Genomic DNA, 121,896 nt, shown 5'->3' on the forward strand with positions numbered 1-121,896 from the left:
ATAGGAATTATATGGTTATAGTGAATCACAATGAATATGCATGAGATAAATTTGCATGCAATGCCTTCATTGTATGCAGATCTCATGCATATTTATTATGGATATCCTGAAAAACCTGTCTGGTTAGGTGTGTCCCAAGGACTGGGAGCCTCTGCTTTAGTGTACAAAATATGCTCCTGTATCTAAAAGGTGTATTAGTCCTGTATGGTTCCCTTTGACTTCAAAAATCTAATAAGATATTACTAATCAATCTTCTGCTGTGTCCAGTATTGCCCCTCTGTGTCCCTATGCTTCGTCCAGAGCCAGCATTCTCTTCTGTGACCCTGCTTCTCTCCTCTCTTTTCCTTTCCTCCTGCACTCACCACCCTCCATGGTGTGGCATCTCTCTGTACCTTCATCTGTTGGTCCAGCGCTCTACCCCCTCTCCCCTGGACTAGTCTTTCTCCTCCCTCCTCCTAGTCCAACATCTGCCCCTCTCTTCTCCCTCCCCTTTGGCCCAGATCCCTCCCTCCCTCTCTCTTCCATCTATTCTCCAAACCCCCTCCCCAATCCAGGATCCTCCCCCTCTCTTCACCATCCCCTTTGGTCCAGTTCTCTTTTTTACTCTTCTATCTGTCCCCCACTCCCAAGGTCCAGCATTAATCTTCCTGTCTTCCCATTCCTTTATGCTCGCTCTCTCTACCATCTGTTCTCCACCCCCTCTCTTCTCTGTCCCCTTTGTTGCAGGTCTCTGTCTTACTCTTCCATCTGTTCCTATCTCTTCTCATTCCCCTGTGTGCTCTCTGTCTTCTGCCCTCCATTCCCCCCTCCCCCCCCCCATCGCTGTGGCATGTGGTCAGAGCAGAGGCAGCCCTGAACACTGACTTTCTCGAGGAGGTTTTATGACAGGAGATAGCATGACATCAAAAAGTTGGTCTTCTCCACTGTGCAACCGCCATATGATGTGACCCCAAACATTCATAGATGCTATTAAAAACAATAGCCAACTTGCGAGGTTATGACTGCCTATGTGTGTTTCTTTTTTATTTGACAGCTTTTTATTTATTTATTTATTTATTTATTTATTTATTTTTGTTATATTTGTACCCCGCGCTTTCCCACTCATGGCAGGCTCAATGCGGCTTACATGGGGCAATGGAGTGTTAAGTGACTTGCCCAGAGTCACAAGGAGCTGCCTGTGCCGGGAATCGAACTCATTTGAAAGCTTCCCATATGTAACCTGAGATTTTTTTTAACCTGAGGGGGGGGGGGGGGGTTCCTCAGGGGTGAGCGGTCCCTCCATGGCTGCAGGCACTTTGGAGCAGCAGACTTGTTTGGAAATTGGGTCTTCCATGAAGCATATCTTTCCAATCTTGAATTCTCCTTCCCCAAGTGCACGCTGCAGTCATTTCACTCCTTCTCCCTAATTCCATAAACTTGCACACTCAGAGTTCCGGTTAGTGTGCAAGTTTTAGAATAAGCTCAGTTGCACGCGTAACTTAATTCAATAACTGAATGTAAATTGGAGTTAGCCCAGTTATTGGTGCTAATTGGCACCGATTAACAATTACACACATAACTGCCCCTTTTTTGCTATTCTATAAGTTGCATGCTCAAATTCCAGAGCATGTCAGGTAGTTACAAACACATGTTCTAGAATGTTATCATTTACACACCTCATTGCCCAGTTAGGCACGAGCATTTACACCAGTCATTGAACTAGCATAAGTTCTTGCGCCTAAAGTTAGATGCCTAAATACAGACTTAAGCTAATGTTCTATAGAGGCAGTTGCAGTTCTAGAATTTGCAGGTAGTGCAAATCATCTTCGTGCCTACGTTTTAGCGACCTTTTGAGAATTTACCGCTTTATGTGTATCAGTGTGATGTCTGTCTGGGATAAGGATCAGTGCAATGGCCCTCCTGACTGATTTCAGTTTCATAATGGTGAAAGTGACTAAATTGCAAACCTTGTCAAAAATGTACCAATTTCCTCCAAAGAAACTGCCAACTGAGTTATCCGAATCAATTGTTTTACTAGTATTGCCCTAAGAAAACTTTAAAATAGCCAAGGTTTCGGTGGAGAAGTGAGTTATGCTAGTTGGAGTAGTTTTCAGAATTCAAAGTAGTTCAATTTCTTGCTTTTTGAGATGTGATTTTAAAAAAAAAAAATACAGGCTGGGTTCTGTCAGCCCCCATCGTGCCCATAAAATCCATCTCTGTCTCAAGCAAACTCCATGGCTTCCATGGGAAAAAGCAGCCGTCGCTGCCTGAGGGAATGGAAAGGTTTTGCACTCAGTCTGGCTCTTTTGTTAGTGTGTCAAATTTCCAAACACAGACTTTACTGGTGACAGAGAAGAAAAGTATGGCTTTCCTCGGGCTCTTCGGTATTTCAGTGGACAGGAAATCATTAACATGCATTCCCCAAGAAAGCAGCAGATAGTTCTTGAAAATGTTGGCATTAGATGTCAGTAAGTTCTCAGAAAAAGCAATCTTGTTTCATGCACATTTGACCATCTTAAATATTTTCAGTCCCTTCTTTTTTTGTTTTAGCATAATCTGTTTTTCTGTTTAATCTGGAAGCCCATTAGGTTACCATATTTAGTTTCAGTATCCTAACCTTGACCTATTCCACAAAGAAATGTTACTAGTAGCAGAAAATGTTCTCTAAACTGTTGCTCAGGCCTGTCTGTACTATAGACCTCAAGGCACACCCAGCCAGTCCGGTTTTCAGGATATCCACAATAAATATGGCTGAGAGACGTCCATGCACTGCCTCCTTGGTAAGTCTATCTCATGCATATGCTGTGCCCTAAAAACTGGGTTGAGAACCACAGTTCACTAAATCAGGGGTTCTCAATAGTTTTCAGGGCACTTCCAGCCGGCTGGGTTTTCAGGATATCCACAACGAATATGCCTGAGGTAGATTTGCAGACAAAAAAAGGTTATCAATAGAAATCAAACAAAATAAAACATGGAAAATAAAATAAAATGATACCTTTTTTATTGGACATAACTTAATACATTTCTTGATTAGCTTTCGAAGGTTGCCCTTCTTCCTCAGATCGGAAATAAGCAAATGTGGTAGCAGATAGTATATATGAGAGAAACATCAAAGCATTACTTTGACAGTCTGACAAGAGTGGGAGGGTGGAGGTATGCATGGGGACATCAAAGCATTTCATTGATATTCCAACAGGATGGATGTGGGTAGGTGAGAGGAGGGTGATAAACAGAGGATCTGGGTTTTCTAGCCCATTATAAACCATAAAATTGTATTTCTCTGTTTTATCACCCTCCTCTCACCTACCCACACCCATCCTGTTAGAATATCAATGAAATGCTTTGATGTCCCCATGCATACCTCCTCCCCATCCCCACCCTGTCAGACTGTCAAAGTAATGCTTGGATGTTTCACTTATATATACTATCTGCTACCACATTTGCTTATTTCCGATCTGACGAAGAAGGGCAACCTTCGAAAGCTAATCAAGAAATGTATTAAGTTATGTCCAATAAAAAAGGTGGTATCTTATTTTCTTTTCCATGTTTTACTTTGTTTGATTTCTATTGATAACCTTAAGAGTGGACTAACACGGCTACCACACCTCTCTACTGACAGACAAAAAAAAAATAGGGGTAGACAATGAGCTTCAAAAAACCAGAGGAGGATTCCGAAGATATAGGTTGAAAAAAGTTTTCATGTAATTCACAAGACACCCAACACGCGACTGTGTTTTGGTGGAATAACCGGCTGTCTCAGGATTGTAAGATCTATCAAGTCTAATGAAAGTGTTTTACTGTGAAGATGGTGCTTAAAATGTGATTTGGTTTAGCATCAAGCTGATGAGCATCACCTGAAGTACTTCATATGCAATCATATGCTCTGGGGCAAACCTTTCAGACTTGCTAAGCAGCCTGAGCAGCAGCAGCAGCCAGAAGAAGGATACTGAATATGAAGGGAGAATAAGAACACTGAGAGGGCAGATTCTGAACACGGTAGGAGGATAGAGACAGGAACACATAGGAGCGACATTGGACAGGAAGGATAGAGCCACAGGGGCGAAGATGGATGGTGGACATAGAGGAAGAAGAAATGTCCAAAGGACAGGACACCCTGGAAAAGAAAAGCAGAAAAAAGATACTGGAATAAAAAAATAGTTCAAATGTATTAATTGGAAAAATAGTATTAATTGGAAAAATAGTTCAAATGTAACTAGGTGCAACAGAGATTTTTCTAAGACTGCCCCTGGAAAGGATTCTCTTCGGATGACTCATTTGGAGAAGGAAGTATTTTACGGACCTATGCAGTCTCAGAGAATAGCTGGTACAATGCATGTCTACCGTCTTTCACAAGGTGCAAGCTTTTCTCAAGTGCTGTTTCCCCACAAGCTCAGAAGTAGCTTCCATACCCATCTTATTGAACATCTGGGCCTGCGCTTACACTCATAAGTTATGTGGATGCTCGGGTAATGGTGGGTATGTCAACATTTTCTCATATGACACTAGTTCTTCAACAACTGCACTAGTTACTCATTACACAAAGTTCAGTTCAAGGTACTGGAGACAGTACATCAGACTCTTAACGCAAGCTTTGAGTGTATACCATCCATATTCATAAATGACCTAGAGATGGGGGTAACTAGTGAGGTAATCAAATTTGCCGATGACACAAAGTTATTCAAAGTAGTCAAATCGCGGGAAGATTGTGAAAAACTACGAGAGGGCCTTACGAGACTGGGGGACTGGGCGTCTAAATGGCAGATGGCGTTTAATGTGAACAAGTGCAAAGTGTTGCATGTGGGAAAGAGGAACCCAAACTATAACTACGTCATGCAAGGTTCAGTGTTGGGAGTCACAGACCGAGAAAGGGATCTAATTGTCGTTGTTGATGATATGTTGAAAACTTCTGCTCAATGTGCTGCTGCGGCTAGGAAAGCGAATGGAATGTTGGGTATCATTAGGTAAGGGATTGAATACAAAAATAAGGATATGATTCTGCCGTTGTATCGCTCCATTGTGCGACCGCACCTCAAGTATTTGTGTTCAATTCTGGTCGCTGCACCTCAAAAAAGACAGTGGAATTGGAAAAGGTGCAGAGAAGGGCGACAAAGATGATATAGGGGCTGGGACGACTTCCCTATCAGGATAGCCTGAAGAGGCTGGGGCTCTTCAGCTTGGAGAAAAGGCGGCCGAGGGGAGATATGATAATGAGTGGAATGGAACGGGTCGATGTGGAGCGTCTCTTTACGCTTTCCCAAAATTCTAGGACTAGGGGGCATGCAATGAAGCTGCAGTGTGATAAATTTAAAATGAATCAGAGGAAATTTTTCTTCACTCAACGCGTAGTGGAAATCGATGCTGGAAAAGGTGGTTAAGGCGGTTAACTTAGCGGATTTCAAAAAAGGGTTGGACGGCTTCCTGGAGGAAAAACCCATAGAATATTATTGAATGGATGAGGAAATAATACAGTATTTCTAGGATGGGCGGGACAAATTGCTTGTTCTTTTGGCCGCTGTCAGTGACAGGGTGCTGGGCTCGATGGACCCTTGGTCTGTCCCAGCATGGCGATGCTGATATACTTATGTAAGATGGTAATCACAAAAGAAAGGGTAATAGAGCATACAATAGCAGTCCTTTATTGTGAAAGGGTCTTTTTCTCAATAAAGGACTGCCATTGTCTTTTTCTTGAAGGCCCAGTGTTGCTTTTTCTTGTTTATATTGTATGCTGTATTACCCTCTATTTTGTGATTACATATACATAAGTGAGGGATGGATGGCCTTCAAGAATTGGGAAAATGTGCTCAGTTATCAAGATGATCATTTACAAGACTTCCTTCAGGAACCTGATTTATTTGAAGATGAGAACTGAGGATTCTTTAGCGGATCAATGGAATCATTTCATTGATCTTTCACAGAACTCTATCAGATGTCAACTGCACTATGCAACTCTGATACAATACTGCAGGGTACAACGGCAGGAGTTCATTTATGGAATGCACTTCTTGGCTAGCTTCGTTAGTGTACTAACATCTTACATTTCAAAAAAACCTTTGAAGACGCAGATTTTTGTAACTGCATCCTTTTGATTAGCTGTGGACTTGATTGTGCTTTACTGCTGATTAGCAACATAATCAACTCAACAGCTTCTTTCAGCAGTTCAACCATCCGCATCGATCTCCTTTACAAGGTGCACTCCATTCAACCATATAGATGTGATTAATATTATCACAATAGATTCTATCAGAAACCTCCTCGGCACTGTTCTCCATCTGTCTAGCACCTTTTATTTCATTCCATTTTCACATTTATAGACTGCCGTTCATGAATAAATGCCCCAAAGTGGTTTGCAGCATTAAAATACAAGAAGAAATTTCAGAAGCACTAAGTTAATTACAGATTTTAAGAGACTGCCTTTCTAGGAATGGTCGCCCTCCATACCTGCAGTTAAGTGAATATGTTAAAGAAAACATAAAAGTTTTATGGTGTTTGAACAGTAGCAGGAATTTGCATTTTGTCTTGACGACAGCCTTTGAAAGAAAGTCACACATAATCCAATTAAAAGGTATCAGCTACACCTTGTTTACCATTTTTTCTACTTTAGTAGGGTTCAGAGGTAAATACTGTATAGCGTTTCCATTTGAAAATCCATCTGGTGGGAGGACAATAGGGTCCACAAGACCAAATTATGTATATATGTAAAAGTTTATTAAAAATGCACCAAAGAGAATGCCGGGGCTTCCGAGAACATGGCCTTCAGTGTACAAAATTAACTCCCAGAACCAAGGCATCTCTACGACCTGGAGCAACACCTCGAACACCTAACCGTGAGTAACCTACCCCAACCACCACCACAGCTTCCTGAGTCGCGAAGATTCTGTGCCCGAGGAATTACTTCTAACACCTGCCTGTGTGTACATCATCTATATTCAAAAAAAAAAAAATACAGATCCAAGTCTTAGCAAGCATCCTACAGCACGTGGCCACCAGGTGCCTAAACTGATCCACCACCATAATGAATACCTTCAAATTATTCCTAGTAATTCACTCCTTATCACTGGTTCACCTAACTCTACCCCACTCGCAGGAAGCAATATCATCCACATACTACACCACCCCCAACAACCGACCATACACACCCTACCTCATCAAACCACCAACAACCAAACCAAAGGAAGAACAGCAACATGCAGACAACCCCAACAGAAGGGAAAGAACCCCCACAACAAATCCACAATAACAAAACAACAACAATTAACAAAAATCCACATAACACCAAACATAGCTGACTCATACCAAAAAAATTCAAATCGGTTACATCAACTCCAGATCTGTAGCAAACAAAACAACACTACTAACAGACTGGATCACGTCAGAAAACCTCGACCTACTCTTCATCAATGAAACCTGGCTCCATGACCAAAAAGACCCCATAATCTTAGATCTTTGCCCCCCCCAGGATACAAAATCGTTCACTGGACCAGAAAGGAAGAGATAGGCGGAGGTATAGCATTAATCCATCGATCCCAGTTTACCATCGAAACCACTGCCGAGTCCATAACACCCCAACTTGAAATTGCCTCACTTAGAATCCGCAACAAACCCTTCCCCGACCAAAAACTTAATCAACGGCCTGGACCCAAACCCTGGAGAATACCCAGCCAACCGAACTTGGTCAAACTTCATGCTCCTCACCATTGAAACAGTAACCCAGGCAATCAAAAGGTTCTCCAGCACCCATTCCAAACTGGATACCTGCCCCAGCTACCTACTAAAATCCACCCCTGATCGCTTCATAACAGACCTCACATCCCACCTAAACTACATGCTCCAACAAGGTCTTTTCCCTGAGGAATACAGCAACATCCTACTCACCCCAATCCCAAAAGATACCAAGAAACAAAAGCAACCGAAATTGCCAACTACCACCCAGTTGCATCTATACCACTAGTAGTTAAATTGATGGAGAGCATGGTGACCAAACAGATTACCGACTACCTGGACAAGTTCTCTATACTCCACGAATCACAATCTGGTTTCCGCCCCCTCCATAGTACCGAATCTGTGCTAGTCACTCTCCTGGCCAAATTCAAGCAGGAAATAGCCATAGGTAAAAGTATACTTCTCCTACAATTTGACATGTCGAGCGCATTTGACGTTGTAAACCACAATATACTACTGAGACTTTTATAGACTATTTCGGAATTGGTGGGAACATACTCAACTGGATCAAAGGTTTCCTAACTACCAGAACATACCAAGTGAAATCAAACTCAAACATACCACCACCTTGGAAAGCAGATTTTGGAGTACCTTAAGGATCACCACTATCACCAATACTTTTCAACATAATGATGATCCCATTGGCCAAGTCATTATCAAAGCAAGGCCTCAACCTGTTCATCTACGCAGACGATGTCATAATTTACATTCCCTTCAGACATGATCTAACAGAAATCAACAACAAAATCAAACTCGACTTGAATACCATGGATCCATGGGCAAACTCTTTTCAATTGAAACTGAATACTGAAAAAACACATTGCCTCATCCTCTCATCTCAACATCATACCTACAAACCCACAACCTTAATCACCCCAGAACACACCCTCCCTATTTCAAAAAGCCTGAAAATACTCGGCATGACAATCGATCACAACCTCACTTTCGACAGCCAAGTGAACTCCACAACAAAGAAAATGTTCCACTCAATGTGGAAACTCAAACACGTAAAATCTTTCTTCCCAAGGGAAATATTTTGTAACCAAATACAATCAATGGTACCAAGTCACGCAGACTATTGCAATGGAATTTACGCTGGATGCAAAGAACTCACAAAGAAATTCCAGACCGCTCAGAACACAGCAGCCAGGCTAATATTTGGCAAATCGCAATTCGACAGTGACAAACCCCTCCGAGAAAAACTGCATTGGCTGCCAATCAAAGAACATATTACTCAAAATCTGCACCCTGGTCCACAAAATTATCTATGGCCAAGTCCCAGGATATATGACAGAACTTATAGACCTACCACTCAGAAACACATCTCGAACATACCTAAACCTTCACTACCCAAACTGCAAAGGACTTAAATACAAAACAACCTGTGCATCCAGCTTCTCCTATATAAGCACACAATTATGGAACGCACTGCCAAAAGTTGTGAAAACAACCTATGAACACCTAAACTTCAGGAAATCATTAAAAACCTATCTGTTCAAAAAGGCATACCCCACCGACCCAACATAAATACCTACACTCTGCAACACAGCATAACCAAAGCTTGTAATGGACACTATATAATCTTTCCCCTCCTTGATCCCCATTGTAACTGAAACACATGTACCTTATTCAACCACAATACCACCCGTATTTGTTTCTTTACTGGACTTGGCGAACGCCTCTACGATACTTACATATGTAAGCCACATTGAGCCTGCAAATAGGTGGGAAAATGTGGGATACAAATGTAACAAATAATTCCCGTCGTGAATATATTTCTGAAATTTAGTGGGTCATCATTTTTTTTTTCATTTTGAATGACTTAGACATTTCCACATCCGTCTGTATATGTTTTTAGTTAATTTGGCCATACACATAGCAATGAATAAGAAAACTGTAGATTCAGCAAGTAGTTTTCACTGTAGAATTATTTAATAATGAAGAAAATGAAATACAAGGCTATTTACAATCTGTGTGTGTGTGTTGTGTGCATATGTTTGTGTATGTATTTCTGTTCTGGGTGTATTAGGCTTGTGTTGCGCCTGTGCCACAGTTCAAATCCCACTGCTGCTCCTTGTGATCTTGGGCAAGTCACCTAACCCTCCATTGCCTCAAGTACAAACTTAGATTGTAAGCCCCCCTGGGACAGAGAAATATCCAGAGTACCTGAATGTAACTCACCTTGAGCTACTACTGAAAAAGGTGTGAGCAAAAATCAAAAATAAATACACTCACTGCAATCAGTGGACTAGATGAATTGGGGCAAAATTAAAGAAGAGGTGAAAATAAAATCCCACAGTGGTTGCAAATGAAGGCTCATGGTGCCAGATTTATTTCTGTATTTATTTATTTATTCATGCAGTTTATACTATCTTTATGGAACAAGTTCATTCTGGTCCAGTTGAGCTAGAAACCCATAACAGCAGAAGGAAACTTTCAGGTTTAAAATACTCTATATTTTACCAAAAGTCGCACTTTCTTAAGAATAATCAGCAAAATTCAAAGGTTAGAACAGCAGGGCAAAAATAAATAAAACAATCAGAAATCATGATACCAATACTTTTATGTTCAAAAGCGAAGTATATGCAGTATTTTGATGCTTTAGGGATAATCACAATTGATTTTTCTATATCTTTACTGAACAAAAAGCTTTTAACTGCATTAAATATCCTATAACTATGATTGATTAGTTTAATTCACTCTCCAGTGGAAGAAGGAGAAATACATAACAGAAGCTATTTAAAGGAAGTCAGACTCAAGAATGGAAGGTTCTTAATAAATAAAACCCAATATTCAAAAATATCTGAACTTCTAAATTAGGCTTCTTATTTGTATCCTAAGGGGTCAATATTCAGCGTGGTTTAAGCAGGCAGGAGAAGCGCCTACCCATTTAAACACTCTCATGCCCAGATGCGCAAAACTCCAGCGCTGTTCAGTACACTGCCACAAAAATACCGCTGTAACAGCACTGCAACACAGCTCACTAATGCTCAATGCTGACATGCAAATTTAGGAACCCTGTTAACATTAAGTATTAGGGAGTCCAGGGGGAGGATGGTGCCTGGCATATGTGTTCAACAGTTGTGTGTTAAGCACAGCTCTTGAACGCTTGCCCAGAGCACCAGAGGGGGGAGGAGGGAAGGAGGAAGAAGAGGTGCAGACTTGATAGAGCTGCTCACTTTCGCCCTAGGACCAAGCCTGCAGCACTCTCCGCACAGTGTTTGCTGGAGTGCAATTGGGCGGCTGTTGTTACCCCAAACTTTGCCTACAGCTGTCTTCAGCCTACGCAAGTTCTTAAGTTAGCAACCCGTCATTTTAAATAGTTGTATTGCTGAACAAGAGGCAGGACAGTAGCACCGAGCTGATAAGCCCCAGTGCTGTTGTAAACTTGCTTCTCCTTCCTGGAACACCCTAACGCTAGCTCTGAGCTGGCGTAGGTTTTTTAGCGGCAAGAGTGCCCTTGTTTGGCATGTTTGCCACTGAGCCTTGCAGAGGGATAGTGAATTAGCTCATCAGCATGCATTTGAATGCTGGTCGTGCTATCCCTTGGCGCTGTCGTTATTCCCCGCAATAGGAGCCTTTAAAAATTGGGTACCGGCAAACGTGAGTGCTAGTCCAGCGCTTATTGCCTCTAGCACCTGCGTTTGCTTCTGAGCATCGGGACCTCGGTGTCCTGGCCACTGATATTCAGTACCACTTAACTTGGCAGAGCCACTAAATATAGGCTCAGAATTCCACAGCACTGCCTGGTTGGTTCCAGGAAGTCCACGGGCGGAGTCAGAGGGGAGCTGGCAGCCATGAGAGCACTGGCCATATTTAGTGCTGGTGTCTGCATAGCTAAGTGGGCAGATAGGATCGCACACAAGGTAGTCCTATCTTTGCCTGCTTAACTATGTGGGTGCCAGTGGTGAATATCAGTTGGCACTCACATTAACTTTAAGGTTGGCGGCTGACCCTGGATATTCAATGGTGCCCGGACATGGCCCAGCCTTTAATATCTAGGGTTAATTGTCCCCTCGGCTGTCAGCAGCTTAAAAACTGTCGACTGCTACATACTGAATATCGGCCTCTAAATTTTCAGCTGAAAATTCATCTTAATTTAGAAGCTTAAAAGTTGTGCTTGCAAATGTTGCTTACATTTATGAAACTAGTGCTGAAGATCAGTGCTAGGATCCTCTCGCCCTAAATCCGCCCCTGTTGCCAGCTGCTTTTAATGCTCCCAAATTTAGGAGTTTAGTGAGATTCCAAGTATAAATTTAGGCTCTCGGCACTAGTGAATTTTCAAAAAGGCCAAGATAGGCGCATAACTCTCAGTTAGAAGCATAAATCCTTTGAATATCAGGCCCCAGGGGGTAATTCTATAAGTGGGGCACCTTGGAAATGCACGGTGAGAAACTATTCTATAATGGAACCCAGGTACCATTATAGAATACTAGCAAAACCCACCATCAACATTTACACACCCAGAGTTACACACCAGGGTTGCCAGATGGGAAAACTTCCCAGCCCAACCTGTGTCCAAAACGAACCTAAAGACAGCCCAAGCTGCCCAAAGGGCTGAAAAGCTGCTACTGCCTAGCTGGCTCATCCTCCAGAGCATGATGAGTCATCATCAGCTGATGACCTCATCACCCTCCTATTAGTCAAATTTGGAGCCGGAATGAGGCTTGAGATGAACCAAGCTTCATTTCGGCTCTAAATTGGACCAATAAAGTGAGAGCCGCCCAAAAAACAAAAGCCTGCTGGAAAAGTCACAACCCAACGACTGAAGAAAAATGGCTGTGGGTGAGTAAAAAAAAAAACCTGCCCAATTCCACTGGAAAAGCACGGAGTTGGGAACCCTGGGACACACATACCTTCCATTATTCTGTAATTTACATGCATAAGTGGGAACTCCGCCCATGCCCCTCCCCTTGTATATGCACACTATGCCATATAGGTGCTTCAGTGAGCCATCACAGCATAGCACTGATCAGGGGCGTAGCTACGTGCGGCCACGGGGGCCTGGGCCCCCGTAGATTTGGCCCTGGACCCCCCAGCCGACGACCCTCTCGACCCCCCCCCCCCCCCCCCGCCGTCGCTGTTGCCTACCTTTGCTGGCAGGGGACCCCAATCCCCGTCCGCAAAGGTAGGCGGGGGAGGAGGGTGAAAGTTGGTGTCGGCAATGGCGCGGAGGGGGGGGGGTCGGCGGTGCCGGCGGGGGCTAAAATGTGCCCCCTCACCTCAGGCTCTGGACCCCCCTCCCGCCGAAGTCTGGCTACGCCCCTGACACTGATGTGTATGTGTACATCAGCACGCATCAGTCAATATCCTGTACATTTATGTAAACATAAGCACCCCATATGGAACTGCACTTCGAGGGGCCCTTTTACCAAACTGCGGTAAATCATGGCCTTTAACATGTGCTTACATGGATCATTCCCATGTGCTAAGGCCAGTTTTACATATGGGTAAAATTGCTGAATTTTGGCTTTTTTCTATTAATGGCCATGCGCTTTCTAAAATCTATTTACATTGTTATAGAATACACCCAGGGAAGGGGTAGGGTAGACCACGGGGAGGGGCTGGGGGGCCTTCAGCCACTGGGGCAGGTGGGAGTGCATGGCTGAAAGCTTGTGCAGAGTGATAGGTGTTTCCATTATATCTCCCTGGCAGGATTGTCCAGTTAGCACTCAGCTGTTCCTCTGGGCAGAAATAGTGACTTTATCAGTGTGCCTTTTTTCTTTCTAACCTTCTCTTTCAATCCAACATCAATAACTGAAATTGCATTTTTTATAGCTATCTGCCTGATATTACTGCCTCAGAATAGCAGGAGATTAACCCTTCAGTTTTGATAGCCAGTAACTGCAGAACGCGGAGGTGTTATGCTGCCACCTGCTGGTTGGCTGTTCAGCAGGAGAAGGAAGATTTTAGAGGAAGGAACACTCTATTCAAACAAGGAACAATACTGTATGTACTCCTCTTTTGTTTCCACAAGTGTATTTTCTACTCTCCATATTTTAAGTTCTTAGGTTCTAACTACCCCAAATAACTGGAAATAGAAAGAGATCAGATTCTGAAGGACATCATTGAAGAGGGTTGTCCTGACTACATTATACTAAAAAGTTAGCTTTCTTCATATTTCCAGCGATGGGGTGAAAATTCGTTTCTTGCCAATTTCCTTGAGCTCAGTTTCCTCCTCAAGGAGGAGAACTTTGCACTAAGGACTCTCTTTAAACCTGTATTACCTGTTCTTAAGTGTAAATCCTTCTTTACAGTAGGAAGCTGTCCTGTAAACATTTCCCATTTAGGTAGGCTCTCCACATCTTTGTCTACTCTGGATAATTCTTCTTCAGAGACCACCCTGTCCAGGACAACGATGCAACTTTCTAACCATACTTCATACTGGTTAAGAACGTGAAGGGATCTGCTAGCCCCATCTAGCTTCTCTTGGCTGCTTGTGTTGACCATGGAAGAGGTGTCTTCGCTGTCTTCTAGCTCCTGGCTAATGCTAACATCTTGGCTGTACATATCACATGCTAAGGACTCTGACAGAGACGTGTGACATTCAGTCTCATTTTCAAAACCCATCCCAGAGTCTTCACTATATGGTAGAATGTCCTCAGATACCGAATGCTCTGTAGATTGTTGACCAGCCCATGTGGAGAGTACAGTTCGTGTCCAATCATGAAGTTTCTGTAGGGGGAAACACTCATTTTAGACAGATAAACCAGAACTGAAGCTTCAGTAAACGTTCCAACGTTTAATTATCTTACAACAAACACTTCAGTGTTCCCTTAACAGGATAGATTCGGTCTGGGGTACAGGTAACCCTTCTCGGCATTTTTTTGCCACACTCTCTGAAGTCAGATAAATAGAAAATCTTCTTTGATACTGAGACTTATTCAACCTTTGTGGAGGGTTTCAAGTGAAGGTTTTGCTTAACTTATTATTTATTTCTTTTCCCCCTTGTAATTGGCATTTAATAAAACCTGGTACTGTCAGTGTTTGTTTTCAAATGTTCAATTGTACCAACATTTCTTGCATTTTTTCAAAATACATTAACTTTCTTTTAATATGTAATAAGTTATACAGAGTAGATAATTATTTTCAAGCTTTTTGTTTTTATCTGCAGATTTCCACTTTAAGGTCTTCACCCCCTGAGGCAGCGGGTCAAGCACCATGAAACAGTGGCCAGCGTCGGGATGACCTTCTGCAGAGTAGATATAAAGCTAAGTTTAAAAAAAAATGATAATGTTACATTAAAGTTGTAGAGGTTTTTTTAAGCCTGTTTGAAAAACAGAGGTGCATAACTAAGAAACACCCAATGTTTTCTGAGGCTTTTTCCTCCAAGTTTCAAAATTTTAAAATTCTATTTAAAAAAAAAACAGACATAAGTACATAAGTAGTGCCATACTGGGAAAGACCAAAGGTCCATCTAGCCCAGCATCCTGTCACCGACAGTGGCCAATCCAGGTCAAGGGCACCTGGCACGCTCCCCAAACGTAAAAACATTCCAGACAAGTTATACCTAAAAATGCGGAATTTTTCCAAGTCCATTTAATAGCGGTCTATGGACTTGTCCTTTAGGAATCTATCTAACCCCTTTTTAAACTCCGTCAAGCTAACCGCCCGTACCACGTTCTCCGGCAACGAATTCCAGAGTCTAATTACACGTTGGGTGAAGAAAAATTTTCTCCGATTCGTTTTAAATTTACCACACTGTAGCTTCAACTCATGCCCTCTAGTCCTAGTATTTTTGGATAGCGTGAACAGTCGCTTCACATCCACCCGATCCATTCCACTCATTATTTTATACACTTCTATCATATCTCCCCTCAGCCGTCTCTTCTCCAAGCTGAAAAGCCCTAGCCTTCTCAGCCTCTCTTCATAGGAAAGTCGTCCCATCCCCACTATCATTTTCGTCGCCCTTCGCTGTACCTTTTCCAATTCTACTATATCTTTTTTGAGATACGGAGACCAGTACTGAACACAATACTCCAGGTGCGGTCGCACCATGGAGCGATACAACGGCATTATAACATCCGCACACCTGGACTCCATACCCTTCCTAATAACACCCAACATTCTATTCGCTTTCCTAGCCGCAGCAGCACACTGAGCAGAAGGTTTCAGCGTATCATCGACGACGACACCCAGATCCCTTTCTTGATCCGTAACTCCTAACGCGGAACCTTGCAAGACGTAGCTATAATTCGGGTTCCTCTTACCCACATGCATCACTTTGCACTTGTCAACATTGAACTTCATCTGCCACTTGCACGCCCATTCTCCCAGTATCGCAAGGTCCTCCTGTAATCGTTCACATTCCTCCTGCGACTTGACGACCCTGAATAATTTTGTGTCATCGGCGAATTTAATTACCTCACTAGTTATTCCCATCTCTAGGTCATTTATAAATACATTAAAAAGCAACGGACCCAGCACAGACCCCTGCGGGACCCCACTAACTACCCTCCTCCACTGAGAATACTGGCCACGCAATCCTACTCTCTGCTTCCTATCTTTCAACCAGTTCTTAATCCATAATAATACCCTACTTCCGATTCCATGACTCAGCAATTTCTTCAGGAGTCTTTCGTGCGGCACTTTGTCAAACGCCTTCTGAAAATCCAGATATACAATATCAACCGGCTCCCCATTGTCCACATGTTTGCTTACCCCCTCAAAAAAATGCATTAGATTGGTGAGGCAAGACTTCCCTTCACTAAATCCGTGCTGACTTTGTCTCATCAGTCCATGTTTTTGTATATGCTCTGCAATTTTATTCTTAATAATAGCCTCCACCATCTTGCCCGGCACCGACGTCAGACTCACCGGTCTATAATTTCCCGGATCTCCTCTGGAACCCTTCTTAAAAATCGGAGTAACATTGGCTACCCTCCAGTCTTCCGGTACTACACTCGATTTTAGGGACAGATTGCATATTTCTAACAGTAGCTCCGCAAGTTCATTTTTTAGTTCTATTAATACTCTGGGATGAATACCATCAGGTCCCGGTGATTTACTACTCTTCAGCTTGCTGAACTGACCCATTACATCCTCCAAGGTTACAGAGAATTTGTTTAGTTTCTCCGACTCCCCCGCTTCAAATATTCTTTCCGGCACCGGTGTCCCCCCCAAATCCTCCTCGGTGAAGACCGAAGCAAAGAATTCATTTAATTTCTCCGCTACGGCTTTGTCCTCCTTGATCGCCCCTTTAACACCATTTTCGTCCAGCGGCCCAACCGACTCTTTGGCCGGTTTCCTGCTTTTAATGTATCTAAAAAAATTTTTACTATGTATTTTTGCTTCCAACGCTAATTTCTTCTCAAAGTCCTTTTTTGCCCTCCTTATCTCCGCTTTGCATTTGGCTTGGCATTCCTTATGATCTATCCTGTTACTTTCAGTTGGTTCTCTTCTCCACTTTCTGAAGGATTGTTTTTTGGCTCTAATGATTTCCTTTATCTTACTGTTTAGCCACGCCGGCTGACGTTTAGTCTTTTTTCCCTTTTTTCTAATACGTGGAATATATTTGTCCTGAACCTCCAGGATGGTGTTTTTAAACAGCATCCACGCCTGATGCAAGTTTTTTACTCTGCGAGCTGCTTCTTTCAGTCTTTTTTTTACCATTTTTCTCATTTTGTCATAATCACCTTTTCTATAGTTAAACGCTAGCGTACTTGATTTCCTAGTTTCACTTCCTTCAATGCCAATATCAAAACCGATCATATTATGATCACTGTTATCAAGCGGCCCTCGTATCGTTACCCCCTGCACTAGATCATGAGCACCACTAAGGACTAAGTCTAGTATTTTTCCTTCTCTTGTCGGCTCCTGAACTAGCTGTTCCATGAAGCTGTCCTTGATTTCATCAAGAAATCTTATGTCCCTTGCGTGACACTTTTTTGAATATTGATGCAAGACACATAGGACCCTGTTTACAAAGGTGCGCTAGTGTTTTTAGCACGCGCTAACAGTGTAGACACCCGTAGTAATATTATGGGCAGCTACATGGTTAGCGTGAGCTAAAAATACTAATGCACCTTTGTAAACAGGACCCATAGAATTCTGTGTATTGCTACACTGAAGTTTCTTTTTTAAACGTGAATCTGTAGTCTATGCACATTTGTCGTCCGAAAATACAAAAGAACTCACAAGGTGCTCCTTGTGACCCTGCCCCAGATACAAAAAAAATCTCTCTCTCTCTCTCTCCCCTATAATAATTTCCACCTCCAACGTTCTGAAGCTGACTCCGTGGCTTCACTGAAGTGAAGTGTTCGTTAGGTTCGTCAGTCTGTCACCATCTCTCTCTGTCCCGCCCTCGCATCAAAACGTGATGACGTCAAGGGCGGAACAGTGAGAGGCAAAGCAACCAACCAACGAAAATAGTTGTAAGCACGCCTGCGCACCGCCTACCCGCTCTGTGTCTCGTGGTAGTCGTTCATTGGTTTTTGGCGACCGAGCGAGCGAAGAACTCAGCAAACAAGAAAGGCGGTGAAAGCCGCACGGAAATATCTGACAGCTGCATACGCGGCGACAAGACCAGGAGGCGAACTTTATCCTGCTGAGTGCCTGTGGCTGCGTCAGCCCCGCCGTTGCCTCTCAATGTGTGTGAGTGAGACAGTATGAGGGAGCTCCTGCTGGCTGTGGGTCAGGCCAGGACTTAGCTGGTGGACGGGAGAAGCACTGTGGGAGGGAGGGAGGGGACCCTGGAACTGGGTGGGGACCCCTGGCACACACTCTCATTCTCACACACACACTCTGTCTCTCACAGACACACTCGCACCCAGTCTCACTCTCTCTCTGTCACACACACACACTCGCACATTCACTCTCTCTCACACACACTCTCTCAAACATAAACACTCCGAGGAAAACCTTGCTAGCGCCCGTTTCATTCGTGTCAGAAATGGGCCTTTTTTACTAGTATATATATATATATATATATATATATATATATATATATATATATATATTAGATTGTGAGCTAACTAGAACCAGAGAAAGTACCTATGTAAATCATTTTGGTTGTGCCACAGAAAGGTGATATATCAAATGTATTACCCTTACCTTAAAAAAAATCAGCCAGACCCAGATAACTTCTAACAGCCATGAAAATGCTGGTACACAGATTGGGTCTGGCACTGAATCTCTGCTTCTAATTTATCCCATGGCAGTCAGCATTTAAAAAGCACTGCTGGATGCTACCCAATTAATCTTTTACCCCTCCCCCTTTACAAAACCGCTTTAGCGGCTGCCGGTGCATTGCTGCGCGGCTTTGTAAAAGGGAAGGGGGTTAGTTTTTTAAGAACATATAAAAGGATTAAATTCTGTTAACAGTTTGAATATGGAACAAGATACTGTGCCTAAAACTGAGTTGAAATAATTATGTGGAAATATGTTGGACCAGGAAACTTCACCCTAATGAAGTAGAGCAAAAGGTGACATCATTTTGGAAGGGAGCCTGTTTGCTGATTTTAACGGCTGCGGTTCAGATAAGTAATTTTTGTCAGATGAAGATGAAAGCATAATGTTTTCAAAAAGTTTTAGAAAATTTTAAAATTTAATTGAAAAAATATGAAATAAAAAATAATCTGGCATGTGGATCAATGAGGAATTTTGGAAACAGAAGCTGTGCAGGAAGTAAAAGCTGGTGTTACCATCTGAAGATCCAACATATGTTTTCATAAGTATTTGGGAAAATATTTTGATATTTGTATTTTTCATTCTTTCACTTCTGTATCTCATTTATGACAGAGACCGATTACTAATTTTGTAGGTCATCCCTCTCCTTATGCACCCAAGCATCCTTCTGGCTTTGACCGTCACCTTTTCTTCCTATGTGGGGGTTTGTGTTTTGTGGGTTGCATTGTGGTTTTGTGGTACTGGGGGAGGGGGGGGAGGGGTCGGTCACAGCATTTGTGGTCAGCCTGATATGTGGAGATAGAGGCACCAGTTCTGGTTAATGTAATGTTTGATGGATAAGAGTAACGTGGGCAGAACTGCCAAGAGTGAAGTATAGCTTGACGGCACCATGACTCATATGGATTGAAGGGGGGCAATTTTGGCAAATGCAGAGAGCTAGTTTTGTTACTAAATGGCTCGGAATTGTTTTAAAATCGCTCTGGGGATGTCAGTATTGTATTGGAAGAATAAATTGTAATGGTTGAAAGGTTAAATTAATATAAATGAGTTACCCAGCAGATAGGATCTGGACTGAATTCGCAATACTACCGGAAGATCTTATTTCACAAACACTTAAAAGATTCGCCAAATCTCAACCTCATGAAGTCAGCCCCCAAACAATTCATAACAGACTTGACTTAAACCACGTGAGCTTCATGCTACAAAATGGACTCTTCCCTAGGGAAAAGGGTAACATTTTACTCACCCCCATACCCAAGGATACGAGGAAAAATGCTAGCGAACTAACGAATTACAGACCAGTAGCATCCATTCCCTTGATCACCAAAATAACAGAAGGAATGGTGACCAAACAACTCACGGAGTATCTAAACAAATTCTCAATACTACACGATTCACAGTCAGGATTCCGTTCTAATCACAGTACAGAAACCGTACCAGTTACGCTCATGACCAGATTCAAACAACTGATAGCAAATGACAACAATATACTACTGCTACAATTCGACATGTCAAGCGCATTTGATATGGTTGACCATGAAATTCTATTACACATCCTCGAATACTTTGGAATCGGAGGCAACGTTCTCAAATGGTTTAGGGGGTTCCTAACTAAACGCTCATATCAAGTGACATCAAATTCGACTACATCAGCCACATGGACACCTGAATGCGGAGTCCCACAGGGATCCCCCCTCTCACCGACCATATTCAACCTAATGATGACACCATTGGCCAAACTACTATCGAATCAGAATCTAAACCCTTACATATACGCTGATGATGTAACGATCTTTATCCCATTCAAACAAAACCTAAGGGAAATCTCTAATGAAATCAACCAAAGCCTACACATCATGAATCCATGGGCAGATGCATTCCAGCTGAAACTAAATGCAGAAAAAACCCAATACCTAATGCTCACCTCGCAATACAATAAGAATAAATTTACCACCATCAACACACCCAAACTAAGTCTACCAGTTTCGGATACCCTAAAAATTCTTGGAGTTACCATTGACCGACTCCTAACGCTTGAGAATCATGCGAACAACATAACCAAAAAGATGTTCCATTCAATGTGGAAACTAAAAAGAATAAGACCATTTTTCCCAAGGAACATCTTCCGCAACCTGGTACAATCATTGGTACTCAGTCACTTGGACTACTGTAATTCACTCTACGCCGGCTGTAAAGAGCAAATACTCAAAAAACTGTCTGAGCTCAAACCACGGCAGCCAGACTAATATTCGGCAAATCAAAATACGAAAGTGCAAAACCCTTACGAGAAAAACTACACTGGCTCCCACTCAAAAAACGCATCACGTTTAAACTCTGTACTTTAGTCCATAAAACCATCCATGGTGACGCCCCAGCCTACATGTCAGACCTAATAGAACTTCCACCCAGGAACGCAAAAAAATCTTCTCGCACTTTCCTCAACCTTCACCCACCAAATTGCAAAGGCCTGAAATACAAATTAATGCACGCATCTACCTTCTCCTATATAAGCACGCAGCTCTGGAACGCGTTGCCACGCAACTTGAGAACTGTCTATGAACTGACAAACTTCCGCAAACAATTGAAAACCTATCTCTTCGACAAGATATACAACAAAGAGCAACACATGTAACTATATAACCTCTGACTTATCCAGAAATGTTTTATACTATCTTTTGCTTTATTACTATCATTTAATCCAAAACTATCTGTTATAATAAATGTATGTTCCCCTCTATTTCCCATATCCACGATGAACTGTAAGCCACATTGAGCCCGCAAAAAGGTGGGATAATGTGGGATACAAATGCAATAAATAAATAAATAAATTAATTAATTAATTAATCAAGCTGCAGCCAAATTTAATGCTAATAAAGTAGTGATGTTCAGGTTGAATGTATGATGGGGTGTCTGGTAGTGTGCAAATGTCAATCTATGAAATCTGTTTTCAGATTCCTCTGTCTCAGAGAGAGACTTGCTAATGATATTTTAATGGGAAAACAGAACTCCAATGCTGGTTATTCTGTCATACTTCTCCCTGTAAAAAATGTGCCATTTCACAGGGCATTTTGTAGAACAAAAATGCAGAGTTTGTAGTAGAGCTGTACCAAATAGCATATTTTACTACTCGGCTGAATACAAATAATGGACATTGTAAAAGAAGCAATGTGAAATCAGAGATCAAGTGTTTATTTCAGTAGGATTTAGCACAGTAGAGCCCTGGATTATTTGTATTCGAATTTGCATCGCTTGGCCGAATAAGAACAATGTATTCGGGACACTATTCAGGGCTGAATTGAATTGGATATGAATATTCAGTACAGCCCTAGTTTGTCTGATTAAACTGTCCACATACAACTTAACACTACCCTAGTGCTGGTACTGTGCCTATTATAAGGAAAGGAAAGCAGGAGATCAGTCACACAAGGGGGTGACATCATCACATGGCACTGAGATGGAATTGTTGACCCAGAGATCTAAACTAGTGCAATATTCTGAGCATGCACAACCCTTCTCAGTACAGTGGGTCCCCTCCCCTCAATCCCTTCAGTTTTTTGCTCTACACTGCTGAACAGATTTATTTATTTATTTGCTGCACTTGTATCCCACATTTTCCCACCCATTTGCAGGCTCAATGTGGCTTACAAAATGTTACAACGACATTCACATTAATAGAATAAGGATTTCAGATATGAAAACAAAACTCTTTTTCAAAACAGTTACTCTTTTCATTTTTCGCTGTATTTTGTTACTTGACTCTGTCACACACAAAGGCAAGGTTCAGCCAGGCCCTCAGTGCAGGAGAAAGATCTAGAACTTTGACACCCAATCCATAAGCCTGATTTGCCTGGGCTCATAATTGCAGAAGGATATCCATGAGCCTGAAGGACTGCCTAAATCACCTATACAATCATGAGATTGAGAAGAGATTTCTATATGCACGGGAGTAACATTTTCTACACAGAGGTCAGCTGACTCAGCAATCCAGTAGATCTTTCTCTGTGCAGGGCTGGTCCTTCCACTAGGTGAACTACGCATCCACCTAGGGAGGCACAAACATACCTTCACCTATGCCAGGAAGCAGGATGAGTTTGGAATTTTAAGATTTTGTCAGGCTTCTTCCCTGGAAGCACTGGGTTTGTGAGCCCTTGGACCACTACCGTGGAGCGGCAGTGGCAGGCAAGGTCACCTTCAAAGCAGAGACGAGGCAAGGCTGGACTGGAACCCCGGACTGGAGTTCTGCACTGGAATACACAGGACTGGAACGCACCGGACGGGTACGCACTGGACTGGAACCCACTGGACTGGTACACACTGGAGTGGAGCCCACTGGACTGGAATACACGGGACCGGAACACACTGGACCTAGGCTTCACCTACGCTTAGCCACCATTCCCCGAGGGTTGAGCCCTCAGGTCTGGGCAGCCAGCAGGGCTTACAGGAAAACCGGAACTGGAACTAGCAAGCAGGAACAACAGGAATCAGGATACAGAAGTGCCCCCAGGCACCTAGGCGAAAGCAAGGCAGACATGTAAGGAATGTCCAGGTTCCGGCAATAGTCAGGTCTGACAGAGGCAGAGTAGTCAGATTCAGGCAATGGTCAGGTCAAGTAGCAAGACTATGGCTGGAGCTCCAGTAGCAAGGAGTACTGGCAGCGGACAGGACTAGGGCTGAAGCTCCAGAAGCAAAGGAAAACACACACGGGAAAACCAGAAAGCTAAACACAAGAAAATTAGTAAAGCTGTAAACAAGCTAATAAGAAAGCTATGCCCAAGCTAACTAGTCACAAGCTAGAAACTCACACAACACACAGGAGAACTAGTAAAGCTGTACACAAGCCAACAAGAAAAGCTATGCCCAAGCTACTAGTAACAAGCTAGAAACTCACATTGAACTGGACAAGGTAGCAGTGCACAGAGCACTCTAACATATCAGGGACCTTAGACGATGCAAAGGCTGCAGTCTCTAAGTGATTAATAAAGCCCTTCAACACCTGAGGAGCAGCTGCAGCCATCAGTAAGCAACTACGGAGGCTGTCCAGGCACAAACAAGAGAGACAAGTCCGGCAGCCTGGAAGAACCGGACCGGACTGGGCAAAAGTCTGGAACTGGTAGGAACAGCAAGACAATCTGTGGCAGCCACTGGCTCTGGCCACCAACGGGTAAGAGGAGCACAAACCAAGGAGCAGGCAGAGCGCACACAGAACGTAGAGAGACTTAGAATACCTAGGTTCAGCACAGAGGAGCAAACAGAGCCAGGCTGAAGACAGAGGTAGAGCTAACTCAGGCAGCACCCCCAGGTGCAGTAGAGTGGAGTAATTAGAGCCATGCTGGAAGCAGCCAGCACACTGAAGGAAAACTACTCCAGAAAGGATAGACAGAAGCCAGCTTAGAAGCTGACCCCCAGAAATAAGGTAAGTCTGAGGGTGGTCACGGCCACAGACGTGATAGATTTCTCATTTCATTGAAACTTAGGCCACTTACATTCCAGGTAATCAGAAGCAACTAGCAGAAAGGCACAGCAGAATCTCCTATGAAGCCCTGTTGGCTGTTTTTTGAGCCTGAGTAGTTTTGCCAGTCCGCCCATTTGTCCGGATTTCTGCACAAGTGGGCGGGCGGTGGGCTTATCAAAGCCTCCCCTTCCCTTACTTACTATCTACTGCCCTGGTGGTCTAGTGACCTCTTCGGGGCAGGAAAGAGCCCAGGGCAGTAGATAGTATGTAAGGGGATGGGAGGGGAGGTGACGGGGCGCAGGGGAGGGGAATATGTGACAGGGGGTGGGGTGAGGATGCGAAAGGGGCGGGGCGGGACACTTGTCCTCTTTTTGAGAGGACAAAATATGGTAACCCTAAGCCTGAGGCATGCCCAATTATACCTGTTTGCCAGTTGTAAAAATAAAAAATTACCCCTTTTATTGTTCAGTGCACCCATCCCCAGAGAAAAATATGTTCATGTCTTTTACTCAAGTTAAACAATTAACCCCCATAAACCCTAATATTAGCTATACAGTGTGTAGATGAAAATTAGAAAGATCTAGGGACTGATATTTAAAGGGAGTTAATTGGGTACGAGAGGCTTCTACCCAGTTGTCTCTCTCTGACCAGGCTGTAGCCAGATGTTCAGCAGCACATGACTGAATAATGTCACTGAAAATCTAGGCAGACCACCGTGGCACTGTCTGGTCTAGGGGCAGAGCCAGGGCAGCACTGAGACTTACCTGGTTGGTGGTGATTTTTAGTCGCTACTCAAGTGGGTCCTCAGATAAAGTTAAGACAGAAATAAAGTTACCCTAACTTCATCTGAGTTGCTGTCCAAGTACCAGTCTGGATATCAAATGGTACCTGGATAACTTCTTGCAGCCTCCAATGACCTTGGATATTCAATGTGCTGCTTGGATTAGGCCTGGCATTAACCCCCAGATTCTGTATAGGTTGTCAAAATTTGGGCGCAGATCCCAATCCACGTGTAAACTAATTAGTGAAGTGCTAACGCTCAACTACTGGAGTTAAGCACTTAATTGGCAGTAATTAGGAGTTATCTGCAGCTCTGACCTACACCCTATTCTATACAATGTACCCCTAAATTTCTACTCCAAAGGTGGCATGGCCATGGGAGGGACATGGGACATTCCAAGAAATCAGGCACGATGTGATGCAATACCTGCATTTGCATGCCTAACTGCCGTCAGTTGAGCGCACCATTTACCCCAGCTTTTGGCATGCATAAATGCTCACGCCCAAAGATAGGCGTGAAGTACATGCTAAGCTAGTATTCTGTTAAGGTCAATCCACACAGAGCATCCTTTAGGTTTGTTGGTATTTGATTACCTGTCCTTCAGAAACCTACTGAAAACTCAATTTTTTCAATTTAGCCTTTCAGAAAACAAAGAATTCAATTTGACCATTATCCATTCATACAATTAATTTTGCTTCTTCTTTCCTCCCTAATCCTATCTAGCCCTAATTGTACCCATATTTATTCAGCGTCACTTCTTTGTTTACAAACTTACTTATGATTTAATCTTCTTCTTTATTCATCTACAGATGTATGCAGGTTAATTCGCCATATATATGCACCTAAAGGCCCACCTATTCGAAAAACACATCTCCGTAGACCCTTCCGAACTCCCTAGCAGTGGCGTAGCCAGACAGCCAGTTTTGGGTGGGCCTGAGCCCAAAGTGGGTGGGCACAAAATTTTCTCTGCCCCGCCCTACCTCCACCTCAAAATATAAATACTTTAGCTAATGAGGATCCTCAAGCTCAGTCAGCTGAAGACTTTCTCTGAAGGTGGCCAGAACTCTCTTTTACCAAGCTTGGCAGGCAGCAGCAATGACCCTAAGCCACTGCTGCCAGCACCCCACACATGCTTAGCTGTCGATGGCTCAAGGATGCTGTTGCCAGAGCTTGGTAGAAGGGAGTTCTGGCCGCCTTTGGAGGAGGTCCTTAGCTGGGGATGCCTGGGAATCCTCACCAGCTATACAGCAAGGGTTAGGACTGTTGTAAGACCTACTTGGCCCAGGTCAGAAAATAAAGGAGGGCTCCCCTCCCCGATTCCCTCTCCTCTTTGCCTCCCTTCCAATTTTCCACCTGCCATTACTATCACACCAACAGAACCTCACCAAACACAGAACAAGGGATCACAAATTAGAAATAAAAATATTTAGACAAAAATTGAAAAGGAACCCCAAGAAGTTAAACATAGCATTACTGCAACACTGGAGACACAAAACATGCATTTCCTTTTCTACAGAACACAATACAAAGACATTTCCTATGCACATTTCCAAAAGCTAACATATTCCATTTAAAACATTTGAAATAAAATGCTTTGTTTCTACCTTTGTTGTCTGGACATTTTATTTTTCCATCTTGCTGGTTCCAATTTCTCTTTTCTGCTTTCCTCTCTGCCGTCTGCTAATTCTTCTTCAAGCGGCTGTAGTCCATTTGTCTTTTCTCCTCTCTCCTGTCTGTTCCCTCAATATTCCTGCCTCTGACATGTTGGTCATTCCTTTGTAGCTCTTTTCTGCCTCTCTCTCACCCTTCTTTGTCTCCTTTTTACTTTTCAACTACCTATCAAATTTCCATCTTCTTCTTTCACCCACTAGCTCTCCCATTCCCCATCTTACTCCTCCCCATCCCTACTTTCTCTTTTATCTACTCCCCATTACCATATTTCTACCCTCTGTAATCACTATCTCTCATTCATTTCCTTGCCACCCCCTCCTCCCCCTCTTGCCCTCTCCCACAGGGTTCCACCATTCCCATCATCTTCTCCCTCCACCCTTCTAACCAGCATCTGATCCCCTCCCCACCCCAATGTGCAAAAAGCTCAGAGGAGAGGCTTCCGGGTTAGCGCTGCTAGTAGCTGCAAGGAGATTTGAGCGGCAGCCCAGGCGGCAGGCAGCGTGTGCGAGCCGAAGGAGCTGCCTGCGATCGAAATCGCTGCTGGGCGGGCCTGCGAGGGTGAGGGAAGATGGGGATGAAAGTTGCGGCACGCCACGGGGGAATGGTATCGCTGTGCTGTGGCTACGCCCCTGCTCCCTAGAGAACCACTCGGTCCTACCACAAACTAAATCTGGAATGGAAAAAGCACAAACGCAAACTGAAATCCTACCTCATCCTATCCCTCACCTCGAAGCATGTTTATCCGCTCGGAACCCACCGAAGTCTTAACCAATTCAATACCCCAGTGAGAGACCTCTACAGACTCTAGATGTTTGCATTGAATGACTAACCCCACGCACTACATTAACCGCCAATTGTTCCATGTAAGCCACATTGAACATACGAAATGTGGGGTATAAATCAATAAATAAATGTTATATTTGTTTTACAAAGCCAATGTTATAGCATTATTGATTGTACTTTGTAATTAATTTAATTGTTACGTAAGCCACATTGAACCTGAGTCACTCTCGGGCTAATGTGGGGTAAAAATGTCATAAATAAATATACCTCCTTTCAATCAATGCAATCAAAGTGGTTCATAATACTACATACGAGCATTGCTAACTACAAGTTATTAACAGCAAGGGTAAGAGCCAGAATCCAGGGAAGAGTAGCCTAGTGGTTAGTGCATCCTGGAGAACTGGGTTCAGTCCTCACTGCAACTCCTTGTGACTCTGGGCAAGTTGCTTAACCTTCCATTGCTTGCCCCAGGTACAAAATAAATGCCTGTATATAATATGTAAACCACTTTGATTGTAACCACAGAAAGGCAGTACATAAAGTCCTATTCCCCACCTTCCAACACAACCACCCCTGATCTGCAACTCATCAATTCTGATTTATAGACTGCTGGCTCAACACAGATCATCTCAGCACCTGACTTCATGCACTGTTTATTGAATCAAGCCCTAAATATTCTGGTCTTTTTAAGTACATAAGTATTGCCACACTGGGACAGACCGAAGGTCCATCAAGCCCAGCAGCCTGTTTCCAACAGTGGCCAATCCAGGTCACAAATACCTGGCAAGATCCCAAAAAGGTTCAATACATTTTATGCTGCTTATCCCAGAAATAAGCAGTGGATTTTCCCCAAGTCAGTTTAATAATGGTCTATGGACTTTTCCTTTAGGAAGCTGCCCAGACCTTCTTAAAACCCTGCTAAGCTAACTGCCTTTACCACATTCTCTGGCAACGAATTCCAGAGTTTAAATACACGTTGAGTGAAGTAATTTTTTCTCCAATTCATATTACATTTACTACTTTGTAGCTTCATCACATTTCCCCCAGTCCTAGTATTTTTGGAAAGAATAAACAAATGATTCACGTCTACCTGTTCCACTCCACTCATTTTTGTGCCATCAATGGTCAGCACTGTAAGTCACTGACTGCACAGCCTCAATATTGGCCCCTCGTTCTCACAGAACTAAACACTGGTTGAGGATTGAACGCGATGGTGGTTTGTAGAAAAGTGCATACAAAGTTATTGGATGCCTTCAGAGAATATTAAGAGTTGTAATGCTGAGTCAGTCACAGCTTCAAGTGAATTGTTTTTAAGATTTTTACATTAGCCACAATGAACATAAATCATCCTAACCTGGTAGCGTTGGATGAGCTTAAATCTCAACACATACTGCAGCTTTCGCAGGCAGATTGGGCAGAGCTCCAAGGGCTGCAGTAACAATTCATCCAAGCTCATCGCCCCCTGCAGGACGCAGTGCAGCCAGCGGCACTTTCCCAGACCAAGCAGGTGGCAGATCTCTTGACATAAGACCTTTCAGAAAAAAATAAAATCATGAACGTTAGAACCTGCTTGAGGGGAAGGTTGTTTTATTATATTGTAATCGAAGGTGAGGAATACACAAAAGGCAGGTTTGGTGATTGTGCCAGGTCTTTCACTTTCTAATTCCTTTGCATTTAGGCAGTTCATATTCTGGACCAGTGGTGTGTTAGGGGTCCCCAGGGGCCAATGTATACATTTTATTCATTTATAAACTTTAAGTACCCTCCCTCTTGGATATCCAGTCAGGATCACGTACTATATTCGGTCACACATACAAAAAACATCTTAGCCTTGAGCTCCTCCTTAGGGAACAAATAACATTTTAAAACCTTTCTTGAGACCATGTTTTTAAATCCTTCGAACATTCTATTCCACTAATCCTTTGTCCCGTTCCCCCTCCCCCAACATACTACATCACAAAGGCGCCATGCTTTTGTATTTTAACCACCACCTCATCCAGTGCCCCTCTCAGGCTGACACCTGGGGGCCATGGATCCTCTTCCTCTTCCCTTCATGCCTCCTTCCCCCTTGGTTGGTTCTCCACTGCTCCGGCAGCTCTGCTTTACTAATTCCTTGTGGTATCTTTTAGGATTTCTCACTGCGTTGAAACAGTCCACTTGCATTCCGGGTAATTAGAAGCAGATAGCAGAGAGGCACAGCATTTAAAAAGCACTGTATTGTGGTTCTTCCATTTTGGACAATTATTCTAAATGTTTGTCTAGTTCAGCGGTTCCCTAAACTGTGCATCCTGGCACCCCAGGGCGCCGCAGCAAACTCAGGGGTGCCACACACATTTTCCCCCACTTCCACCCAAGCCACTGCTTCTCTAGATGAGAAGCAGTAGCAGCAAAACAAGCAGCAGCCACCATGGGCTGGACTCTTGAAACACGTGGCTGAGGGTCCTGCCCCCTTAGACATCACTTCCTGTTCTAGGGTACAGCCGGCAGCCACATGAATGAAGAGTCCTGCCTTGCAGTGGCTGCAGCTTGCTTTGCTGCTGCTGGTCTAGAAAAGGGGGGACAGAGAGGAGGGAGAAGCAGAGGGCTTAGGCTGGATGGAAGGGGGCAGAGAGAGAGCAGAGGCTGGGTGGAAGGGGTAGCGGGGGCAGAAGCTGGATGGATAAATGAAGTTTGCCTATATACTCTACTTATTTTATTTCCCATCAACCCCCTTTTGTTCTTGTTCCCTTTATATTTAACTTTTCTATTCCTATCCATTCCCCCCTCACTTCGTGAAAGTTCTGTAAAGCATGAATGACTGTCCTTTCCTATAAATTGGAGTTCCTTTTTTGTTTTCTTTTATGTATTTTAGTATATAAACCGCTCAGTCCTGCCTGGCCAGTCCAAGTGGTGTAATAAGTACCAAAACTATGGAAGTGGGGAGAGAGGGAGGGCAGAGGCTGGATGGAAGTGGGGAGAGAGGGAGGGCAGAGGCTGGATGGAAGGGGGGTGAAAAGGAGGGCAGAGGCTGAAAGGGGAAGAGGAGGACAGCATGCATGGGAATGCAGGCATTGGTAGCTGAAGCATGCCACCGATTTGCTCGCTGCACAAGCAGTATGGAGCTTGGTCCTCGGGCAGTGGACCTCTTCAGCTGGTGGGGCTTGAGCACCTCCACCAGCAAAGTTAGGACTCAACGCTGTTGGGGGGACATCTGGGAGGAAATGTGTGGCCTAGGGGCACCATGACCCAAGAAGGTTTGGGCACCACTGGTCTAATTCCTTTCCAAATAGTCTAATGTGGTCAATCATCTTCCAGAAGCCATTTTGTGAAGCTTCTTGAAATGCGTAGTAGAAATGAGGAAGTTCGCAAAGCGCTACTTCAGTACATTGGATTGTATAATTTGTTTCTGCAGGACAGAGCAGGCAAAGGGTAATTTTTTAATGAAACAAATGTTCTTCCAACTACAAGACAGCTAGTTACCATGTAAACAACTACCGGTCAATATTCAGCCCATGGCATTCAGAGGTTTTTTAAATGTTGACAGCTGCGGGCAGACTTAGCCCAAAGCCAGGCCATGTCTGGGTACCAGCACTGAATGTCCAGGGCTAATTATACATGAGCTGGTTGCTGGAGCTTATGCAGGTCCTGGCCAATATTCGCCATCTCCGATTCCCCATCCCTTCCACCCCTGGACAGTGCAGCTGATTATCAGCACTACCTGGACACTGTGGAGCGGTAGTGTTGATGTTCAGTTGCACTTCCGGTTAAGTGACACTGCCAGGTAAATCGCTTTGAAAATTGACTGGCTAGTTACTTCCTCCCAGGACGGGGGTGCATTTCAGTGCATTCTGCATCTTTATTCATTGATGCACCACACCTCAGTCCAATAACGCACGGACGGAGTCTTTCATTCTGGAACAGGACTGCCAGGCCCGATGTCTTACTGTCTGAGCTTTGAACCACAATCCTTACCTATAAAAGAACATCTGCTCTCTCCCTAATGCAGCTTTGCCTGGGAAAAATCCCTTTGGCTTATAAGAGTCTTCTGTTACCTCTTATCTGAATTTTAATACAGACCGTTTACTGCTGTTCTGAGAACAATGATAATCGGTTCTGTCCGTTTCTCTCACCTTGCAGCAGGGAACAATATCTATTGCACTGAACCCAGGCATCATCTCTCTTCCTTGAGTGATAACTTCCTGGATTCCCTCAGTCTCTGTTGTTGGTTGCAATGTGGCAGGAACCTGTTGGGGAAAATCCTCTGTAAACCTGGCAAAGCTGCACACTCCAACTTCTAAAAGCAAATATTTAAGAAACAAGTATTAAAATATACTTTACTTATTCGTGATTACTGACAACTACAAAGTTCATACTCCCTGACTTAGCAACAACAACCCCCCCCCCCCCAATATTCGTAATGATTTAACTGGGTAGGAGAAGATATTCAATGGCGTTTAACCCCAGGCAGCGCCAATGAATATCTCCTCTGACCAACCATTGCACTGTACGGCAGCATCACAGCAGTCCAAGGGTGGAGTCTTGGGGGAGAATTAGAATTTTATTTATACAGCAGAAACGGCCCGGCATTGAATATCCAGGTTTTAGGGGGTCCTTTTACAAAGGTGTGCTGAAAAATGGCTTGCGGTAGTATAGGTGCCGATCCATTTTTTAGCGCTGCTGTAGAAAAGGCCTTTTTAAAATTTTTTGCCAAAAATGGACGTGCGGCAAAATGAAAATTGCTGCGCGTCCATTTTGGGTCTGAGACCTTACCGCCAGCCACTGACCTAGCAGTAAAGACTCACGCAGTAACCAGGCAGTAATGATCTACGCACACCCGAAAATAAAAAATATTTTCGGACACGCATATCGGACGTGCCCCCAAAAATGAAATTACCACAAGAGCCACGCAGTAGTCCAGCGGTAACTCCATTGTGGCAAACGTAGACTTTTACGCGGCTTAGTCAAAGGGCCCCTTGCTGATCTAACTCCTGTGGTCTGAATATCAACCCCTTTGTATATTTTTTAGCACCAGGGGCTTGTTTTGGGGCAGAGGGTAGGCATGCCAAGCACTAATCGGTTAGTTCAGCTACACTGCCGCATGCCAACCGTGGCCAGCGTGTGAGCCCTTTCCACCTGCTAAATAGGTGTCAGTAAGGACTCATGAGCTAATGGCCACGTGCTAATTTGGAAATTAGTGCCTGGCCATTAATAGAAAAAAAATAGAAATGTGACCATTTTACAGCCTCATTAAAAGTGGCCTCAGCGTGTGGGGAAACCCATGCGCTTATCAGAGCGCATGGCCCCTTTTAGTGCAGCTTAGTATAAGGGTCCCTGTGTTTTTTTTAAACTGCAAACAGAACTTACAATGTAATTGCGGAATATAAATATTTTATTGTACTAAAATTAAAGATTCTTCAGTACTGTTGTTTTAAGTATTTTGATCAGGTTTTCTCCTTTATGATACGAAATATCTTTGCATTTATATTAATGAAGCTGGATTCTGCTTGCTCCACTCTCTCTCTCTCTCTCTCTTTAGCATCCTTGAATGCATTAACCCAATAACATGTTCCCAGGACACAAAATCAGAGAAACGAGCCTAGTAAAAATAAAAATTCTCACCTTCATCTGGAAAAGATTTGCTAAAGGTATAGCACCAAGACTCACAGGGATAGAGATCAGCGAGCGTTAGCCCAAGAACACACAGAGCATCCAAGGGCTTATTCCTCTTGAGAAAGTTCAAAATACCATCTGCAAAGGAAGACACAGAGTTAAACGGGAAAACTGTGAGGCACTTTTTCAGCACAGCTGTATAAAGGTAGACATATATTAAATAGCAATAGCCACTGAATATGCATGCATAACTTTCAACAGTATTATGTTTGTTTTTAATGTAATTTGTATTGTGAATTTATATGTTTAAAGTTCAGCCGTATTTTATGTTGTTTTTATTTTTATAATTATCATGTTATCTGCTCTAAATTGCAGATAACAACATAATCATTGCAGACAACAGATTTTTAAAATAAATACATACATCCATAATTCATTTAGAGTTATATCTCCTATTTGTGCATCAACACTTTGGTGTCTTTTTGCCAAGCTGCAGTAAAAGGACCAGTGGCGTCGTGAGGGCAGCTGACACCCGGGGCGGGTCGCCACTGCACACCCCCCCCCCCCCCCGGGTGCAGCACAATGCACCCTCCCCCCTCCGTAGCGCAACCCCCCTCCCCTGCCCGCAAGAACATACCTGGAAGGCAGCGAGGAGCGGGCGGGAGGGCCAATCGGCGAGTGCACGCCGCTGGGGGGGTGTCGGCGCCTCGCTGGTTCCTTGCTCTCTCTGCCCCGGAACAGGAAGTAACCTGTTCCGGGGCAGAGAGAGCAAGGAACCAGCAAGGCACCGACACCCCCCAGCGGCGTGCACCTGGGGCGGACCGCCCCACCGCCCCCCCTTCCTACGCCACTGAAAAGGACCCCTGCGGTGACGTTGGCGCGCGGGTTTGCAGTGCACCGAAGCCCCCTTTTACTGCAGTCGGTAAAAGGCTTTAGTTTTTTTTTTTTTCAAAAAAAAGGAAATTAATCGCTGTATAAATAGGATAAAACACTGGTCTGAGACATTTAAATTGAAACTTAATGCTGATAAGACCAAGGTTTTGTGGTTTGCTATGGATCTAACTAAAGTTCCTCAGACTATTATGGATAATAATGAATTTCAATTTAAGGTAGAAAGAACTTCCTTTTTGGGAATGGCATTGGACTCGTCTTTGTCAACAGAGCTACAAATTAGTGGTTTGATCAGAAAAACCCATTTTAAGTTAAAGCAATTATGTTTGTTAAGATCTTATTTTATAGAAGAACATTTTAAGATTATTGTGCAGTTAACAATCTTACCACTACTGGATTATGGTAATGTTCTGTCCTCTGTCAGCCTCGCACTAGTTTATAACGTGATCCTAAAATGTGTATAATGCTTTTACTGTTGTTCTCAGTTCTAAGGACTATCATTGCTGCAGTTCTCACTCTGCAAAGGTACATGAGCAAGGCATTGTGTGTAATGTAGTTCACAAGCAATGCAACCACACTTGCTTGGCTGTGTAAGCACTGTTACCACTGGTTGGGAGGCTGCCCAGACCTCCTCTCTCTCTCTGCCAAGCTTGGCTCTTTTGTCTTCCTGCTATCATTTCCTGGTCATTCTCACTATCTCTGTCCTGGGAGGTATGACCTTTCCCTCCAATCGAGAGCCGTCCTCTAGGACCACCCTTTGCTACCCGATGGCAGGCTGTCCCCATTGGTCTCTATTTGCTCCTCCCTGATCCTGTGTGAAGCCTCAACACCTCTTTGTCCCTTCAGCCATGAGGCATTCCACCATCTAGCCAGAGACATGACGCATGCACCATCTTATTCCAGACAGCTCTGTCCTGCTGAAACTCCCTGTAACGAACCTGGTTTTTTACCTTGAAAATATCTCCTCCCTAATTAGATACCACACATTCCGGTCACCCAGCTTTGAACCATTTCTACCTGTTGAACTATCCTTCCCCCCACCCCCACCCCTTGCAATATAGGTACCTCTCCTCAGATCTCCACCCCCAACAGTTCTCAGATTAAGGAGTCTCTGTGCCCTGGAGCAGCACCTCCAAACATCTGTCTGTGAGTAAATTATCTGTGATTTATTCAATAAAAGAGACTTCATAAAAATAATAGAGACTTTGGGTGATTGGTGTGCCAAGGTTATACTCCAAGATATTGAGGCCTGACAGGTAACTCACTTTGAGTCTTTCTGAACAACTTTCTAGGATTCAGTTAGTTCATACCTCAGCTGCTAGATTAATCTTTCAAAAATCTAGGGGCGCTGTTTACTTAAGGTGCGCTAGTGTTTTTAACTAAAAACGATAGTGTGTCTACAGCAAGGCTTAGTAAACAAGGCCCTAGGTTAGATCATGTGAGTCCTTTATTGGGTGAATTACACTGGTTAGCTGTGAAGTCTTGGGTTATTTTTACAGTACTTTGTTTAGGGCCCTGTTTACCAAGCCGTGCTGTAGGCGCACTAGCATTTTTAGCGCACACTAAAAATTAGCACACACTAACGCTAGAGACACCCATAGGAATATATTGGTGTTTTTAGCATTTAGTGCGCGCTAAAAACGCTAGCGCACCTTAATAAACAGGACCCTTGGTATTTAAGTTTTTTTTGGAAGGTCCTCAGTTGATGACTGTGTTAAGATCTAAGATAACTTCTAGGAGGTGTAATTATTTATTACTAGCTTTTCCTTCGGTTAAAAATATACATTTTAAGGCCGTCTTCTCTCAATCATTTTTCTTCTTGGCAGTTCGTTATTGGAATGATCTTCACCTGATGAAGAATTATTTATTATTTCGTAAAGCCTTGAAAATGTATTTGTTTACTAGACTGGGTGGGTCTTAATTTAGATTTTTAATTTAAATTTTAACATGCTTTTCTTTTGGGTTATTGTAATTTTCTGATGTTTTTGTTGTCAGTTTCTTTACGATCTGTAACTTGCCTTGAATCTAAAATATGAGAGTTGGCGAGAGATAAATCCATGATAACATAACAAATGGCCATATGGTAAGTTAAACAGTTGCTGCATGGCCATTTCCAGCAGGAGCCCTTACCTCCACCTATTTAGGAAGTGGTAAGGGCTCCCACGCTAACCCGACGGTAACCAGGAAACATGTTGGGCCTCTCAGTTACTTCCGGGTAAGCCCCCAGCACTAAATAAAGAACATCAGAGACCCTGCTGAGGTAGTAGTAGCCGAACAGGTATGTGGGTGGTGGCAGGTTTGACTAACCCATGCTGAAGTTGTTGAGACTATTCCCTGACCCAAAGAATGTTGAGGAGTGGAACTGAAAGTCTGACGGCATATGATTTGCATGGGCAAGCAAACTTGGTGTTGACTTGTCTTTTGGACCCTGTTAAAGGCTGGGGAGCCAAAGGTGGTACAGTGGGAATTCCCCAGGCTATGTAGGACCCAGAGTTAGGTGGAGTAGGGAGGATTCTGGGACTCACCCTGAGTCAGGAAGGGAGCCCTGATCAGGACCTAACAGCCAGGGAAGAGAGGAGATGAAGCTCATCCTTTGGGGAGGTGAGAGGTCTTTTGGGGATGTGGATGGACCTTTTGAGGGTTACTGTGAATCGGGAGTATTGAGCAGGTTTCCTTTGGAGACTTGGTTTACACCTTTGGGTAGGCAGTGGATTGCTTTGGCAATTTTTTTACTTATCACAGGTGGTCTATTGAGCTCTGTTTATTTCTGGTTCTGACATAGTGTGTGATATTGTGGCTTCCAGGGATAATGCTGACATTCATGTGGTCCTCTGTCTATAAAGGTTGCCTACCCCTAATATAGATAGTATGTATTTATATATATATATATATATATATATATAAAATAAAATTTTGAGCGAGTAGTTTTTCCCTGCTCATTTTGGCTGCTTGTTCAGTTGGAACTAGGGCTGAATTTGGCACCATAAATCTTCCTTTGCAACTACTTGGGGAATTGTTTCCCATCTGACCTCTCCTCACGTCTCACCTTAGCTCACTCAAAAAAGTGACAGACCCTGACTCAGGCCATGCACCAGGGCTTCCTTAGAATCGTGCAATTATGGGGCCCCCAATACAGCTGTGGTAATATTATGCAAAAACTGTGACACCCTGCTTCCACCAGCGAGTGGAAGACAGCCATTAGCCTCGCCAAAAAGTGGACTTTCAAAGCAGGCTCAAATTGTTTTTGTAGCCTATCACTCTTTCCATGGGACTGATTTTGTTTTATATATGAATAAGCTATATCTGTCTATCCATTCTTCCTTTCAGAGCTGATCCTGGCAGGGGTAACTATTCCAGGAAATTTTGAGAGATTGACTGGGATGGTTTTACAGACAAGTGAGCTAACCCTCAATTTTGCTGATTTGAAGCCTTTTGGATCTACTGCATCAAGATAACAATATTAAATATGGACAAGTGGACCAAGCTCAAAGCCAACGAGTTTCACAGATTATTGAACAGGCTATCCCTACTGGCCACATGGACAACTTCAGGACCACTAAGAGACACAGTTTGGCCAGGGGCAGAACCGCCTCCCCCACATGGGCCACTGCTGTGCACACCGCCACCACACACACACTCGGGCTGCCACCCCTGCCCCCTTACCATCCTGTGTCTGTTCCTCCCTCGGTCTCTCGTTTCTTGCTCCTGTGTGCCTGGACCTGGGTTATCGCATTAACGCAATCATCCAGGTCCTGGCACACAGGAGAGAGACAGACCTGGAAGCAGGCAGGCAGGCAGGAAGAAGCTTCTGCTCCCTAAATACCTTGCCAGCACTGCCCCCCACCGCAGCCCCCCTCTTGGTGGCCCTGGATAACTGGGCCAACCTCCTCAGGTGTGATAAATGAGTTAGTTCACTTGTCCATAAGACCATCCAGCTGAAGGCAGACAGCCTTTCACTTCCCCTTATCCATTCTTACTTTCTCACCTGCATGTAGCTGCTTCTTGTTAGATTTTTGATTTTGTCGGAAGGTGCAATTCATGGAAGAAACTGGAATTGAAGGCAGGCACTTCACCTGAAGTCCCAGGAAGTAGGACTCAACCCAGTTCTTCAGCGAGTCCAGCAGGAATATCATAGTAGGTTCTTCCATTAGATCTGAGAGCAGAATCAGTATTAAATACATATTCAAGGTGAGAGTGAAAACAGGGATGATTCAACTGAAGCCTGCACTACTAAAGGCTAGACAGGTTAGGGTTCTTCAGCTTGGAGCAGAAGTGGCTGAGAGGAGCTACGATAGAGATTATAAAATCATTATGAGGGTGAAACAGGTAGGGAACAGTTGTTTACCCCTTTTAAATAGTACTAAGATTTAAGGATCACTCCGTGAAATTTTAGGTAGAACATTTAAAACAAATCAAGGACACTGTTTTTTTTCTCACTTTGTGTACAATTAACTTTTGGAATTTGTTCCTTGAAAATGTGTTCAGGGCAGTTAACATATCTGTTTTTTTAAAGGGTTTAAATAGAAATAAATCAAAGCATAAAAAAGAAAATTAAGATGATATCTGAAGAAGGGCTACCTTTGAAAGCTAATCAAAAGATGTATTGTTAGTCCAATAAAAAAGGTATCATAATTTCTTTTCTATGTTTTGATTTATTTCTATTTATTACCTTTAAAAGTGGACTAACACGACTACCACACCACTTTACTCAAGATGGAAGATACTGCATACAGTCTTATGGAAAAGCAAATGCGCAAACACAGAAAAAGAAATAGAAGTGAACAGTCACCTTTACTTTCTGACATGCTGCAAGAAGAATGACTAAACAAAATAAACCAGGACCTTAGCCACCGATTATTAAAGTCTCAGCTGTCACCAATGCACTAGTCCACTCATCCAATATCTGTAATACAATGCACACCCACGAGTAGCAAGGGAACCCTCAGATGATTTTGCCACTTCTCATGCAGTCAAGCATACTGCTCTGAAATGGTATAGCGTTTCTTTCATCGGGTATCCCTGCAGTGAGTTCGGAAGACTTTTTTTCTTTTTTTCTATATTATTGCTTCCCGACACCACTGTGCTACAATTTTTCAATCTTTTTAAACAAAATGTGCAAAGTAATGGACTAAATACTTTAAACTTTCAATCTTTTAAAACAAATGTGCAAGGTGAAAAGCTGAGTACAAGAAGAATGACATCATTCCCAAAGGACTCAAGATCAAAAATCCTTTGGCTCCTATTTACAATTCTGACTATGCAGACAAACTGTGCAAACACACTAGTCAGAAACTAAGAAATAACTGATACATCAACTCTACAAAAAGAAGAAATCCTAAGGAACATGCAGGAGCTAAATCCATATCTTTATCAGCCAACTGATAAGAAATCCAAGCAAAAAAAAAAACAAAACAATACATTGCTATCTTTAAGAAAGAAAAAAGAGCTGACTTCTCTCCTGCAGAATCATAGAGAGAACAACATCTCATTTCAGATCACCAGTGACACTACAGCAGACCCAAACAACTTGGATGCACTCTCCAATCCACTTGAGGTATATGAGAACCAGAATGCAAACAAACTAGGAGATCGTGAAAGTCAGCAGATGCCCTGCAGGCAAACTCCTACTGATCACACTGATGGAAGTGCAGATCAAATAGGGATAGTAAACCTCTCAAACTACCAATTATCACAGCATGAGATCTCTGTACTCTCCAAAGGGCTTTCATTTTGTCCTTCCATCAAACCAGATGAAATTCAACTAGAAAACTCCACTTGAAGGTACGTTTCCACAAAAAGAGAGACTCCCAATAGAGTGGAATACAATTTTAAACAAAAGAACATGTATTTCACCCCACATGATGGACAAAATCATAAACTAGACAACTACTTAGAAAGCTTCAGACATAGGGTGAAATCACAACTTTCCAACAAGCAAAAGAAAATTCTGTCTTTTCACCAGAAAGAGCTGCCTTAAAAAAAAAACTACAGAATAACCAAAACATTGTCATCAAACCTGCAGACAAGTGAGGCTCTGTAGTGATTATGGACACACAAAGATATGTTGAAGAAGGACACAGACAGCTCTCAGACAACACCCACTACAGGAAACTCAGGGACCCTTTTACAGAGTGGCGGTAAGCCTAACGGGTTACCGCTCACTCTTCCGGGACTACCACCGGCCCAACACGGCCACCGGTGGTAGTCTCACCCTAATTGTGCACCATTTCTGAGGGAACAAGAAAACCCCAGGAAATGGCTTGCACAGTAGTAACCCAGAAGTAATCAGGCCCGATTAGCACGGGAGCTCTTATTGCCACCTTAGTGGTAACAGAACTCTTACTGTGTGGGCATGCGACAGGGAGCCCTTATTGCCACCTTAGTGGGTGGCAATAAGGGCTCCCTGTCGCATGCCCACACAGTAAGAGTTCTGTTACCGCATGGCCATGTGTGTCTGGGGGGCTTTTTACCCACTACGGTAAAAAGGGCCCTGGCGAATGGGAAAAATGACCCCCACTGGTAACGCAGGGCCATTTTTCCTGCAACTTGGTAAAAGGACCCCTCACTGAGGAATCCCATAAAGGATTATACAAAACAGCTGAAAAAACATCAAAGTGTTTCTAAAGCAAGTACAGCCACGTCTAAAAAAAACCCTATTCCAAACCATCCTTCTGTGGGCACATTCTACATGCTACCTAAAATCCATAAACCTGGAAACCCTGGAAAACCAATCATACTGGCACACTTATCTAGACTTATAGAGGGGATTCTTAAACCATGTGTGCATAAGACAAACAGCTTCATACAAGACATCACAGACTTTTCCGAACAAACTAAAAAACATCCAGAAACTACCACCGGATACTCTTCTGGTCATGATGGATGTAGAAGCACTATACAACAACATTCCTCATGCAGATTGGCATAGCTATATGTGATAAATTCCTAAATACATCCACCCTGGACCACCAATAGTCACCAGAAACCATTACAAAATTAATCAAATTAATTCTAACTCACAACTATTTCTGTTTTAACAATGATATCTATCCGGAAATCATGGGCACGGCTGTGGGCACCAGAACACCGCCTTAATATGCTAACCTCTTCATGGCAGAATTGGAAGAGGCGTTTTTAAATCTGCCGGTATATTGATGACATTTCCATGATTTGGACTGAGGGAGAAGAGACTCTCAATAATTTTACAGTTCCTTCAATACATTCCATCCTACAATCAAATTGAAAATTGACTACTCCCCAGAAAAAGACAACTTTCTGGACACCATGGTTTCCATCAGCAATGGCTATATACAAACATTGATATACAGGGAAACCTACAGAGAGATGCAGCTACCTCCACAATTCCAGCTTCCACCCTTCACATACAAAATAATCCATTATACACAGCCAAGTCACTCTCTACCACCGCATCTGCTGTGACCCAAGAGACAGATAAACACCTCAAACTCCTGACTGATTCCTTCAAACAAAAAGGCTATGACCCCAAAATAATCTCCAAGAATATTGCTTCTTCTATTAAACTACCTAGAGAAAACCTACTGCAGTATAAAACAGGAGAAAACCACAGAGAGAATCACCCTTGTAGTGACATACAATCCAGAGCTAGAAAACTTGAGAAGAATCATAAAAGATCAACAGCCACTACTCCAGGAGGCTGAATTACTGAAAGAGATATTCCCAGCCCTACCAGTGCTGGCCTTCCGACAGTTACCTAATTTGAAACAGAAATTAGTGAAAAGCAAACTCCCAATACAAATTCAAGAAGAAGAGAATGGCACACGTCCCTGCAATATGCCTAGCTGCAAACTGTGCCAACACACCTCACAGGATCCTACAATCACTCAAATGTAAAAAACATTCAGCATACAGGGATCATTTACATGCTCATCCTCAAATGTGGTATATATCATTCAATGTAAGAAGTTTGAAGAAGGTGCTATATTGGAGAAAATAAGCCAGATGCTAAAGATGAGGCTCAATTTACACAGATACAATATTAAACATTTCATTGCTGACCAGGATGTCACCTCTGTGGGACGGCACTTTACAAAACCAGAACACTGCATCAGTGATCTTATGGTAAGAATACTAAAAGGAAATTTTACGACAATCCAGGAACGTAAGACCTTTGAAGTCAAAATAATGAAATATTTTGACACCCACCAGACAGGACTCGACAAATATCTGGGTTTCCTAGCCCATTATAAAGCATAAAATTCTAATGCTTTGTCACCCTCTTATCTACCATCCATGTCTCCCTGATTCTCATCCACCCAGCCTGTTTCTCACCTAACCTACCCCTCCTCCTGCCTGTGAGATTGTCATTGAAATGCTTTTGTGTTTCACTTATATATTCTGATATTTGTCAACATTTGCTTATTTCCGATCTGAAGAAGAAGGGTTACCTTTGAAAGCTAATCAAAAGCTGTATTAAGTTAGACCAATAAAAAAGGTCTCATCTTACTTTCTCTGTTTTATTTACCTTTAAAAATGGACTAACACAGCTACCACATCATTACTACTACTACTACTTAACATTTCTAGAGCGCTACTAGGGTTACGCAGCGCTGTACAGTTTAACAATGAAGGACAGTCCCTGCTCAAAGGAGCTTACAATCTAACACTAAAGACTGGATTTACTCCTTGGGATCTGCTGGATACAGATACCAACTGTACCTAAATGTAGCTCATCTTCAACTACTACTGAAAAGCTGTGAACTAAATCCAAATCCCCAACGTGTGACCTGCAAAGAATAGTTTATTTTTCTTGACGGTGTTTTCTGCTGCAACTTTTGATTTGGTTTCTCTAGTTGGGAAAATGTTATGTTGAAACTAGTAGGCATGGGCTGTCATTTGCAATGACATGGCAAATGTCAATGCATGTCCCATTCATTGCACGTCATTAACAAATAAAACCGAGCAGAAAAAAACCACATTTTGTATTTTTTTCCTTTACTAATAATAGTGAACCCTTTTTTGAAAGAGTATGCACTTTTTTCCCCAAAAGCTTACCCATTCAAACCATTGCACGTGTGAATCATTGTGCATACACGGACCACTGTGCATGCACAAATGCAGTATCGGGAAAAGAGTGTGTACTCTGTATGCACTTTTCAAAAGAGTGCCTGCTCAATGCCTTTTCTCTGGTGATAACAAACATTCTTGGAAATGGAACGAGAAATGACACAAAACGAAAATTAAACAACTCTGTTGAATTTAAAATTTCAGCTAGAACAGCAGATCCTCTGTATAAGCATTAGTTATTTGATTTCTATGCAAACTTTTCCTCATGTAGTAAGTTGACCAAAAACGGTAGCTACTCCTTGCTGCGGTTACCTATAGGCTGCAGGTAAATGTGCTTCCGATAACACTTCTGCTTCTTTAGTAGCAAGGAGTGATAGAAGGTTTCAAAGTCTTCAGGAGCATCAGGATGACTGATAATCCAATCAAAGGCCGTCCTGATCAAGAGAGTGCAAAAGAACGTCCTGTGTGGATTGTACGCCTCGGAGAGGAAGAGCTTCTCTGAGCTGGAGAAAGTTTTGGTGTACAGCTCCTGCAGTGCTGGGTTGGTAGAGATGAGTGCATCCTTCAAAGCACGAGGACCAAAACTGAACTCTTGAGCCTGTCTGCACTGCAGCATCACGGTCTACTCCAGGGACCACTGCCCTGCTTTTAATTATACTAAAAGAGAAGAGGTGAGAGGAGAAGAAAATACTTATTATTGTTACTCATCTACTCATCTACTTTTTTCTCACTAAAGCAACCCAACAACCCTCATCTCCTGCCAGCAGTGAAGGAAAAGCCACAAAACCCTTTGATTTACCTTCCTGCAGCGAGGATGTCTCTGGCCACCACAGCTTGCTCTGTCTCAGGCTGTTTGATAGAAAGCTGCCTAGACAAAGTGGGAAAGAAATTGGGGCGGACAGGGCATGACGTCAGTTTAACAAGAGAGGCAGAAGGAATGAAAACATCGCAGGGAATGAATGAATGAATGGGGGAAACGTGGAAAGAAAGACAACTAAGCTAACGCCAATCGCCAGAAATTCAGATGACCAAAAAAAGGAAAAAAAAAAAAAAAGCAAGTTTCAAAGATGTGAGCTCCCAACGCCGAAAAATGTAGTTGGCTAGCAAAGGCTCTGCATTCGTGCCTGGATATTGATGATAGAATATATTTATTCCAATCGTCCAAGTCATTTAGTTGTGATTTAAGGAAAGAGGACGGAGGGAACTGCATGGGAGCCGCTCCTCTGCCTTATAATTCTTGCTTCGAGAGGGAATCACGTTTCTTTGGGCAAGGGGGGGGGGGGGACGACCCCCAGACCTCAGGTTTCCCAAACTGCGCCACAGCAGATTCGGCTCCGGGATGGCATTTAAGCTCCTGCTCCCAGTCCGGCTCTCAGCAGAAGCTTTTGTAAAGAACGGATGTGTTGATGATAATGATAAAGACAGAACGCGCTGGGGAGGAAAGAAAACAGGTAGGTGGTGGTTTAAGAAACGTCTGGTCTGCGATAAACACTGAAGCCGACCCCCCTCCCCCCCACCCCCGAAAAAAAAAGCTCTCCAGACACTATGCACACTGGAAAGCTCCGAGAAGTTCTTCCATTTCCCAGCTCCCAGATTACCTGATCTTTAGATCGGTGCCGAATAAGGAGGCTGCGATGCTGACAGTACGGAATTTTCATAACAGGTTCGGCTCACGTGCTTTGCCAGTATCAGCCGCCCTGAGGTTTTGGTAATGGGCAGATATATATAACACTGTCATAGGAGCCGACTCTGGGGGTGCTTGAGCACCCCCCCCCCCCCCCCCCCCCAATATTGAGAAAATTCATTGTATGTGTCCAAGGAAGGGTTATTTCCACTGGGCTTAGCACCCCCCAATAATTTTGAAAAGTTGGCTCATACTTGTTTTTGAGTGAGGAGGTGTCCATTTCTTTATGCAGTGAGTGCTTGGTTGAGCACCCCTAATATTAAGGATGTAAGATGTGCCATTCTGCGTCACAGTTGAAATTCCATTCAGTCCAGCACCCTTTCTCAACAAAACAGACAATCCAAATCACAAATACCTAGCAGGAGGAATAAATCAGGAGTGGAGGAGTGGTTAGAGCACTGGTCTTTGCAATCCAGAGGTGGCTGGTTCAAATCCTGCTGCTGCTCTTGTGATCTTGGGCAAGTCCCTTAACCCGCCATTGCCTCAGGTACAAACTTAGATTGTGAGCCCTCCTGGGACAGAGAAATATCCAGTGTACCTGAATGTTACTAACCTTGAGCTACTGAAAAAGGTGTGAGCAAAATCTAAATAAATAAGATTCTGGAATCTTGAAGAGTGACAAGATTCCATGCAGAATCTCAAAGAGTAGTGACATTCCATGTAGAACCCCAAAGAATAGCAAGATTCTGGAGTGGAGGAGTGGCCTAGTGGTTAGAGCACTGGTCAGTTCAAATCCCATTGCTGCTCCTTGTGATCTTGGGCAAGTCACTTAACCTTCCATTGCCTCAGGTCCAAACTTAGATTGTGAGCCCTCCTGGGACAGAGAAATATCCAGTGTACCTGAATGTTACTCACCTTATGCTACTACTGAAAAAGGTGTGAGCAAAATCCAAATAAATAAATTTATGGAATGTTGCTACTATTGAAGATTCTACATGGAATGTTGCCACTTCTTGAGATTCTGGAATGTTGCTACTATTTGAGATTATAGATGGCATGTTGCCAGGGGAGGAGTGGCCTAGTGATTAGAGCACCAGTCTTGCAATCCAGAGGTGGCCAGTTCAAATCCCACCACTGCTTCTTGTGATCTTGGGCAAGTCACTTAACCCTCCATTGCCCCAGGTACAAACCTAGATTGTGAGCCCTCCTGGTACAGAGAAATATCCAGAGTACCTGAATGTAACTCACCTTGAGCTACTACTGAAAAAGATGTGAGTAAAATCTAAATAAATAAATATTTGAGATTCTACATGGAATGTTGCTATTCCACTAACAACATTCCATGTAGAAGCCTGCCCTTGCAGATCAGCAACGCGACTGCACAGGTTTCTGTTTCTGTGAGTCTGACGTTCTGCAGCGACAGAGGCAAGATTTGAACCTTTGTCTTCCTGGTTTTCCTCCTGCTGCTCCAACCCCTAAGCTACTCTCCCTGGCTCTCATCATTTTTCCTTAGGAGCCAGTGTGATTTTCTGCGTGTGTCTTATCCTGGAGTTCATAGACTTATTGGTTATTTTAGCAATACTGGCGTTCTGAAAATTGGAAGGACACCAAGTTCTTAGACTGGAAGAACAAGCAGAGGAACACCGCACAGCGTCTGGCCATCCCTTTTCTTGACACTTTCTAGTGCAATCAGCTTCCTTGTTTTGGATGTTTCCTCTCTGAACACCTTACATGATGGGAGTGAAAGAACATTTTGTCATATGGTGTAAATAAATCAGTGGCGTAGCCAAGGGTGGGCCCAGGCCCATCCAATTTGGGCTCAGGCTCACCCAGTAGCAGCACACCTATGATGTGGCTGGCAGGGATCCCCAACCCCACCAGCTGAAAACTCCCAACAACTGTCCCTCCTGCATACCTTGTAAATAGCAGATCTTCGCTTGCAGTCAGAAGCAACTGATACACACTGCTCACATCAGCCCCACAGCCTTCCCTCTGATGTGTTCCCGGCGCCTATGCGGAAACAGGAAGTTGCATCAGAGGGAAGGCTGTGGGGGCCAACATGAGCAGTGTGTATTAATTGCTGCTCGCTGCTGGTGAAAATCTGTTATTTAAAAGGTATACGGGGGAGGGGGGATGTTTGAAAGACCATATGGCATGCTGGCGAGAGAGGGCTAGACCAAATCACTTCTGGGACAAGGTGGAGTTCTGCCCACCCATCTTGGGCCCAGGCCCACCCAAAATTTGGTGTCTGGCTACGCCCCTGAAATAAATATGTTAAGGACTTGATGTACTAAAAGCTTTTTCATATTCATTGTCTATGTCTGGCATTTTTTAGATTTTACCATTTTTCAACCATGTCTGCCAGTCTATTGTAGTGATGTAATCGGTCTGCAATAGAACAATGATGTAAAATGTGCCACATTTTTTAATTTTATGGTTTACAACTTTTATTCAAATATAATAAGTCCCTGCCCAACTAATCAACTTTTAAACCTTCAGACAGCCCAGAACACTGCAGCTAGACTCATATTCGGTAAAACAAAATACGAAAGTGCTAAACCCTTACGAGAAAAGCTACACTGGCTCCCACTTAAAGAACGCATCACGTTCAAATATGTACCCTAGTTCACAAAATCATTCACGGAGATGCCCCAGCCTACATGTCAGACCTGATAGACTTACCACCCAGGAACGCCAAAAAATCATCCCGCACATTTCTCAATCTCCACTTCCCCAGCTGCAAAGGTCTAAAATACAAACTAACGCATGCGTCAACCTTTTCCTACCTGAGCACACAATTCTGGAATGCGCTGCCGCGCAATTTTAAAACGATCTATGAACTAACTTCCGCAGACTACTGAAGACCCACCTCTTTAACAAGGCATAGCACAAAGATCAACAAATGTGAACTCGTACACATATATCCAGAATTGCTTTACGATATTTGCTTGTTAAACCACTATCATGCTTTATCATTATCATGTTACCCAAGATCCTTATGTAATACTAAAAGTCTATTTTCTTATATATTTCCACTATTCATGATGTATTGTAAGCCACATTGAGCCTGCAAAAAGGTGGGAAAATGTGGGATACAAATGCAATAAAATAAATAAACAGCTGTCCTGAGATTATTGCTATTGCACCTGGGTAATACTTGATCCATGCTACTATTGTAATAAAACATTGGAAAAAAAAAAGAAAATACCATACATATTCATGCTTTTTACTGTTTTGTGATTATTTGCCGTAAGAACTGAGATATATGAAAGCAGTTGAGCAAAATTGATTGTTCAGGTTTTAGTACTTGGGTTGGTCTATTGCAGGCAATATGACTTATTTCTGAGGATGAGGTGGGTGGTATATTGATTTAGGGACTGTCAAGAATGTGACAATTTGGATGAACATGAACACCAACTTTAGGGGGTCTTTTATTTATTTATTTGTTACATTTGTATCCCACATTTTCCCACCTATTTGCAGGCTCAATGTGGCTTACAATGTTCCGTCATGGCATTCGCCATTCCAGATTAAAAGATACAATCGGTATTACATAAAGAACATGGATAACATAATGGAATTAAGCAGTCAGGTATATAAAGAAAACATTCAGAATATCAGGTAAGTAAGATGCGTTACAGTTCCTATTATGGATCATTGTGGTACACCTTGTTGAAGAGATAAGTCTTCAGTGATTTACGAAAGTTGATTAGGTCGTAAATTGTTTTACTAAGCCACAGCAGCATTTTTAGCTCGCGGTAGAAATCCGCTGGCGATAAACGCTAAGATGCCCATTATATTCCTATGGCCGTCTTGGTGTTTACCGCCAGCTGATTCTACTGCGGCTTAGTAAAAGACCCCCTTAGGTTTCTGTCAGTTTGCTTAATTGAATGAATTGATTCAGAAATCACATTTATCGATGACATTTTATTGGATATCAAGTACCAATGTGATCTCTTGGCACAGCTCATAATTTGCAGAATCAATTATTTACTACTACTACTAATCATTTCTATAGCGCTACTAAATGTACGCAGCACTGCACACATTATATACAGGTACTTTCTCTGTCCCTAAAGGGCTCACAATCTAAGTTTTTGGTACCCGAGGCAATGGAGGGTTAAGAGACTTGCCCAGCGTCACAAGGAGCTGCAGTGGGAATTGAACCCAGTTCCCCAGGATCAAAGTCCACTGCACTAACCACTAGGCTACTCCTCCACTCATTCCACCAATAAGAGCCAACCTCATCAGTGATGTCACAATGGCTTGATTGCCCGATACAGTTCCCCAGGATCAAAGTCCACTGCACTAACCACTAGGCTACTCCTCCACTCATTCCACCAATAAGAGCCAACCTCATCAGTGATGTCACAATGGCTTGATTGGCCGCTAGTTGGCTCACTTCTGATATTGTGATGTCATAAGAGAAAGGGAAATGGGACTTGATATACTGCCTTTCTGTGGTTACAGTCAAAGCAGTTTACAAATCTTATATACAGGTTCTTATTTACATGTAGGGCAATGGAGGGTCAAAAGGAGCTACAGTGGGAATTGAACCCAGGTCCCCAGGATCAAAGTCCACTGCACTAACCACTAGGCTACTCCTTCACTCTATGAATGCACTCCTCTGGCAATGCTGAGTAGCTTCTAAGTGATCTTCGCTATTTTCCAAACGGTGTCCACTTTGGCAAAAACAAAAAAAAAGTCCTTTGATGTGAGAGCCATTGAAACTGCTGACCAGCATGGGCTAGTGACACCTGCCTCTGCAGCCTTCTCCCCACCCCCAGTGCCCAGCAGGCTTGCTTTCTCTTTAGACCTTCACCTTTTCCCCATCTGGGTGTTATTACGTCTTAGGTGTATTTTATTTTCTGTATTTTATTATTCTTGTTTTATGATTGTAAACCATTCAAGTGTTTTTGTGATGGGTGGTGCTGGTATAACAACTAAATAAATTAAATCTCTCTTCCAGTGTCTGGCAGGGGGCAAGAACTCTTTTCCTCTTGTGGATCCAGTGGGACTGAAATTGAACTGACGGTCACAATCTCTTGCTTCTCCCTTTCTTGGCGCTGCGGCACATCCTCCTCTTCCTCTGTTTGGCAAACGAAGACCTGCCTCCCCCCTTCGACCTTTGCTATGGCCTTTGTCCACCAATGAAGCAATCTCTGATGTAAAAAAAAGTGACCACTATCAGAAGCTAAACTTAGGAGGCCAGATTAAAGGGCTTGTACAACATTTGCATTTGTAAATTTCCTACATGTGAATATAGCTATTTTAGAAAGCCACTACTTACATAAGGAGATTCACAGCATACAGTTTTGAAAGGGGGGTTGTTGTAGGCGTGGTTCGGGTGGGCCTAAAAAGCATGTCTCTATTTCCAAAAATCCACAGGTTCCTACATGCATAAGATTCCCCGCTTACACATGGAAGTCACAGCAATTACAAGTTCAAAACCCAAAGTGACGATGCTTTGTGTTCCTTTGTAAAACGGCTACAAACTTCACAAGCATTTCCTGCGTCCTCAGGCATTTTTTGCAAAAGACTTCATGTTTACCAATCCTTTGACAACATACATGAGGGTATTGTGCACTTCCAGATTTTGACAACTTTTTCCAACCTAGATGACCTATGCAAAATTGGGGTTTAGTGCCTGTGGGAGGCACCGCTGGCTTGCAGTCTTTTCAGTGAAGATCAGTGACCTAAAGAGAGCTGACTCTTATCTGTGGAGATGTTTTCCTTCAACAGAAGTAACCATCTGTTTCTCCCTACAGTTGGGCTTATTCTGCTTCTTTTGATCTTTGTGGTTTGCCTTGAATTTCTGTTGACGATTCCAGAGCGGCCAAGTTACCGAGTTCTAGAAGGAAGACTTTTTGGCTAGCCCTAGTTTTGGGGCCAATGCAGAAAGCCTTCTATGTCGAACAGACCCCACCCTACCCTGTGCATCCACAGGATGCACCTTTTGAGGCACAGTGCCGCCATTTTTCAAAATGTTGGCACCCGAGGCAGGACTGAGTGGACACTCCTCTCAACCAACCCTTCTACACTGCCCTGGCAAAAAGTTTCCTGCGGTAGCCAAGTGTAAAAAATGTGTTTTTGTTTTGCATCGTCAAAACAGTAACCAACAGGTCATATCTGGTGCTGAGTAAAGTTACTTCAACCTAACATCAGCTGATGAGATTTCCTGGTCCACCCCTACTTTTCTGTACTGGTTTTTGGTTTGCATGCCACGGAATAGCAAATCAGCTCATTTGCATTATTTCAGTGCGGTGTGCAGTCAGGGTTTCCACGCCAGTTAATGAAACCCTTTCTGCCTTGCTATCCTGTGGTAAAACTGTGTTAAACCCGCAGTAACTGCGTGGGAAGATTTTTGGCATCAGCCCCTTTGAACTTACATCTCTACTTCACGGTGGAATTAAGATCTTATTCTACCCATTGAAATCAGTGCTGCAAGTCCCATAATGCAACAGGATCGGTTTGTCAGAAATCCAGGACTGGCCTAAAGCTTCCCATGGAACTGGGTAGTATGGTAACTATTAAATGAATGTAGTTCCAAAGCACTGAATGAATAGATCAATATAATAATTAATTGATGATAAAGTTGGACTGGCCATGGTCATTGCTTGGGAATTTGGAAAGAAAATTTTCCCTTGAGCAACGAACAAAGAGAGAATTTACTCAGTAGTAATGTGATATGAGACTTGATATTTGCAGCTGCTCCTTTAAGAAAACCTGTGCTTTTATGATGTCATCGCTACCTGTAGTAGGATTCCAATAGTCTTGGACAATAAAGGATGGGAAAAAGCTGGTATCCCGGGAATGATAGGTGGGTGTCTTCAGCACAGAGCTGGAGAAAGACATCTATTTGGTGGTTCTGGAACCTGAAACTTCCAAACTCGAATTGGCTGTAAGTAAGAACTCTGAAATGCCAGGTTTGAGGTTTCTCAGCTCTGGGCATTTATGGAAGTAACAACACCCGTTTGTGATACTCTGACTTTCTGGTTGTGTGATCTTTTTTTTATTTTGGTGGGAGGAGGGTTCACACGACACAAAACCTTCGAGAGCCGGTGGCACTGCTGCTTGGTACAGGCCAATAGCACCACCACTGCGCCATCCATCTTTACCAGTTTCTCTCTTACTAAGTGTCTGGCAGGTGGCAGCTGATGGCAGCTTTCCTCCAGCAGATCTGTTGGTGCTATAGCTTGGCCGACATTCACAGGATCTTTCTCCTCTCTTCTTGTGTGACGCCATGAACTACTGGCACCAGGGACTGGTAGAAATGCAAAGAAATCCCTTTCCTGTCACCCTCTGAGAATAAGTCCTTCACCTGGTCACAAGCCTGGGATGCTTCCAGGTATAAAAGAAAACATCTGGTTTGCCAGAGGGTTATTTCCTGAGAGTACAGATGAACTGGGTCCATACATTGTTGGGAATCCAACTTTCCTGTTGAAGGAAGAGAGTTGTGTTTTATTTTACTTATTTATTTAAAATATTTTCTTATTACCTGTTGCTTATGTTTTTGACTTATTCTTGCCGAACACCGTCAGTGCTAGCAGTCTATGCAGGCCTCACCCAGTCCACCATCTCCAACTGTCTTGCCCAGTTCCTCGATGCCTTCCTCACCCACACCTCATTCTATATTACCTTCCCCACTACCGCCCAGGCCCTCCAGAACAACATGGCTCAGTTCTACACCATAGACTGTTTCCCCTTAGTCATTGGTGTCATTGACTGCATACATGTCACACTCAGACCCCCCCCCCCCCCATACACACACACACCCCTCCAAGCACACAAGGAGACCTATAGGAACAGAAAATCATATCACTTCATGGACATGCAGGTCGTGTGTGATGCCCAGGGGGAGATTGTGGACGTGTGTGCTCGATACCTGGGATCCACCCACGATGCATATATCCTGGAGCATTCTGGAATCTACTGGAGGTTTGACTGAGGGGCAGCTGGCTCCTAGGTAAGCAGTACTGGCATTCCTAACCCCTATACCCTCTTCCTCTCTGTTACTTCACCACCCTACCTCCCTCAAGATGTTCCCAGAAGAGGCTACCCCCAGTGAACCTGGCTAATGACTTCCATTGTCCACCCCCAAAATGAGGTAGAGGAGGAATATAACAAGAGCCACAAGAACACATGCACCATCATTGAGTGCACCTTTGGCCAGCTGAAAAACAGATTCAGATGTCTGAACCATTCCGGAGGGGAGCTCCTCTACAGCCCAGAAAAGGTTGCCAAGACATGCATGGCCTGCTGCCTCACAGCCCTACCTCATCCTCCCTCTCCCCTATCCCTTCTGGGGGCCACCTTTCCCACCCCTCCATCTAGTTGCTGAGGACAGTCCAAGCTCCCCACCCTCCCCCCTCCGAAAGCAAGCTGCAAACTAGACTGGTTGTGTGTACTCTATGCATGTGCATTTTATAAAAACCACTCTAGCGTAGCAATGCCTATGCGCAGATTATATATGGCGAAGGGTCTACATTATAAGTTATGAGTTCCAAAGACTATCAAGTTTAATATTAAATATGATTTACATAAATAATTATACTCAACCATGTCTACCAAGTTAATAAGGTGTAATGTAATATCATTTACTGTATATTGAACAGTTTCACTGTAAGTTATTACTAATGATTATTATTTATTTGGATTTTGCTCACAACTTTTCAGTAGTAGCTCAAGGTGAGTTATATTCAGATACACTGGATATATTTTGGCCCAGGAGGGCTCACAATCTTGGTTTGTACCTGAGGCAATGAAGGGTTAAGTGATTTGCCCAAGGATCACAAGGAGCAGCAGTGTGATTTGAACCAGCCACCTCTGGATTTCAAGACTGGTGCTCTAACCACTAGGCCACTCCTTCTCTCTTAATTAATGTTAGCTAATCTTTTGATAACATACTGTTAAATGTAAACCGCTTAGCACCTGTCAGTTAAGCAGGTTATAAATGCCAAATTAAAGTAAATTAAATGAAATATAAAAGTAGGCACACAATTTCCAGGTGATACATTTTACAGTTTTATCAAAATACTTTTCCATGTGGAAAATCAAGTTCTGGATGTAGACAAACCTTTATAACATTATCTCCCAACATGACCAGCAAATCTCCTTTATCTTTTGGTATACTCTTGTACGAGGGTTCTTCCACCTCCCACCATCTCGTTCACCTTTCCATCTTTGATAAAGTGGTATGGTAGCCATGTTAGTCCACTTTTAAAAGTAATAAACAGAAACAAAACAAAGGAATGAAAAACAAGATGATACCTTCTAAATCAAAAAAATGTATCATGTTACTTCAATGAAATGGAATCACCTTCTTTTCTTTGTTTTTTTTTTTTAATTTCTATTTATTGCCTGTCCATCTGGAATTGGGTTCTTCCTCCTAATCATCTGAATTCTCTAATATTATATGTCAGGCACATGGGTTTTCTCTATGATCATTATTAAAGCTCATCTTCAAAAATGAGGATGTTATAATGCCTTTGTATCGCTCCATGGTGCGACCGCACCTCGAATATTGGGTTTAATTCAAAAAAGATATAGTGGAATTAGAAAAGGTGCAGAGAAGGGCGACGAAAATGATAAAGGGGATGGGATGACTTCCCTGTGAAGAAAGGCTAAAGTGGCTAGGGCTTTTCAGCTTGGAGAAAAGGCGACTGAGGGGAGATATGATAGAGATCTATAAAATAATGAGTGGAGTGGAACGGGTAGACGTGAAGCGTCTGTTTACGCTTTCCAAAAATATTAGGACTACGTGGCACACAATGAAGCTACAAAACAGTACATTTAAAACAAATTGAAGAAAATATTTCTTCACTCAACATATAATTAAACTCTGGAATTAATTGCCAGAGAATGTGGTAAAATCAGTTAGTTTAGCAGGGTTTAAAAAAGGTTTGGATAACTTCCAAAAAGAAAAGTCCATAAGCTATTATTAAAATGAACTTAGGAAAATCCAGTGCTTATTTGTAGGATAAGCCGCATAAAATGTACTGTTTTGGGATCTTGCCAGGTACTTGTAACCTGGATTGGCCACAGGTGGACCTTCAGTCTGTCCCAGTGTGGCAAAGCTCATGCTATTATGTTCTTTTTTCCTTCTAGAACTGAAAAACTCCTGCAGAATCCAGTTTAGGAGTGATTTGACACCTTTAAGTAGACAGCCAGGAAAAGAAGTGATGGATCCATTACAGAAATGGAAGAGCTAAGAAACCAGCAGACGTCTTGTATAAACTAAACCATTTATTCATGAAAAAGACAGAGGGACAGAAACTTTGAGAATGCAGTGAGTACCGCAAAAGTAGACAAAGACAGGCAGAAAGACATCGAATAACATAAGATGTTGTTATATCTTCGTAAGTAAGTAGGACATTGTTCTTTAACAGTGTTTAGTTTAAAGGGAAAACCAGTGAAGAAAGAACCTTCTTTCTATTTCCTAGTTCGACAGAAGTAATACATTCTTAATTAAAACTTGCGTTTAGTACTGTTGTTTAGGTAAGTGTTTCCCAAGTCCATTCCTGGAGTACGCCTTGCCAGTCAGGTTTTCAGGATATCTTCAATGAATGTGTATGAAAGAGATTTGTACCGTGTTTCCCCGAAAATAAGACACTGTCTTATATTAATTTTTGCCCCCCAAAATGCGCTAGGTCTTATTTTCAGGGGCTGTCTTATTTTTCGGGGAAACATCGGGGTTGGATCGGGGTTGGCCCGCCCGCCCTCCGTCGCTCCCGGAACTAACCTTAAACGCCTCCTTTCACTTTCGCAGCAAGCAGCAGCAGGGCAGGCCACTCCTTCCTTCCGTGTCCCGTCCTCGCTTGACGTAACGTCTGCGAGGGCGGGGCACGTAAGGAAGGCGAGGTCTGCCCTGCTGCTGCTTGCTGCGAAGGTGAAAGGAGGCGTTTAAGGTTAGTTCCGGGAGCGACGGAGGGTGGGTGGAGGGGGGGCCCAGCGACCTCGGGTGGGGGGGGGACGGCCCGGGGGCGGCCTTGTCCGGCTCTCAGCGGCCCTGCTTTCAAACAAAAATTTGCTAGGTCTTACTTTCGGGGGAGGCCTTATATCTACCAATTCAGGAAAACCTCTACTAGGTCTTATTTTCAGGGGATGTCTTACTTTCGGGGAAACAGGGTATATAATGGAGGCAGAGTATGCAAATCAAGTTCATGCATATTCATTGTGGATATCCTGAAAACCTGACTGGCAAGGGGTATTCCAGGACTGGACTTGGGAAACTCTGTTTTAGATGAAAATTCAGATTGAGATAAAAACAAAATGGCTCCTGGCTGGTGAAATCACCAGTTCGGGAGTAACCGCTAATTTTCAGCAGCATTTAACTGGTTAAGTGCCGCTATGACTATTCATGAGAGAGATTTACATGCAGTTGAGAAGGTGTGGTGTGGTGGAACCAAATACCTTGCAGTGAGTTATCCTGATTGCAGAGTCAGCGGGTGGCCAATTTTTGAGATTAGTGGGTTCCTCTAGAGCATTGGTTCTCAAACTGGTCCTGGGGGGCCAACAGTCAGTCGGGCTTTCAGGATATCCCTAAGGGTTACCATATGGCTCCAGAAAAAGGAGGACGGATTGAGCCAGCCGGGTTTTACTTCCATTGCTTTGAAAGCAATGGAAGTAAAACCCGGCTGGCTCAATTACTTCCATTGAAAGCAGTTGCTTTCCATTGAAAGCAATGGAAGTGAAACCCGGCTGGCTCAATCCGTCCTCCTTTTTCTGGAGCCATATGGTAACCCTATATTGGTCTCCATGTCTTTCTTCTGTGGTAGACCACAATCTATAGCTCACACCAATGTGTCTGATGTCCGTTAAACCCTACGCTTACAATGCGTTCTAATGAATATGCTTGAGAGAGATTTGCATATGATGGAGGTGACAGGCACGCAAATTTGTCTCATGCTTTAGAGTTTGGCAGTAGATTGGAGCCTACAATTCCATGTGATAGAGCAGGGCCAGCGGAACATAGTAAACAGGTAAGTGTGGCAGAATGGTGCCAGTGTTTGAGGGTGCAAGGCCTGCGCTCTAGCGCTGTGCATCCCACCCTTCCAACAGGAGGTGGGCAGAAGGGGCAGCACTGGAGTGTGGGCCTGTGAAGGTAGGCCTTGGATAGTGCTGTGGCTGTGGTTGCAGCAGACCTGGAGGGAGGGGGGAAGGTGGCAGAGGGTCTATTGGGGGCGAAGGTGGTGGTGGCGGCAGCCACAATGGTGGTGGGCCTGGGGCATGTGGCGATGCTGGCACCGGCAAATAGCTGCAGGGGGACATCGGCACCCTAACTCTGCCCCTACAACAAAGGGTAGAATATAATGTTTGGGCGGTTAAGTGAGTATGTAGAAAGAACATTGGAGAGCAATATTTGATGAGAAGCAAAGCTGAGAACATGTTAAGAAAAGGGTTTAGATGGTTTGGTTCTTTACTGCCGTCTAAGTGTCCTCTTGTTTACAGACGGTGTGTTCAACATATGATCTTCTTACTTATGTGGAAATGGACATCCTGTCCTTATAAAAGGTAAAATTCCTTTTTCTTTTGTTGGATGAGGGGTGAAATGATTGAGGTCTACAAAATCCTGAGTGGTGTAGAACGAGTAGAAATGAATCGATTTTTCACTCGTTCCAAAAGAACAAAGACTAGGGGACAGTCAAGGAAGTTACATGGAAATACTTTTAAAACAAATAGGAGGAAATATTTTTTCACTCAACGAATAGTTAAGCTCTGGAACTCTTTGCTGGAGGATGTAGTATCTGGGTTTTTAAAGAGTTTGGACAAGTTGCCGAAGGAAAATATCCATAGTCTGCTATTGAGACAGGCATGGGGAAGCTACTGCTTGCCCTGGGATTGGTAATATAGAATGTTGCTACTCTTTAGGATTGGCCACTGTTGGAAACAGGGTACTGGGCTAGATGGACCATTGATCTGACCCAGTATGGCTATCCTTATGTTCTTACTGTAGTACTGTTACCAAACTGTGCTTAAAATGTATGTATACAGATAAAGTTCACTTCTAATTTCATTAGAATAACATCAAAACTGAGTGCATTTTGGAAGAAACCACATAGGTTAAAAAAATGAGAAAATTTCACAATAAAGAGAAATGTTACTGTTTGCTTCTATGAGGATAAAACTATACAAACCCATGTGAGTACAACTTTCAGACCAACCACTTTGGGTCAAAGTCTGCAGTTACTTTGTATCTGTGGACTTTGCCTGAAGTTTGAAAGAGAAAGTGTGCATTGACTTTGCATGCAGTTTGAAAGAGAAAGTGTGTATGGATTTTGCATGAAGTTTGAAAGAGAAAGTGTGTATGGATTTTGCATGAAGTTTGAAAGAGAAAGTGTGTGTGGATTTTGCACAGAGTTTGAAAGAGAAAGTGTGTGTGGATTTTTCATGGAGTTTGAAAGAGAAAGTGTGTGTGGACCTTGCATGGAGTTGAAAGGGAAACTGTGTGTGGATTTTCCATAGAGTTTGAAAGAGAAAGTGTGCATGGACTGTGCATGGAGTTTGAAAGAGAAAGTGTGTGTGGATTTTGCACAGAGTTTGAAAGAGAAAGTGTGTGTGGATTTTTCATGGAGTTTGAAAGAGAAAGTGTGTGTGGATTTTTCATGGACTTTGAAAGAGAAAGTGTGCATGGACCTTGCATGGAGTTGAAAGGGAAACTGTGTGTGAATTTTCCATAGAGTTTGAAAGAGAAAGTGTGCATGGACTGTGCATGGAGTTTGAAAGAGAAAGTGTGTGTGGATTTTGCACAGAGTTTGAAAGAGAAAGTGTGTGTGGATTTTTCATGGAGTTTGAAAGAGAAAGTGTGTGTGGATTTTTCATGGACTTTGAAAGAGAAAGTGTGCATGGACCTTGCATGGAGTTGAAAGGGAAACTGTGTGTGGATTTTCCGTAGAGTTTGAAAGAGAAAGTGTGCATGGACTGTGCATGGAGTTTGAAAGAGAAAGTGTGTGTGGATTTTTCATGGACTTTGAAGGAGAAAGTGTGCATGGACTTTGCATGGAGCTTGAAAGAGAAAGTGTGCATGGACCTTGCATGGAGTTGAAAGAGAAACTGTGTGTGGATTTTGCATAGAGTTTGAAAGAGAACTCATACATGGGCTCTCTCTCTCTAAACTTACCAAGAGGTCAAAGTACCTGCAGACTTTTGTAAGATTTCAAGACTTCAAGGTCTCACTGTTTCCCCATCACTGCTTTGTTGGCTTTCTGTTGACTAATTTTATCTTGTGGGAATTAACACCAGTGAAGGGATACCACCAACCTGCCTGTGGGGCTAAAAAGAGAGTTGTAGGCCAAGACAGAAACCTCCTCTGCATTTCTAGGTGTAGCTGTTTCTTGGTAAGAGTTTTTGTGCAATGTTGTGAGTTCTGTTTTCAATCAAACAGATCAGATGATAGGGAAAACAAAGACTTCCTCATAGATAAGCCATATACCAAGAAGGCATGTCATGCTGAAATAATGTTCTTAATTTGACTGCCTTTATTTACATAGGGGCCGATGTTCAAAGCGATTTAGCCGGCCGTTGACCAGTTAAATCGCTTGGTCAGGGCTAGCTGCAAATTTTCAGTGGTACTTAATCAGCTAAGGCCCCGATGATCAAAAGTAAACATGGGTGCTAGAGGCTATTAGCGCCATACTAGCGCCCGTATTTACCAGCGCAGAATGATCAGGCCTGGCGCTGCAAACAATGAGTACGCCAGGCCTTAGCGCAGATAGCATGCAAATGTAGTCAAGTTTATTTAAATTAGGTCATTTTGCATTCCTCCCCAATGATCAGAAAACAGCGCCCGAAACAAAGGTGTCTTACCGCTGTAAAAAATAACGCCAGGTCCAAGCAGGCATTGGGGTGTTGGAAGATGGGATTTCCCATGATTTTCATGCTTTTCTCATGATTCTTTCTGCAATATCTACTGGTTTTGATTGCTTTTTGAAGCAGAAGGAAGCCCGCGCAAGTCCTTGAGCGTTGGTTGTGAGAAACAGCAGACCTGAACGTGAAGCACACAGTGGCGTTCTTGTCCTGCATCTAAAATTTAAAGCAGCCATGCTTTTAAACAAGAAACCAAAGCACGCATCGGCGTCTGTTACTTGCATCTAAATATGAGCATCCAGAAAATGAAAATGCTTATATGTAGGTTGCAGAAAACGGACGCCAGTGTGTGCATCACGTTTGGATTTTACCAGGCACATGCGCACAGGAGCTGAGCTTACCGTTGAACTGTTCTGCACATGCGCCAAGCACAATCCTCCCATGCCAAAGCGCTGAACTCCCTAATGCTCAAAGCTATGAGTGCACCTAGATCTGCATCTCATTAGCTTCGAGCATTAGGGCATTGTTCTTCTGCACTGTTCCGGCCCTATTTTTATGGTGCTATTCGGAATAGTGCTGGAGATTTGATCATCTGTCCCTAAGTGCCACTGAAATTCCCAGTTAGCGCCTAACTGAAAATCCGGCTGTGTTGGGGGCGTTCCAGGGGCAGAGTAAGCACTTGGCTGCTTAAGTGCAGATATTCAGCCCTTAAGCGGCCAAATTTAGCGTATAAATGGGACCATGGCTGCTTAAGTGCTGAATAACGACTTAAGCGCCTATATTTTAGCTGGCTTAAAAATAACCGGATATTCAAAGTTGAAGCCCACATAGGTCCTGGGTTTGAATATGTGGGAATAAGTCCGTCTGCAGTGAGCAAAATGTCCTACCAGCCCTATTGCTCCAGTTCCTCTTCTCTGGTAGAGCCTGGAGAACCCCACCAGCCCCACTGCTCCAGTTCCTCTTCTCTGGTAGAGCCTGGAGAATCCCATCAGCCCCATTACTCCAGTTCCTCTTCATTGGTGGAGTCTGAAGAACCCCACCTGCCCCACTGCTCCAGTTCCTCTTCACTGGTGCAGCCTAGGGAACCCCATGAGCCCCAGTGCTCTAGCTCCTCTTCACTTGCTGGGCCTGAGAAGCCCTGCCAGCTCCACTGCTCCATCTCCTCTTCACTGGTGAAGCCTGGAGAACCCCACTTCTCTATTTTCTCTCCCTTCTGTTCCCTGTTGGAACAGGGAAACCCTGCCAATCATTCTGTTCCTTGTCCCAGCTACTCCAGCCTGTCCTTTTGTCTGTCTGTGGTTTTAAACTTACAGGAAAGCTACACATATAAGCTCTACCCATGCACAGCTGCAAGATTTCATGGTGCATTCACTCCCAGTCTTCTAGTAGCAATGGCCAGGTTTTCAGGATATCTCAAATGAATATGCAAATTTGCAGACTTATTACTCCCAATGAATGAAAATCTCTCTCATGCGTATTCATTAGGAATATCCTGGAAACCTGACCCATTGGTAGCCCTCAAGGTGTGAAGACCACTGACACAGAGCGTTCCTACAGGACTTCAAATAATTTCCAGTAACAACATGTAAAAATATAATTAGATGTCATGATTTTTTTTTTTACATTTTTGTTTTTGGGCAGCAGACAGTTCCACTCAGCTGAGGCCCATGTAGTGTCTCAGCAAAACCCTCTGCTTTACACATCCTTTCTGCCTCACTTTTCTGCCATTGAGCCAGCGCACGTTGTTCCCGGGATCACAAAGGGAGCCGCTAATCTTTTGAAAGCACTGAAGGAATACGAAAAGCACCTACAAGAAACTGGTAGGTGACCAATTGTGAGAGTACCATGATCAAATGATCTTCCTGAGGTTTGCTAGCAGAGTTTCCACAAACCTACTTTGGAGGGTTAAATGAAAGCAACATGCATACATAACATAGTAGATGACAGCAAATAATGACCTGTACAGTCCATCCAGTCTGCCCAACAAGATAAACCCATTTTTTTTTTTTTTGTTACATTTGTACCCCGCGCTTTCCCACTCATGGCAGGCTCAATGCGGCTTACATGGGGCAATGGAGGGTTAAGTGACTTGCCCAGAGTCACAAGGAGCTGCCTGTGCCGGGAATTGAACTCAGTTCCTCAGGACCAAAGTCCACCACCCTAACCACTAGGCCATTCCTCCACTGTTGCTACTATTTGAGATTCTACATGGAATGTTGCTATTCCACTAGCAACATTCCATGTAGAAGTCGGCCCTTGCAGATCACCAATGTGGCCGCGCAGGCTTCTGCTTCTGTGAGTCTGACGTCCTGCACGTACGTACGTGCAGGACGTCAGACTCACAGAAACAGAAGCCTGCGCAGCCTTCTACATGGATTGTTGCTAGTGGAATAGCAACATTCCATGTAGAATCTCCAATAGTAGCAACATTCCATGTAGAATCTCCAATATGCGGCTTACATGGGGCAATGGAGGGTTAAGTGACTTGCCCAGAGTCACAGGGAGCTGCCTGTGCCTGAAGTGGGAATTTCATATGGTATGATGTGATACTTCATACGTAAACCTGATTTTTGATTTGTCCTTGCCATTTTTCAAGGCACAGACCGTAGAAGTCTGTCCGGCACTGTCCTTGTTCTAAATTTTCTAAAGTTAGTCTTAGGAAAATCCATGTACAGTTCAATAAACACCTTCTAGAGAATGTGATTAGAGAAGTCTACTAATACTGAATAAAATGAAAGAGTTATTACAATTACTTGATTGTTATAAGTGTTACAGCAGCAACTAAGAAATTTACTAACTCTCCTTCCTGGAAAACGATCAATAAGCAACATCTGAAGCCCAAAAAAATGATTGTCCGAATCAGCTTGCTGAACATCAAACATTAAAATATGTATAAGTCCATTAGAAATGGTGTTTTCCATTGGGAAGCAGGATGGCATCATGGCAGGACCATAAGGATGGAACGGCGCTCTCAATGCTCAGAACTAGTGTAACGTTTTGAGCACATGTACCTTTCCTCCTTCACACTGCTCTCCTCCGTTCCCTCAGCTTTGGCTTTTCTGCTCTGCCATATTTTTCAAGTCTTCTTTGGTTTGTCTTTCATCAATTCTTCAAAAAAGAGGTATTTTTTCTTACTTGATTTTGGTTTTGTTTTTTGTTTTCATTTTTCAAGGAATACATTCTTTATCACCTCTTGATAAGGTTCACAAGATTAAACTTGAATTCTCAACCAAGTCACCTCTTCCTCTCCTTCCCAAAGTCCATTCTCTCAACCCTCCTTCAAACCCTGCCTCTTTTTCTTCCTTTTCTGAAATCTCTGAAGAGGAAACTGCACGTTTTCTTTTTACCTTGAAACTAACTACCTGTTCCTCTGATCCTATTCCCACCCATCTACTTAACACTATCTCTCCTACTGTCATCCCTTTTATCTGCCATATCCTCAATCTTTCACTTTCCACTGTGACTGTTCCTGATGTCTTCAAACATGCCGTAGTCACTCCACTCCTTAAAAAACCTTCATTGGACCCTACCTGTCCTTCCAACTATCGCCCCATCTCCCTCCTCCCTTTCCTATCCAAGATACTTGACCTTGCTGCTCACCGCTGTTGTCTTGACTTTCTTTCATCTCAAGCTATTCTTGATCCACTTCAATCTGGCTTTTGCCCTCATCATTCAACTGAAACAGCGTTTGCTAAAGTCTCCAATGACCTGTTCTTGGCCAGATCCAAAGGTCTCTATTTTATCCTCATCCTTTTCGATCAGTAGTAATTGTTAGTGGCATGACGTGCTGAAGCTCCAGTTGCCATAATGTCAGTTTTAAAAAAATGTATAAACCATCACAAATACTGAAACCTATGATTGTCAGATTGTTATATGTTCCCTCGTTTTCTTTGATTCAAGGAGATAGTCTATGCCAGAGAATGTTTAGAGTGACTGGACCCCTGTTGTGGAACTCATTACCATGTGAATTAAGAAAGGGTTTGCCATCAATTTTTTGCAAAAGTTTTCAGACCTATTTGTAGGAACGGGCCTTTGATGAAAATGGTTAATCTGGATATTGTATCATTTTATTACAGTCTTAAATGAAGCCTCATGTTAGTTGAGTGTAGACTCTGTTTTTTTTTTTTTTACTTTTTTGTTTGTATGTTTTTATTTTGAATGTATTTTTGTATAGCGCTTAGAGATAAATCTGATAAATAAATAAATAAACAAGCAGATCAGTATATTATCCAAAATATTTGATTGAAGATACCGTATTTAAGACAGTTGCCCAACACAGGCCGTGTTTCGCCCACAAAAGGGCTGCATCAGGGGACTAGTCTGTATCTCTACGAATAAGAACAATTGCAAATTGCATATCAGGACAAGGAAAAAGTTTTGATAGCAGACTACTTGCTGGTGATTTGGAAACACAACAGGACACGCTGTTTGTGCTGGTTTTTTTGCATTTAATTTTTCCTTGTCCTGATATGCAATTTGCAATTGTTTATTCGTAGAGATACAGACTAGCCCCCTGACGCAGCCCTTTTGTGGGCGAAACACTGCCTGTGTCGGGCAACTGTCTTAAATACGGTATCTCCAATAAAATATTTTGGGTAATATACTGATCTGCTTGCTCATTTTCCACGTTGGATTTCGCAGATCGTTTGCCTTGCTGTTTTCTGGAAATAAATAAATACATAATAATAATTATCCAGATAATGCTGTTGAAAATTGATGGATAGACCTAGTGAGAGACACTTATCTGGCTAGAAGCTAAAAGTGCTGTGAATATTGATCCCAACATTGTTTGTAAGTGAAATTGTTTTCCAGAACTTGTGCTTTTCATTGTTGCTTTGTTTATTGTTTGATGCAATGAGAGTCTGAAGCTTTCTTCAATACTGAATTTGTTTGCTATGGTTTATAGTTTCCTAGTGTTTATGTTTATTAGTCAGTTGATAAGCCGCCAGTTGTCACAAAAGGTCTCAGCGGTTTACAAATACAATACAATAAATTCAAAGAAAGAAAAAGAACGCCTTTAAATATAAGACTGGGTATGCACTCACACAACATTCAGTCAAAGTTGAAAACAGGAGTTAAAACTACGAGAGAAGTAAGGACCCTGTTTACTAAACAGCGCTAAGGGCACGCTAGTGTTTTTAGCACGTGCTAATGATTAGCAAGCGCTAAATGCTAAAATCGCCCATAGAAACATATGGGCGACTCTTGTGTTTAGCGCATGCTAAAAATGCTAGTGTACCTTAGTAAACAGCATGGGCGTAGTTACGGGGGGGCCTGGGCCTCCGCAAATTTTGTCCCCAACCCCCGCTAGCCGAAGCCTTCTTCAGCGCCGGTCTCCAGCGCAGCCGCATTCGCTGCCTGCTCCCTGCTCTTCTTTCTTCTTGCTCCTCCTGTGCACGCTGATGCATTCGCTGCCTGCGTCGGAGACCAGTGCTGAAGAAGGCTCCAGCTGGCGGAGGTTGGGGACCCTCACCAGCAAAGGTATTTGTTTGTGAGGGGAAGCGGCGAGGAGGCAAGGCAAGGCGAGGTGGTGGGGGGAGCGAGAAGGCACAGGGGGGCGAGGAGGTGAGACGAGGCGGTGGGGGGGGGGCGAGGAGGCGAGGCATGGCGGTGGGGGCGGGTGGCACTCAAAATGTGCCCCCAACCTCGGGCTCTGGCCCCCTCCCACCGTGAGGTCTGGCTACGCCCCTGGTAAACAGGCCTTAAATTAATTATTCTGACTGCTGAGGAGATGCGGGTCCACCGGGCTCGGTCAAGTGCACACCGAATGATTGGCCAAACAAATGGGCCTTCAGAAGGGATTTAAATAAATAGACAGATAGATGTCACAAATTACAGAAAAAGCAGAAAGAAAAGAATGGAACCATTCTTTTTAATTTCTAGGCTACATTTTGAACACATTAGATGGTGGATAGATAAAGCTCACTAGAATGAGATTGTGTCGTCGCTGGATATCTGAGGACTTGTCATGCAGGGCCGTGCCAACACGGTAAGCGAGGTAAGCACGGCAGGAGGGCACCGTCCTCTGGGGGGCGCCCCGCCGTGCCATGCTTACCTCGCCCTCCCGCGTCCCAACTGCCCGCCCTCTTCTCCCCCCCAACAAGATCCCTTTGAAATTTACCTCCGTCCGGCAGTGAAGGCGCGCCGCAGCGTCAGTGAAGGAGGCGGCGCTCCCAACGTCTCTACTAGTCTTCCCTTCGCTCAGTGTTCCGCCTTCTTCTGATGTCAAGGAAATAACGTCAGAAGAAGGCAGGACATTGAGCGAAGGGAAGACTAGTAGAGACGTCGGGAGCGCCGCCTCCTTCACTGACACTGTGGTGCGCCTTCGCTGCTGGACGGAGGTAAATTTAAAAGGGATCTTGGGGGGGAGAAGAGGGCGGGCAGTTGGGACATGGGAGCGGGAGGGCAGTGATCATTTTCACGGGGGGGGGGGAGGGGAGGGCGCGCGCACGCGCCAACTGTTCGTCTGCGGGGGGGGGGGGGCCAACTGATCTCCTGCAGGGCGGCGCCACAGACCCTTAGCACGGCCCTGTTGTCATGTTTCATGTTTCCTTTCTGAATACGTCTCTTGCTGCTGCTTTATGCAGGAAGCTTGCCCAGGACTTGGGCGTCTGTGGAGGAACCACTGGAGGTGCTTCAGTTTCCGTTCTTCTACAGCTGGCAGATTGTTAATCACTTGCAGAACGTGAAAAATTCCCCCGAGCTGAGGAAAGTCTTTCAGCAGGTGAGTACCAGAGCTGCTCTTTGGTTGTGGGGCCTATGCAGACATACAGGGTAAACATAAGAACAATGGAATTGCCTTACTGGATCAGACCAAAGGTCCATCTAGCGCAGTATCCTATTTCCAGCATTGGCCAGTCCAGGTCACAAGTACCTGGTAGAGTCCCAAAAAGTAGCAAGATTCTGTGCTTCTGACCCCAGGGATAACTAATGGCTTTCCCCAGGTTACCTTAATAATGTTTTATGGACTTTTCCTCCAGGAACTTGTCCAAACCTTTTTTAAACACAGCTACATTGATGGTATGGGGTTGGTGTCAATTTTGTGGTTTTACAAGATTCTTAGTACTTATATATGCCTAGAAAGGATTGTGGCCCCATATACTGAAGTCACGGAGTGGGGAATTAGGTGAACCTTTAAAAGAACTAAATATGCACAGATTAATCTCTCAGATTCCAGATACAGTGTCTAGTGCAGAGTTGCAAGTGTCCCAGTCAGGGGCGTAGCCAGATGGCCAATTTTAGGTGGGCCTGAGCCCAAGGTGTGGATGGGCATGGAATTTGTCTTCCACCCTCCCCGGTTCCAGTGTCCACCCCTTCCCACCCACCCGCCCGCCTGTCAACCAAAATATTAAATACCTAAGATGGTATGGACCCCCAAACCCCCTCCTCTTCGGGTAGCCAGCAGCACTTGTCTTGAGCTGCCGCTGCCAACAGCAGGCTATGCATGCACGAACCCTGAGCATATGCAGCAGGGCCAATGTTGATGTCATCTCGAGGCAAGTGCTGCCGACTGCTCTTTGGAAGAGCGCTGGCTGCCCAAGGAGGAGGAAATCTTCAGCTGGCAAGGTTTAGGGATCTCAGTCAGCTATAGTAACAGTGCCACAATTCTGGGCGGGCCTGAGTCCAAGATGGGTGGGCTCGGACCCACCCAGGCCCATCTGTAGCTACACCACTGGTCCCAGTCAGAAGCGTAGCCAAGTTGTGACACCAAGGAGAGCGGAGAGCGGAGAGCAGATGCACTACATAGGCATGACGAACTGCTGAAAAATAGGCGCTGTTGCTGTCGGAAGTCCGTTTGAGGGAGCAGTCGCTCCCCTGGAGCCCCACCTAGCTACGCCTCTGGTCCCAATACCGTATCCTGCATAGGGCATATTTTTTTCTCAGAAACAAGCCTATAAGGCAGGCTGAGTGACCACTTCTTGCTGCTCTAAGTCTCAGCTATATGATACTTTTACTCGTGCTTTATTTATTTATTTATTTATTTATTGATGACATTTTATCCCACATTATCCCGAAAACAAACTCGAGTTCAATGAGGCTTACAGTTTAGATTAAAAATACAGAGTTTGAATGTCAACAATAATGACATAGTATGATGAAGTGGCTGAGAGTAACTGATTAATGAATAAACCACAACTAGTGTACGTATTGATAGATTCGCAATACAGAAAGAAGACAAGATTGTCAAGTGGTTATTCTTATATTAGCTAATGTAATGAATGCCAATGCATGAAAACACATATGTTTTGGGCAAAATTTAGTAGGTATCTGAGGAACGTATTAGGTAGAAAATGTTTCCTTAAACCCACAAGGATACTATGCAGTAATTTTCAACACTATGGGGTGTCTGGGAAAGATACTTCGTCCTTAGCAAAGCATACATTGCTGGGAAAAATGTATTTTAATTAATTGGATGCAAGATACCCCACCATCTTTTTGGCACTGGCAAAATAAGTTACATACATTAATGTTGTGGGGATCAAGAGATGCTCGCAAATCCCTTGCTTATTTGAAATTGTTATATTCAATCCTTGTCACCCAAAGCACATAGGGTCTTTTACTAGGAATAAAATGGGCCCTGCTGCAGATAACTGGAGCTAAGCTTTAGTAAAAGACCACCCATAGTCTGTCTCTAAATGGATTTCAGACTAGGGAGTAGTTGATTGGCAGAAGGGGTGCCATTGCATGTTGGGGTGCCACCTTGCTGGTAGCTCCCATGTCCTTCTACATCTTGGTGCGGGGGAAAGAGAGAGAGATGGAGGAATAATAAAGCAGGGCAGAGGAATGGTAGGACAAAGAAGTAGATAAAAGTACAGACGTATTGCCATACTGGGACAGACCGAAGGTCCATCAAACCCAATATGCTGTTCCCAACAGTGGCCAATCCAGGTCACAAATACCTGGCAGAAACCCAAACAGTAGCAACATTCCATGTAGAACCCCAAAGAATATCAATATTCTGGAATCCTGAAGTGTAACAAAGGTTCTAGAATTCTAAAGAATAACAAGATTCCATGCAGAATTTCAAAGTGTAGCAACATTCCATGTGGAACCTCAAAGAGTAGCAAGATTGCATTCAGAATCCCAAGTACATAAGTGTTGCCATACTGGGACAGACCGAAAGTCCATCAAGCCCAATATCCTGTTCCCAACAGTGGCCAATCCAGGTCACAAGTACCTGACAAGATACCAAAACAGATGCTGCAGAGAAGAGAGAGAAAAGGCAATGTGCTGGAGCTGCCACCTCTCAAGAGGGGTGACACGTTGCTGTTGCACAGGGCATGGGCTAGTCTAGAGTCAACCCTGATGAGCATCTACAAACCCAGTATCCATTTAGCCACTGAGTAGCAAAAAAGAGAATTATAAGTGGACAGATAGAAGGCAATTGTATAACAGGATGGCACCATTTAGGTTGCATAATAATAATAATGAGAAGAAGAAGACACATGTTAAGGGCCAAGTTCAGTAAACTGTACTCAAAAATCGGCACCACAACAAATTCGGGACTCAACACTATTCTCTAAAGGACGATCCCAACTGAGTGCCCTTTATGGAATAGTGCTAGTGCCAATTCCCACACCCAACTGTGGGTGTGAGGACTTACGCCTGTAGAAACCAGGCATAAATCCTGGTGCTCAAGTTGGGCACGCATCCCCAGTATTCTATAACACTGTGCCCAAAATTTTGCAATTCCCTTGAGCCACCCATGCCCCTCTCATGACCATACTCCCTTTTGGATTGCACGCTATAGGATTTGGGCACCCAGTGTTAATAGAATAGCCCACAGCAACTCCTAATTAGTGCTAGTTAACATCAATAATTGGTTGTTATCATCCCGATGGCTCATTAACCAATTAAGATGCATGCGCATCTCAGGATCTCACTCAAATCTGGGCAACATTTAGAGACTCCGGGGGTAAATGTCCTTATAGAATACTAGTGTAGCCCACATCATTGCACCCAAATGTAGGTATGAATGCTTACAAAAGGTCTATGGCTTGTCTAAATGTTAGCACCTAGATGTGACACTCACTTGCACAACTTACAGTATTCTATAAGTTGTCCATGTAAATGCCAGCCCCTCCTATTGTCCACCCATGCTCCACCCAAGTGAACCCCTCCAAACAATTACACGTTATGCAAGTTGCGTACGTAAATATGGAATAATGTTTAGGTGCAATGCTAAGTGTACACTTACCCGCAAGTACGACATTCTTCTGTAATTGTACGCATTAATTAACCTGTTATGGAATGAGGGGGAAGCAGTCTATAGATTATGAAAGACTTTAACATGAAGATGAAAAAATTGTTCTACATTGAGTCTTGAAGATCATGACTTAGCCCTCCTTCTCCAGCTCAATTTTCTTTCTGTAGTGTTACGGTCAGGCTATTGAGACAATGTGCATAAATAGTCTCCCTTGCTTTCCATGTTGATAAAAGGATGCAACAGAAAGTTTGTGAATTGCAGGTACAGCCCATCTTTGTGAACATTACCACCTGCCTGGATCAGAGTCTGATCACTTATAATGCTTTCAAGGTGAGTCAGTGAAGACTTTTAACAGTACTTATCATGTCACAGAAAGTGGAGGTGTGCATGGATATATAATTTACATGTGTCTTACTATATAAGGAACATCCAATTTGCATAATAAATGAACATAATTGGATGCTTAGTTTACCAAAAATTACATTTTTGTTTATTGGCGTCCTTGGGCATTTATGTCATCTGTAAGACTGATGTTGGGTTTTGTTATTTTATCACATGAAGTTTTGTTGTTGTTGTTTTTTTAATTCAGCAGTTAAACCAAACTAGCCAGAACCTGGATGGACCACAGCAACGCATCCTTCAGTCGTATCTGCTCTCTGCACATCATGGAGGGGCAGACCTCCAGTCTCAAGAACAGGCTAGGTTGAATGTAATCAATCTAAGGCTTGCTAATCTCACTACAAAGTTTAGGTAAATATCAAGTGGGGCTCCTTCCTGCCCCTTTTCTCAGCCTTCACTAGAACAGTTGTCACGTAAATGCTTTTTTGCAATTCTTTGAAAACCTTTCATACACATTTGCCTTGTATAGATTTCAAATGTCCGTCTCTGTATTACTTGTCTATATCCTGATTCCAGAATCTGCTTATTTATTTATTTATTGCATTTGTATCCCACATTTTCCCACCTTTTTGCGGGCTCAGTGTGGCTTACAATATGATATGAATAATGGAAATACAACATGTTACAACTTGGTTATGGATTACATTGTGCAGAGTTATGCGAGACAATCGAAGTATCGTTAAGAATGTAACAATGGGACATAGACATTGAAACATTGGAAGGAGACAATGGGAAGCTTAAAGGGCAGAATTAAGACACAAAGACATATGGTGTACATCTTTCTATGAGTAAATGTATGAGTGATGTGAGATTACAGGGGATGAGAGATCAGAAGTGGGTATATGGCGCATTGAAGATTAGTGAGTGTGGACTCTATGTGTTTTGGCTCTTTCCGTAAATTTTTTCATGTCCTTAAACTGATCTAAGATGTACTGAAAGGTAACCCAATGCCCCTTGGTATGTTTTCATCCAATCTTATTTCCTCCCTAAAACAATTTCGGATTTGTAATCATGTTTTTTCTGTTGAAGTAAGGGGTTTAAAAGTCTACAAGTAGACTGTTACAGGGATGAAGAGCAGAATGCAATGAGAAATGTTTTTGTACAGCTTGTAATTTAAGTAGCGTGCTGGATATGTGGACATTTGATTAGAATAATATGGAACAATATGTAAGCAAGTGAACTGTAGAGATATTGTAAGTTTGACAGAGTTCTGAAGTCATTCAAAGTTTATTAGCACGCAAATTCCCCTGAAGAAGCCGCAAGGTGAAACGAGAACCCTGTTGGGATTTGTTAAGATTAGTGCTTTCTGAACACTTTTTCTAGTGATCTTTATGCACAACGATAGAGTAGAAATGATATCGTTGAAAGTATTTATGCAACACTATGCAAAAAATTCTTTTCGGCCAGTGATTACAAACGAGTCAGTATCTGAGTCAGATAAGAGTCTGCAGACATTTTTCTGAGGTATTTTCCTATTTTCTTAATAAATTATTTTTTGCACACCGTTCATTCACGTGTTGTATTCGTTTGATTAGAATTCCAACATATATGCATGTGATTTCAGAAAAATCTATGTAATACACAACTGTCTGCTAGTTATTATACTGCAAATTTGATTGGCATTGTAATAGTTCTTTTTTATGTTATTTTGGCCAGAGAACCATGTTGTTATTGTAAACTGATTTAGAGCTTTTAGCATCTGACATTATATAAGATTTATGTGTTGTATTGCATTGTACACATCTGCGTAATCCACCGTTCTATAAATACACATGTATATAGCATGTATTTGCAAGGTGGGTATATACATGGGTGTGGCCTGGGTAGAGTGTTGGCAGGGTTCACATTATATGTCCTACTGGGGATAACTATTTAAACTAGAAGAACAGATCTCAAAACTGTATCACAAAAACGTTCTTCCTTTAGAATCTTTCATTCCTTTTATTACAAATATTTATAACATATAAACCAAATCTATTATGTAAGTTCCGGAACTCACCCAGTCACCACCTTTCACTTCACCTCCCACTCATCTAAACCTTATGTGGAAACCTTACTATATCTCCACAAACTGTGTGCATTCTCCCCACTTCTTTTACAAATTGATGTAACAACTTCAATTTCCAATCTTCCACTTATATCTTAATTATAGTCCTTAAATATTTCAATTGCAGTCCTTATAGATCATGAAAATCTCATTGATCACATCAATCGCAGTGGTGTACCAAGGGGGTGCGGTGGGGGCGGTCCGCCCCGGGTGCACGCTGCTGGGGGGTGCCACGGCGCGCACCTGTGGGCTCCAATTTTGCGAACTTCGCTCATTCGCTGCAGCGAACGAGCGAAGTTTGCGAAGTCGGAGCCCACAGGCGCGTGCCGCAGCACCCCCCCAGCAGCGTATACCCAGGGGGGTGTCATTTCGCAGGCCGTGGGGCGCGCTGCACCCGGGGGGGGGGGGCGCATCGGCGATCCGCCCCGGGTGCCATCCACGCTAGGAACGCCACTGATCAATCGGGAGCACAATATTCATAACAAAAGCTCTCCAACTCTCTTCTCGGAGTGTTGCTATTCCATCAGAGTGAATCAGCGCAGTGTGTCCAGGGCTTCCTGGAATTTACATACTGTTTCCAGTCTTTAAGCACTTTCTCTTCACTCACTCCTCTCATTTGTTCCTCAATGCGAGACCGCATTTCGAACACACCTTCTTCAGGAGGAACATTTCCCTTAGGAAACACAAGTCCAGCATAGGACCCTCTGTCAGGGTCTCAACTGCTCAAATGAATAGCAACACTCCGAGAAGAGAGTTGGAGAGCTTTTGTTATGAACATTGTGCTCCCGATTGATCAGTGGCGTTCCTAGCGTGGATGGCACCCGGGGCGGATCGCCGATGCGCCCCCCCCCCCCCCCCCGGCCTGCGAAATGACACCTTCCCCCCTCCCCGGCGAAATGACACCCCCCCCCGGGTGCACGCTGCTGGGGGGGGAGTGCCGCATCGCGTGCCTGTGGGCTCCGACTTCGTTAACTTCGCTCGTTCGCTGCAGCTCCCTCTGCCCGGAACAGGAAGTAACTGTTCCGGGCAGAGGGAGCTGCAGCGAATGAGCAAAGTTTGTGAAATTGGAGCCCACAGGCACGTGCCGCGGCACCCCCCAGCGGCGTGCACCCGGTGCTGACCGCCCCCACTGCCTGCGATTAATGTGATCAATGAGATTTTCATGATCTATAAGGACTGCAATTGAAATCTTTAAGGACTATAATTAAGATATAAGTGGAAGATTGGAAATTGAAGTTGTTACATCAATTTGTAAAAGAAGTGGGGAGAATGCACACAGTTTGTGGAAATATAGTAAGGTTTCCACATAAGGTTTAGATGAGTGGGAGGTGAAGTGAAAGGTGTGACTGGGTGAGTTCCAGAACTTACATAATAGATTTGTTTTATATGTTATAAATATTTGTAATAAAAGGAATGAAAGATTCTAAAGGAAGAACGTTTTTGTGATATAGGGTTCACATTACGCCAACTTTATGGCTGGTGTAAGTGCTCGCACCTAAGCACATAAATATGTATATGCCAGTAATGCTAGAGTATTCTATAATGGATAGTAACATAGTAGATGACAGCAGATAAAGACCTAAACAGTCCATCTAGTCTGTCCAACTGTCACACTCATTATCAATTCATGATTAAACTAACAATGAATATGGTATAAAACACTTGGTCATGGTCTTTCTTTGGCATTTATGGGACATAGACCGTTGTACTGCTATGGATTTACAGCCTGTCTCACTAACACAGACTACTCAATAATTACCATGGATTCTTTTGGATTCGTATTAGGTAAATGAGACCTTTATTAGAGGTGCTAAAATCTACAATGATTAAGATATATATGATGATTAGCTATATACACACAATGATTAGCTATATAAACAATCATTACATCACTGGTCTCTACATCTAAGCAATGCTAAGAATTCTTAGACCAGGAAAAGAAGCAATAATACACTATACATATAACATCACTGGTCAGGAATTTCAGGCCCTTATCTCATCAGCAGGGAGGCCCGTTGCAGCGAAAGCCCGAAGTCTCCTTATGACCAGGAAGAAGTCCTCTGCACGGTACGTCTACCCACAGATGAGCCCCAAAGCTCTGCTGCAACAAGGCCCCTTTTTGTTAAGCTCAGAATTCATGTTCAGAGCTAAGGAAAATTACAGAATGCTTCTCTGTTTAGGTACTGTGGGAACGTGGTCACATGTTTTCCAAGTCCAGGTGGCCAGGCTGAACTCCGAAAACAAGCACCATCCTCCTCTTCACATACCAACTTATTTTCACACTATCAAAGTTAAACAATTATTTTTAAACAGAATTACTTCTAATCAACAATACAGACCCCGAGTGCACTGGTCGGTCAAGACAGAGCTGAAAAACAATCTTTAAAATTCACTTTTATTACAACCGTAGAAGGCTACTCAGAGCTGTCTTCATGTTCCAACTACTGGAGTTGCTGTCAAAGCCCACTCCAGCCTATCCTAATCTGCATTGTCATATATGGGGCATAGACTATAGAAGTTTGCCTGGCACTGTTCTTAGGTTCCAACCAGTGGCCACCCAGGATTGCTGTGAAGGAACAGTGCAGGTGATTCAGATTTGTGTGGTGTGACAGTTGCTTTGGGTCAGGGCAGTGGTTCCCAACCTGGCCCTTGAGGCACCTCAGCCAGTCAGGTTTTCAGGATTTGTACAATGATTATGCACGAGAGCAGTTTGCATTCAGTGAAGGCAGTGAATGCACATCTCTCTCTCATGAATATTCTTTGAGGATATCCTGAAAACCTGACTGGCTGGGGTGCCTCCAGGACCAGGTTTGGGAACCACTGGGTCAGGGTCAGTGCGTTGTTTTTTCTAGCAAAAAGGTGTGGGTACTCAAATGCTAGGCCACCCTTCAGGGTTGGGGTAATCACTGAGGGACCTACCCCACAACAGTCACAGAATCTATGACAAGGCAGGATTGGTGTGTAGAGCCTGAGCTCTTTCATTAAACCTTGAGGTCCATGGGTCAATTGTAGCAGACAGTGGAAAGGTGCTGGTACTCAGTACTCCCAAGTACACCCTCAAAAAGCCCTGGTCAGGGTAATATTAATAGAGAGGGTGGGGAGGGGGGGGGGGACTACACCACAGTACTTTGAGAATGTGGAGAATACTTTATGTTTAGTATTGCTCTGGTTTTGGTTATCTTTACTAGCTGTTGTGCATTTCTATGTGGTTTAATAATCAATAAATTAAAATAATATTTACTTTCCTCTGATTTTTAAACCATATGTGTAACTTAGTGGCCTTTCTTTGGGTCTGGCTGCCCTTTTCCTTATTGTTGAACTTCAAAATATTTTGTTTGCTTTTATTTTCAGAAACAATGTGCTAGATTCTACCAAAAATTTCTCCATATTGCTGACAGATAAGGAAAGTGTGAAAGGTCTGCCTGAACTCACTCGAAGTCTTCTTGTTACCAATGCAGTGACTGGAACCAACCAAAGGTTGCTCAAAGTATTTAACCTTGTGACATTGAGCCTATGGTTTGTATGGTATAAGGTGATGTAAAGGGAGAGCCACATATTTTGGTCTCCACATTGGATTTAGAGACTGTAAGTTGATGAATTTTGTCACTGAAGGTAGAAGATGAAGGCAAGAGAAAGTTCAGGGCTCCTTTTACAAAGGCGCGCTTAGAAGTGGCTTGCGGTAATGTAGGTGCAGGTTTTGGGCACTCGCCAATCCATTTTCCAGAATGTGAAAAAGGCCTTCCCCCCCCCCCCCCCGAAAATGGACGTGCGGCAAAATCAAAATTGCCGCGCATCCATTTTGGGTCTCTGACTTTACCACCAGCCATAGACCTAGACAGAGGTAAAGAATTTGGGTGGTAATGACCTACGTGCGTCAGATGCCACTGACGTGAGCCCAAAGATTAAAAATATTTTTCAGCGCGCGTAGCCGACATATGCCAAAATGAAATCACCGCAAGAGCCATGCGGTAGTCGGGCGGTAAGTCCATTTTGGCGCACGTTTGGTGCGCGTAGGCGCCTACGTGGCTTAGTAAAAGGGGCCCTCAATCCTTAAGTGGAAGGACCATAACGTCGAAATGTTCAGCAGAGGAGCTAGGACTCATTAGAAGGAAGTTCTTCTCCTGAGGACTCAGGGCACATTGGAAGGACCTCTGCCTCTATGAAACCCTTGGAAATTGATAGAAACTGAATTTTATTTATTTATTTATTACATTTGTACCACGCGCATTCCCGCTCATCGCAGGCTCAATGCGGCTTACATAGTAACAAGAGATACAATCTATAGTAACAGAATCAACAAAGGGGGTATGTGATAGGACAAATGAACAAGGAGTAAATGGGATAGAAGAGGTATGAGAAAAAGGATAGGGATAGGTAAGGCGGTGGAGCGATATAGGAGAAGATGGGAAGAGCACGGAGGGTAAGAAGGTTGGTAGGAGATATTTCTGAGTCATTGTAGTTAAAGGTTATTTGAACCAGTAGATAGATGGTTTGCTTATGTTGGTTTATGATAGGTCAAGTCACTTGGGTAAACCTGTTTGAATAGATGGGTTTTCAATAGTTTCCTAAAGGGAAGATATTCATTAATTGACCGAATGTATCTAGGTAGAGCATTCCAGAGTTGGGATCCCAGGAAGGGGAAGTTAGATGCATAAATAAGAAAGGGTTTTATCTCCTGCAAATCTAAGACATGAGATCTAGTCTTCCTGTCATTGTGGGTCAGATAAGATATTCAGCCGGTGGCGGGTGAGCGTTTTGCTGACCACCGATGAACTTTTCCCAGATATTCAAAGCGGGCCCTGTCTGGGTTTTGGCTTTGAGTATCGGGTCATTTTTGAGCCGGCTAACACAAAGCCACTAAAGTCGGTATTCAGCACTTAAGTGGCCATGGGCTAGCACATAAAAAATGGGGCCAGACTTTTATATGGTCTCCAGTTATGCACTAAACTGGCCACCTTAAGGGCTGAACATCTGCAACTTAAGTGGCCATAGTGCTGACTCCAGCCCAGAATGCCCCCAACATAGCCGGCTTTGAGTTCAACACTAACCACGGATTCAGCAGCAGTAAACCATGTTAAGGGGTCCTTTACTAAGCTGCGATAACAAAGTGGCCTCGGTAGTGTAGGCCGTGTCTGGGGGTGCGCTGGGCCAGTTATACTGCGTCTACAAAAAGGTCTTTTTTAAAAATGGGACGGGAAAAAGAGCATGCGGTAAAAGTGAAATCAGCAGTGCCTAAAAACGGCCTAAGCCCTTAACGCCATCCATTGATTTAGCGGTTAAGGACTCACAGGCTACACACGCGGTGATCCGTGTCAGCGTGCACCAAGTGCCGATTACCACCACAAACAGTGCGCGTGGGAGCAACTAAATAAATTATCCAGTGTGTATGGGCATGCACCCGAATCTGAAATTACCACCGGGTGGGGGGGGCGCAGGTAGTCTCATTTCGGCTTGCGCTGCACACACATAGCGCCTAAGCGCCTTTGTAAAAGGGTCCCTAGTGCCCCTGAAAATTAGCGGCTGCCTTGACCACAGTGATTAACCAGTCAGCAGACGACTCTAAATTGCTTTGAATATCGGCCCCTGTATCCAACTTTTCTCTCTGTCTGTCCTTGGCTCATCTTACCTATGAACTACTTCACTCTCTCCAAAGTGCAAAACAGGGGGAATTCTCTACGATGACGAATCACCAGTAGGCAAAAGTAGAGACTAACCAAAGACCGATTTCAGCACTGGAGACTTGAATCCAACTTACTTATACTAATAAAGAATGTTGGATTCAAGGTCTCCAGTGGTGAATCGTCTTTGGTTAGTCTCTACTTTTGCCTACTCTACTTCACCTCTCTCCAGATCTTACAGGAAGTAGCAAAACTAGGTATTTTTGCACCCCAGTGCCAGTTACATGAACTGAAACTCTCTGTCATTGTTTCTGCAAGTGAACTGCACCCCATTCTTCACCCCTGGGCGAGCTACCCTGTCACCTTACCCTTACTGATAAGACCACCTAAATGATAAGGACACCTATGGTGAGCAGATCTATTCAAGTGAACGTTTTTTTCTTACTGTTCACGTCTAAAAGACTCATGACTTGGAGTAAAACTTAGTTTCGAGTGAGAGCATACAGAGCTGATTGCCATGTAGATACGTCTTTTCTATATTTAGTTTGTACATGTTCTGTTCTCTCAAAGTACCAACCCTAACAAAGGGCCGTGGAAAGTGACTCTGGACTAGTCAGTGTTATGGGTCCATCATGAAACACAGTCAGAATCGCCAGCTACGAGCGGATCTCTTCCACGCCCACATGACTCGTGCCAGTTCAGGCGAACTCAACAACAAAGTTCTACTTGAAGAAATCAGACAGCTCAGGTGAGGCTTATTAAGGATCTCACTTGTTGCTTTAAAAACTGTTTGGTTTATTACAGATATCTAGTTGCCCATCACATAGGGTAGAGCTTTCCAAGAAATAACTTCTTCAGACAGTTGATTCAGCAGAATATGTACACCATTGAAATTTTATCTTAAAACTGAATAGTGCTGGATAATGTTACGTTAATTTGTTGAGTGGTCATTTACAATATAGGAATGCCATTTTTTTTTTCTTTTTTGATGATATATGTTCTTCATGGACAGCTAGGATCCTTGGCTACACTCCTAGAGATGACATTACATGATGTAAATATTACCAAAGCTTACAATATTAAAGGATGCAGTGCCAGCATGTGTGAAACCTGTGACACTGGTTACGACTATTACAATTGCCAATCGTATTTCATCCCGCATTCACAAAGCTATGGGAAGAATTCTTTAAGGAAAAATTTAATACTGTCAATTCAGTTTCTTTGGAACGTAATGCTTCACCAGTTACTAGTAGATCACCATCTAGGCAAATATTGGACTCAGATGACGAGTCCTTCTCTTCAAGCATTTGCTCAGTACATCAACGGGTCCTTTTACTAAGCCATGTAAGCACATACGTGGGCCCAACACACACCAATTCGGAACTACCACCTGGCAACAGAGTGGCCCAGGCGTTAATTTCATTTATTACTTGAATCCGATATGTATGGCAGAAAATATTTGTTATTTTCTACTGTGTGGTGCTAACCAGGCAGTAATCGGCAATATACACGCGCTGATGATTACCGCGTGAGACCTTACCACTAAGTCAATGGGTGATGGTAAGGTCTCAGGCCCAAAATGGACACACGCCAATTTTTATTTTGCCGCATGTCCATTTTTGACAAAAAAAGGCCTTTTTTGCAGGTGCGCTGAAAAATGGACCTGCGCTTGTTCAATACACACGTCTACACCAGCGCAGGCCATTTTTCGGTGAATCTTAGTAAAAGGACCCTTAGGAGTCTTCACCTTTTCTGGAAGTTCACCAGGAATTCCATCTGATCTTTCACCGCCACAGCTGATTAAAGAGTCACAGCTGGAGGATATTTCCTATCCTAAATTTCTATGGAACATGGCGGCCAAACTAATTTTAGATAGGATAAACCAGACCCCAGAAGTAAATTCCTGGGAGTTTTAAAATATTTAGTTGGCCCTAAGGAGGTGATAACTCTACTTATACATGAAAACTTACTAGATGTACAGGAATTTGGCAAGCACCTTGTTTGCAAACTCGGCATCTAAAAGGTTAGAAACTAAAATACAAATTTTAACCTATAATGAGTTTGTTTTGCCGGATAATGTTATGATAGCCTTTTTGCTATCTGGTTAGTGGTCTGAATATCACTGGTAGCCATCAATTTGTGGCAGTGGAGTGAGCCTTGAGAAGATTCTGAAGCCCAAGGACCCACTCGATTACACCTCCAAGGAATGAATCTAGATTGCTAGATTATGTCATATAAGTACATAAGTATTGCCATACTGGGAAAGACCAAAGGTCAATCAAGCCCAGAATCCTGTTTCCAACAATGACCAATCCAGGTCACAAATACCTGGCAAGATCCCAAAAACACTACAAAACATTTTATACTGCTTATCCCAGAAATAGGGGATTTTCCCCAAGTCCATTTAATAATGGTCTATAGATATTTTTCCTTTAGGAAGTCATCCAAACCTTTTTTAAACACCACTAAGCTAACCGCCTTTACCACATTCTCCAGAGTTGAATTACACGTTGAGTGAAGAAACATTTTCTCTGATTCGTTTTAAATTTACTACATTGTAGCTTCATCGCATGCCCCCTAGTCCTAGTATTATTGGAAAGCGTAAACAGACGCTTCACATCTACCCGTTCAACTCCACTCATTATTTTATAAACCTCTATCATATCTCCCCTCAGCCGCCTTTTGTCTAAGATGAAGAGCCCTAGCCGCTTTAGCCTTTCCTTATAGGGAAGTCATCCCATCCTCTTTATCATTTTCGGCAAAAGGATGTGTCAAAAATACCATACTGAATGCTAGGATAGTGGCACATGAGTTTATAATGAATGAATATTTATGAAACAACACAGTTGAGAAGTTGCAGGATTCTATTCATTCAACTTCAAAATCTGATCCTCAGCAATATCCTTCTTTATTGGATTTGGAAGAAAGTTCCAACTCCTTAATTAGATCAGCTTACAATGTTTATAATATTTTTGTTTTGTTATATTTGTACCCCGTGCTTTCCCACTCATGGCAGGCTCAATGTGGCTTACATATTGTATACAGGTACTTATTTGTACCTGGGGCAATGGAGGGTTAAGTGACTTGCCCAGAGTCACAAGGAGCTGCCTGTGCCTGAAGTGGGAATCAAACTCAGTTCCTCAGGACCAAAGTCCACCACCCTAACCACTAGGCCACTCCTCCACTGTTGCTATTATTTGAGATTCTACATGGAATGTTGCTATTCCACTAGCAACATTCCATGTTCCATGTAGAAGTCGGCCCTTGCAGATCACCAATGTGGCCACGCAGGCTTCTACTTCTGTGAGTCTGACGTCCTGCACGTACGTGCAGGACGTCAGACTCACAGAAGCCTGCGCAGCCTTCTACATGGAATGTTGCTAGTGGAATAGCAACATTCCATGTAGAATCTCCAATAGTAGCAACATTCCATGTAGAATCTCCAATAGTATCTATTTTACCTATTGTACCCTGTGCTTTCCCACTCATGGCAGGCTCAATGCGGCTTACATGGGGTAATGGAGGGTTAAGTGACTTGCCCAGAGTCACAAGGAGCTGCCTGTGCCTGAAGTGGGAATCGAACTCAGTTCCTCAGTTCCCCAGGACCAAAGTTCACCACCCTAACCACTAGGCAATAACTGCAAGAAATATGGTATGGTTAAAAGCTTTTGGGCTGAGAGAGGATGTACATAAACACATAGCAGATGAGCCTTGTATGGAGAAAATCCGCTTGAAGACAAAGTCCAGGAATTTGTATATTTGATCAAAGGTAAGTGTTCAGTTATTCAAATTCTGTCTTCTGATAACATTGAACAGACCAGATATTTTCAGCATTTAAAATGTTTATCAGTCTTATTTAAGAAAGAAAAATGCTATTATCAGTACAAATGAAATCAACCATCCTCTTATCAGAGATCTCAGAGGTCTTATTATCAATACAGCCACTTGCAGAAGACAAGGGAGAAGGAATCGCAATAACTGTAGCCCATCAATCAAAAGCTGGAACTGATTTACCACTATCCCAAAGTCCCAGTGAGGGGTCGTCTGTCCCTCTTTCTGGAAAGTTGGAAGTGAATCACGAAAGACAAAACGGGTACTAAGTATTGTGGAGTATGGTTACAGAATAAATATCTCACCCCGCTTTCAGAAAATTTCAGGAAGATTCCTATAGATCAGTTCATCATTTTACAAAGAAAAATCGAAAACCTTCTTCTAGCCAATGCTGTAGAAGAGGTGCCAGATCTGGAGAGAGACATGAAGGAGCATTTTCAAAAGGACACCCAAGTCAGAATTGGGACATCCTGCTCATAATGTCCAGAAAAACATCCATCTCACAGCAGGGGCATAGCCAGACTTCGGTGGGAGGGGGGTCCAGAGCCCGAGGTGAGGGGGCACATTTTAGCCCCCTCCCGGCGCCGCCGACCCCCCCCCCCCCCCCGCCATTGCTGACCCTCCCGCTGCCGTCACCGCCACCACCTCCAACTTTGACCCCCCCCGCCGCTAACCCTCCCCCGCCGTCGCCGTCGCCTACCTTTGCTGGCAGGGGACCCCAACCCCCGCCAGCCAAGGTCCTCTTCTTCCTTCATTCTGTTTCTGAGTCTGACGTCCTGCACGTTGTACGTGCAAGATGTCAGACTCAGAAACAGAACAAAGGAAGAAGAGGACCTCGGCTGGCGGGGATTGGGGTCCCCCGCCAGCAAAGGTAGCAGACGGCGACGGCGGGTTGGCGGCGGGAGGGGGGTCGTGAGGGTCATCGGCAGGGGGGTCCAGGGCCAAATCTATGGCAGCCCAGGCCCCCGTGGTCCCACGTAGCTACGCCCCTGTCTCACAGTGATTTTTGAATAGGAAATACAGTGGGGGAAATAAGTATTTGATCCTTGCTGATTTGTAAGTTTGCCCACTGACAAAGACATGAGCAGCCCATAATTGAAGGGTAGGTTATTGGTAACAGTGAGAGATAGCACATCACAAATTAAATCCGGAAAATCACATTGTGGAAAGTATATGAATTTATTTGCATTCTGCAGAGGGAAATAAGTATTTAATCCCTCTGGCAAACAAGACCTAATACTTGGTGGCAAAACCCTTGTTGGCAAGCACAGCGGTCAGACGTCTTCTGTAGTTGATGATGAGGTTTGCACACATGTCAGGAGGAATTTTGGTCCACTCCTCTTTGCAGATCATCTCTAAATCATTAAGAGTTCTGGGCTGTCGCTTGGCAACTCGCATCTTCAGCTCCCTCCATAAGTTTTCAATGGGATTAAGGTCTGGTGACTGGCTAGGCCACTCCATGACCCTAATGTGCTTCTTCCTGAGCCACTCCTTTGTTGCCTTGGCTGTATGTTTTGGGTCATTGTCGTGCTGGAAGACCCAGCCACGACCCATTTTTAAGGCCCTGGCGGAGGGAAGGAGGTGTCACTCAGAATTGTACGGTACATGGCCCCATCCATTCTCCCATTGATGCGGTGAAGTAGTCCTGTGCCCTTAGCAGAGAAACACCCCCAAAACATAACATTTCCACCTCCATGCTTGACAGTGGGGACGGTGTTCTTTGGGTCATAGGCAGCATTTTTCTTCCTCCAAACACGGCGAGTTGAGTTCATGCCAAAGAGCTCAATTTTTGTCTCATCTGACCACAGCACCTTCTCCCAATCACTCTCGGCATCATCCAGGTGTTCACTGGCAAACTTCAGACGGGCCGTCACATGTGCCTTCCGGAGCAGGGGGACCTTGCGGGCACTGCAGGATTGCAATCCGTTATGTCGTAATGTGTTACCAATGGTTTTCGTGGTGACAGTGGTCCCAGCTGCCTTGAGATCATTGACAAGTTCCCCCCTTGTAATTGTAGGCTGATTTCTAACCTTCCTCATGATCAAGGATACCCCACGAGGTGAGATTTTGCGTGGAGCCCCAGATCTTTGTCGATTGACAGTCATTTTGTACTTCTTCCATTTTCTTACTATGGCACCAACAGTTGTCTCCTTCTCGCCCAGCGTCTTACTGATGGTTTTGTAGCCCATTCCAGCCTTGTGCAGGTGTATGATCTTGTCCCTGACATCCTTAGACAGCTCCTTGCTCTTGGCCATTTTGTAGAGGTTAGAGTCTGACTGATTCACTGAGTCTGTGGACAGGTGTCTTTCATACAGGTGACCATTGCCGACAGCTGTCTGTCATGCAGGTAACGAGTTGATTTGGAGCATCTACCTGGTCTGTAGGGGCCAGATCTCTTACTGGTTGGTGGGGGATCAAATACTATTTCCCTCTGCAGAATGCAAATAAATCATATACTTTCCACAATGTGATTTTCCGGATTTAATTTGTGATGTGCTATCTCTCACTGTTACCAATAACCTACCCTTCAATTATGGGCTGCTCATGTCTTTGTCAGTGGGCAAACTTACAAAATCAGCAAGGGATCAAATACTTATTTCCCCCACTGTATGTTGGAGTTTCATGTTTGAAAATATATGAGATTTTACAAACTGAAATGTCCAAATTATGAACGCCAAAAATCCAGGGAGAAAGATGTCTGGCAGCATGTTGACAGAAATGGGCACACGGATGTCCTTGCAGAGCAGGGGGGGGGCAGCCTAGTGGTCACTACAGTGGACTGTAAATCAGGGCACCCAGGTTCATATCCCTCTTCAATTCTTTTAAATGCTGAGCCCTCCAGGAACATAAGTACATAAGTAATGCCACACTGGGAAAAGACCAAGGGTCCATCGAGCCCAGCATCCTGTCCACGACAGCGGCCAATCCAGGCCAAGGGCACCTGGCAAGCTTCCCAAACGTACAAACATTCTATACATGTTATTGCTGGAATTGTGGATTTTTCCCAAGTCCATTTAGTAGCGGTTTATGGACTTGTCCTTTAGGAAACCGTCTAACCCCTCTTTAATCTCTGCCAAGCTAACCGCCTTCACCACGTTCTCCAGCAACGAATTCCAGAGTTTAATTACGCGTTGGGTGAAGAAATATTTTCTCCAATATGTTTTAAATTTACTACACTGTAGTTTCATCACATGCCCCCTAGTCCTAGCATTTTTGGAAAGCGTGAACAGACGCTTCACATCCACCTGTTTCATTCCACTCGTTATTTTATATACCTCTATCATGGAAATACCTACTGTATTTGACTGTACATCAGTAGTTTTCGGGCGTGCAGATGTCGTAAATATTTAGTTACAGTAGGTATATATCTGTTTCTGGAGGGCTCATAATTTAAAAGAAAATTTTTAAAAAAAGAGAGAGCTGAAGTGGGAATTGAACTTGTGACCCTTGGTTTACAGTCCACTGCACTGGCCACTAGGATATCCCTCAGACTTGTTTTCTGTATTGTGCAGAATGCCCATAATACCTGATGCTGTCATAGAGTCTGGTATTCCTTTCAGGTTTCACTTTCAGTGGCGAGGGAGGGGGTCAGCAACCTGAGGGATTCATGAGGGGTCACGCCTTAATGCCTCCAGAGGTCAGTTGTTCAATCAGAGCATCTACTTGTACCCTGGACGTGACTGAAACAGGTCTAAAGAAAAACTCCTTCTTGCACATTTCTTCCTGTTTGATTATTGCTGTTCTTCCTGTTTGATTATTGCTGTTGGATGGCCTAATTTTGGACTCTCCCTAGTCCCACCCAAAACATGCCCACAACACACCCCTTTGCTATTTGAATGTCCAAATTCTGCCTTTCCAAAATCACAATTTGGATGTTTTTGAAAGACGGATTAAAAAAAAAACATTTTAAGACGTTCATATGCTTTGAAAATGAGTATGCTGCCCAACGATGATTTCTTTTCCCAATGGTCTTTCTAACGACAGCTCATGCTCTTTTCGCAAGAAGCATCATCAGTGATAAATGTGATGATCAGATATACATATCAAGACTCCTGAGGCAGGCACGCATGGTTCCATGTCGAGTCAGCTTAAATAAACATCCACAATTCCATTCCCTCATCCTGAATCTGTTCTTGAAGAGCCTGGTCCAGTTTCCACTCCTTGTTGTTTGATGCATCATGCAATGATATCAGTGTCTGTGTGACTGTAGGATCCTGCTGTCCACAGAGAACACCTGTTACAGGTATGCGATTTGATTTGAATGTCTATGAGCCATTTTGTTATTTTTATCTATTTATTTCCACAGGCAGGAAAAGGCTAAACTCCTGGGATATGAAACCACGCGCACCTTTCTTTGTCATCCAAAATGGTACAAGAGTGGAGGACTGTTTGGGAATTTCTAAATTTCCTCCAAAATAAGAGCTACCCTGGTGAGCACATTCATCTCTTAGCAGTTTCAGGTGATATAATGTATCTATAGGAATATTGTAAGTAAAGAAATTGCATGAAAGTAATAATAATGAGGCCCTTTTAGTAAGCCACGCTAAAAGTGGCCAACGCTGTTGTCAGCGCATTGGATTCTCAGGAGCCTAACCGAGATTGGATAGCAGAGCCGGTAGTGGGAGGCGGGGCTGGAGGTTGGGAGGCGGGGATAGTGCTGGGCAGGCCTTATACGGTCTGTGCCAGAGCCAGTGGTGGGAGGCGGGACTGGAGGTTGGGAGGCAGGGATAGTGCTGGGCAGACTTATACGGTCTGTGCCAGAGCCGGTGGTGGGAGGTGGGCATAGTGCTGGGCAGACTTATATGGTCTGTGCCAGAGCCGGTGGTGGGAGACAGGGATAGTGCTGGGCAGACTTATACGGTCTGTGCCAGAGCGGTGGTTGGGAGGCGGGTATAGTGCTGGGCAAACTTATACGGTCTGTGCCCTGAAGAGCATAGGTACAAATCAAAGTAGGGTATACACAAAAAGTAGCACACATGAGTTGTCTTGTTGGGCAGACTGGATCGACCGTGCAGGTCTTTTTCTGCCATCATCTACTATGTTACTATATTGGTTTCCCGCACATTGTGGCCACTTTTAGCTCGATAGTAAAATGGCTGCCTTTCCATATTTTTCTTTAATGGCCATGCGCTAATTTCCCAATTAACACATGGCCATTACCATGGGAGCCCTTACACCTATTTTGTAGGCGCTAAGGACTCCCACGCTAACCCCGTGGTAATTGGGCAGCATGCAGAAATGTGTCCATGGTACCCGATTAGTGCAGGGCACGCCTACTCTGTCCATGGTCACGCCTCCCAATATTTTTCAGCAAGGGATTAGTGTGCGCTGATGGGCACAGTACCATGGGACGCCTCAGCACATCCCATGGCAGTGCTTTTTATCGCTAGGTGGACAGGTGCTAGTGCTTACCGTGGCATTGTAAAAGAGCGCACCAAAAAATATATAGAAGAGTAGAGCAACGAAACTTCTCACAGCTGATGTTCAAACCAAACATTTTTCAGAATTCTTCTAAAAGAGCCCCAATATTAGGAGTAATAGGAGATACTTATCTAAAGAACCTAAGCACCTACGACCTAAGGGTCGTAGTTATCAATGTGGGCTACCATTAAGACATGTGCTATTTTACCTCAGGTCCCATTTTATGCAGTGAGACCTAGTTACTAATAACTGGAGTTCAAGGTAAAATAATATGTCTTAACAGTAGCCCACGTTGATAACTTCCACCCTTAATTAAAAAGAAAAACAGAAATGTCTATAGAAATTGAAATCACTGCTATATGTAATAAAAGTGAGTCAAGTATAGGACAACCATGCCATTGTGACATCACTGATGAGGTTGGCTCAGGCATTATGACATCACAATATCAGAAGTGAGCCAAGTATAGAGCAATCATGCCGTTGTGACATCACTGATGAGGTTGGCTCTTAGGCATTGGTGGAATGAGGCATTATGACATCACAATATCAGAAGTGAGCCAAGTATAATCAAGTCATTGTGACATCACTGATGAGTTGGCTCAGGCATTGGTGGAATGAAGAATTATGACATCACAATATCAGAAGTGAGCCAAGTATAGAGCAATCATGCCATTGTGACATCACTGATGAGGTTGGCTCTTAGGCATTGGTGGAATGAGGCATTATGACATTACAATATCAGGTGAGACAAGTATAGAGCAATCAAGTCATTGTGACATCACTGATGAGTTGGCTCTTAGGCATTGTGGAATGAAGAATTATGACATCACAATATCAGAAGTGAGCCAAGTATAGAGCAATCATGCCATTGTGACATCACTGATGAGGTTGGCTCTTAGGCATTGGTGGAATGAGGCATTATGACATCACAATATCAGTTCTGGTTACCAGAGACTGAAGCTCTTCACACTAAGGGAGGAAGTTATCAACATGGGCTACCGTTAAGCTGTGTTATTTTACCACTCACTCGTGCAATTTTAGAACAGGTCCCATTTTATGCAATGAAACCTAGTTTATAACTGGAGCTAACAGTAAAATAACACGTCTTAACAGCAGCTCACATTGATAACTTCCCCCTTAATTGGTTAAATTTGACTGGCTAAGTTAAACTGATTTTCTTTTTTGTTTATAAAATCACTCTTTATTAAAGTTTGCATATTATCACCATATCAAACTGTAGTCAACAAACTAGAACAAGATCATGCAAAAACAGCAACAATAAAGTCCTCTCATCAAGACATCCATAGATCCCTAAATATTTGAAAACCAAATTAGTGGCATGATAGGACCCTCCCAAAAGGAAGGGAGGGGGAGGGGAGGATCTGTCTGCTAGAGGGGTCCTTTTACTAAGGTGCGCTGAAAAATGGGCTGCGCTAATGTATGTGCGAGTTTTTGAGCACACACAGGTCCATTTTTCAGCGCGCCTGTAAAAAAATACCTTTTTTTTTTGCTGAAAATGGAGATGTGGCAAAATAAAATTGGCACACGTCCATTTTGGGTCTGAAACCTTACCGCCAGCCATTGACTTAGCGGTAAGGTCTCTCGAGTTAACCGTTGTGGTAATCGCCTATGCAGATCAAGTTGGAGTTACTGCCTGATTTTCACCGTGCACCGTGCGTTGGGCGTGTATAGGCGACTATGCAGCTTAGTAAAAGGGCCCCTAAATGAGAAGACTTCCTTGAAGAAAACACTTCAATAATATGCTGTAGATAATGGAATTCCCAAATCAATCCACTAATTATTCACACTAGACTTAGTAAGATACCTAGGTAGTCCTTTTACTAAGGTGCGCTGAAAAATGGCCTGTGGTAGTGTAGACGCATGTATTGGGCGCACGCAGAATTATTTTTAGCACCCTACAAAAATGCCTTTTTTTTTTGCTGAAATGGACTTGCGGCAAAATGAAAATTGGCGTGCGTCCATTTTGGGTCTGAGACCTTACCGCAAGCCAATGACCTTGCATTAAGGTCTCACGCGGTAACCAGGTGGTAATGGTCTACGCGCATCAGAAAATAAAAATATTTTTCAGGTGCGCGTAGCGAACTCGCGCCAAATTGAAATTACCGCAAGGGCCACGCGGTAACCAGGCGGTAACTCCAATTTGGCACGTGTTGGGTGCACAAAGGCACCTATGCGGCTTAGTAAAAGGGCGCCTAAATTTGGGATCTTTCTCCCTTCAGACTCTCATTGTTTTGTTCTGAAGTCATATGCTGTCATAAATTTACTTTTCAGTTGCCTCAAGCAGAACTTCAGTCTTTGAAGAACTTTGCCCAAAAGCATGGCCACTTGGGAGAGCTGGAGAACTGGATATTGCTTTCTGGATGGAGAGGCAGTATGAAACCTTGTTCAGGTAATGGGTGGGATAGATAGGCAAGCTTTGCTCGTTAACATCATCTTTACAGGTCTCTGTTCCGCTTTCCTTTGATTAAGTGTGGGAGTCAGTCGTCACCTTAAGTGATTAAACCCTTCTAAAAAAAGATGAGTCTTTAATTGAGATGTCTGTTTTTGATCATCTATTGAAAACTGTGTATTAGGGACGATGTTGAGACCTACCTGGAAGTCTAACTTTCAAAGGGAAGATACTACGACTGTGCATTCATTAGTGCTAACCTGATTTGACACACATTAAGAAATGCATATTAAGTTGATTAGTGTGTATTAAAATATTCTAACACAGATTTAAATTTTTTTTACTAAAAAAAAAATTTGTGAAATAAAATTGGGGGGAAAAAGCCCAAAGGAACTGAAAATGAACTGAACATTTTTGCCCTGTGCACATCCCTAGAAACTCCCTACAGGGTTTTCCTTTGAAACTTTACCCTCATACTGCCTATGCAGGTCAGTTGTGACCTGCAGCCCCTGCCCTGCCCTAAGTTCCTGCGTCCAGGTAAGTCAGATGGTCTTGCATTCCCACACCTGTGGCCAGCCCTCCCAACCCCTGCTCCTTCTGCTGCCAATGCCTCTCCTCTTCACCACTGACCTGAACTAGAGAATGAGTTGGGGACAAACTTTGTCCCTGTCTCCACCCCATCCCCATGGGTTCTCTCTCCTTCCCCCGTCCCATCCCTGCAGGCTCTGTTTCTGTCCCTGCCCCATCCCCACAGGTTCTGTCCCCATCCCTTCCCCATCCCTGTGGGCTCTGTCTCCATCCCCACCCCATCTCGACAGGTTCTGTCTCCGTCCCCATGGGCTCAGTCTCCATCCCAAACCTGTCCCCACAGGCCCTGTCTCTGTCCCCACCCCGTCCCTGCAGATTCTGTCCCCGTCCCTTCCCCATCCCTGTGGGCTCTTTCCTCATCTGCAGAAGCCTCGAACAATTATGATTTTATATTTAAATCTTTTTATTAAAGTATAAAAAGGAACAATATGCTGTGCAGCTGTTGTTTATAAATCACAAATAGAAAACAATAATAACAAAGAGCAACTATAATAACCCCACCACCACCACCCTATACCTTTCCAACCCTAACAATAGCTGACTTCTTCTACCCCAAGGAATCCTGATGCACCCTGTTAAAACTGTCAAGGGTACAAAGCAGTGGCAATCCTAGCCGGCATGACACCCAGGGCGGATCGCCGATGCGCCCCCCTGGGTGCAGCGCGGCCCCCCTCCCAGTGAAATGACCCCCCCCCCCGGGTGCACGCCACTGGTGGGGGGGTGCCGCGGCGCGCACCTGTCAGCTGAGTTCGCTAACTTCGCTGCAGCTCCCTCTGCCCCAGCCAGAACAGGAAGTAACCTGTTCCGGGGCAGAGGGAGCTGCAGCGAAGTTAGCGAACTCAGCTGATAGGCGCGTGCCGCGGCACCCGGGGCGGACTGCCCCCACCGCCCCCCCCCCCCTTGGTATGCCACTGGTACAAAGTACAACCTGTTCTGTATGTCCTAGAGGGGAGAATATGCCCTATGAAGCACTGTTATGATTTTTTAATCTGTGGATCATCAACAATCTCAGGGTTCAGTCTAGCTCTCTTGTCTTCCACAGTCCTTCCTGCAATAGAAGGTGTCTTCCTAGAAGATGTGCTGGTAGCAGGAATGTACAGGATCCCCCCATGCAAATTTTGCTAGTTGTGGCCAGCACGTTTGCTTGTTTTCCCCAAAATAAATCAAACTATCATTATCTGTATCACTCAAACATAAACAACAGTCCAGTTCATTAACAGGCTTCAAAGTAGAACAATAACACGGGGACAAGGTTTGTCCCCCTTCCCACGGGCTCTGTCTCCATCCCCGCCCCGTTTCCGGGGGGATCTGTCTCCGTCCCCATCTTGCGGTTATCGTGGGTCCCTATCCCTGTGTCATTCTCTAATCTGAACTGCATGGTGGGAGGGGAGTGAGAAGCACTGGCGTCCAGAGGAGGAATGGGGTTAGAAAGCAAAATGGCCGCCCTGCTCTCCTGATGATAGTATGAATGCAGAATTTTGCACAAATTAGGATCAATATTTGCAAAATTAGTATGAATGTATTCTATTGCATGATATACACTGGGCTTATCGACGCTTTGTAAAAAAGAACCCAGAGTTCTTCTCAAGATCCATGTGTTGGACAAGTCCACAGAATGACTTAACTGCTGTGAAAAGTTTGCAGGAGAAAAACAACTTGCAGTTTTCTGCCTGCACTTCGGTCACGTTCTGTTAAATTTCCTACATCTGTATTTCTGTTTTTCAGTCTGAATGATGATGAGCTGAGATACTATTTCCCCCTAGACACGTGAGTGTAATGCATCATTTTTCCATTTGATTTTGTAACCCTATCCTTTATGGGGACTGAAAGGTACAGCAAATCCCAGTTACCTTCCTTATAGAAACAAACCCCATTTTATTTTATTTTTGTTATATTTGTACCCCACGCTTTCCCACTCATGGCAGGCTCAATGCGGCTTACATATTGTATGCAGGTACTTATTTGTACCTGGGGCAATGGAGGGTTAAGTGACTTGCCCAGAGTCACAAGGCGCTGCCTGTGCCTGAAGTGGGAATCGAACTCAGTTCCTTAGGACCAAAGTACACCGCCCTAACCACTAGGCCACTCCTCCACTGTTGCTACTATTTGAGATTCTACATGGAATGTTGCTATTCCACTAGCAACATTCCATGTAGAAGTCGACCCTTGCAGATCACCAATGTGGCCGCGCAGGCTTCTGCTTCTCTGAGTCTGACAGGACGTCAGACTTTGCAGCCTTCTACATGGAATGTTGCTAGTGGAATAGCAACATTCCATGTAGAATCTTCAATAGTATCTGTTTTATTTTTGTACATTTGTACCCCACGCTTTCCCACTCATGGCAGGCTCAATGCGGGGCAATGGAGGGTTAAGTGACTTGCCTAGAGTCACAAGGAGCTGCCTGTGCCTGAAGTGGGAATCAAACTCAGTTCCCCAGGACCAAAGTCCACCACCCTAACCGCTAGGCCACTCCTCCACTCCATTTCAGAGATGACACCAGAGAAATCATGACGCATGCATGTGCTTTCTTGCTTCCTAAGCCAGTATGAAAACTATAGGTTAAACATCTTAGATTAGTTCAAATGCTTTTAAAACTGAAGAGACAACTTTCAGACTTTGCTGGGACAAAGTTCATGGGTACTTTTTACCACCGATTTTCAAAGGGACAGTACATACCTATTTTCATTTTAAAATGTGCTGTGGTTACAAAGTATCAATGGACATTTGCGCCTGAGTTTTAAAATGGGAATAACATGTAGAGTGTTGAAAACAAGGCAGCATTTTCAAAAAGATAGGCAGCAGGTTGGAACATAGGTCAGTGCATACCAGGGGCGTAGCTGCTATCGGGCCACGGGGGCCTGGGTCCCCATAAATTTGGCCCTGGACCCCCCTACCGACACCCCTCTCGACCCCTCCACCAACCTGCCGTCGCTGTCTGTACCTTTGCTGGCGGGGGACCCCAACCCCCGCCAGCCGAAGTCTTCTTCTTGCGTTTGATTTCTTCTGAGTACAACGTGCAGGATGTCAGACTCACAGAAACAGAACGGTAGGGGGGTCAAACTTGTTGGAGGTGGTGCTGGCAGCGGCAGGGGGTGTCGGCGATGGCGGGGAGGGGTGTCAGCGATGGCGGCGAGGGGGGGTCGGCAGCACTGGGGGGGGGGGCTAAAATGTGCCCCCTCACCTCGGCTCTGGTCCCCCCTACCACTGAAGTCCAGATACGTCCCTGATGCGTACGTTCTAGTATTCTGCAAACATTGTCTCGCAGTTTGCACCTTAATTTAAGGGTAACATAGAATTGCCCTTCACATGTGTTGTTTTCCTCCCCTGACGCAAATCTGCCCCCGGGGACAGCTCCTAATGCAGGTAACTATACATGCTTTGTGAAACCCCCACATCCTTTTATCGGTATCCGGCGAGTTCCCACTGGGACAGTTCCCACCAATTCCCCTCTGACTGATTGCCACCCAAGGGGGACAATTTCTGCCCAGCTATTTCCCACCCTGGAAAGTTTTTTTTCTTATCGGGATCTAGTGTTTGGTCTTTTTTTTCCTCCATCTTTTGGGTTTTCTTTTTATGCCTTTGTGTGGAGGTGAAACTGTGTGTCGCTGACAGTCATCCAGGTTTGTGGAAAATAACGAATTTGTGATCGTGGAATCGCGTGGGAATGGATGGGAATTGTACTGTTTTTGACTTCTGAGGGCTTGTAGGAAAAGTCATTGTCTGGGTTTGAGAAAGTTAGTGAATGTGTTTGGAATCGGGTTGTAATGATTAAAAAAAATTTTTTTGCGTGTGTTGGGTTGCATCGGGGGTTAATAGTTACTGCTCATTATTTTTTATGCTCGTTGTTTGGAATTTGGTTTTGGTTTGGTTTGTTGCGTGCTGTGGTGTGGTGTGGTGTGCAGAAGGTTATATCTGGGAGGGGAAGTGACATGGGTGTAGTTTGGGGAGTGTGGGGGTGCCCCCCCCCCAAACAAGCTGCATGTCTGATAGGGGAAAGCGAAGGAGATAGATGCCAAACCTTGTTCCATTTTAATTGTAAAGAATAGGAATTGTCCTCCCTGGAGTGGTGAGAATTGGTTGGGTGGGAATTGACCAAGGTGGTAATTTTCCAGATGGGAACTGGTGAGTGGGAACTGTCCACGTGGGAACTGACCTAGAACCCCTTTGATCCATGTAAAGGCAAAGGAACGTTGCAAAAACTGATTTGCATGAATATATTACTATTGACATGGCTGATTTGCTGTGAAAATTCTCTTTCAAAGAGTGGTTCCCACACATGGTCCTGGAGGCACCATAGCCAGCCAGGTTTTCAGGCTAAGCACAATGAATATTCATGCAAATCTCTCTCATGAATATTCATTGTGGATATCCTGAAACCTGACTGGCTGTGGTGCCTCCAGGACCAGGTAGAATATTTATAGAACTGGAGTTGCTTCTTAGTGAAAGAACATATCGGACAGTGGTGATTTTCCAAAAAGAGATACCAGGTTAGAGCAAGTGGCAACCTCCCCCTTTTTATCGCCAGCTACAATTGGGAAAAAGAAAACATTACCTGATATGGAGCTTTCTCTGGAAAGATGACTTCATAAAGCAGCACATGTTTATTCTTTCTAATCCAACAGAACTTGAAAAGAATTATACAGAAGAGTTCTATCTTTCTGTCTGTCTGGAGGCAAAATAACTGTTCAGAACTAATGGAAGGGGAATGAAAATTGTCATATGGGGAAAATGGTAAAAGTGATATGAAGTTTAAAATTGAAAAAATCAGACTGAAGGTTCCAGAAAAAAAGACACCCCCCCCCCCCCCCCCCAGGGGTGTGCTGGTAAATTTTTAACAACGGGCTCTCTCTCCGGGCATAGCCAGCCCTGAAATTTTGTGTGTGTGTTGTGGGGGGGGGGGGGGGGGGGGGAATTACATGCCTCTCTCTCCCCTCCCTTGTGCGGGCACGCTAGGCATACCTTTGTCGAGCCCCACCAGCCAATAAATGGACTGCCAACCCATTCTGTGCTGCTTGTTTCTGGCTCTGAGCAGCATGATGGAAACATTCTTGCGCTTGCAAGGAAAGTCTCAGCCTGATGCTCAGAGTCAGAAACAGGGAGCAGGGAGCAGCAGCAGTCTATTTACTTGGGTGGTGGGGCCAGCATCACTGCCAGCAAAGTAAAAGAGAATTCAGGAGGTGGCTCAAGCCCACATTTTGGGAGTCAGTTGTTAAAGTAGCCATGGGGAGGCCTACTTTAACAACCGGCTCCCAAAATTCTTAAAAACTTACCAAACGGCTCTCGCGAGCCCGTGAGAGTCCGCTCCAGCACCACCACTGCCCCCCCCCCCCCCTTCAAAAAAAATGGCTTAATGCGTTTCTATGGAAAAAGGAGTTACAGTTTATATGCCATAGTAACGTACATACAGTGAAGCATTGCAATTAAGGACTTTCAAACTGCCTCTCCCCATTCTGTACTCTCCCAACACTCCCCCCAAAATAAACTACCCACTCCCTTAAAACTTCTCTCTGCAATGGCTAACCCACCCCCCCACACTAAATGCCTCCACCTGCAACTGCTTTACCAACCATAAACCATCCCTACCCACAAAAATATCCCCCCAGCACCCCCCAACGCACATATACATACATAAATGCCACACGCACACTTGCATAAGCAAAGGACTTGGAAGAATTCTACAAGCCATGCTCTGATACTTTCCCCACTTCTTCTTAATGTGCTTATTGTTATATTTAGTGATGGCAGCTTTTATTAGAGTTATCACCAAAAATGCAATAGAAACTGTAGTTTCCACTAAACCACCATAACTCTATACCAAAAATTGTTAATGAGACCATTTTCCCTATGTGGTCCAGGCACTTACATTTATTTATTTATTTGTTACATTTGTATCCCACATTTTCCCACCTATTTGCAGGCTCAATATGGCTTACATAGTACCGTAAAGGCATTCGCCAATTCCGGTATGAAACAAATACAGTAATGTGTGGTAGAATAAGGTACGTGTGTACAGACACATTAGGGAATCGTACAGAGGAAGAGAATCATAGAGAGGAAGAGTTATTATATGTCCATTACGAGCTTTGGTTTCATTGTGTTGCAGGGTACAGGCATTTACGTTGGGTCGGTAGGGTATGCCTTTTTGAACAGGTTAGTTTTTAATGATTTCCGGAAGATTAGGTGATCATAAGTTGTTTTCACGGCTTTTGGTAATGCGTTCCATAGTTGTGTGCTTATGTAGAAAAGCTGGATGCATAGGTTGATTTGTATTGAGTCCTTTGCAGCTTGGGTAGTGGAGATTTAGGTATGTTCGTGTTGATCCTGTTGTGTTTCTGGTTAGTAGGTCTATGAAGTCTGTCATGTATCCCGGGGCTTCGCCGTAGATAATTTTATGAACCAGGGTGCAGATTTTGAAAGCAATACGTTCTTTGATTGGGAGCCAGTGCAGTTTTTCTCGGAGGGGTTTGGTGCTTTCGAATCGCGTTTTTCCAAATATAAGCCTGGCTACCGTGTTTTGAGTAGTCTGAAGTTTCTTTATAATTTGTTCTTTGCATCCCGCATAAATTCCGTGCAGTAGTCTACATGGCCTTAGTACCAATTGATTGTATTCAAGTTGCGAAATATTTCCAACTTGATGCTTAGCACACAAAGTTGCCCGCCCAAGTTATAGAATAACTTAGGGCCCAGGTTACTAAGGTGCGCTAGCGTTTTTTAGCACGCGCTAATGCTAGAGCCACCCATATATTCCTATGGGTGTCTCTAGTGTTAGCGTGCGGCTCATGTTAGCATGTGCTAAAAAACACTAACGCGCCTATAGCATAGCTAGTAAACAGGGCCCTTAATATGATACTTAGCTGCTAATTGATGCTAATCAGCAACAGTTGGCCCTAGTAGTGTTCATTGGCTCTAACTGGCACCAATTATGTGCACAACTGACTTAGTCGGTATTTTTATAACTTGGTTGCTCAAAATCCAGGACGTCAACTGCAGGGGGTCATGGACCTGGGAGGAGCATGAGCGGGCTAGGGTGTGCCTGGTACTTACAACATGGGTACTTGAATATTGCAGCTACACACCTAACTGCCTGTGGTTAAGCATGAGCATTTACACCAGTCAGTTGGCTGGCATAAGTGCTTGCAACTAAAGTTGGGCGTTGTGATGGAAAATATTAACAATGCTTTCAGTCTTGCTTAATCAATATACATTTTTAAAATCCCCTGTCTTTGACCCCAAAGTGACTTTCCTGGTATATCTCAAAGAACACTGTATGAGATTAAGGCACCCCTCAAGAACAGGTTGGAATGCCTCTGAAGCCAGCTGTGCAGGATGGGGGGGGGGGGGGGGCGGGGTATGTTTGAGGTTCGGGAGATAAGCCACCTGGCCAGTGGTTTGTTTACCTGAACTGAGAGTATATGACTGAAATCTCATTCATTCCTGGATAAGTTTTAGCTTAATAAAAGGGGGCTTTTGCAGCAGAGCCTTGGGGCTCATTCTGTGCATGGATGCATCATGCAGAAAAGACTTGTTCCTGGTATGGAGACTTTGGGTATTTCTTAATCATTGTGATGCACTAACACAGTGGCGTAGCCAGACCTGACATTTTGGGTGGGCCCAGGGCTGGTATGGGTGGGCACTGTGTATACAGGTGAGAGTGGCATTTCTTGAGATACTCCTAGGTGATGCCTTAGAGTGCACTTGATGAGGGATTTCTAGGAGTGGAGGAGTGGCCTAGTGGCTAGGGTGGTGGACTCTGGTCCTGGGGAACTGAGGAACTGAGTTTGATTCCACTTCAGGCAAGGCAGCTCCTTGTGACTCTGGGCAAGTCACTTAACCCTCCATTGCCCCAGGTACAAATAAGTACCTATATATGTAAGTCGCATTGAGCCTGCCAATGAGTGGGAAAGCGCGGGGTACAAATGTAACTAAATAAATAAACAGCCTGTCCAACAGCTGTCCAGCATCAATATGGACCACATACATACTCAAAGCCTATATAACAAACTTTAACACTGTCAATTCTGAACACACAATATACTAATACAGTACCTTTAGAAGGGCAGCAGTGAATATACACAGCAGCAATATGCGTCACTGGAGGAGTCAGACTACTCAGACTGATATGGATCCCAGCACAGACCACATGCCAGAAGAGTCACTTTGGTCACATGCAGAGCACGGACCAAACCTCATCGATTGCCCAGCATCGGCTCTGTCCTTCCCTGCCCCTCTATTCCTCCCTGTGGCCCGACATCGGTCCTGCCCTTCCCTTCCCTGCTCGCCTCGTCCATCCATATGGCCTGGCATCGGCCCTTCCTTTCTCTGCACTGCCCCCCATCTATCCCTATAACCTGGCATCAGCCCTCCCCTTCCCCGCATCCATCCCGTGCCTGGGTGTCGGCCCCACCCTACCCCCGCCCCTCCCTGTGGCCTGGTGTCGGCCCTGTCCTGCCCCCTGCTCATCCCGCCATGGTCTGGCATGTCTGGGGCACACCACTGCAGAGCCCACCCCCACCCAGAAACCTACCTACATTAAATATAAAACTTTTTTTTTTTTTTAATTTTAAGCTGGGCACAGCAGAGAACTTCCCCACCCCAAAACTCGCCAATGTAAAAAGATATGCAACTTTTTTGAAAAATTATTTAACCTGGGCATTGAGCGCACTCCCACCCAGAAACCCACCAACATTAAAATTAATTGTTGGTGGGTTTATGGGTGGGGATGGGCTCTGCACTGCCTGGGGGGGAAATGCATATTTAATGATTCAGTGTACCTTTCTTCCCCTGGGCTTTGGGGAGCACACCCCCACCCAGAAGCCCACCACCAGCAAACACTCACTGTACATGCTGAAAAGCATTTATTTTACCTGGGCAGCTGGGCTTCAGACCAGATTTGTATGTGTGTGGTGGCGGGTGTAGACTCTGCTCCATGTTCTAACTCCTGGAGGGTCTCGCTCTAAGCTGAGGGCTGACCCAGGCGGCAAGGGCCCAATGACGTCTTTTCTAGCGGTTCCGGATGCTGCTGACTCGGTGGAGGAAACCCGGCAACACTGGTACACACGGATGTTTCTGGGCGGCACCGACCTGAACACAGCGGGGGCACTGGGGAGTGATGCGGGGCGGGGGCTGGTGCTCTGGGGCTGGGAGAGCGACGGCGATGGGAGCAGTGGAGCACAGTGCTCTGGTGGCAGCGGCTGACTTCCTGGCCTCGACCCGCACTAGGAAAAGGCGGTGAGCGACAGCGGTGGGGGCACTGGAGCGCAGCGGCGTGATGGGGCACTGGAGCGGCTGACTTCCTGGCCTTTGACCCGTCCACACTGGAAGGAGATGGCTGCTGCGGGTGGGAGGACTGGATCTCTGGAGAGCTGCTGCTTTTGCTGCCGGCTGCGAAGGCGCGTGTGACTGGGGCTGAGCCAGGACGGACCTGGGGGGCTGTGCAGCACTCTCGCTGCAGCCTGGCTGGCACCTGGGGGACCAGCGCTGGATTGGAGGAGCGGGATAGATTGGGTGGGCCTGGGCTGTGATTGGGTGGGCCTGGGCCCATCCGGGCCCACCCGTAGCTACGCCCCTGCACTAACAATAATGACTTATACACTCTCCAAGAGCAAATAAAGAGTTTCATTTACCCAATACGAATCTAAAAGAATATGTAGTATTTTATTCTGTGAGCAGTCTGTGGTGATCAAGTGAGCAGGCTGCAAATACAGAAGCAATACAGGCGTGTAGCCTCAGGCTTATGTTAATATTCTACAACGGCAATTCTACACAGAACTGACTTTATATAATTGGTGCTTAGGGCCATATTCTATAAATGGTGCCGATAAAATTCAGCACAACGCTATTCAATAACGGTCACTCTGGAATGGGCGCTCTTTATAGAATAGAGTTGAATATCGAATTCAGCACTCAACTTTGGGCATAACGGGCTTACGCCAGCTGAACCTGGTGTAAATCATGGCATGCAAATTGGACGCAGATCCCTGCTACTCTGTAACACTGTGCACATCTTCTGTGAACCCCCATGGCCACACCCCCTTTTGAGTTGCGCACGATCCAGTTTAGGCACCGAATACCATGTAGCTAGATCAGCGCCCATATCCTAATTAATGCCAATTAAGTGTTTGTTAACTCCAATAATTAAATCATTGGAGCCCATTAACTAATTATTTTGGGCGCCAAGCTGGGATCTGCACCCAAATTTGGGTGACTTTTATAGAATCTGGGGATTGGTACATATCATCCCAGGGCCTAATTTTCGGTGACCATTTGAGAATTCCTCCTTAGTGGAAGTTATGCCGTCTGGCTGAGGAGGCTGAAAATTGCCGAGGGGAGAGTTGATGCCGTGAAACTGTAGCTAGAGGGGACATTTTTGAGTTGGTTTAGTGTGGGCTCCAAGGAAAGGGAACTATTTTGGATGCTGGCTCTTTATAAAGAATAAGGTAACTTCTTCAAGTAATTCTATTCTCTGTTTTCAGAGTTTTAGCTGGTTTGTTAAACTGTGCTCTGACCTCTTTGGAATTACAATTCTTGAGGCAAATGGAGGTGTAGAGGTGTGGGATCCTGCTGTTCGTTTCTACAAAGTCTTCAATGAGAAAGGTGATTTTGTTGCATCTCTCCTAAATTCTTACATGAGTGAAACAGCTGGCTTGCAAGACACTGTATAAAAACCTGAGCTATGCTCCTCCATGGTCAAGTCTCTCTCTCTCTCTCTCTCTCTCTCTCTCTCTCTCTCTCTCTCTCTCTCTCTTCCTTGTGTTCTTACCCCTCCCCCCATGGTCTGGCACCACCCCCTTCTCTCTTCTATTCTCTTCCCTCCTCCTCCAAATTCCAGTATCTCCCCTCTTTTCCCTTCCCTTGACCCTCCCCCTCCCCATGGGTCCAGTTTCTCTTCCTTCTTTCCTCATTAGTCTTTCAAGTTTACTTTTGTCTCCCCAGCAGTGGCAGCAATTAACCTGTACTGGCTGCAGTTGGCCCTGGAGCATTCCCTCTGCTATGTCTCATCCCCTCCAGATTCTGAACACAATGGGAGGAGCACAGAGGAGAGAGAGGTGGTGGACTATCACGAAACACCTAGTCACCCACCTAGGATTACCACAAGGCTACTTAGAGGGTCTATCCCCAGCACAGCTCAGGTCAGCCTGCACCTGCTGCTTGTGCTCGTCCCACTGACTGGGTCCCAACCGCCTCTGGACGAGTCTCCCAAATTATCCCCAGTGAATTCTAGGTTACTGGATCCACACTCCCAGTGGTCCCACAGTTCCCAGAATTCACTCACAAACCCAACACACCAAACCACCAGGATTCTTTATCAGTCCAGACAAACAGGGTGAACAAACAATTGTGTTTATTCTCAGAACTTGGAACAGTGGACAAAATGTGCAATTGGCAAACAATAACAGGTAACTGAAATATGGATCAATTATAACACTAACTAAACATCTATATACTCTCTAAATAGTACCTGGGAAGGTCAGGACATATAATTCACTGAGCCTCAGCAAAGAGATCTGTCTCTCTTTCCACCCTGGCTGAAACTGAACTCAAACCCAGTAAAGTCCAAATGAGATGAGCTCCTGGGCCAATCAGAGCCCAATCAACAAGATTTCAAATATAAACTGGTTACATCACTACAGGAACTTTCTATTATGTGTGTGCCAACTTTAAGAAAGAGAAGTCAGTCCTTTGTAACTGCGTTAAGGATAAACATTCACCATCTGCTGACCAAACAGGAGAAATACACTTCAGACATATTTAAGACAGGAAAATATTCAATACATTTTTCAGGCTTAAAACACACTGTTTCTTCATATGGACATGTAAGGATAGGAAGATACTATCTTGATGTGGCCTGCACTGCTGCCCTTCTGCAGTTATTTGTTGGGGTGAGGAAAGAGGTGGACCATAGGGTGGGGCAGGACAGCAGCAGGGCAGGGATGAAGTGAGGTGGGCCATGGGCAGAGTGTGAGTGCTGCAGGTGGCAGATTTTTCTCTTTTAGCAAGTTGGCGACCCTACTTGTAACTTGAATTAACCACTACCACAGACAGGATGTTCAGCTTGATGAACTTGTCATCTGACCCAGCATGGCACATCTTATGTTGTGAAGCTGCATCAGGAATCTGAAACAGGACTTTATTTAGTATACAGGTTTTTATCATATCTTTTTATACTTTTAAATGTTTTCTTATAATACTTCATAAGGCCTTGCTCCACACAGTTAGGAGCGAAGTTCATTCCTACATGGTATGCACAAAACTAACCCATTATGGAGAAATTGTCCCCAAGACAAACCCAACACAGTTTATGACATAAAATCATCATAAATCAGTATTTATTTATCAAGATAGAAACAATATACAAGTCATATAAATAAAACTAAACCATCTATTAGAGCAGTTAGGTTTTCAGGATATCTGCAATGAATATGCATGAGGTAGATCTGCATACAGTGCAGGAATGCATGCAAATTTATTACAACTAAAAGACAAAACTCTACTAACATAGTAACATAGTAGATGATGGCAAAAAACGACCTGCATGGTCCATCCAGTCTGCCCAACAAGATAAACTCATATGTGCTACTTTTGTGTATACCCTACCTTGATTTGTACCTCTCCTCTTCAGGGCACAGACCGTATAAGTCTGGCCAGCACTATCCCCGCCTCCCAACCACCAGCCCTGCCTCCCACCACCGGTTCTGGCACAGACCGTTATAAGTCTGCCCAGCACTATCCCCGCCTCCCAACCACCAGCCCCCGCCTCCCACCACCGGTTCTGGCACAGACCGTATAAGTCTGCTCAGCACTATCCCCGCCTCCCAACCACCAGTCCCGCCTCCCACCACCGGCTCTGCCACCCAATCTCGGCTATAATAATAAAACACCTTAGAACCAGGGCCGCCGTGAGAGAAAAAGCAACCGCCGGGGCAGGCTATGTGGCAGAGTGAAGAGCAGCGCTGGAGGAAGACTTCTGCTGGCAGGGCCTCGGGATCCCCGCCAGCCAAGGTACTTGCAGTTGCAGCGGGCGGAGGCGATCCTGGATGGACGGCAGCGGTGATCCTGCGGGGGGGGGGGGGGGTGGGGAGAAGCCAGCCCGGGCCCGACTCACTCTCTCAGTGGCCCTGCTTAGAACCCAATTTCAAGAACCTCAGCAGTACCACTCCAGTAGCTCATAAAATCATTGCTACCTAAGCTTTATGTACCAAATCGTCATTGGTTCTAAATTTTGAAAAATATTTTTTTAACATTATCTTTCTTAGTTTATATTCTAATTCACTAACTTAATACATAGCAGCTTTGCTAGTTTCTGTCATTGGTATGGGGACTGCTTTGCTGACATGTTTGCCCTAAGCATTCTCAAGGCTGATCCCCTACAAAAACAAAGCAGAACATAATTTTAAAAATCCCTATTCTGCTCACCTATTATAAAGCTACTGCAGTTGCTATTGTTACTGCTTAGGATCAAGCTAAGTGCTTTCCTGGCTTTTACATTATAAATAAATAGTGAAACTCCCCACATATATCCAGAAATGTTTAATAATGTATTCCGCTATATTACTATCATGTATTCTATTACCATACACCCAAAATCCTTCTGTAAACGGGGTCGCTTTACTCATACTACCCCTCTCCTCAAGACCCTTCACTGGCTCCCTATCCATTTTTGCATCCTGTTCAACTTCTTCTACTAACCTATAAATGTACTCACTCTGCTGCTCCCCAGTATCTCTCCACACTCGTCCTTCCCTACACCCCTTCCCGTGCACTATCCGCTCCATGGATAAATCCTTCTTATCTGTTCCCTTCTCCACTACTGCCAACTCCAGACTTCGCACCTTCTGTCTCGCTGCACCCTACGCCTGGAATAAACTTCATGAGCCCCTACGTCTTTGCCCCATCCTTGGCCACCTTTTAAATCTAGACTGAAAGCCCACCTCTTTAACATTGCTTTTGACTCGTAACCACTTGTAACCACTCGCCTCCACCTACCCTCCTCTCCTCCTTCCTGTACACATTAATGATTTGATTTGCTACTTTATTTCCTTGTCTATTAGATTGTAAGCTCTTTGAGCAGGGACTGCCTTTCCTTCTATGTTTGTGCAGCGCTGCGTTCGCTTGTAGCGCTATAGAAATGCTAAATAGTAGTAGTAGTAGTAGTAGTAGTTGTAAAACCAATATCTATTCTCTTTTACTTCACTATCCATGATGTATTGTAAGCCACATTGAGCCTGCAAGAGGTGGGAAAGTGTGGGATACAAACGCAATAAATAAATAAATAAATAAATGTATTAAGTTAATGAACTAGAATATAAATTAAGAAGATAATGTTTAAAAAAAATTATTCAACATTGACGATTTGGTACATAAAGCTTAGGCAAACCGTGATTTTATGAGCTACCAGAGTGGTACCGCTGAGGTTCTTGAAATTGGGTTCTAAGATATTTATTATTATTTACAGTAGAGTTTTCTTTGTCTATTAAACGATATATATGTCTGCTTCTATTATTTGATTATTTTTTGAGGCTGTGTATTGCAAATTTATTTCATGCATATTCATTGTGGACATCCTGAAAACCTGACTGTCTGAGTGTTTCCCCGAGGACTTGTCTGAGAACCTTTGCAGTAGAGACAAGGAGTGAGAAGCATCTTTTCTGAAAAAGATCGATGAGAACAGGAACAGGACAGAAATGTACTACTAAAAGCAGAACAGTGCCACCTGGTGACCTGGTGATTGCAGTTTCCAATACATTAGGCCTGTGCCAGGGGTATAATAAATTCTTACCTATAGGAATATAAACAATTGCACAGCACATTAAATTGGATTTTCCTATAAAACAACAAAGAGGCTGCTGACATCTTACAGACTAATCAATTTATTGAGGTGTAAGTTTCCAGGAACCAGAGCTCACTCCATCAAATGCATGGTCTTTTAACATTGCAAATTATTCTTCTGAAATTGAATTGTTTTCCAACACGTTTAATAAAAGTTATTAGACTTTAGCTTTTCTGATTCATTTTCTGGAATTCGTTGCCGGAGAACGTGGTGAAGGGCGGTTAGCTTGGCAGAGTTTAAAAAAAAGGTTAGATGGTTTCCTAAAGGACAAGTCCATAAACTGCTACTAAATGGACTTGGGAAAAATCCACAGTTTCGGGAATAACATGTATAGAATATTTGTACGTTTGGGAAGCTTGCCAGGTGCCCTTGGCCTGGATTGGCCGCTGTCCTGGACAGGATGCTGGGCTCGATGGACCCATGGTCTTTTCCCAGTGTGGCCTTACTTATGTACTTATTCTCTGATTTCCTTGCAGACATCCATATAGCCTCCTTTTACCTGGATCCCTTCTCCCGTCCACAAGAAAAGAACAGTGGTGCATGGATGCAGGATTTTGTCAGTAAGTTTAGCTTTCATCCTTAGACAGCCCCCATAGTTGTCCACTGGAATTGTAAATAGCGATACGTGTGGATGGGCAGCCCAAAAATGTTTGTTTTGTTTTATTTTGGTTAGTCTTCATTTTTGTTTCACGGGCAGAGTGTATGCTATTTTCAAAGAGAGGCACTGTTTTGGAAAGGGTGTGCCCTTTTTCCTGCAAGCATTGTTTGCAAAAGGGGGGCACTCTTTCCAAAATAGTGTGCAAATCTTTGGAAATAGAACCCTGGGTAGATGTGTGATCCACTGAGCAAAAAGGTACCAAAAGTGGGGTATGTGATTTATTTATACCACAAGATAGAGGGACATCAACTACATAACCCTGCAAAATTTCAACCTCGGGTATGGACTAGTTACATCTTTTAAAAAATGAGAAACATCCTTAATCAGCCATAGAATTATTGGACCTACTGTTCTGTCCCAGAAGCGGAGCCAGGTTGACGGCACGGGGGGAGCGAAAGCAGAGCGAGAGCGGACTTCCACCGCCGCCAGCGCACATTTTCAATGCAACACATTGAGAAAAAAATAGGCTCCGTCGCCGTCAGAACTCCATTTGGGTGAGCGGCCACTCCCCTGGCGCCCCCTAGCTACGCCACTGTTCTGTCCCCCGACGGCCTTACGCTAGTTTGTAGTGTGACCCTAAAATGTGTTTAATGCCCTTACTGTTATTCTCACGTCTAAGGATTTTTACTACTGCAGTCCTCTCTGCAAAGATATATGAGCAATGCATTGTGTGTAATGTAGTCTCACATGTAATGCAGTCACCCTTGCTTGTCTGTATAAAGTCTGTTACTATTGGTCTATTCTCCTGCAAAGACCGCCTCTCTTTCTCAGCCAAGCTTGGCTCTTTTGTCTACCTGCTATCATTTCCTGGTCATTCTTACTATCTCTGTCCAGAGACGTCAGCTGGGTATGACCTTTCCCTCCAATCGAGGGCTGCCCCCTGGGACCACCCCTGCTACCTGATGGCAGGCTCTGTCCCAATTGGTCCCTTTCCTCCTCCTCTGTGGCCTGTGTGAGCGCCTTCTTGACCTCTCCTTCTCCATATTGATTCAGATAGCACTTGTCCTGCTAATCCCCCTTGTAACGAACCTGTTTTTTTACCTCATTCATTCTTTCTCATAAGATATTGCATATTCCAGCCACCCAGCTCTGAACTGCTCGCATCTGTTTAACTATGTTTCACTTCTGCAATAAAGCTCCTTCCCTTCAGATTTCTGTCTCCAACCACTAATACAGCTCTCAGAATTACGGAGTCTCTGTTTCCTTGGGGCAATACTTCTGAACATCTGACTGTGAGTAAACTATCTATATTTATTCAATAAAGGAAATTTCAGAAAATAATGAGGCTTCAGGTGTGTGCTGGTGTGCCGAGGTTATACTTCTAGGACATTAAAGCTTCACGGATATTAAGCTTTAAAAGGCCTTGACACCTACACTATGCTATTGAACTTTGTTTTAATAGTAGTGAGCACATCCATAGGAGCCCGGTATAAGAGGCTTGGGGAGGCTAAGCCTCCCCTGCTGCAGCAGGATGGATCAGCTGTGGAGTTCCGCTGCTCTGGGGGGGTTTAAATTGTTGATTTACCTCCATCCTCATTGGTTTATGGTTTAATTTGTTTACCTTACTGCTGGGAGAACAGGGGGGGGGGTTGGCTGGAGGTGTCCTGGGTTGCCAGGGAGATATTTAACGTGGATGACTTCCTGACCTGCATATGAGCAGTTCATACCAAACAGACTTGCACTGACACCTGAGGACAGATAGCAGCAGAATCGGATACTGGGCCAGCATGATCAGAAAAGTCACCAGACAACAAAGGTAGAAAAGATCATTTTATTTTCATTATAGTGTTTGGAATATGTCCACTTTGAGAATCAGGTGCTCAACATTAAAAGTTTATATTTATTTACTTATTTATGGCATTTTATCCCACATTAAACATGAATTAGGGTGTTTTGTGGCTCTACATGAGAATTGTGGTGATATGATCCCTTGTTTCATATTGTTGACGGTCTGCATTTTCCGTATGGGTGGTATATTGGTGTATTAGGTTCTGCCCAATGTAATATTTATGGTACAGTAAGGTTCTGAGTGTGTTTTTGCACAAAGTTGTGCATAGTGTTTTGCAGTTGAGCGATTGTGGTTAGAATATGCTTTGAGCAACCACTTTATTCTTTGACATATGATACATATCTAATATCTAAATTTAATAAAAGGTATTAATTGTGACTTTTATTTATTTATTTTTTCTGTGTGTTATCAGACAATTATGGATTTAAGCTCCACCCTGGCCCCACCCCCTAACCCCGCCCCCTTTAGCCTCCCCAAACAGTTGGGCCACCGACCGCCTATGACCACATCACATCTAGGAGGGAGGTAAGGGAAGGGGTGGGTTGTGGGGGGGGGGTGGATAAGGGGAAGATATTTCTTTGAAAATGCTTAATTTTGACAATTTTACTTGGTGTCAAGCTTGTTGCTTTATTGTGTCAACTATGTTTCATCTTGACAATGTTTTGTTAATAAAGAAGATTTAAACCTTAAAAAAATGAGAAATGTTGATCAATAAATAAGTAATTAACCCCAGAAATCACATACCTTACTTCAGGTACCTGCAGTTTCTAGGCTGTAGAACATGAAAAACATCAACTTTGTAAAAACTTGCATAGTCCAATTCTACTGACCCTATAGTACACAAAACTTTCAACAATAAAAGTTGTTTATAGTCTTCATCGCTGTTATTTGTAACTCCACTTTTGGTACTTTTTTGCTCAGCGGGTCACATTTATTTCACTTTATTTTTTTTGCTCTCAACTCAGGCAACCATGAGAGTCATAGAGTTAGGAAACAAAGTGAATGCTCCCACAGCCAGAGTTGGGTTACCATACGTCCGGTTTTACCTGGACATGTCCTCTTTTTGAGGACAAGGCTGGGCAAACAGGCGGGTTTTGCCAGCCTGCCCGTTTGTCCTGATTTGTGGACAAACGGGCAGGCTGGTGGGCCTAGGGGTGTCCTAGCCTCTCCTCCCCTTACCTTACTGTACTTTCCTGGTGGTCTAGTGACCTCTTTGGGGCAGGAAAGAGCACCCCTCTTTCTTCCCGGAGTGGCTACAGACTGTCTCTTGCTGCCTCCGGTCCTGGCGCTGATTCAAAATGGCCACCGAGAGTTCAAGTGGCGGCCTCACGAGACTTCTGCAGAAGTCGTGCAAGGTCACTCTTGGCAGCCATTTTGAATCGGCACCAGTACAGGAGGCAGCAAGACACTCTGCAGCCACTCTGGGCAGGAAAGAAGGGGCTCTTTCCAGCCCCGAACAAATCGCTAGACCACCGGGCAGTACAGTAAGGTAAGGGAGGGGAGGATAGGACACTCTTAGGGGGTGTGATGGGGGAGAGGTGGGGGTGTGAAAGGGGCAGGGCGGTATGTGACAGGGGATGGGGTGGGGTGGGGTAGGGTGTGGTGGGGGCAGGACATGTGTCCTCTTTTGGGGGGAGCAAATATGGTAACCCTATTATAATGTATCCCTTTTCTCCCATATGGTCTTAATTTTCACCTCATGCCTAGTAGCATTTATTGAATTCTCTATGGTACATATATATCATCAAGGCCTATTCTGAGAAACAGAAGTCTTAGTGCAGCATTAACTCTGTTCAGAAAAATAGCAGTATGAGTTTACAGATCTGCCTTGTTGCTGTCAACGATCATATGTTGAGAGGTAGAAGACAGGCCTCTTTGTAGGCTGAACCCTACTTGACATAAGATACACATGGTGCATGTCATTGATATCTGTCTCCATGGTTGTATTAGGTTGGTCCACTATACTCTATAGTGCCACTAAGTTAGACAGCCAAACCAACTATAGAAACTGAAGTCATTTACTGGAATTGTGTAGCATTAGGCTCAGGGACCTGCCATGCTGGTATTGTCCAACGTGCTCTCTAGCATCCATACAACAGAAGTGGCAGAAGTTTAGAGATACAACCACCAGATCAGGAAGTTCATGTAAATGTAGAAAATACAAAAGTACACTTTTTGGGAGCTCCTGCAGATACTTCATTCATTGCTCCTCACAATGCATCTGGATTTCCTGAGAGGGGACAGGAACGTGATGGAAGACTTCGAAAGGATAGATCTATAAATATCATGCCATTTATAATTTTTGAAATAACTCTGCAAAACGTTCTCAAAGATCCCAGTATGAGTGTACCTAAACTGCTTTTTGATGTAGTACTTTTAGTGCATCGTATCATAAGTCCTGTTTTCCAGGTCCAAGAGTATAATCCATGCAGTAATATGTGCTTCTGTCTCTTCTCAGCCAGGAGTCAACTTCTCCATCACACTCCTGTGGCTTTTGTGATCTGTAACCAGATTCCCCCCGTGGGTTCGTCCCCATCAACGATGTCCTTTGGTGAAATGTCAACACTATTTCATGAGGTGGGAAAGGGCTGGCTTGTTATTAGGTCAGTAGGACCACTTGGAAAGTCAGTGGAATCACTTTTTTTATGCATGAAGGGTGCATTAGCACATGGGTTCCTGGTCACTCACCTATCAACTACGCCAATCAAACTTACTTGAGATAAAATAATAAAGCCTTTAATTCTAGACCCAACACAAAAGGAAAATGCAGAAATAAGGAAGAGAGGGTACAGAATCACTCAGTTCTAGTGGACTGCTCTGCAGTAACTCCAGCCATTGAGCTAGGTGTATAGTGAATTTGCGTCTGTGAATGCAGGTGGCCATTTTATCAAGGGTGCCAAAAGTTAGGTTCCAAAATGCAGCGTGCTGAGCACGAATTCTAGAATGGCAAAGAATATAGAATTACTAGAGTAAATCAACATTGATGCGCCAACATTTACGAGTTTTCACTTACACCATCTCTATGGCTAGCATAAATGTGTGTCTCTAAAAGCAACACTGTGGCATGTAAACAGCAGTATTCCCCTATAATCTTAAGGGTCGATATTCAGACCGTGGGAGTTAGCCCGGCTAACTCCCATGGTCGGCGGTAATGCTGGATGTTCAATTCCGGGCTGTTTCTGGTGACCAACATTTATTTTTGGTTCCTAAGAACATAGCCGGCAACGTTGATATTCAGCGATGGCCAGCTAAATTCATAGTAGCCAAAGATAGATCTGCTATTGACGTGGCCAGATTTAGCCGCCAAACTGAGCTGGTGATGTGCGGAAAATCGGTGGATAGCTGGTTATATCATGCGATATAACTGGCTATCCGCTAAGCATTAACCAGGAATATTTAGCGGGAGAGAGCTGGCTAACTCCCGCTGAATATCAGCGGACAGCCGGCTAAGTACCATTTAACCGGCCAGGTGCCGTTCCTTTCATGCTGTCAGTACAGAATACCGCTGTGCGCATATAGCGCTTCTGCGCATGAAATTGACATTTACATGTAAGTGTCAGTGTTATATAATCTTAGTGTGCAATGGATGCTTAATTTAGGGGCTAAGGGTTATAGAATTAAGCCGTCAATGTCTGCATTTCTCTTACATATACATAGTCGATGCTCATGCGTCAGTCTGTACATATTTGGTCTATGACTGGGGAAGTAATTAAGAGATATATTTTATGACTTGGAGGTCTAGATTTATTGCTTGATTTCGACGGGGTAATATTCAGCCCATGACATTAAGTGGATTGTAAGCCGCTTCTTGCCGTGGACTGACCTAACCCTCGATATTCAATGCCAGGGAATTGCACGGCTTCCGGTATTAGATATTTGTGTTTGTGAGAGACCCGGAAGATAGCCGGGTATTGGCTGATATTCTGACCAGTGCCCAGTTATCTCGGCACTGCTGTTTTTCTGTCCTAACTTTAGGGTCCTTTTACAGAGCAGTGTTAATCCCAACGCGGGCTTACTACTCACTCCTTCGGGACTACTGCTGGCCCAATGTGGTCGCTGGCGAATGTCCCGCCCCGAGTGCGTGCCATTTCCGGGGGAAAAAGAAATGGCTGGTGTGACAATAACGCAGCAGTAATTGAATATTGCTGCCGGGTTAGCTCGGGAGCCTTTATCACCACCTCAGTGGGGTGGTAAGGGCTCCCTGCCACATGGCCATGCGGTAAGAGTTATCTCACCGAGTGGCCATTTTTTTTGTCACTCCGCCCCCAGCCCGCCCCGCCTCTTAGGGGATGGCTGGTTAACAGTGATATTCAGTGGCAGTATTTAGTTAAGTGCCACTGAACTTTGACAGCCGATTAGCTCAGCGAGGTTTAACTGAGCAAGAGACGCTTATGCCCAGTTAAATCCTTTTGAATTTCAACCCCTATATCATTGAATTACTTGTTAAGATGTAAAGATGGAAGATGTATTACAGTTCTTGATCTTTCTTTCCCTCCTCAGTTTGGCCATGCGTTGCAGCATATGCTGACCACTGTTCCCTACGCAGGTGCGTCAGGCATCAACAACATTGAGTGGGATGCCATAGAGATGGCTTCTCAGTTCATGGAAAATTGGTTGTTTGACTGGGACACAATCACCGCTATAAGTGGCCACTATAAGACCAAACAGACTCTTCCCCGCCACATGTTCCAGGAACTCCTTGAAGGTATATGCACAGGAACACTGGGGAAGCAGTTGTACAACTGGGCAACTCCATCTAGGCTCCCCAAGGGTGGGTGGTAGAAGCTTGTTCTACAATGTAGTGGTGGGTAACCATGGTCCTCGAGGGTCACAACCAGAGGCGTAGCCAGACTTCGGTGGGAGGGGGGTCCAGAATCCGAGGTGAGGGGGCAAATTTTAGCCACCCCAGCGCCACTGACACCCCCCTGCCATTGCCAACCCCCCCGCCGCCGCCACCACCAACTTTGACCCCCCCACCACTGATGACCCTCTCGACCCCCCCTCCCACCGCCAACCCTCCCCTGCCATCACTGTCGCCTACCTTTGCTGGCAGGGGACCCCAACCCCCACCAGCCGAAGTCCTCTTCTTCCTTCGTTCTGTTTCTGAGTCTGACATCTTGCACATTATACTTGCAGGACGTCAGACTCAGAAACAGAACGAAGGAAGAAGAGGACCTCAGCTGGTGGGGGTTGGGGTCTCCCACCAGCAAAGGTAGGCAACGGCGATGGCGGGTTGGCGGCGGGAGGGGGGGATGAGAGGGTTGTCAGCAGGAGGGTCCATAGCCAAATCTATGGGGGCCCAGGCCCCCGTGGCCCCACGTAGCTACGCCCCTGGTCACAACCCGGTTAGGTTTTCAAGATTTCCTCAATGACTATGCATGAGATCTATTTGTATACAATGGAAGCAGTATATGCAAATCAATCTCATGCATATTTATTGTGGAAATCTTGAAAACCTGACTGGGTTGTGGCTCTCGAGAACTGTGGTGGCCCACCGCTGCTATAACAGAACCTAGTTATAGAACGACACTGTAACCCGGTAATGGCGGGCCTAACATTTAAGTGTTCTCAATTACACCAGCCATAGAGCTTGCAGGCCTGCCCCTGCGGCTGCTTTTTCTCTTACATCGCGCATGCTCAGTTTGAAAACCGAGCATGCGCGGCCTGAGGGGAAAAGCTGCCATTTGCCAGGCAAGGTGACAGAGTGAAGAATACTAGCGTTGGAGGAATACCACTTCTGCTGGTGGGGCCTGGTGGAGGGGGGGGGACTCCCGCCAGCCAAACCAGAGGCCCTGGCCTGAAGTCCTGCCTCCAAGGGGGGGCCTGGCGCCAGAGTTTTCTCTCTCCTGCTCTTGTCGGGACGCGATCACCCAGGTCCCGTCGGGAGCAGGTAAGAGACCCTGGCGCCGGGTCCCCCTTGGAGGCCCGGGTCTGGGGAATTTCCTTCCCCCTGCCCCCCCCCCCTCGGTGGCCCTCAAGCGTGGAACAAACTCCCTGAGCCCATACGCCAAGCCCCCTCCCTGCCCATCTTCAAATCACTGCTCAAAGCCCACCTCTTCAATGTCACCTTCGGCACCTAACCACCACACCTCTACTCAAGAAATCTAGACTGCACCAACTTGACATTTTGTCCTTTAGATTGTAAGCTCATCTGAGCAGGGACCGTCCTTTGTTAAATTGTACAGCGCTGCGTAACCCTAATAGCGCTCTAGAAATGTTAAGTAGTAGTAGTAGTTGGATATGGTTTATTAAGATTTGCTATACTGCCAAACTAATAGTTTGAAAAGTAGTGACTTTCTTGCTGTTCTAACTTAAACCTAAGGTTACCATACGTCCGGATTTACCCGGACATGTCCTCTTTTTGAGGACATGTCCGGGCGTCCGGACGGGTTTTGGCCAGCCTGCCCATTTGTCCGGATTTCTGGACAAATGGGCGGGCTGACGCTGACATGGGTGCGGGCGGCGGACCTCCCCTCCCCTTACTCATGATCTTCCCTGATGGTCTAGTGACTTTGGGGCAGGAAAGAGCCCCCTCTTTCCTGCCCGGCGCGCTGCTCTGCATCCTGTATGCTGCCTGTGACGGTCTCGGCGAGATTCAAAATGGCCGCCGAGAATTGAAGTCTTGCGAGGCCGCTTCAATGCTCGGCGGCCATTTTGAATCTCGCCGAGACCGTCACAGGCAGCATACAGGATGCAGAGCAGAGCAGCACTCCGGGCAGGAAAGAGGGGGCTCTTTCCTGCCCCGAAGAAGTCACTAGCCCACCAGGGAAGATAGTGAGTAAGGGGAGAGGTGGTGACGGGGCCGTGGGAGGGGAGGTGAGGTGAGGGGGTGACCAGGGGGAGGGGAAAATGCGACAGGGGGGCAGGGCGAGGTGCCACAAGGGGCGTGGCGAGGTGCGACAAGGGGGCGAGGAGATGGTTGAAAGGGGCGGGGCAAGGGCATGGAATGGGGTGGGGCATGGGCGGGGCAAGTGTCCTCTTTTTTTTTAAGGACGAGAAATGGTAACCCTAAACCACTATTGGAATAGCTGGGAGTATTTTGAGAATTTTGAGTAGCAGTATCCATATATTGCTATTGAAAATTCAAGGATGAGGATTTGTATGTTTAGAAACTCCTTAGAATATTCAGCCCTTGGCTTTTTGTAATATTGTATGTGTGTGTGTGCTCTTCTTTGCAGCTCAGTATTACTTTAGAGCCTCTTCGATGCTTTACCAGCTGTATCTAGCTGCTTTAGACATGGAACTGCACACCAGGTAGGTATGGCCTGAGAAAGGAAATTTAGTATTAGATAGAAGAAGGAGGTGTGCATATAAACTCCCTTCCCTCACAAAAGTAGTGGAGAAACACGCTAGGCTCATCCCACTTCCATTACCGAAAAATTGCACCGCTCCAGGCCAGAGTTCTCACCTCTCACTCATTGCATTCTCTTCACCTCTTTTACAGTTCGGATCCATGGATTGAGGTGAAGAAAAGAGTGGCAGACAGATTTACTGTCCTGAAACCTTTGGTGGTACGTTGTGGTATACGTCTCCGCACTCGGCTATTCGAGAGATGTTTCTTGATATACCGCCCTTCATACAAAACGAAAGAGGGGTTTGCAAAATTGAAGCATAAAAATCTATGAGGTATATGTTCAGCCAACTGCAGTCGGCACTTATTTTGGCTGCTATCAACTTTATACCAAGATGTTCGATGGTGGGCAGTGTGGCATTGAATATCTGGGCATATGCGTCCGGATAAAACTGAACCAGTTAAGTGGGATATTCAGCACTTCGCCAGCTAAGGTGTGACCTCAGAGGCGTAGCCAGAGTTGCTATTTTGGATGGGCCTTTCCACGCGCCCAACCCCTTCCCCCCACCCACACACACCACAAATATCTTCCCAGAGATATTTTTTAGGAACATAAGAGATTTTTTTTTTCACCTACCCCACATCTTCTCCCTCTCCTCTGTGGCATCCCGGCATCTGCATTCCTGTCTCTGAACTCCGTCCCTGCCCAATGTCGGTACAGGCATCCTCGGCGCCTGCAGCAATGCATTCTCGCTGCTTGCACTGGCCCCTCAGGTTTCTATCTGCTATGTCCCACCCTCGCTGATGTCATTGCCTGTTTCCTGTCTGGCAGAACGTGGCAGATGGAAGCCTATGGGGCCGGCGCAAGCAGCGAGAATGTATTGCTGCAGGCACCGAGGACACCTGTACCGACACCAGGGAGGAAAAGGGATCAGAGACTGGAGTGCAGATGCTGGGACGCTGCGGAGGAGAGGGGGAAAAAGAGCACTGTGGCATTGCAGCTGGGTGGGCCTGAGCCAAGAGCTCCCCAAAGATTGCGGTCAGCAGCACTTTCCATGGGTCATTGCTGACCCTCTCCCCACATGGTTCTTTAAGGCTTTAATGGCGCTTATCAGTTTTTCTGTGACCATGACTCCAGTCGCATGGTCACAGTAAGCATGTCACACCCTCCCTTCCCCAAGGAATGGGACAATGATGTGTTTATGGAGGCCTCACTCAAGCCACAACCCCAAATGTGGTTAGGGTGGTGGGCTTTGGTCCTGGAGAACTGGAGAACTGAGTTCGATTCCCACTTCAGGCACAGGCAGCTCCTTGTGACTCTGGGCAAGTCACTTAACCCTCCATTGCCCCATGTAAGCCGCATTGAGCCTGCCATGAGTGGGAAAGCGCGGGGTACAAATGTAACAAAAAAAAAAATGCAGTTCTTGCGATCCTATCTGGGGTCGCAATCCACAGTTTGTTTGGACAGGCCTGCTCTACAGGAGAGTTATCAGATGCCATTGAAAGCTCACTCATTTCTACATTCACTTGCTTATGTTCCGCTCGTCTTTCATTCTGAGTGGATAATAACCAACATAAGAAACACGTCATTAAGACAGTATAAACACACAACTAAACCATCATTTCACTTCATTTATTTTCTCATTTTCTTCCACACCAGGAAGACTGCGTTCCTTGTACCTTCAACCATATATTTGGTGAAAATGCTTATGCTGCTGGATATTACTCATATAAGTGGGCAGAAATGATGGCTCAAGATGCATTTGAAGCCTTCACTGAAGTGGGACTGCAAAATCGAAGGAAGGTCTTTAAGATTGGACGCAGGTAAGAACTATGGAAGACACATATTTACCCTACTACAGAATCATAGACACCGACAACAATGCACTAATCAAAGAAGCACCGAGCTTCTAAACACTGAAAGAATATTAAGGTGCACAAAGAAGGGTATAACTGGTAGACAGAAAGAGGTGACCAGGGCCGCTGAGAAGGCGGGGGAGGGCAAGATTCCCCCGGGCCCTGCCGGCAGTTCAGGTTAGATCTAGTGTCTTTCTCTCCCTTCCCACCCCCCCCCCCCCCCCCCGGCCCTCTATCTGTCTGGAGTTATTGAATGGCAGGCAGCAGTGATCGAGAGACTGCCAGTCACTGCCGTGTCCCGCCTCCTGTGAAGTAACTTCCTGTTTTCACATAGGTGGGACACAGCAGGAAGAAGGACCCATGGCTGGCAGAACAGTGTCTCTCACTCACTAATGCCTGCCATTCAATGATTCCAGGCAAGTAGAGGAAGGGCAGTGGCAGGGAATGACGGCAGCTGCAGGGCAGAGGCAGGGGGGCAGTGCCAAAAGGCCCCTTAACATTATTTACCCTGGACTCTGCTTTGTCTGTCGGTGGCTCTGGAGGTGACCTCTCCCAGAACAGTGTGTCCAGCTCTGGAATCCTCCTTACCTCCAGTAGATAAAGGTAAGACATTCTAGAAAAGATGCAAGGCCTACATCAGAAGCCCTATCATATGAGATCTAAAAATCTAAACAAGACTATTCGCAGGGACATGCATGACCGTAAAGAGGTAACTATTTAGTTAAATCATATTTTCAAAGCACTTAGCCTTTCAAAGTTCCATAGAAACCTATGGAACTTTGGAAGGCTAAGTGCTTTGAAAATATGCTATCACGTGACAATTATTAACAATGCAAAAAAGAGCAAACTTGGTTTATGAGAAAGGAAGCTCTAATAAGGAGGTATGATTTGGGTTCTGAATAGGAAATAGTTTATTACTGAAAGGGTGGTGGAAAAACTCCTTCCAGGGTTTATAGCATGTCTGTAACAGAGTAAGAGGGACTCAGGTTAATCACAGAGGATTCTCAGTTGCTGAAAGCGTAGATGGCAGAAAAAACAACCTTGGGATATGGTTTTGGTTTATTGAACTTGATATATTGCCTTTTCTTGTCACACGCAGCAAACAGTTTATTTATTTGGATGTGGCTCACACCTTATACCTATGGGCCACATTGCACTTAGCGAAATATTAATGTCCGTTAACGTGTGGTGAGCTGTAATAAAAGGGCACCTACGTTTGTACCTGAGGCAATGGAGGGTTAAGGTAAAATATATGTCAGTAGAACAATGTAGACTTGCAGAACAGTCTTTGATTCTCAGCGTCTTAGATTACTGCAACATCGTTTACCTGGGGTTACCGAAGTATCCGCCCATTCTGCCTCGCCTCACCCTATGCTTGGAACAACCTTCCTGAGCCCATACGCCAAGCCCCCTCCCTGCCCATCTTCAAGTCTTTGCTTAAAGCCCACCTCTTCAATGCTGCGTTTGGCACCTAACTCTTACCGTTCAGTAAATCCAGACTGCCCCAATTTGACTGCCCCTTTCGGACTGACTGTTCACTTGTCTTTTAGATTGTAAGCTCTTTGAGCAGGGACTGTCCCTCTATGTTAAATTGTACAGCGCTGCGTAACCCTAGTAGCGCTTTAGAAATGTTAAGTAGTAGTAGTATCTGTTGAAAAAGGTCCAGAGTATTCAGAATGTTGCCGTTTCTCTGATTTTTTTTCACTTAAGAAATCAGACAAAATTAAGGATTATTTTGTCAAGCTTCAGTGGCTTAGTGTTGAGGCCAGGATTACTTTTAAACTAGGATGTCTTTTGTGGAAGATAATACATATATATTTCCAAATATTTAGATTTTGCTCACACCTTTTTCAGTAGTAGGTTAAGGTGAGTTACATTCAGGTACTCTGGATATTTCTCTGTCCCAGGAGGGCTCACAATCTAAGTTTGGACCTGAGGCAATGGAGGGTTAAGTGACTTGCCCAAGATCACAAGGAACAGCAGTGGGATTTGAACCGGCCACCTCTGGATTGCAAGACTGGTGCTCTAACCACTAGGCCACTCCATATGATTTCCCTTGTGCATTATTCATTAATGGGACGATTTTATAATACTTGTAATCTGTTTTTATTTGATTACCCAAGCCCCTGGGGTATTACCTCCAAGAAACTTTTCTCAGGTCTATTTGCATATCAGGCTCCTAAACTTTGGGAATTTTTACCTCCTAATTTAAGATTTTTACCTAGTTATGGCTTGTTTAAAAAGATTATACTATACCCTAGGAGACCACTCCTCTTTTAGGGGAGGTGAATATAATCACCTAAATTGATCCAAATAAATGCACCTCACCACCTTCTAATTAATTCCAAAATATACAAATCAAATTTAATAAGGCACTATATAACCCATTATTCGTGCGTGCTACTTCACATACTAAACCGCCTTGTTCCTTGCGGTACAGTGACAGCATCTATCTTAATCATAATACATTTGTGCACAAAAGTCAGGCAAACAAAATAAGTCCACTACTTAAACCATATGTCCATGAATTGATGTAGTGAACTTGTAATTGTTTGCCTGTTTTGTGCACAAATGTATACGGAGCCAGTGAAAACATATCCATGTTCTTGAGCAAGTTATCTCAGGCATAAACAAAGGGATAAATCAGTTGGCAGCGATGTTTCTTTTAGTCCTGATACACGTATTCAATAATATCTGGGTTTGTGTGGCCAGCTAGCTCCAATTTTATTTCCCAGTATTCATTGCTGGACCATGTCTGGACACTGGAATTGAATATCTGGATTTATGCAGCTAGCTATCTGTTATGCAGTTAAGTGCCATATTCAGTACTTAACCTCTTGAGCAACACGCATAAAGGTAAGACTGTGTTTTAAGCAGTCCGAGTTGGCTGCTTAATTTAAGTGGTTAAGTGCTGAATATCTGGACTTAACTGCATAAGTACCAACTCCGCCTCCAGACCGCCCACAAAATAGCCAGCTTTCAGTTTAGTATTCAGTGGCAGTAATCAGCACTAAGGGCCCCTTTTACCAAGCTGTGGCAAAAGGGGGCCGGCGCTGGCAGCACACGTTTTACACGCGCGCCAAGGCTCCCCTTTTACCGCAGCTGGTAAAAGGGAAGTCTCGCTTTCCTATAGGAAACGGCCAGTTAAATCGCTTTGCGTATCGACACCCGGAATGTTCACATTTTCCAACTTTTCTAACCGTCTTTTCCATCAAGTGCAGTGATAGCACTACCATACCATGTGAAATCTCGTTATTTTATGTTTCAACAATTTTTATTGATGACAAAGCAAGATAAACATAAACTCGGATATGAAAACATATTCTACAAATTCAGGCTGTTATAGTCCGTCGTCAACGTTTTAACCTTTTAAACCCCCCCCCCCCCTCACCCCTCTTTGGTGTTTTATGGACTTTCACTGGTTCAAACACATTTAGTATCCAATATTACCGATATTCTAGCCATTAGCCTCACTACGTGGTTTTGCTCCAACAAACCCACCCCACGAAATCTCATTATTTTATGAGGAAAGATTTTTGAGTGCTTCCAAAGATCTACTTCATGGGCAGCGGAGCAAGACTACAAGCAGGTATCTAACCGTTGATGTGCTTGGTGGAGCATCCTTTTCCTTTCTTGAAACGAACACGGTCTTTGCTCTCAAAGGCAAGTCTTTCTTTTTAAGCATCTTGGATGGGAAATCAGGAGAGCTGATCTTCAAAGCCTGCGCCTGCTGCAGCCGTTCTCGGTCACTGGGAACATCAAGCAGAGCGGGGCACCTCGCCTTATCCAAAACTGATCCTCCTCAGCCTAGCTAAAAGTATTTTTTTATACTGCTACTAGACATATGCAGCACTGTACACTGAATATGTAAGAGAGTCCCTGCTTGACAGAGCTTACAATCTAATCGACAGACAAACAGGACAAGTAAAGGATAAGGGTGGGAATTATAAAACAGAGATGGGTACTGAACAAGTGAATAGGAGTTAGAAGTTAAAAGCAGCCTCAAAAAGGTAGGCTCTTAGCCTAGATTTGAAGACAGCCAGAGCTGGAGCTTGATGTACAGATTCAGGGAGTCTATTCCTGGCGTATGGTGCAGCAAGAAAAAAAAAAAAGAAATGGAGTCTGGAGTTCAAAGTGGATGAGAAAGGTACAGAAAAGAGAGTAGTTTGGGCATATACCTCTTCACAGCCTGTGTTCAGGTTGGGAAGGAACATGATCTTTTCCCCCCGAGTACACATACTATTTTGCCCCCCTCTTGGTTGTTTCAAGAAAGGAGCAGATGTAAAAGCATACAGTCACGAATCTGAAAGAACTATTGCTTGCATTATTTTCCTTTGAACATTAGCATAAAGTATGGAGCTATTTAGAAATCTTCGATTGTAAGGTCATTGGGATTTGTGGAAAAAAGGTGTTCTTTGATCTGCTCTTTTGTTTACATTATATGGTGTTTTGCTTTAGGTATCGAAACACAGTACTGAGTTTGGGTGGGGGAACTTCTCCACAAGAAGTATTCAGGTTGTTCCGAGGTCGCAATCCTTCTCCAGATGCACTCCTCCGAAGCTATGGCCTGGAGTGAAGCTCAATCAAACGTGGACAGTCTCATTCCCTTTGACAACATTTATGTTATCATCCACTCAAGAACTCCCTTCAGGTTCGATTAGACTGCTTTAGTTTAATGAGCAAAGTATCATGTCTTTATACTCATTGACGGGAAACAGAGTGATCTCGCATGATGATTTGACAATCCACTTTGAGAAGTAGAGGGGGAGACTTCCCTAGCAGGTGGAGAACTTATAGAAAACCAAGGCTTCAAAGTCTGATCTCAGGCACAACCCTAATACTCACAGCATGGAAATAAATACAATGAGTATCTATATATTAAATTGCTTCATATATCATTACACGTATAAATGCAGCTCAGTAGTTGCCTGACTGAAACATCTTTTCCTGTATGGGTGGGAAGGGGATAGGGTTGTGAAGAGTTAAGTCTGTTATCTAGGTTACCACATTTACTCGCCCCTTGTGCACTAAGGACTATGTTCGGTCAAAATGAGTGCTATTCTATAAACAGCCGAGATCCCCACCCAAAGGATTTACACCAACTGAAACCTGGTGTAAATCCTCACTCCTACATTAGGTGCGGATCTCCTGTATTCTATAAAACTACGCACATCTGAAGTGAGCACCCCTGACCTGCCCATGCCATTCCCATGGTTACGTCCCCTTTTCAGATGCACACAAAAATTTACACACGCATCTTTATAAAATTCCAACTAGGAAGGTCCTCGTTATTCAGTTACATTGTAGGTGCAACTTGGGTATGTGCTCAAATTTGTGCACGCAATTTTGAGCACCATTTTTAGAATTTGGGGGTAAATGTTTAAAATGAGCTCTTATGTGTAAGTGTGCTCAAGAATGACAGCAGGTTGCACAAGGACTATTCTGCAACATTGAGCCTAACTTACATAGAGGTGTATTTTCAAAGCA

At 44.2% G+C, this 121,896-nt stretch overlaps 2 protein-coding genes across 3 annotated transcripts; one reads left to right on the plus strand and one right to left on the minus strand.

Annotated features, from left to right (window-relative positions):
• Positions 1 to 13,418: 13,418 nt before the first annotated feature.
• AMZ1 (archaelysin family metallopeptidase 1) lies at positions 13,419 to 44,700 on the minus strand. 2 transcript variants are annotated; one of them, XM_030212559.1, is made up of 7 exons: positions 44,636 to 44,700; positions 43,350 to 43,694; positions 37,978 to 38,145; positions 33,111 to 33,239; positions 31,622 to 31,785; positions 28,867 to 29,043; positions 13,419 to 14,373 (listed from the first exon to the last, which is right to left on the minus strand). In XM_030212559.1, exons 2-7 carry the CDS (start codon positions 43,651 to 43,653, stop codon positions 13,804 to 13,806), a joined length of 1,512 nt encoding a protein of 503 aa, XP_030068419.1. In that variant the 5' UTR covers positions 43,654 to 43,694; positions 44,636 to 44,700; the 3' UTR covers positions 13,419 to 13,803. The 2 variants fall into 2 exon arrangements, with proteins under 2 accessions (XP_030068419.1, XP_030068418.1); XM_030212558.1 differs by lacking the exon at positions 44,636 to 44,700 and adding an exon at positions 43,837 to 43,906.
• A 21,412-nt stretch (positions 44,701 to 66,112) lies between these two features.
• On the plus strand, positions 66,113 to 121,628 carry LOC115476221 (probable cytosolic oligopeptidase A). The gene is made up of 16 exons (XM_030212473.1): positions 66,113 to 66,190; positions 69,935 to 70,003; positions 70,263 to 70,423; positions 75,471 to 75,606; positions 78,308 to 78,485; positions 85,875 to 85,998; positions 89,282 to 89,399; positions 91,713 to 91,754; positions 100,460 to 100,580; positions 105,291 to 105,374; positions 109,720 to 109,838; positions 111,762 to 111,966; positions 114,440 to 114,515; positions 114,706 to 114,772; positions 116,213 to 116,376; positions 120,868 to 121,628. The coding sequence occupies exons 10-16, from the start codon at positions 105,359 to 105,361 to the stop codon at positions 120,983 to 120,985; spliced, it is 765 nt and encodes a 254-aa protein (XP_030068333.1). The 5' UTR covers positions 66,113 to 66,190; positions 69,935 to 70,003; positions 70,263 to 70,423; positions 75,471 to 75,606; positions 78,308 to 78,485; positions 85,875 to 85,998; positions 89,282 to 89,399; positions 91,713 to 91,754; positions 100,460 to 100,580; positions 105,291 to 105,358; the 3' UTR covers positions 120,986 to 121,628.
• The last annotated feature ends 268 nt before the right edge of the window (positions 121,629 to 121,896 follow it).

This window comes from Microcaecilia unicolor, chromosome 8 (assembly GCF_901765095.1).
Source record: "Microcaecilia unicolor chromosome 8, aMicUni1.1, whole genome shotgun sequence".
In the NCBI taxonomy this organism is placed as follows: domain Eukaryota; kingdom Metazoa; phylum Chordata; class Amphibia; order Gymnophiona; family Siphonopidae; genus Microcaecilia; species Microcaecilia unicolor.

What these genes read in the sequence shown, in the direction of transcription:
- AMZ1 (XM_030212559.1), bottom strand. Translation starts at nt 43,653, where the DNA reads ATGCTGCAGTGCAGACAGGCTCAAGAGTTCAGTTTTGGTCCTCGTGCT. An exon ending in CATTTACCTGCAGCCTATAG is followed by an intron (nt 38,146 to 43,349) that starts GTAACCGCAGCA and finishes TTCTGCTCTCAG; the next exon opens with ATCTAATGGAAGAACCTACT. An exon ending in CAAGAAGCAGCTACATGCAG is followed by an intron (nt 33,240 to 37,977) that starts GTGAGAAAGTAA and finishes CTTCCTTTGCAG; the next exon opens with ATGGTATTTTGAACTTTCTC.
- LOC115476221 (XM_030212473.1), top strand. An exon ending in TGTCAACACTATTTCATGAG is followed by an intron (nt 109,839 to 111,761) that starts GTGGGAAAGGGC and finishes TTCCCTCCTCAG; the next exon opens with TTTGGCCATGCGTTGCAGCA. An exon ending in GTCTTTAAGATTGGACGCAG is followed by an intron (nt 116,377 to 120,867) that starts GTAAGAACTATG and finishes GTTTTGCTTTAG; the next exon opens with GTATCGAAACACAGTACTGA.